This window comes from Aplidium turbinatum, chromosome 6 (genome assembly GCF_918807975.1).
Source record: "Aplidium turbinatum chromosome 6, kaAplTurb1.1, whole genome shotgun sequence".
NCBI classification, from domain to species: domain Eukaryota; kingdom Metazoa; phylum Chordata; class Ascidiacea; order Aplousobranchia; family Polyclinidae; genus Aplidium; species Aplidium turbinatum.
Window position 1 is genome coordinate 12,295,410 of NC_137477.1, and position 144,179 is coordinate 12,439,588.

Genomic DNA, 144,179 nt, shown 5'->3' on the forward strand with positions numbered 1-144,179 from the left:
CAATCTGTGTTTGGTACATTACGACTCAGCTCTTCGGAGTTGAGTATTTACTTTTGTATGTTTGATTGTAATATGGACCATCTGGAGTCTGATGCAAATAAATAAATAAAAATAGTACCTACGTCCTACATCCTACACTACATAACAACAAAGAGTAGACACCCTAACCCTAATCACATTCAAGTCGGAGATGTCCATAATTTCCATCAAGTTGGAAGTTCGATTTCTGCTCAAGACACATGAATCTCATTTTTGTTCGGTCCGGGCCTTAATGAGTAGACATAGCATAGAACAGATGGTGTTTAAACTACCAGTAGTGACAAAATTGACCAGACAAACTTAAGTGCTGATTTAGGCTACTATGCCTCCATAAATTGGAGCTGGTGAACCAGTCTCCGCCGTGGTAAAAAATATCATGTCATAGACAGGAATCGACCAAACATATAGAGTGAAACTACTTTACCTTTGCTTTACTGCTCACACACTTCAACCCATGTCTTGGTCGATTTCCGTCTACGACATCGTGGTATTTTAGGCAGCAACCACTCGGCAGCAGTGGCCGAGTGGTTAGCGCGTTGGGCTCGCAGTCCAGAGCCTGCATGTTCGACTCCAGCCACCCGCACTTGCTGTTGTTTCTCTGGGCAAGAAACTTTACGATAATTGCCTCTACCCAGTGATCGATTTCGAGTAATGGGTAGTACCCAATTTAAGTCATAAGTAAAGTAGACAACCGGAAACAGACATAGCAGTCGGCTGCAACGTGGGTCAGATGTACGTCGGAAGGCGTACACCGATGCATAGCGCTCAAGTCCGCTTTTCCGCAATGCAGGATAAAGATGATAAAAAAAAAAAAAATTATAGCAGGGCGGATTCCTGTAGGCTACACCAGCTCCTTTATAACTTTATCCTTATCAGGCAAAACCTACCAATTAAAATTGGTGTGATAGTACCTTGACACAGTGAATTGTTTCTAAATATTGTCAAATGTTATTATTATTATTTATTTGCGTCAGAAAAATTGGTCCATATCCAAAACAAAACAACGAAATAATGCACACACTGCAAATGCACAAAGGTCACAGAGAGCCACTTTGGATGTCGTCAGTTTAAGAGTTCACTAAATATCTACCGTTACCGGTACAAATAAATATTAGAAAGCTAGAAATAAAATCAGGCGTATTTTAATTATCGGTACATATTTCAAGTTTACACAATATAGTTATTAATAATATTCACTTGTTTTTAAACTAACTTTTACTGCAATAAAGTAGCCGTGGCCGAGGGCCGAGTGGTTAGCGCGTTGGGCTCGCAGTCGAGAGCCTGCATGTTCGACTCCAGCCACCCGCACTTGCTGTTGTTTCTCTGGGCAAGAAACTTAACGATAATTGCCTCTACCTAGTGATCGATTTCGAGTAATGGGTAGTACCAAATAGTCATAAGTAAAGTAGACAACCGGAAAATAGACATTGCCGTCGGCTGCAGCGTGGGTCAGGTGTATGTCGGAAGGCGTACACCGATGCATAGCGCTCAAGTCCGCTTTCCCGCAATGCAGGATAAAGATAAACAAACAAACAAACAAACAAACAAATTTTACATAAGTTAGGGTACAATAGTAAATAACACTACGGTAGCCTAAGCAAAATTTGTGTTCTCAAAGTCCAGGGATGTCTAAAGAATATCTAAAGATATCTTCTTTAGATATCCCTTTTATATTAGCTTAAAGCAAAGTTATTGGGAGACCATTTATTTCGAATATTAGTTTTTAGATATATTCGAAGGCAGATAGGCTATTAGTTTGATTTCGGTAATATTTATCGATAACAGCAAGCATTGCAGGATGCCACGATTCTTTCTATCTCTTACCAGGAAAGAGACTTGGAAAGGATTAATGACCTAGTTTAATGGGATATTACCGAAAAGAAGTCAATTAAATGATCGAATAGTTCTACTAGTGAAATGATAAATAAAAATTCTTGAAGGACTTCAACAAATGGTTCAACACTTCCAACAAATAATTATTTGTAACACCATGTAACAAAATTTCGCAAAAGTTTTAGTTGCAGAAAAAATTTTATGTATTGTGTTCTGTTACTTCAAACTAATCACCAAAATAGCAAAAAAAAATTTGAAGTGTCCTTACTTTTGATAAAATGTCACTTTTTCTGATTGTTAGTTTTACTCAAAGATTTTCTATATTAACCAGCATAGTTTTCTATTAAACGTGTAAACATGCAAACACAAAGAAATATTATGCAAATAGCCTATAAGCCATATATGCATCATGCAAAGATGAAAACACTTCAAAAGTGATCACATTTGTGTGACTTACATCTACACACTGAGAACTCTTCTCGTATTACGGACCAAACATCCCCCCTTTTTCATGTTGCAAATCCACCGCCCTTGATATTTTCTTTCCATATAAGATGAAGCCTCTCACCACGTTTTCCCCTTCCACCAATCACTCATACAAGGATCAAAACAATCAAGATGGGAGTGCAGGAAATGGATTTTTATGGACATGAAACACACCATTTTTCATATTCTTTCATCACATTGTTTCCAAAAGTTGATAATTATTGCTTCATTTAGCCTGTTACAAAAATTTTGAATTTATGTCTGTATATATTAGGTATGTTGAATTCGTCATGAGAGAATTTTTCTATATCTTGAGACACCACCGTGTCTTATGCAGCTTTTTTGCTCGAGGGTTTGAGAAGCGGCAACTCAGCTGCTGAGTGCTATGCGAAACAGGTGCAATAGAACATAATATGGAAGAATATGCATTGCAATGTCATGTCGTTTTTTTGTTTTTCTAAACCATGGACTGTCAACCATATAGAAACAACGGCCTTCTGCATGGTTTCGGGGTTCTCTCCAAACTCTTGAAATAGCAAATATTGTAGTATCAAAATTTGTCGTTTTCCCTTAGTCAGCCATCTAAATTGGACCAATGTGTTCTGCAGATCACATAAGGTGCACAGCTTTTAACTTGGTCTCTAATTTCCATACCGAAATTAATACATTTCATAAGTATAAAAGCTTTGCTTCTGGCTTTGTTTCACTGCACATTTCACTTGTTAGTCTGATATGGTTACTGGTGTAGAGTGACCACAGACATAACAAAAATTTCAAAAACAATCAGTGGAAAGTTTGCATTAACGTGATGATCCAATTCCCAACTTATCTGCAATTTAGGCTAGAGCTTTTTACAGAACACAGTCAGAAACAATGAATGATTGAAACATTTTAAGTTCCATATTTTCTGATTACATTGATAGTAAATAAAAACAATTTGAAATTTCTGCACTTGCTCTATTCCGCGACTATGACAAAACAAAGATCCTTGTTATAATACAAGCTACAATTATGAAGCTAAAATGATAGCCACTATGACGTCACACTTGATCGACCTTATAAGGAATTTAGAATAAGAGCTTCAGAAAACTAAAAGTTCAAAAACCTTGAATAAATATTTTTTAAAGACACTTGTGGAAAAAAATTGCTAGGAGCATGTTTTAATCAGCAATATCTTTCAAAAACTACTAAAAACTTAACACAACTAATTTTTGTTACATGGTATAATCAAAGTAACAGTGAACAGCAATAGATTCCAATGCTTGTAACTCTTATAATCGACTTTAACGTAATTCACTCACAGCTTCTCATATAACTTTAATCTTAGTCACAACTTATAATAGCACCAACTCTCATCTACACGTATTCAATAAATTCAACTCTCAATCAACATTCATTCACTATACTCTCTACCAGGGCCGGATTTAGCTGATGGGGGGCCCGGGGCACTTTTAGATCAGGGGGCCCCCGTGCAAAATTTTTTTTCAAGCCTACGGCGCGAAAAACCACCTCTACGTCTACAGCAGCATTAATCCAGCACTGCACAGCATTTTGCAGAAACTTTAAAGACTGAAAGGAAAAATAACAACATAAAAACACATTTTTTCCAAGTAGGGGGACCCTTCAAATGTCGGGGGGCCCGGAGCACCTGCACCCTCTGCCCCCCTTAAATCCGGGTCTGCTCTCTACCTCTATTAGCAACTACAACTATCATCTACAATCTAATAACACTAGACAAAAAAAAATTGTGGTGCCGAAGATATTTCAAGTGTTTTACCTAATTTGTTGTCGCTGATTTCGAAAATGCAGTTAGTTTTTGTCTATCAGGTCTAGTTTTTTAGTTACGGTGATTCCACTGCATGAGTGCACTTATGCATAATTGCTCTTGTGAAATCTATTCACGAGTCAAACGTATTGTCAAAAGACATAAATCAATTTCAGCAAGCAAACAAAGAACTTAAAAACGTACACACAAACATAGGATTATGGTAGCTTCTTATTCTTCCTCTTGCTTAAGTGTCTGCCATAAACTTGCCCTTAAGAGATCTGCGAGTGTGAACTGCAAAAGCATCATCGCGTTTGATAGATCAGCAATAGTCAGCTAGCACAGTAGCATCCCATCTCCCTTGACATCTGACTTCCATCTCACTAATGTCTTGATGAAATCGCTCCCCTTGCTCGTCACTCAAATCGCCAAGATTATCAGGAAAGTAATCTAGATGATTGTGCAGAAAATGAAGTTTAATGCTCATGTTAACATCAATATTCGGAGTCTTCTGAGTAAGTTAGACACGAGCTCTTTGTAACTGGATGCCTTTTTATTTCCCAAAAAATTCTTAACAGCTTTCACAAAAGCATCCCAGGCACTCAGTTCTTTTTCATTCATGGAAGATGGGAAGTTTGGATCATTGATTAATTTTCTGATTTGAGGCCCATCAAATATGCCGGCTTTTAAGTTTTCAATTGTTGATCCTGGAAATTTTGTGCAAATATATCTGAAACAATTTCCATCTTTATCGAGTGCTTTTACAAGTTGCTTCATTATTAATGTGAAGAGAAGGTAACACAATTTTGATCGTTCCACCAGAGAATGAGCTTGAACATTTTTCTCGCCAGGAATCATTTCACTTTTCATAGGCCAATGTTTCCTTTTCTAATGCTGATCTCTTTCCCTGCTGTCCCACAAACAGAGAAAACAAGGAAACTTTGTGTATCCACCTTGCATTCCAAGCAGAAATCCAACCATTTTCAAATCAACGCGAAAGTCCAATTGTGTTAATAATATGAATTTTTTTCAAAAACAAGTTTGACTTCGTTATACTTTTCTTTGAGAGTTGTTGAATGTCCAAGTGGTACAGATCCATAAACGCTTCCATTATGCAGTAAAACACATGTAGACTTCGTTTACAGCTGTCAATAAAAAATGCCCAATCTTGAGGATTGTATTCTACTACACCAAACTTTTAAGAAGACCTTCCACATCGGTACAGTATAACAATATCCTTTTCCTGATAAAAATGGGGCAAAAATTCGACATGGCGTTTCCGATAAAAAGTGATTACAGTAGCCTACTTAGTTCAAAAATATTTTTTTCTTTGAGGCTTGAAGCCAGTAACTCAGAAAATTCCTTTGATAAATTTAAATCCCTCGCCAAGTCATTGAGTTCTCCCTGAGAAAAAAGTTGACAAGGTAAAATAGTAGGAAGAAATTTGATTTCAGTAAGGGTGGAATCGCTGTCAGTGGAAGCTTGCTCGTCTTCACTGTCAGGTAGTAAATCCAATTGTGGCAACCCATCAAAATAAGTAACAGGAAGTTCTTCTCTGTGTAGCACTGGCCTGATTGCTTAAGCTAGGTTTGGATATTGCAAGGAAGTCCTACTTTTTATGTTTATGCCTTTTATGTTTCATCATCATCACGTGCCGTCTCCGATCCGAAGGTTGGCTGTCATTTTCTTCCACAAGTCACGTTCTTCCGCTACTCTTTTTGTTTCTCCAATGCTTGTCAAATCAGCCCAGGGTATTACGTCATCTCCCCATGTTCGTCTCCTTCTTCCCCTGCACCTCTTTCCTTCCACCATACCTTCAATAACCAATTGATGTAGCTGTCCTGCCGATCCTCTCAAAATATGTCTCGCAAATTTCATCTTTTGTTTTGCTAAGTCGTTTGCCCATCTATCTTGCACTCCAGTTCTTTTCCTAATTGCTTCGTTTGTAATGTGTTTTTATATGATATTTTTAATATTCTTCTGTAGCACCAGAGTTGAAAAGCATTAATTTTTTTGTGAATTTCTTTGCTGTAGGTCCAACTTTCACTTCCATATGACATGACTGGTTTGATGTAACAAGATAGAAGTCTCAGTTTTAATTGTAAATTTATTTCTCCTCTTAAAAATGTTTACTGCACAAAAATAGCAGTCGCAATTATGATCTTTTGGTTCACGCCACACTATCGGAATAGCAAACCTTAATCCTTTTCTTCTTTTGTTCGTCTATTGACTTAAATGTTCTTTGCAAGTTTTGCAAACAATGTGGGGAGCCCAAGACTTATCTTGATCCCCCAACATCACTTTAAAGTAAGCAAGATAAGCACGCTTTACAAAATCATCGATTGGTTCTCTGTTAGGCTCTAGTGCAGTGGTTCCCAACCTCTTTGATCTTGCCGCACCCTATCAAAGAGATAAATAGTTTGCGGCACCCTGGCAAAACGGAATCAATTTTATGCGATTTCTGTATTTTCAAATAACTGTATGAAATAACACAGAATGAGTTGTACAGTATAGCGCGCGTAAATAAATGTATTTATTCAAAAGTCAGGGTGAAATTTGGGCTTGACTTCTTGCACAAAGTCCCTTAATATCTGGGGGCACATTCGATAAAGCTATCCGCATTTCTTCCTCGATATAATCAGTCGTTCTCGTCTTTTAGTTTTTATGTTCGTTAATACGGAAAATCCACTCTCACATAGGTATGACGTGAAAAACTGCAGCAAAAGCACAATAGCTTTCTTTCCAACGCAAGGATATTCATTTTGAATTTTTATCCAGAACTCATCGAGAGGCATCTGCTTGTGCATAAGCTTAAAACTTTCGTCGTTACGAATGTCAATTAATTCTTCTTCTTTAAGATTCAAAACAATATGATAGTCCAGTAAAAATGAATTTTTTACCCATGCGTAATTTTCCGTGGACAAACTGGGAAAATCCTTCTCATTTTTTTCTTCCAATGATTTTAGGTGCTGAGTTATTAATGAGACAACTTCTTTGTTTTTCATTTCAGAGAAATGTGAAAGCATGTCAAAGTTTCCCTTCTCCACTTTTAAGGACCACATTTGCAGTTTTTCCCTCAGTGCTTTCATTTTATCGGTTGAAGTTAAGAGAGTTTCATTTTTGCCCTGAATTTTGGCATTCATGTTATTTAAATGGTCGAAGATATCTACTAAATACGCTAATTTGGAGAGCCAATTGTAATCGCAAAGCAATTCACAAAATTCCTCTTGCGTTTCAAGACTGAAAAAAGAGAGCATTTCATCCTTCAACTCATATACTCGTGACAATGCTTTTCCACACGACAACCATCTTACTTAGAACAGCAACGAGTCAAAATCTCTTTCACGCTGTTTTTCCTGGGCGAGAAAACAAACGCATCCCGCGGATTATCTGCTTACCGCCAGAGACTTCCTCACTAATAAGCAATTCTCCAGAAAGGAGACGGGCATAACTGCGAGACGCAAAACTTAATACGCACTGAAACTTGATTAGAAATAAATAAATTCCACACATAATGGGTTAAAGTTAATATAAAGAATGGGCCGCAGTATTGCAATATCTCAATATCTCGCGGCACCCTTGAGCATTTAGGGTGCCGCGGCACCCCGGTTGGGAACCACTGCTCTAGTGTGTAATCACCACAGATGTAGCAGAAAATATTTGTGTTATTGAGACAACGTCTTCTAGATGTTGTAGCCATAAGCGCGCTAGATTCTCCCCCCAAAAAAGTACCATTATGCTGTCTTGATTTGCACCTACTAGCATTTAACACAGAAAACAATTGTCTTGGCATTATCTGCTTTCATTGTTTGCTTTAGAATGTAATGCAAGAGTAATAATAAAGGTTGTAATCCCATAATGACAGCATTAAAACTATTGTATTTGTGCTACTTTTGTAGGGCAATTGTAAAAAAGTCAAAATCACTGTAACTTAAAAAGTTGACCTGATGGAAAAAAAATGATTGCATTTTCGGAATCAGCGCCCCAAAGTTAGTCTAAATAAATTCAAAAACTGCCGGCACCTACAATTGTGTCGGCAGTGTAATAATTTACGCTACTATTTATAGCAGGTTTGTTTGGTCTACAGTAGTAACTTCGAGAAGGCACGATAATGTTATATCATAAGAAATCTTTGTTCTGGTCAAGTTTTACTACACTTAAACATCTTTATGACGTCACAACAAGTCCTGGCAAGTCAAGCAAAGAATATTCCAGGCTTGCACGTACCGGTACACAAAATGTTCTGGAAATACGTCACATAATAAAGATTTCGCAATCAGAGGTCCATATAGGACAGTAACCGACAATAACATATCGTATAAGAATTGTACAATTAACCCTATTATCCCTAGGTTTTTATTTCCACCGAATTCCCAGGTGGTGCTGATTCAGCACCCAGTTTAAGCGCTGATAACTCTTTTATTACAAGTCTCATCATTTTCATCTTTTGACAAAAGATAGAAAATTTATCTGGGGTTACGAAAATTGTTATTCAGTTGCTTAAAAAACCCTTGCTTCAAAACAATACACAAACAGTGTTTTTTTTTACCACATTTAAAATAAAGAAACACTGCAATGTTCGTTTTTTCTCACTCTTTTTTTTTTTTTTTCACTTTTTACGTCATCACCGTTTGCGGTTTCTATACTCTCGAGGGATTGATTGCTGATAAACGATTTTAAAATTTTACTGTCTGCGGTTTTCTATTTGTCAGCGCTCAGGGTAATGGTCACGAGCTGTTGATTTTACAAAGTTTTAACGTCCGAAGACGTTAGTCTGATTTTGAGTAACGCAATAGAAGTAACGCTTTTCCTGAAAAGGTTTCACGGTTGTCTTTCAAGATAGTCAAAAAGCGAATGCACAGAAACAATTCAAGCTGTTTCATATATGTATGGTTCACACAATTTTGTATTGTTGAGAAGTATCTTATTCTATGCGAGTCAAACCGGTCTTCAAGACACTCTGGGCACTTTTTTTTTTTTTATAAAAAACGTCTTGCAGTTCGTTCACCTCACCAGAATGAAAATATTTGTTTTTGATTTTATTGAACATTGTAACGACGGCAATGTTCATACCGACTTGCCTAGCACTACTCGACAAGAAAAAATTGTGCTTTGTGCATTGATTCAATGTCTGTAGACTTTTTTCTCAGTAGGTACTAAAAAAACATTATTTTAGTAGCTGGGTAAATGTTCATAAAAACGGCAACGTCACTGCAACTACATCGATTTCATAGTCCAGCCACTCTTATTTATTCAATCAAAAATAAGATCAGAAAATTATTAAATTTTGTATTGCAATGCAGCACAAGCAGTTTATAATATTGCGCATTTAAAATTTTCTATTGTAGCCTATGCCTGTTTTATTTTGCATTGAAACAAATTGCTCAACGGCGACAAAATAAAATCCTGCTTGAGACAGGCAGCGGATTGAACTTTACGACTTTGGTATGTATTGGTACGCCTGTATTGAGAAGTCCACGCAGAAGTTATTTTCCAATGCAGAGCTAACTGTCATCAAATTGTGGTGATATTTAGCAGGTGGAAATATGAAAAGCACTGTGATACCTCTGTACTGCAGTTGGGTATAATGTGTTGCCAAAAAGCAAACCTTGTCATTGTTTTGGTTTTGTTTCACTTTTCTTTAGTTAATAGAACTAAATCATAATCGATATTCTGGATTCTCCATGACTATTCTAGAATAGATTTAATTGTCAAATATTCGAAAATGTTGATCCTGGGCTTGTTCGCAACTCTTTTCGCGTGAAATTGATCAGATATATAACGCAGATGATTTTCATTGTTGATAATAATAAATTATCCTAATATCAATCATCAGAAATTGTTACAAGGTGACTAGTGAATATCAAATGGTAAAAGAATGTGTAAGTAAGTATAATCACTAAAATATAAGCACTGTTTAACAAGAAGACAGTAACTAACAGCAACAGCAAGATAACAAACAGCAAAACAATAACTAACCACTAAAAATATACACTAACAAGCCAAATTGTTTGTAGTGCATTGATGTTTACAATACAATCATGACCAATATAAAAATGAAATAACTGAAATGCTTGCACTTGAAAAAATACAATTAAATTTATGGCAGCATATTAGGCTATATACGCCTACACGATAAGCAGCATCGCAATGCAACGGCAGTGGGCCTACTAATCAAACAAATTTTCAATCTTTAGCTTGGTACAAAAGGTTTTGCAGACATCAAGAGAAGTCAAGATATTAATGAAAAAAAGTGGAGCTGCCATGTTTCACACAAGATCTTGCAAAGCAAATATTTTGCCAGCTTGCATGACAGGTTTTGAGTTTGGAAAGCTTTGAAATAAATGAATATATTATGAGATTATATATTTCAGCAGTAACATTTTAAATGTTGGTGAAATTAACATGACACAGTTGCATAAACAAACTAGCCTAAATATTTTTTATTTATTTTGGGGCGCAACTGTATCATTTAACTTGGGTAGTTTCATAAAAGTAACCAAACAAAGCTAAGCAACACCACAACATTAACATTACATTTAACAGGTAGCCTATAACATTTTTTTGTTAAATGTTGTGGTGTTGCTTAGCTTTGTCTGTTTATGGTTGAAAAAGTACAGTAACCTCTCCACCCAAATTGTTTTATAAAAGTACTCACCAGATTTATATAATTTCATATTTTTGTTGTTGCCCAAATCTAAACGATACAGTTATGTAAATGGGAAAAATTAATGAATTTGTTCATTTTGGGAACTGCCTCACGCTAATTTGGGCAGTTGCATAAACAGACTAATCAGTTTCATCAGATAACTTCATGTTTTCAGCTGCCTAAATCAACACGATGCATTTGTGAAAATTAATAAAATTAGCTAGCCTATATAGCAAATTTTGCGTTTTGATTTGGGCAGTTTCACAAAAGTATTAGACACATATTTTGGTGGCTGCCCAAATTGGCATGATGCAGTTGGTTAAATGCATTTCGTACTACAGTTTGATCACCATGCAATGCAATACATCAATACGGGTGTGCCAAATGAAAATTTTGCGGCACATTTCTTGTGCAAATAAGAGGCTGTACTTAGTTTGATAGGTAAAAGATATTAATTTATAGTTTTTCTTAATTCATGCAATTTTGTAGCTTTTCATATCGCAATTTTTGCCCTAATAATTGCAAGATTTTGCCCGAATTAGCGACGTTTTGAAACAACAGGGGGGGGAGGCTGCCCCCCCTGGCTCGTACGGCTATGCCTAGTCTACATGTAGACGGGAAGAAACAAACCAGAATCTTGAGCAGCGTTTTATTAAAGTAGCAAGCTCTCATTTGCACACTCTGCTTGATAGTTTTAAAGATTAGGCCTACCGATACTCTCCCAGCCATCAAATTTCGAACCCTGGATTAAACCATTTTGGCAAAAAGAATAGTGCGAGACCTTGGGGTCATATTCTTAAAAATGATTTGTCAACTAGCGTTTTTTAACCTTGAATAACACACTGACTTTTGGGTCAGAGCTCTCAGTGGATCGTGCAAAGACCTGGTGCTCCAAGCATCCAAAGTTGTTGTGAAAAATCTTATCATCGAACGGAACTCCCTGACCACCATACTGAACGAACACGATCATTGGAACGCACAGCCGTAGGAGATTGAGTGGACAGCGGAGACGGTCGCTCCCTCGCTGAAAAAAACGTCGCGAATTTGGGCAAAAATGTCAAGTTGTTTGGCCAAGTCAATCTTACCATGATGTTTCGACATCTCACCAGTTTACAAACTTTATGTAGGCTAATTGTTATAATTTATGAGGCCTACATTGATAATATTTTCCTATGAATGTAAAATGTATTAGCATCGATTTTGGAAACTATTACATGTGTTATTACAATTTGGGCAGAATGATAGGCTAAGTTTCGATTCAACATTTGAAAAAAGTAAGTGTAAAAGAGCACAATGGGCGAGCGGACGTCAGCTTATTCACTAGCAAGTAGGCTACATTTCTTCAAGGGTAGAACATGGCCACCTGGAGATGCGGCCTGATTTGTCACATTTTGCAGATTTTGATTACAGCTACTGGTAGTGCTTGACTGACATTTTTTGAGATGTTTTTACTTTTTGCAGTTTCTTTATGACATAAAACTTTTTTGTTGCCTTGGGGAAGCAGTAGCAAATGAGAAAAAGTAAGTTAAAAAACGCAAAATCGGACTGTTATTTAAAATTAACAGTCTGACTAAAATCTTCGAAATCAAATTTTCTTTGTTTTTCAACATGTGAGGATGTTAAAACCTATTGTGTCACCTGGGGAAAAGAGTAAAGAAAGCGTAAAAATCTAATTTTTAGAAAAAATTATTTAAACGTTTGCCCAAAGTTAGAAAAACCTGGAAATTTCTGCAAAATGTGACAAATCAGGCCGTATCTTTAGGTGGCCATGGGTAGAATTCAAACGCCTGCTGGGTATTGGTAACCTTAGGAGTTTTTTTCTCTATGTCCTACTGATGATGATGATGATGGTGTAGCGCCTGCGGCCCTTTTCGTGTTTACCTTAGTATAATTGCCATTGTGAAAATTGTACTTGTTAGGAATTTGGAACGCTGGTTGAAGATTAGGGCGTTTCCTCGGTTTGATTTACATACGTAGTTTTACGTTGTTGTAGCGTTGCGCATTTGACCACTTGACACATGCTGTATTGCTGGAAGCAATAAGCCCCTTTAAAATCAATCGTTCAGCGTGAAACACAATTCAGTTCAGTTTGTGAGTTTTCAGTATGGTTTTTGTCGGCCAGTTGTGTGGTGCCTTAGTTTGCCACAGATTCCTTTCTTGGAAATCACAATATTAGTTTAATTATGGTTGTTAGGGTTGGGACCCCGGGAAATCCCGATCCCGGGATTTTAACCCGTTTTTCTGATCCCGGGATTAATTTTATTAAAATCCTGGGATTTCTAGAAAACATCTAACAAAAGCTGATGTGTCTAAACATCTATCTAAACAAAAATCTAAACATCCCGGGATTTCCAGAAAACATCTACAAAAGCTGCCATATCGCTTGACGCTCATATTATTTTGGTTTTAAAGCAGCTTTACAATATCAGTCGAACACTCCACATTAGTGTGATAATAATAACAACCATGGTATAACAATGAACTAGGCAATCGCTTCAGTCGTAGCATAAATGCAACTGGGTACTTTAGCGTTAGAAAGACGGTTGTGCCATTGTGCTGTTAGGACAGTTTTTGTTAATTATTCCCTATCTTTTTACAAAGGAGAAATTAAAATTTAGCTCAGAATGGCAAATTTTGAAGATGTAAGTTCAAAGAGAAAATTCGAGGTGTGGCAAAACTTTTTGTGTTGTAAATCTACAGAAAAAAAGCAAAATGTAACTTCTGTCAAGTCGTTTTAAAAGAAGCTTCAGCGTCCAGTACAAAGGGACTAATAACTAAATTTGAAAATTAGAAAGGACTTGAAGAAAAGCTTTAGGTTTCGAATCGACGAACGTCGGAATGCTGAACTGGTTCACGTTTTTGGGTACCCCAAGAAACCTTTCTACATTGATCAACCGCAGGATCAGCTTGGTCATAAAATAAAGCGTCAGAAACTCGCTGCCCTGGCCACAAACCTTCTTCAAAGATTGTTCCCAAGCCCAACTGTTGAATTGGATCGAGGCTCTACTGAACAGCATGAAAATGCCATTACAGAAGATAGCAGCCATGACACTGAAATGACTTTACCTCAAGAGTCGCATGGAAGATGAAAGTAAAGAGGCACAAAACTGTGATGTCGGCGCTCCAGTAATGCAAAAAGAAATGCTGCTATATGAAGCAAGCAAAAAAGGCCAGAAAACCTGAACAATATATATGAGGCTGAGGCATTCAAAAGTATTAAGCCAACATCTGTTGAGGCTGAACGTGCATTTTCAGCTCTTGGATATTTTGCAAGCAAAATCAGAAATCGTCTTAACGATGATACTCTCGATGCTTTCATGTTTTTGCGTCAGTATTACCATAAATAAATGTGGTTTGTGTAGCTTGCATGTGTATTTTCCTACTTTGCTAATCCCGAGAAATCCCGGGATTAAGGAGTAAAAATCCCGGGATTTCAAATTTGATCCCGAAATCCCAACCCTAATGGTTGTAGTGTAGTTTTTATGCTCTGAATTGGTTTAGCTCGTTCTATTTGAATTCAAGGCATTATTTGGCTACAACGTTCCGACGTGGAAGTTCATTCATTTCTTTGCAATAAACTCATACTCGCAAAAGAAGCAAGGTATTATTCTCGAGATCATCCCCGCTACACGCTGGTACCCGGGATGTTGCTGTAGCAGCAACAGCTAGGTATGGGCGGATGTTCAGACCACTCGCCGTCCGCTACAATGGCTATCCCTCGTTTTCGAGGATGATGAAAGTTATTAATGCAGTTATTAATAAAATCATTTACACAAAAATGTGTAGTTATTTGGACAAATCAATTTTCACCATGAGTTTTCAACATTTTACTAGTTTAGGAACTTTGTAGGTAGTGTTGTATTTTGAAGTAGGCCTTCAATGAATGCAAACGGTAGCATCATCAATTTTGGAGGCTTTTGCATTTGGTATTGCAATTTGGGCTGAATGTTAAGCTTCGATTCAGTATCTGTAGAAATTAAATGTAAAAGAATGCAATTGGTAAGCAGATGTAAGCTTATTTCAGATATTCATTAGGATATCAGCCTACATTTCTTCATCGGTATAATTTGAGTAGCTCACTGGTAACTTCTGTTTACGCATCGGAAACTTGTTTAAGCTTTTTGTCCATATCCTACTAATGCAGTTACTTGTAAAAATATTTGGGCAAAAATGTCCAGTTATTAACGTAACGATGGTACTAAAATAACATTGACTATGATTTCATTATAATATTACATCAAATACTAAAAGTAGTTTTATTCAAAGGTGGAAGTTTGATGCAAGAAAGATTCAATTTGATGGTTTATTTACGGTAATTGGAACACAGACAGATCTGTGAGTGTAATACAGTACAAAGTTAAGTCACCCTTCTTTACCTAAGGAACGTTTTGCTGCCTATATATGTTTTCGTACACTGTCAAGTTAATGACTGGAGTTATTAGACCAGGGGTCTGAAACCCATGGCTCGTAAGCCATACATGGCTCTTTGTGACTACATCTGGCTCACAGAAAGTTTTATCTTAACTTTTCACTACAATTTAAAGCTGAAAATACGCTCAGATTGCACCAAATTAAACGCATTTTTTCAAAATTTTCTGGGGTTCCCCCAGCTGTTTTTCTCATTTTCAGTAAACACATGGCCCCACTTCTACAACTCATCACCTGCCACTACATGTTAATTGTATTAACTGTTAAAGCATTGTATGGTTCTAAAGGAAATACATTTCCAAAAACAGAAATGTACTCTCTCCTCTAAAAAGGTTCTCGACCCCTGTATTAGACTACACACCACCTCAGAGATTGTGAGTAATGTTGCGTTTTTGAAAGTAGGTTATATTCGCAAAGACAAAATTTGGGCAGGTGTTGTTCGCTCCCTCAAAACGTTTTACTCACCTGCGACTATGCTAGAACGTAACTGCTTTATTGCCTCAAAAATTTGCTAACCAAAAAATTCTTGACAACTATTCCGAGTTTCTCAATCTAACCAGCATCCTAAAACGGTACTGCAAGAAAACAGAATCGCGCACATCAAATATCATTTATTCTAGACAGTGCTTACACATTCCACATCAACAAAGCAGCGAGAAGGGACAGTCAATTACAATTAAGCTAGAAATGTATCAATAGCTGATAAATTACACCATTTCACGCTAATTCAACATCTTCCAACGTTAAATCAACGCAACGATCACTTGATAGCAAATAGGTTGTAGCGCTCGTGCATACGATGAACATGCAGATGAAGACTCAGTCAACAAAAACTAAATCAACTTGGTCAAAAATTATTTCACAAATTCGACAACTTATAACGTTAGATTTACGTGTGAAACGATTCTTTGCTGAGTTAGTGCTACCCATAAGCAGAAGACACAAGTTGCTCTTTTTACGTTTCAATACGTAAGAGCAATGTCAAAGAGAACTTTTGTTTGCTCGGTCAGATCCCAGCTTGCAAAAGTTGTCCATTTTGCATCGATTCAACGACTGCAGACGTCATCAAGGCAAAAAAGAGACTTTATTTTCGATAAGCTAAACATCGCAAGTGATGACTTAGCAAAATACAACTTCTCACTCAGTAATATTCAAATAACAAGATGTCACCTTATTCCCCTGCCAATATAAGAAATGGCAGAAAATGTTGAGCGCTCATGAGTCAGTTTTCGATGGCCTCTATTCTTGAAGGTCGTGAGATTGTTTGTACGTTTTCCAACCAAATTGGTATTTTTACGAGACGCAAAAAAAGGCGCAACTATGAAAGAATTTATGTCTCCAGTTTGCAAGCCTTCCCGTAGAAATGCGACGTTTTAAAACGGTGCAAACCGTTTTGTTGTAAGTCTTTGCAAATCGTTCAGTCGGTATTAAAGAATGCAAAAATTTTAACAAATTATTCAGAATGTGACTTATAACCACATTGACTTATTATTAAACCACCGCAATCTGAGAAAAAACCCCTAAACCATAAAATAAAACAAGTAATTCAACATTATACTGAAAATATAATTTGATTTTCGTGCAACACTTTGACCTCCAATTTTGGTTTACACGAAACGTCCCAGCTTTTAAAAAAAGGAACGAAATGTACCATTGTGTTACGTTCGAAAGTCTAATGCAAATGAGGTTGATTTCGCATTAACGTGGCATGTATGGTTGCTGGGATAAAAAGAAAATAAGACAATATTTCACCACAAAAATAAATAAATGCAACAACAACGTTAACCAGAAGCCGTTGAGATGTATGCAGAACCTCATCAACCAGCAAGCAATGTTCGTTTTGCATTGATTCAACGATTGCAGACAATTTCTCTTTCCGGGAAACAGAAAATACTAAGAAAACGTAAGTTAGCTATTCCTGACGATAAGTGTTTACAAAATTCCAATAAGAAAGCAGGGAACTTTCCGCCGCCCGTGAATATAACCAATGTAAGAAAATAAACCACTGTGTAATTTGCAAACCAGTAATGATCTGCAAAAACTTTAATGAAATTTTGCTTGCATGCATCTGATCATGTCATTCTTATTTGCTTGTTCGTGACATGGTGAGACCAAAACAAAACAATCTCCAAAAAAATAATATATCTTGGCAGGTATGGCTTTTGCCGGTGATCAAACGTGCTACTCCATGTGGAAACCCCTAATTAAAAATCCGGTGGGGTCAACAACATAGTAGTGTGCACCACAAAGTGATACTGTTGATGTTGGCAAAAAGAAAGTATATTCTTCATTTGATGAAAATAATAATTACAACTGATGTGGTTGGCGTTGTGATTGTACGTTGCTTTTAAATAAAGAAATGTTAAATTCAACATAAATCTACACAAGGCTGAATTGGCCTAACTAACACTACGCAGCCCAGCAAAAAAATAGTTCTATTTCCATGTAAAAATGGAAAGAATTCTTTGCTATAAATGGACCTCAGCAAAGAAAACAACACCAGTTCATTTTACATTCGTATTTAAACGTCTACAGACGTTAAACCGACGTAAAACCGGTTGATGTGACGTGCTATCCTTGACAAAGAGTCTAGTTTGAAGTTTGTCAATGTAAAAACTACCTAGGTTGCACAGGGAAAATATATTAATCATTTAATTCACAAAATCATAAACTTTGTACATTGCTTCAACGTTTGTTTACGTTGAATCAGCATATAAACGATCAATTTTGTCAGTTAGAAAACACGTATACAATCACTTGAAAAATTACATTTTTTTTACAAAAAATGCAAATTTGAGCAACTACATTCTGCTCGTTTGCATACTTTCCAAGTCGGCAAGTCAGTCCTTTTACATTGTTTCAACGTCTGCAGACTCTGAATCCATGTAAAAAAGGACTGGATTGCGGGCTAGGTTATTTTAGTGTAACATTGGCAAACAGTGTTCTGATGTTAGAAATTAGGCCAGAAAAAGTTGTCTTTAGACCATGTGAAAACGGCAACTTTTGCTGGGGAGCGGGAAACGGGAAGCGCCTTATTTTCTTGAACCTATGTTGCCATTCCCTTAGAAAGTATCAGGAAACAAGACGGTTTTGAAGCAAACCTAGTAAAACTTTGGTTTCAAACCAAAGCTGGTTACTTTTATCAGCCGGTAAATCATGAAGACTTGTTTATCAGAGATATTTTCTTGGACGTTTACTTTTGTTTGCAGAATTCGAAATGGTATCAAAGAATTGTTGAGATTGTAACCTGATTCACTTTATTGCTTTAAAGTAGAAAACATTCCTAGTTACGAGAAAGAACAGTAAAGAAAAATATTCGGTATTTGCAGCAAAGCTTTGCGTTGATAAATCGTGGTATGATGATAAATCAACGCAATCTGATTGTTAGGTTAACGTTAGGAGCCAAGTAAAACTATGCATTAGACTGGTATCTTTGATGCGGAGGCTTCTGCTGGGAGGATAATTGTTGTTGCCTTAATTTCTTCATTTCAATAACCTCCACTGTAGTGAAACCTAAATTCATGAAAAGTAATTTTTATAAAGAGTTGAACTTAGAATAGATTAACTCAGCAAATCAGTCGCTCAAAACGTCTGTAAACGTTGAATCAATGTAAAAAAGACTTATTTGCTTTCTGGAAAACTACTATTCAAACGAGCAACTTTACCCATTTCAGTTAAAATTTTATCAACATTTACTTCATATTTATGTCAAACAAAACCAATAATAATTTAGAATACTGTTTCTGTTCATGAAACAAAAATATTATAGGCTACAGTAAAAATAGTAGGCTACAATGATGTCATAATCCTGTTTACTCTATTCATGCATAGTTATTAAATCAGCAGAAAAATAAAGAAAAAAACTACAAAATATGAAGAAAACTACCTACTAACATTTAAAAAAGTGATGTAATTACAAATAACAATTATTATGTGCGTTTATGAGATGTGGATTAGACAGAACAGAATTGTCAAGACCGAAATGCTTGCCTATAACAGTTGTTAATTATTCTCATTGCAAGCCGTTAAGCTTGTGTAAACGTCATCAAATATCAAATTACAACAGATAGTTAAACTGAAGAATTATTTGATGTAAATGCAATTATGCATTGAATATACAATTAATCTTAATATTATGCCATTAATAATTAAATAAGCGTATTGGTGATTGTTTATTCAAAATATTTTCATCCCCAAATTAAATAAAATTACAAACAAACACCACACAGTACAATAAGGTCACCTTTTCACTCCCATGCTACAAAGTAGGCAGAAAAAAAGACAGATTTTAAAGATGTGTTCATATTGCATTTTTTACATACGAAGCACTGCAGAAAACATGCCCCATACTCAAAACTAATGTAAAATTGGTGAGGATTAATCGATTCGTTTGTTTAATGAGAAGGGTCTTTGTGTTACTTTTATGGGTTGGGTTTCAAGCGACATACTGTCAGAAGGCATCGAACCACGCACCTATCGATCATCAATGTCTCAGTGCAAGTCGAAGTAAAAAAAAGTATTTTGTGATTTTTTAAAAGCAAGCAAAAATTGTAATCACAAGTACAACTCAAATTTTTGTAAAGAGTATGCCCGACGTATGTCGGCGGCGTTATAATCTTTTTTTTTAAATCAGGGTTTAGCCCACACAGAGAACTTGATTTCAAGCTGTTAAAATCGTAAATGATTTGGGAAAGTATCAAGATTGCTTTTATGAAACAGCAAATCAAATTATTGTAAGCAATTCAAACATGAATAGTGCGGGGGATTACCCGGGTTTAATTTTCTTCAGTTTCTGCAAACAAAGAAAGCGAAAAAAATGTCACTTTAAAAGAAAAATATAAAAAAACCCGCACTTTCTTACCGTATGTTATACCCGAACTTTTGTGAGAAGTAATAGATATTAGAGATTACAAACGTTTCTACTTCAATATTCAGCTAGTCAAGCAAAAAAGTTAAACAAATAGAAATTGAGAAGACAAAGATCGGCATATTTTGTACCAGATGAGGCACGTGATCATCACTGTGCCGGTAAACTATTTAAGCGTCATACGTTTTGTTAAATGAAAGCCGAATTTTTAATTTCGCAGCCTTATATATGAATTGTATACAAAACGTTTAGTTGCATTTAATGTGACACTTCAAAGTAAAAGCCCGTTTTCGCTCGGAACAAGTCAGGTAACACAATAAATATTAAATAACTTCAACGTTAACCTAAAGTCGCGGTGCATTTTAATCACTTTACATTAAGAACAGCAACTTTTGACCAAGAAACTTGTCACACATACCGGTAGTGTTGGATGATATCGCTTTCCTATTGCCATCGCCACCTGCCACGTCATCATATCTTGTGTTAGGAGATCGATTTCTAAAGATGAAAAGATTTGTTGTTTATCGAATAAAGCTTAATTGATAATAATCTTGGCTCAATGCTCGACGTGTGCGATTAAGCATCGCACGTCAAAGACAACTCTTCATTCAGCGGCAACTAGCTCGTGGAAGTCTTGCAGGGAATTACAAGCAGTGATTTTATGCCGCTAATCTCGGTCACTGGGCTTGCGTTATTCAAAGCTTTTACAAGGATACACAAGCTACACAAGATACATAAGAATTGATCTTCCAACAAAGTTTTCTGATTGGAAGGAGAGTGTTTCCATAATAATCAGTCGAACAAAAGCAATTACAAACAGATTGCCTTAAACCTTGGGTTTTCCAGAGCAGTTACCAAAGAAAATAATCTATTCTCACAACAGGCACGGTGGTGTAGAAGATAGTTTAGTATTGTGCTTACTTGCCACCCCCTCGGATAGCAACAACAGGTTGACCTCCTCCACGGAGCGATGCATGGGGGGTACTTTGCCCTGGACGGATTGGCTTTGCTGTAAAAAAGAGTGAAATTTAAAATAAAATTTAAACATGCATGCGCAAGCACAATTTTAATATTAAGCGATAACAAAAAATTAAAATTGACTTAGTTTTGCATAGTTTTTAAGTCAATATTATAAAAAAAAATGTGGTCCGCTTACCGATTTGTGCAGAATGTGGCCGCCTGGTCATGTTCTTGGCACGAACAGCTTCCTTGATTCTATCGACTTCGTGCTGGTACCTGAAAAATACAAAGTGGTCGTGTTAACGCGCTCAATACCTACAATGTAAAATATAACACGATTTTGTGGGATTCGAACGAAAAGAAAAAAGCTTGCTCCTGCTGAGGTGGATTGAAAGAAAAAGACAAATTGCTATTTAACAAATAAAAAATCTTTTTTTTGATCAAATCGCGTTTCAAAAAATACAAACCGTTTTCTGTCCCGTGACGCCCCTTCCTTGGCATCTTTCAGGGCCTGCTCCAGGGCTTTGACACGCTCCGCTGTGGCCCGGAGTCGCTTTTCCAACTTGGGCAACTCGCAACGTAGGTCGGCATTGTCACGAACCAACTGTGAAAAAATTTCAGTTTACGGCCTTTGTTAAAATCACTATAGTAGGGAGAAAATGGCAAAAAACGAGGCGCCATGAATATAATCTAAAACATTTGACACTGCCTTGAACATGTGCTAAGTATAGGAATAAAATTAGATGTTCAAAGTTGAAATAACCTTTGTTCTATAAAAACGGATGATGGTTTCACCTGCTTGTGCACTTTCGTCAGTTGGTCCAGGTTTCCTTCAAGGAAGGTTATCTTCTGCTTCTGCACGATGGAACCTCCCAAGTCATCAACGTCATCGCCTGCCAATTGCTGAAACGACATGCTCCACCGATTAAATTATTACAGGAGTAGCAATAAAGCGTGCTTTATTCAGAGCGATAAATCTATTGCATACATGCGTTTTCTCAGCGCTTTAAAATACGGATAGGAATGCGTTACTTCGTCTACCTAAGCCACAATAAGCTGGATTATTAGGCTTACTCCATGATAACCTGAATCCTGTCTTAAAAAAACGCAAAGCTGCAATTAAACAACAATTAGCTTGTTTTTTAAAGAAACAAGTTTAGCAAATAAGTCAACCTCTCGGTCAAATACATTCGTCAGTCGATACCAAAACACAAAACAGCAACAGAAGTGAAAGACGTGCAACCTTCACCTTCTTCACTTTGGCGTTGAGATCGCGAACAAAGAGTTTTCGTAGATTGTGAAGAGTTTGAAGTTCTTTGCTCACAGTCTCCTCAAGACCCTGAAACAGTCGAGTCAAGTCAATGGTCTATCATGGCGACCGATAAGTCGCTACGGTCTATGTCTCTCGAGTACAAGCAGTTGAACTGCATGAAGAGATCATAGTCATTTTCGGACTACAGGAGTCTTTTCTGAAGCTTGATCCTGTGAGCTTCAGGTGCATGCAAACGCTTTGCGCATTATAGACACAGCCCAAGATACCAAGTTTAACTTAAAGTGCTGTTACGAGCTGTTGTTGTATCACAAGCTACCGAGAGAGCTTCAACAGTGAACACCTTATACTGACTTTTAATTAAATAACAATCGCAGAATTGTGCCACTACACCTCCAGGGACACTCGAAAAAATAACACTGTGACAAAGAATGATGAAAAAAACAATTGAGAGGCAAAATAGTATATTAACGTTATGTGAGATATTACCCAAAGTTTAAAAAACTAAGTACTTGTGTTTAGGTTATGTCACCTTAACATAGGCTATGTGAGCTCAACACCTCAACATTGCTCTTACCTTCAAATCTTGTCTCGCTTGTTCTCGGCGGTCAAACTTAGAATGGAGGTCTCGTAGTTTCAGCTCTTTCTCCCGCTCCTCTTTACGCAGCTTCTCGTAGTCTGATTGGAGCTTCTCGTGTTCCAGAAACAACTTCTGATAGTTGCTAGGATACCAAGGAAACAAAATAAATGCGCAACTCGTTTCAAAACGCTCAAGGGCGTCAAAAACTGCTTTATTGAAAGATGGACATTGCATAAATCAAATTCAAAAGTCGTTTGAGTGCTCAGACAGCGTTTAAGTCGTTTTATACATGATTTGACGTCTGTTCACGTTGAATCAATGTAAAAAAAACAGTGAAGTGTTGTATGGTTAATGGTTATGTGAACTTAATAGCAACTTTGACGCTGTTTCAATGTTTTAAACACATTTAATCAATGCAAAACTACCACAGACTTTCAAACAAGGAACGGTGTGCTTTTACTTAGGAGAATGGAAGGCGAAAGAGGCATACTATTGTCAGTCGCACTTACTCCTTGAGTCCTTCGATCATCTTCATCTTTTCATCCACTTCATCGCGAAGTCGAGATACTTGTTGATGGTGGCTACTGATGTGCGTATCCGCAGCTTCGTTTGGAACTTGTTTTGTCTCTTTTGAAGCTTCCTTTTCACCCTTGAAGAGCAAAGGAAACTTATGATGTTTGACGTACATCAGTCTTCAAACGACAGTTTTTTAATGAAAAACAAACGATATATACAACAATATTAAGGTGTGGTCACTGGTCAGTAGTCAGGCTTAGTTAGCTGAATATTCAAGATTCATCATATTCCTTAGTTGAGTTCAATCCTCAGTTAACTTTCATCCTTAGTTATTCATCCTTTATCTGGACTACAATGTTGACAGTTTCGCTGAGCACAGCCTTCTGCTGGTGGTAGAGATTTTGAACTAGTGACGTAAGTTCAGTCAGGCGGTCACTGAGACTGACAGATGCTCACCATCTCACGTTGCAATTTCAGCTGTCACTCTTCAAGTCGTGAAAAATTAACTGCGAAAGATTTAGATCAAGCGACACACAAAATAGGAGATAAAACGTGATCAACGTGACAACGGATCTTACTGTTGGCTTCTCATCCTTGATGCTCACGTTGTGGATCAGCTCCTTGGATTTAAGCTGGGCGATTTCTTCATTGAGTTTGTCAACTTCCTCCTCCAAGCTCCTCTTCTTGTTCTCAACATCTTTCATGTATTCCACCAGGGACTTCATTTTAGCTTCATGCTGGAAAAGAAGATATATTTTAGTGTGTCTTTTAACAAGGAATAGTTTTTGTTTTTATTGCTTTTACATTCAGATCTACTGTTTCTTTATATTGTGAAGCGCTTTAGAGCAAGTAAGCATATACAGCGCTACACATATTATTATTTGTATTATCATTATTACTAGAACATAACACTGAATAAATAAAATGTTTTGTACGGCATAGCAAACTCTCTACCACACATATTAGATTGTTACATTTGATGCTAGAATGATATCTCCATTGAAACCGCGAAGTTGTTACTCTTTGCATGACATCTGTTGTTTGCACATGATATTGATATTAAATCCACTGAATTAACAGTGCTTTGTGTTGGTGATTCGAAACAAGAACAAAAAAGGTCAAAGTTCAGGGATCCACAATAAAATGCATGACATGTGTTGAATTTGCCTCAAAGAGCAAAAGCAAACAAAAATAACACATCAACCAAAACGTCTCAACGCAATAGTATACTCGAAAACTTTTCCATGGCCACTGCTTCGTGAGTAATAACTTGCCTACTTAAAAACGCTTTATTTCTACGTCAGTGCGGCAAATGTGGTCAATAAAACGTCAATATATCCTTCTTATACAACGTAAAAAGTTACTATCTGAAGGATAAATCTTCTAAAACTTATGCATTATGCAATCGGCAACAATACCGTTAGGTGAGGCTGCTAAGAAATTAAACATAGAGATGGTTGGTTTATGAATAATTTAAACAATTCTACCCTTTGCGTTCGAGACAAACACAAAGTTGGCTGGCTGAGGTATTGCAGGTTCTCTTTAGTGTTTCATAGCAACATGAAAAATTTAACGGTTTGTCTCAAGTGACGTAGCTTTGACAAATAGACGTTGAATCACGTAGTAGTTACATAAACATGACATGCGATTTAAAAATATTTTTTACTACTTTTGAAGCAGAAAAACATGTGTATTCTATGCTTTGCGTTCAATGTTCTCAAACTCAGACAGCAAAATCCGTTATTTTTACATTGATTCAACGTCTGGAGAAAGATATTTCTTTAAACATCAATTTTTTGTCCAAACAAACAAGATAGCGGACATTCGACACCCTGGCAGATCGATGACTGGATACCACAATGACCATGACCACCTCAGAGAGAAAGGCTTCAGGATACAGCTGACAACTTATGGTCAAGTGAACAATGAAAGTATCAAAATACACTTAAATCTGTTGATGCTGACGGATCTGTTGATGGTTGGATCTGTTGGTTTCTCTGTTGATCTTATATTTTCAAGTAGCAAAAACAATGCTTTTTCAAATTTTTGAGCAACCACGCACCAAACTTCACTTGAATAAGATAATTGGTGATGTTGCAAAAATATATCCTCAAAGAATTTAGAAGCGTGACCGACCTGCTGGATGAGGAGCTGGGAAGCAGCAAGCTCTTGCTCACTTTCCTCCAACTTCTTACTCCCTTCTTCCTGCAGGGACTTGAGAGTGGAGCATTTAGTTGCCAGCTGTTTAACCTCCGACTTCATCCGGGACACGTAGAGCCGCGTCATTGTGATCTCCTCCTCGAATTTGTCGCCGAATGAATCAGGAATTTGCTGCGAAACAACATCATTTGACGTAAGAATACAAACTTTCCTTTCTTGAAAAAGCGGGACTAAATGATGCAGCCTGCAACCAATGTATAAGAGATAATTTTATTTGCAAAAAGCGAGGTCTTTCTTGAAACACGAAAATATTATGTAACACCATGAAGTCGCTGTTTTGTATGAATAAATTTAATTCGTTCTGGCAAATAATCTGCGATATAACACGTTCGATGAATGTGGTAACACTAACTCTCGTACTGTGAGAACAAAAAATATGTATTTGAAAAAATCTAAATAGGCAAATTTAAACGTTACGTATTTAATAAAACTGCAAAGCATAGAAAATTATCGAATTCAATCAAAACCTGTTCTTTGTTTCCAAGAGCGACTCCGATCTCGTTCAGGTCTTTGAGCACGGACGTCATGACGTCATAGATGCGTCGTTTGTGGAGCTCGTTGACCTCCTTGACGTGCGTCAGTTCGGCTTCAACTGTGTGGAGGTTTTTCTACAAAACAACACACGGACTTGGTTACATCAAGCGACGTAACTCATAGAAAATCAAAGGGTGAATTTAAGATGAAATTACGAAAATACGTTACTTATCCTGACAATTGCATAACACCAAAATTTGCGGCCTGATTTGTCATATTTTGCAGAAATTTTTTAATTTTGCCAACTTTTGGCGACTGTTAAAATAAATTTTTCTAAAAATTGTATATTTTCTCCTGCTTTACTGTTTTCCCCCAGATGACACAATAAGCTTTAACATCATCGATGTTGAAAAAAAAAGACAATTTGATTTCGAAAATTTTAATCAGACTGTTAATTTTTCAATAGCCTTCAGATTGAGCGTTTTTTAACTTACTTTTTCTCATTTGCTACTGCTTCCCAAGGTAACAATAAGCTCTTCTTTCATTAAAAGACAGCAAAAAGTACCAAAATCTCAGAAAATTTCAGTCAGACACTAGCAGTAGCGGTTATCAAAATCTGCAAAATGTGACAAATCAGGCCGCATCTCCAGGTGGCCAATGGCCATGCTTGTTCAGATACTGCTTGTTAATTGCAAAGAATACTCATTTTCTAAAGATTATTTTTGGCAGATTCACGTATTTGTAGAGGCTCTACTAGCCCATACAGGCTTCACTGTCGAAACAATTACCGTTTTCTCAGTCATTTCTTCATTTATCTGGTTCAGTTCCTTTCCTTTCTCTTCGGCAATCTGTACCTTCCGATCGTAGTTGAGAGCTAGCTCTTCCAGAGCTTGCAACACATCCTGCACCTCCTCCTTGGCGGCTTCATTCTCAGACTGAACATGACAAGAAAGTGAAGTCAAAATTTGTTGACTGTTGCCTTTTGCAATTTTCATAAATTGAATTAGACATGAAGTTGTTAAAGTAGTTTGGTGTGGAAAAACAAATTTCAAATGAATAGAAAAGGTATATTAACGAAATGTAAAAAAAAAACTGTTTCTTGAGACGTTTTATATTTTATCAGCAAACCTTGTGTAATAGGTTCACTAAAAACGTTCCTGCAATAACTAAACCTTAAAACAAAATCATTCAACAACAAATTGCTACTATAAAGATTAAAATTTCTGCAGCAAAAACATGGGGGTAGATTAATGAAAACCGATCACCTTTGCAACAAAAATATTTTTAATAAACTAAGAAAATTATTTCGAACTTATATTCGAAATTGAACTTTTCTACCCTGGAAAGCAAAACTTCTTTTTCATAACGCAAAGCGAGCAATCCCAGTTGCACTACACGTTGAAATAACCACTCTTCCTTTAATTACAATATGTCTAGAAGGTGTAACCACATACCTGTAGTCGTGTCATGTCTTCCTGCACCCCATCATAGTCCGATCTGGTCTGGGCTATCATTTCTTCCTGTTCCAGTATCTGGGCCTTAAGGCTCTCGACTAATTGGGAAGTTTGATTTATTTCTTCATCCTGGAAACAATTTTTCATGAGTCATAGCTGAGTAAAACTACCCAGTGAATATTATGATAAAATGGGAAAGATTAAAAAAATGACGAGTTTGATATGAAAATGATAAAAAGCATATGTGTGAACAGTGTGATGGAGGTTTTAAATACTTTAAAAATTTGGAAATTGTTGTTTTTAATTCTCGAAAGAATCTTACAAACTTTTTTAACTGGAGTTCTTCGCGCAGCTCTCGTTTCTGATATAAAATAACTAAAAATCAGTTATATGCCAAACTGAAAGCAGATCAACTTGATAAAAGCACTTCAATGCACTTGAAATGTCAAAAAAGTTTTGAAAATATTTCGAAATTATGAGACATAGATTCATTTTAATTTTTCTTTTAATTAAATAAATGTTTTTCATCAATCAATTTTGACGTCTAGTCAGGAGCTTTCAACATTGAATTAATGAGAATTATCACACGTGCTGTTATCCTCCCACCTTGTCGTCAAGCATCTTGTAAAGATTGTTTCTTTCATCATCAAGGGAATCTGTGGTTGCCGAGGTAACCAGTGAATCGCTTGACTGAACACTGGCAATCTGGAAAAGATGTAGTTACAGATAAGAGCCGAATTTCATTGTTATAAAAATAAAAGTAACCTTTTTCAAGACGTTGAATCAACAAAATATATAGGAAGCTTTTCAAACTTATGATTCAACATTGTGAAAAAATAAAGAACTTAATCTCGACAGCCGATCCATCAACAACTACGCCGACACAACTTAACAATTCGTTCCAGTCTAGACAAAGTGAGCGGTGTTTTTCAACCTCTGGTTCATCTGGAAGTCGAACCAAGATCGTGTGATGGGAAGCAGAGCACCTGAACCGCTGGCCAATACAAAATATTATTGAGAAAAAAACTGTACTGAAAATACCGCATTGGAAAATAACAGTGCTGAATATCTGAATACATAGTTTAAAAAAAATTATAGAATTCAGCCTTATGAACTACATGCAAGATGTGCAACAAAACTTGTCAACTTCGGCTTACCGATTGCGTTGCGTTTCCTATAAGAGCAGCTACGGCGGGCTGGTTGTCCACTAGAGGCATGAGAGAGTTTCTATTCTTCGTGTCCACCCTTTCTTCAGTGGGAACAGTTTCACCTTGAAAAAGAAATTTAATCAATAAAGCGTTCAGAAATTAGACGGTTTGGAAATGCAAAATCTTTTTACATTGTTTAAACGTCGCCTAACAGCGCCAAAAACAACAAAAAATGGTAGGAAAATCCGTCAATTTTTGCAGTGATTCACCTTCTGCGGATGCCGAATCAATGTAAAAATAACGGATTTTGATGTCTGGGAAGAGACTCAAATGCATGAGCAACGTGCGACATTCAATACAGAGTCGTGATGTTAAAAATAAAGGGCCTTGATGAAGTTGGAAAAATATGATGACAGTGGTTGTTGATAATATCTTTCATGTTTCCTTATAAACAGATGAACTGTTGTTAACAGAAGAGCTTTATAAATATACAATATACATATATATAGCTTATATTATGATTATATAAATCTTGATTCAACTAGCATTACTTTTAAGGAACGATGGTCTTGATGCTTTTAATGCTTTCTTGTTTTGCAAAGGTGTTTATTTACATGTGAATGAAAGATAGTCTATCAAAAAATTGTCTTGTAAATTGGCTTCCATTGTACAACTTTGGCCCACAAGCCACAAGAAACAAAGACGTAATGCTCACATAGCGCAATTCAAAAGGCGTCATACAAATACTGCAAATAAAATAAAACCGTACATCACAGTTAGACATGCAGAACACAGACTAAAGGAAGACTTTACCTCTACTGGTATGCAGTAACACAAAGCCCACATGAAACGGTCTCTAACGGATTTACTTACTGATTTGATTGCAATTCTCATCTTCAAGCAAGCGAAAAACAAAGACAAAGTATTTAATGAAAATTGTTTGTTTTTGAAGTGAAGAGACTCTTTAAAATGTTGCAAGACTCTTATGAAACGGCATAGCATATTAACAAGGTGATGAAACAATGGGGCTAAGAGTACAAGAGGATGTCGTAGTTCAGTGAAAAAGCTTTCGATGATGTTTTATTTATGATAATGTGAAGAAACAAGATACCAACATTTTAATCTAGTCTAAAGCACGCAGGATCGAGCCAAATAAAATTATTGTGTCTCTACAATTTTATTTTTTTTACAACTAATCAAAACATGATGCACACCATTTCTCCATCTCGCCAGTTCCTTTTCGAGATGGGCGATTGTGATGAAGAATTGCTTGCTCTTGTCTCTCTCCTTCTCGTATTTCTTCCTCCACTGTTCCGCAGTCAACTCCACGTTGGCTTGCACGGAGTTCTTGATAGTTTTTGCTCTAGGAGGAGGAAGATTTTCATCAGAGAGGAAACTTAGAAAACTTTGCAATGTTTTTTTTACAGGTGATACAACAATAATAGAACGAAACTTGATGCAATTTCAATGAAAAATATTAATAGTTTTGTGCCAAATGACGTTAGTTTTAATCACTTTGCGAAACTCTTCAAGCAAAATGTGTACAAATCGATAAAATAGATACCGCATTGGAAGTAAGGTGTGTTAGGCTCGACCAAAACTAACAAGCAACTGAAAACCATTTTTTGCGATGTTTTGTTCACACTTTTCACCATAAACTTTCTCATCGATCCATTTGTGACTGAACGCATGTCGTACCAGCTACCCAGCTGCAACATGCGATATGACAATGAATTACAAAGGGGCGGCAGAAAGTCAACATTTTAATCGTGTATAAATATCAAATGGTAAGATTAAATGTGAGACGATGTCATTTATTCGCATTGTGAATGAAAATTCATTCTTCAAGGTGCTTTTTAAGAAAATCACTCTAGTCTACTCCTTTAAACTTCTCCGGAAAATATGTCGAACCGCATTAATTTGAAGTAACCTGATGCTTTGGAAAAGTTCTTTTCTATTATCTTGAAATGCATCAAATACGTTAGCAGAAGAAGCAGTGCACCTCATGCTCAATGTTGGGCATCCCTTGCTCAACGTGCATGCTAACGATGCAGAAAGTTACCAAGTCTCACCTGACTCCAAACATTAACGTGGACTTTGTTTCGGGCTCATTATAATTTGCCGGAGAGCAGCAGATAAATATCGTGGTCCTACAATTCCCTCCCAAGCTGTCTTGTAATATGCGGGTCATCTTACTGTCGCGGTAGGGTATATGAGTTTTCTGGAACGACAAAGAATAATACATGTACGTCACAATCGTCAACAACAATTTAAAGTTTTAGGCTTGAAAGCACAAACAGTGAACTATTCACCGATTAAGTAGATCGGCTGATTTTATTCATATCGAAACGCTCTTAGGACTCGGTTAGGTGAAAGAGTGCGCAGAAGTGCTCTGTTTCTACTTTAATCAGCTTTGGAAAAGTTTTTTTTTTGAAACTTTGTTGAAATAATTAAAAGAAAATAGAAAAAGGCCTTTGCTTATTAATAGACATTTTCTAATCTACAAAATGAGGGAAAAAGTTCCAAGCGTTTTCAAAAGATTTCACTCTACATTACATTACCTTTCCATCAGCCAGTGCAGAAATGACGTTGCCAAGTGCAGATAAAGATTTATTGATGTTCATCGCTTCCACTAATACTGTGCCCTCGGCGCCGGTTTTTCCGACCTAAAATCCATATTTGAATTGCAAAGTTATGCATTTTAACATTAGTTCGACGTTTCAACAACAACCGTTACAGTTCGATCTCGGAGTATTCGAGGTCAAGCAAATCTTGAAAAATAGCCGTAGATTAATGTTTACATTGATCAAGGGTTGTAAGTGCCTAAAGGGTTATCCGCTTAGAATCGTAATGGTTGGACATTTGCATTGCATCAATGCAGCTAGACTTCACCCAGGCAGCAAATCAGTCGTTTTTTACATTGATTCAACGTCTGCAGACGTTGAATCAATGTAAAAGACGACTGACTTGCTGTTTGGGAGCGCGTGTATAAGAGATAAAAACAAAGAAAAGATTGGACATGGCAAATTTGACCGCAGAGGATACGCCTTAATTAACTACAACATAAAACGCACAAAAGTGTAATTGTGTGAAAGGTTCAAATTATACTGTTCGAATAATTTATTATCATAACTTATATGCGCATGGTCAAAGCTTTCTCGCCCGGCTAGAAAAAAACGCAAACAGTGGCAAAGTACAAGGTACAACCACCATACTTCTCAAGGCAGCCATCACTATCAGTGGACTCGGAATAAGACATCTCAATTACGGTAGGCCTATCTCTCAACTGCACGACAGATAAATAATTCAAGCTTTCCTTTCTATCGTATCAAAACGAGTGTGTTCAGAAACCAGGAAAATTGATCCTGAATTACAGCTATACAGCAGTCGCCGTAAAGGTGGCTCCGTCGTCATTCAAAATGTCATTTGTGAAGGACTGAAGATACTGTACAACTTAGGCGAAAGCTTGAAACGAAACTAAACTATCGACTGTCGATTTAGTCATCCACAAAATACGATGACAACATGGCACGAAAGAAATCCGCAAACTGGTAAGCTCAGCTTTGCCAGTTGTAAGATACATGTAAATCATACTAGAAATGCAGAATAACACTAAAAATACGAAAGCAACTGACTCACAGACTTTCCACTTTATGTGTAAACAAAAATCGCATTGAAAACATTATTTAGCTTAAATCTGAAAAGAAAAACGAAGATCTCGTGGCTTAAAAACAATTCGAACAAATGCATATGAATTTATTGATTCAAAATAATATCAAGAATGCAGAAAGTAGTGGAAGACTTCACTGTGATTAGAAATCGTTCACGTAACCAGCAGATAATATTGCAACAGTTTTTCTATAATGGAGCAGAAGTTCGCCTTGTGTGGTCAGAAAGGTCAAAAGATTCAACGCACCTTTTCACTTCCTGCCAAATCAACGAGGTAGAGCTTCCCAGTCAATTTCGTTTCGGTGATTGTGTTCTCCTGTTTTACGTTAATGAGGAAGATGCTGTGGCTACGAGAACTGTGCTCATTCATGTCTGAAAATAAAGTCACTGCCGTCCAATACAATTTCGTGATAAATATCGAATTGTTGGGTTCTAGTTTACATTGAATCGACATTTAAATGAAGGAAACAAAATAAAAAAGAATCTTCTTTAAAAAAAAAATAATAAAACCAAATGACTTGAAATTAAAAACACTCGACTTGTAAAGTGTTACGTTGTGGGACCTCGTGATGACATTCATGCCTAACGTTAGACCTTAATTTGTAACATAAGTCATACAAGCTTGCGCTTTAGCAAAATGTTTGATTGTTTTGGTATAACCTTACAAGTGGAAGGAAAGATTAAAAACCAAGAGGTGCAGTAACAATAATGAACACCGACAGCATGACTAATTTATTAAAGTGTATTTTATTACATAACAAAAAGTCAGTATCGATTAAACAGGTAAATTACAGAAATGCTGGTGTGTTGTCCAATCTATCCCGAAGCAGTAGTTGCTTTACAAAAACGCATTCCCAATTAGGCAATTACTCATGGTGTGGGAATCTTTCTTCGACCAGACCAGCCTACGGTATTTTAAAATATCCAAGGCGAAGACATGAAAGGGTGCAAACTCTTTAATTTTGAACTAAGAATTCAAACGTCTAAAAAAAATAGATTCGTCGTTTAAATCATTTCATTTTCCAATGGTTCGAGTATATCAGTTGCTGCAATACTTGAAGAGCAGTGAATTAAAATTGTACTGACTTGTGACAGCAACGTGGCGATTCGCTTTCCCTTCGTCTATTGTCTCCATGACCTCATCGGGAGAAGCAACGAATCTCTCCGTGCATCCTTTCACATACGGGACTCTGTTTTTATCCTCATGGACGGAGAGATTCGTCTTCGAAACTGGAAGTAAACTTCATAAAGATACAAAGACAACAAACATGAAACACGCGAAAGATTTTGATATTTCGAACGTGTTCAAAATTAAGGAGGAATTTTAAGCGAATCCAAAACTCGCCTGAAAACGTTCTATTTTACTGAACGAATGATTTTCTCACCATCATCATAGCTTAAATCATAGATGTGACACTACACATATTCTTTTACTATTATTATACTAAATCTACGAGAAGAAAGTTAATATGCGTTTACAACAATGTTGGCTTCGTGAAAAAGAAATGTATATATACAGTTTTAAATGTACTTTGTAAAATTGGTAAATAAAAAATTCGCAAAAAGACTTATGTCTATTTCAATTTCAAACATTCTTGTTTGTGGGGAATAACTTACTGTAACTGTACGATAACTCATTATGACGTAACACGTGACAACCCTACAGAACCTCTTACCGTCAAGGAGATCTTTGATTTTGTCCATGTAAATTTCAAAATAAGATATTTTTATATGAAACTCAAGGTTTTCGTCCATTGTATATATGTGGTTGAAAATATCATCTATAATTCGTGGAATTATTCCCCGCAAGTTATCATCATGCAGCACACCCTTGAAAATACAGGAACCAATTAGCAAATGTAAACATGTGCAATGTGAAAAGAGTGACTGGAATTTTACGGCAATAAAGATTATGCAAGTTAGTGATTGCGTGTAAGGTAGGTCTCGTTCAATGCAAACCTAGTCTGAGCAACTGAATTTTATACCAAAAAAATACAAGCACCACTCTACCGGTACTGTAGCACTTTCCCTGCAAGGTATAAGTTGCTATTTTTGCAACTGTGTTATTTGGTGGTTTGGTAACTGAAGTCTTGCGATTGACATCTCACACCATGCTGGGCACCCGATGCATCGGTGACATCATCCCTACGTAGTATTATCTACTGTCAGGTTGAGATTTCTTTCATTATACTCACGGAGAAGAGACACTAAACGTTTTATCAACCCAAACAACAGTTTTCACTAATTTTACACAGATAACGGACTTCAGATTCGTTGGCAGTGGCAGGCAGTGACAAAACACGTGAACTTAAGGCAGAGTAACTGAGATTTTTCTACTCTTACCCCGCTGTATTACAGTTTGCTGTTAAATTGATATTATGCCAAATCATACCTCCATTGTGTGTGTTTTACCACTTGACGTTTGGCCGTACGCAAATATAGTTCCATTGTAACCATCCAAGACATCTGAAGGTAGATATGTGTATTGTTAGCAATACATCTCAACATCAAAGTGTTGTTGGGACAATGCTAGTTTAAGAGTCCAAAATCCACCAATGAGAAAAAAAAAGGCAAGAAAATGTTACCGTACTTCATTTAATGTTTCAAGAAAACATACCACACACTTATAAATACCATTTGCTTCTAATGTGTTTTCCTCAATTTTTTTTCTCAATTACAAGGCTTTGTTACATGCCGTTTTTATACTTACGACGGCGGCTCCAAGGAAGTCTAAAACGATTAATAATGATAAAAAATTTGCAAATTCAAAACTGCAGTATGAAACCATGTGGTCCTATACTGTGCTATGTGTGCATTACCAAAAAGCCAACTCTTCATTTACTACTGTAATGTAAGCAAGCAGTTTGGATTACGTTTTTACTATGAAAACAGTTTTCTTGGATCCTTAAAAGAAATTTCTGTACAAGTTTTCCACAAAACAACACAAACGAAACTATTACAATACCAGCCGGTAACAATGTAAGGCTAACATTTCAAGAAATAAAAATAAAGCTAATAGTAATAAAACAAGTTAGCCGAATGAGGACCATTTATTGCATTGTCCATGCAACGTATTGATCAGGTCCATAAATAATTGACAAGTGTGCAAAAAGACGCTCGCTTATCGATCATAGCTCTTTCAAGTTGCCAGTAGAAGCAGTACAGAACGTACGTGAGAGCACAAATGGTAAATTGCACTTAACCGAAGTGAAGGACTTGCTGGTACATCCTAACAAGAATCAATCCTGTAATTGGTAACATCTTTTTTGCGAATTATAAACAGTAAAACAGTCACAACGTGTATCGGGTGAATGGGTGAAAATAGCGGCTGTAGAAGCAATGTTGCGTTACAGCAGAGTATCTTGGCTTAGAGACCAGCACTGCTTTCCATTTAAAACCAAAACAATCTTTCAAACCGAAACACTGTCCAGTGTCCACGGCGGTAAAGTGTCTGCCCGGTAGAAGAACCAGTTCAAAAAGTGATGTGAACTGGTGAAGGCCAACCAAGTAAACCTCTCATACGCAAAAATCGCCAATGAAAAAAGCGATTGTTTTATTCTGTAAAGCGTCCATTATATCCGGTACGATCGCAAAAGAACTTCGACTTTCTCACAAATAGAAATATAAAAAAACTGAAAGAGACGGAATGGGATAACTTATCAGTGGCGTATATTTAGGGTGTTCAAGGTGTTCACTGAACACCCCAAGAAATCCAGAAAAAAAGAAAATTTCCATCGGTTGTCGATGTTCTTTACTTTCATGATATTCTAACATCTTGCTGCATGCTGATTGCTTTCTTTTCAATTGCAAAACTCGTCCCCTTCTAATTTTAATACTTCAACGTTTGAGGTCATTGCCTTTAATTTTTTTCGGTCATTACCTTTAGGCTGGGTGTGCACTGACAGCTTGGCGAGTGCTATTTAAAATAAACAATTAAGAAAAATGACGTCACAAGGCAGCGAAAACAGCAATGGTTTTAGTTCAGCCAGGCTGTGCACTCGCTGATCTGAACACCTTGGCGCGTCATTGGGGGAATCCCAGGCAATAGCAACTTTTAGCTTGTTGGATTAGAGTTTGAGGTGATCAGAGTTGGAAACAAGATAAGATAAAATGTTTTTTAGGCACCAAGTGCCAGTAAATTAGGACTAGCTTGTCTGAATCTGCAACAAAGCTTATGGCAACAGCCAATATCATTGATGCAGCATTCTAAAACAACACATCTAATCGTTTTGTAATTAGAGTGTTTGTATGTTACTGGTATTGTACCTTATTGCTGAAACACCTTAATTATGTATTCAATAGGCGTTGCCGTTCAATAGGCGTTGTCAAATAAATATCTATTTTGTATTCTTCTCCATTCCGACAACATTATTTTTGTCAGTTCTGTTCACGTTCAGAATTTGTGCTGAAAATGCTCTCAGAACGCACCAAATTCAATGTTAATTTTAAAATTTTTCTGCTTTTGCTTTGTCGTCACTGAACACCCTGTCAAAGTGGTCACGGTACGCCACTGTAACTTATATGGAAATTTATGCTTTCTTTGAAAAATAAATCCAGATAAAAACGAAAGAAAAACAAACTAAACTTGTCCACACAACCAACGGTACCGTACACCGTTTGATTATTACACTGGGCAATAAATTCTTATGGATTACACCGATTAGGCTACGAATTAGATTTAGCAACATATACATAAGACTACAAGTTCAAGATGGGCCTGCACGCGGGTGTAAGAACCCTTACAAATAGACTTTGTGGCTGAAAAGTAGTATGACAAGTTAAAAAACTTTACTTCCGACCCAAAGACATTATAGGTGTACTTTTTGATTGTTGAATGTTGATCAATACTAAAGCTTATGCCATCAATACAAAACATGGTGGTTGTAATAATTGCATGTCACAGTGTCCCATAAAACGGCCATCTTTTAGGTAAAATATTGTATTTTGACCATAACACTGCAATTGCTTCATACGGTAATTTAGGTGCAATCTGCTTAAACATAGCTACGTAACTTTTCGACTTGTGCCCACTCGACTAATGTAAATCGAATCAACAAGTTATAAACACGTTCTGTTATAATTCTCATAATGACAAACCTTTCACAATCGGTTTTGCCCCAGCCATGTAGACTTGTTCCTGTGTCGTTGAAGCCGCAAAAACGCGGTCAAAAGAATACGTCTTCGACTGCAGAGAAAATAGCCAAGTTTAAATTTGTACTTAATCATCAAGAGTATCAATTTAGCAACTGCATACCATATGAACGTAATAGCAGCACTATGAATTAGCAAGTCAGTCTTAGCATTTGTCATTGTTACGCTTTATGGAAACAATTCTCTTTTAAAACCATTGTATTGTAACTGCTCAAGTGCCAAAATATGAAGCAATTCTAGTCATAAAAACGAATTGAAACATTTTAAATTCTTATTTTATGGTATGACTCAGTTAGATCAGCCTCCAGTCATCATTACAGGTTCGCACATTGGCAAGATTTGTTTATACGTGTTTGTAACATTGTTTATACAATATACATGGGTCAACAGTTGACACTACACACAAAGCCACCAACAAGTTAAAAAAGTAGAGTCAATCTGTTAATCACTCATTACTAGGCTACCTGTTCAGTGTTCAATCAATAACTTTCCTATTTCATGAAAGGCTCGTTTCAAAGAAAACACAAAAACCATATTGTGGTTGGCCATATATTATATGTAAACAGAAAAACAACGACAAAGGTGTACAAGAAAAGTTCAAAAGGAGCTTCACTTACTGGCTGGCCAAATGTGACTTGTTCCTTGGATGGAAATTTTGGAAGGAAATCATCGCCCCTGTCTTTTTCGGATTGGTTGAGAGGTCGAAAACGACACATAACCTGACATAATAAAAAAAACTTTTTAACTTTACATGTTCAACCATCTTTGCTGCTGTAGCTATTGTAGGTTAGGTCAACTGATCCCTGCATCTTTAGGAAAAGGTACTATCATGGCATTTAACTTGCATGACATCTATCTCATGCAGTACCTAAAAGAGACATCGAATATCTTGCAATGTAGCATCATGCATCAAATCTGCTATGGTTGAGGTGCATATTTCAATTTTGTTAATGCGTTGCCATGGTGTTCAAGTTTTGTATACCAGAGTTATTAATGCATGTCTATCAATGATTTTGTAAAACGCTTTGGCTTATATATATTTGCAAGGTTTGCCCAAACTTTTCTAGGCATAAATTGCATTTAGAAATGTTGGCTGGCTACATTGCACGTAAAATCACATCAGCCAACAAACCCAATTTTTTTGAGTGAAAACATTTTAATTGTTTTTGGGTAGTTTTGGCTGGCTAATTCCGAAAATGACATTCGTTTATTTGGGTTCTCTCTGGATTTTGAGTTACCAATGCCTGTTTCATTGGTAAACAAAATTGCAAAGTTTAGGACTTATCAAAGGTATATAGTTCACTTAAAGTTTAATAAAATTAATGATTGGGGATTGTAGTCTGGAATAAAGGCAAATGTTATTGACCGGCAAAGGTTTACTTGTAAATGAAATTAAAATCGATTTGACTCACCTTTATACTGCACTCTGCAGCCTCATCTTTGGACCCCATGGTACTTTCAAATTGACACCACTTTTCTGTTTACTATTGCTTACCACTAGCCAATGATTCTCACTGACAAGTGCTAGCTATGCAACTAAAATTGGAACTGCAGTTAATGAAAACACATCACCCAGCCTAATCAACCCTGTAATATAATACTGCAATCACTACTTCTCCAATAAGTTGCAATAAAAATGCAATGCAAGCAAAGAAACAGGCCATAAACAGAAATTTTTGCAACAATAAATAAAAAAAGTTTTTACTAGCCTACTTAATGTAAGTATAGTATTGAAAGTACTGTATCATCCATCATAAATAAAAAAATTCAAAAATTGAGAAGGCCACCATGCTTGTTACAAGCAATGTGAAAATAGCTTTGACTTGAGGTTTAGTCCTAAATAAGTTTGTTACTGGTACTGGCTCTCTCAGTCACCAACCTGTCACTTTGATAAAGTGTAAAAATTAAAAGTGCATCATAAAACAACTGCACACAGTTTTTCCATGTATTTCATAGAAAAACAATGCAAATTCGTAACTACAAATGATTTTATGCAACCCGAGTCACCTTTCAGTTCACTTAAAAAATGTGCAAGCTCACTTGCAAACATTTCACAAGCATTTTGTCATTGCACTGGATCCTTAAGAAACAAAAGTATCCCACATTTTGGGTAGTTTTTTTCCAGGAAAAAAGACTTGTAAAAAAGGTCTTCGTTCCTACAACAGCAACATCTCTGATATCTAGGCCAAGATTGCTTTCTGCCATGAGTTTTAAAATTTTCCCAATCATTATTCCTTGACCTCAACAACCTTGAAGTTGGGACAAAGCTTAATATGCGGAAACACTGCACTTTTCCCACTTTTTTTCCGATTGGATTCAAATTAATCATCGTGATTGTGTGCATGAATTCTCACAAATGCAACATAAATATCAAATTGCTTGTATGGAATGGCAATATATATATTATGTATGGCACCATAGATACATTGGCACTGGATATCTTGCCACAAGTGCTCTTACTATACATACTGCATTGCAATAAAATTAAAACTGCAATTTCAGAAACGTTCAACAATTATAAAAAAAATTTGTTTTTTTGCTTGTATTGTATGTTGTTTTATGCCTCACAATTCAGTTTTATGTCATGCCTCACATAAATATTGTCTTTCTTGTCTCAATTGTTTTTGAGTGGCTTACAATGACTCGTTAGAGTCCTGCATACCGCAAACTACCAGGTTATGTGAGTCAGTCCATGTTAGCACCAAGTTGATTTCAATCACTTTGAATGCATTATTGAAAAAGAACATATTTTTTCATACAACGTTGTACTAATTCCGGCAATAGTCTAATAACATCTTTGATGACTTCTGATTATTTTTACAGGTCTGACTACTTTATACATTATCAGCACAGGCCTCGAAATTCGCTGCGGACACGGCGGTCATGTCCGAATTGTCCGCCGTCACAGCATGTGATATCCGCAGGAAGTACCATTTAGATCGGTCATACTTGTCCGCCGAGAAATAGCACAGGAACTAGCGATACAAATCGTCATTGCATAGCACAAACAATTGTTTCGAGAATATAATTTCCTGCGCATTCTAACGCGCATCTAGAAAATGTAAATACTGTATCGTATCCCTTACCTTCCATTCAAGCAGGAAAATTTCCGATTTTTACATTGCTTCAACAATTGATGACATTGAATCAGCGTAGCAAAGGTGAATTTTTCGCCAAAAATCGATGGGAGTACCAGTCCAGTAGCCTGCTTCTACACTGATCCGCGCAAGTTAGTTCAAGTCTTATGTCACAACGTCTAGCTTTGATCTCCGAGTAAAATTGATAAGGCAAGTTTGGTTACAAAACTTGTTAAGCTTTGGTATTACAGTAAAAAAGAAAAGGCCCAGGAAAAATTCACTTTTGCTCACATGACACGCAAAAATGAACCTAAAGAAAAAAGCCCAGTGAAACTTTGCACAGCAGAAAATAGTAGCGTTAGTGTAGAAGTTTTCCGACTCGTGCCGAGATCATTATGATGTAAGAAGCCACACGACCTCGTTCGGTGCAAGTTCAGTTATGCGGCGTATTAAGCAGCTACACGGCGCTTTGACTCTTCAAGCGCACGTCGTTGATCTGATGAAAGCCTTTCAGAGTGACTTCACTGAAATTTTAAAAAGCCTTCTAAACCTTAGCCATAGTTCTCAAATGGTAAAGAATTATCAAGATAAAGTGATTAAGGTTGACGATGGACGCTAAAGCTGGTGTGTCCGCCGTGAAACTTAGTTTGTCCGCCGAGATAGCTGCTCAGACCGGAAACGTTTGTCCGCCGTCAACAAAAACGAATTTCGAGGCCTGCAGCAAGCTCTTGATCAGAAAATTTGCAACTTTTCTGGAATCTTGATGATGATTTTTATAATATTGCATTTTGGGCTGATTTTGTCAACAGCATGATCACTACCATAGCCTAAGGACTAAAGGTGTTGTGATCATGCCATATTTTAACATGAAAATTTAAAAAAAACACAAAATTTCATAAACTTGGAATTATATAAATCTGCCAATACGGCAATTTTGTTTAAGTCAAATTTTGGGCAGCAGTATTTGACTTCCAGTCCAGATGCTACTACAGCGAAGTCCACGTTTAGAGAGATGAATAATGGTATATGGACATTTTCACTGAGAGAACATTTAGTGACTGCAAACATTAATGATACAGTAATATACAATTTAAAAAAATCATTTTATAGCGTAATTTTTACTTTCTATAAAAAAATGTGCTTGAGAGTATGATGTCATGCTTTGGGACTTGTAATTACCCTTAGGGGCTATTGTCACCATACGTGGTAAATACAGTTTCTGCCAATAAAAAAGTGGCAATTTAACCATTTTATATTTCAAACTTAAAAGTGATGTAAAAATAAAGATTGTTAAAAACGATAGCAACTGTTGCAAAACAGATATATGACCCAGTGCTGCAATCTTTACACCGTACGACCCGAATGTTGCCAAGTTGCCAACTGCAAGGACACAAGACCCGAATGTTGCAGTGCAGTAGTACAAATGTTGCAGTGCAGAATGTTGCCATACTGCAAGGACACAAGACCCTAATGTTGCAGTGCAGTAGTATTAACAAAAATAACTTGAAACAAAATCTTGTGAAAAAAATCATTGCTATGTTTGACTACAGAGTTTGGTTGATATTTGAGTCATATGACGATACATCGATATACATCGTGCAAGCTTTGAATTTGATTCAATGCAGACTTGTTTACGTTTAATAGCACACTAAGTTGCAAAGTAATCTGCTTGTCTGAGTTTTAGTGAATAAACATAGTTTGACTATTACATAACTTTGTGCTACTTTTTGCCAAGTGACAACATGCAAAATCTCAACTACATTTTATATCTTGCCAGATAACCTGGCAACACTGGTACAAACAATTTTTTTTGTGAAGCTTTAGATTATGCTCCAGTATGGTTGTGAAACACGGACATTCAACACAGAAACTAGACGTAACATTGAAGCAGCGGAAATGTGGTTTTAGAGAAGAATACCCAGGATTTCATATATGATATATCAGGGGTCGATCTTAACTTTTTTTCACTAGCCCATCGGACTAGTTGCTCCCCGTTTTCACTAGCCCGCACGATATTTCACTAGTCCGAACAGTTTACTGACTTTCCACTTGTCTGATGACGTATTAAGATAAGTGTTTTGGCTTAGACTGAAACTAACTAAAATTGAAAGTAAAGGCTTTCAGATTTCAGTACGCACAAGAGAGCAACAATACGCACAAAAACACCTGCTCGTACTACAGACGCAAACAATGCAATTTTAAAACATAAAAAATAAATGTGGCATGCGGTGTGCTTAGTATATATTTATTTATGTTTTAATATTACATTGTGTGCATCTGTAGTACGAGATGATACGCCACTCGCCTGGGTGGTATAATACATAATATTCGTTCACTGTCAAAAGAAGTATTTTTGCAGTATTTCAGAGTGACGTCGCCAATTGCCATTTTGTAAACCAAAACTTTTCACCGGCGAATAGTTTCACTAGCCAATCGGACTAGTACTGCAACATTTCTACTAGTCCGTGCAAATTTTTACTAGCCATTGGCTAGCAGACTAGCGTTAAGATCGAACTCTGTATACCGTATACTGATCACATCACAAATGCAGAAGTTTTAAACCAAGTACATCTAGGGATGCACAATACAGAATACCTAGCTATTCTAGAATACTTAATTTTGAATCTAGAATTTCGAATCTATTCTGAAATTACATGGCAATTTTTTCCAAACAATATCGAACCAAAAGCAAAAATACTTGTACTTTATTTTGAATTGTATTAGTATCACATGTCAAACAGTGTACAACACATTATAAATCAAGCATCATACGATGCATCATCATACGGTCACATGGAAACGCACTGCGTGTCTGCACTTCTGATAACTGCGCAAACCCTATGAAGGAAGAAAAAAGTCGCTTGAAACAAACAGTCCATGAAGAAAAAAGTTGGCGCGTAAGACGGAAAATATCAACTTTACATTTGGTCAACGTCGCACACTGTTCATTTAACAGATTTATTTTCGAATCCTGATATCCGAAAAGAAACTGCAAATGCGATTTGAAAACATTGAGATTTGAATCTCTAAGATTTGATATTCTGTATTGTGCATCCCTAAGTACATCAAGATAAGGAACTATTGAACAACATAACTCAAAGGCAACTCAAATTTCTTGGTTACATCATCAGAAAAGAAAAATTTAAAAATCTTTGTCTTTAAGCGGTTGCCTTCTCGGGAGACGTGCTCGTGGCAGGCAACGAACAACATTTGTAGGCTGTATAATTTTCAACGAAAAACATCAATCAGCCAAGCAAGAACACTTTGGGACACTGCACGACTAAGGGAACATTGGAAGAACTTACGAACTGAGCATATATATAGTTCAGGGCTACTCAACTGGCGGACCGCGGTCCGAATCCGGACCTCCTGGGTGTTAATGGTGGACCTTGAGCTTATGGAAGTTAAACCTCATTGCCACGTTTCACGGCTTCTTCAAACAGATTTCTACCGAGAGAAAGCATTTTTTCTGTGATTATCCTAGTAACTGGGGATGAGGCCCCCAATACTTTGTCAAAAATCCTACAGAAGTTACATTTTACCTAACAAAATGGTTTGTTACTATCATTGATACTTTAACTTCCGTGGCTGCGTGTGAAATAATTCATTCATCGGACCGCTAAAAGCAGGCCTCGAAATTCGTTTTTGTTGACGGCGGACAAACGTGTCCGGTCTGAACAGCTATCTCGGCGGACAAATTAAGTCTCACGGCGGACACACCAGTTTTAGCGTCGATCGTCATGCCTAATCACTTTATCTTGACAATTCTTCGCCATTTGAGAACTATAGCTACGGTTTAGAAGGCTTTTTAAAATTTCAGCAAAGTTACTGACTCTGAAAAGCTTTCATTAGACCAATGACGTGCGCTTGAAGAGTCAAAGCGCCGTGTAGCTGCTTAATACGCCGCATAACTGATTAACTTCCACCGAACGAGGTCGTGTGGCTTCTTGCGTCACAATGCTCTGGGCACGAGTCGGAAAACTTCTACACTAAAGCTACTATTAAACTTAACTCAACAAATTTTGTTGGATCTTGCTGTAATAGCCTACTCGTATTTTAATCTAATTTTGTAACCAACCTTGCCTTATCAATATTACTCGGAGATCAAATCCAGACATTGTGACGTAAGACTTGAATTAAGTTGCGCGTGATAAGTGTAAAAGTACCGGTAACTCCTATCGGTTCTTAGCGAAGAATTCATCTTTGTTACGTTGATTCAATGTCACCAATCGTTGAAGCAACGTCAAAATCGAAACTTTTCCTGCTTGAATGAAAGCTAAGGGATACAGTATTCACATTTTCTAGATGCGCGCTAGCATCCGCGGGAAATAATATATTCGTAAGTCGCAACAATTGTTCGTGCTATGCAATGACGATTTGTATCTCTATTTCTCGGCGGACAAATATGACCGATCTAGATGGTACTTCCCGCGGACATCACATGCTGTGACGGCGGACATGACCGCCGTGTCCGCCGTGAATTTCGAGGCCTGTAAAAGCATTCAATTTGTCACACTGGACCCTTATTAACATTAGTTGAGTAACCCTGATCTAGTTCATCAAAGGCCGCATTGGCTGTGATACTGTAGTAGTAGATTATACTCAATCAATTTTGCCTTTTATCATGTGCAAAGACAAGGTACGGTATATACTTATCGACATTGGCGTAATTTTTTTTAAAAATTTGTCGAAATTAGGGGTGCTCTAAGTTATCTTATGAAAATTGTCAATATAGGCTAATCAATTGAAAACCTGACCGATGGAAAATGTTAAAACAAATGACTCAATCTAATAGCAAATTCAACCATGTTTAGCCTACGTCATGAAACGTCGAATCAACATAAAAGAAGATAATTTTGTCATATGTGTAATCGAATAGACTGCAGCGGTATGTCAAACGATCAGATAGAAATGAAAACAAGTATTACATGCGAGGCGAAAGTGATCTTACATTGAATATTGAAATATATTCGACTTTAATTTGTTCACGTCTACCTTATAATGCGGCTTGCTATAAATTAATCACATCCAAATTTGTTTATGCGGGTCGTTGTCTTGGAAACAAACTCCGTGACAAGTTCTTCCATGTTTAATTTCTCCGCCAATTCGCGATGACTACCTATAACGGCCAAATTGTTCAGTCGTTGTTGCGTTTGAGTGCTGCGAAAGTAGGTCTTCAAGCGTCGTAATAACGAAAAGGAACATTCGGCTTCACAGGAAGAAGTCGGCATAACAATGTAAGTTACCAAAGCTGCGTATATTTGGCATTATATCGACCATTGACGGCTGTGCAATGAATTTCTGACGTAGCGTATTCACTGTCACAACATCACCGTCACGTTTGCAACAAGCGAACCACTGTTTGCGTTTACGCAGCAAATCCTTGCGTTCCCAGTCACCATCATAAAATTTGCTTATTTTGGTAACATCGGCTTCTTTCATTGTGGGATTCTCTAGCAGCTCTCGTAGCAAGTCTGCCATTCGGTAATCGGTGTGATAAAGAAAGGAAACGGCTAACGATTGCATCTGACGCCGTTTGCAGAATGTTTTTGTAGACGTTTGAGTAGAAAACAGCAATTTCGTCTTCAGCAATTTCGTTGTCTTTCATTGTGGGATTCTTTAGCAGCTCTAGTAGCAAGTCTGCCATTCGGTATGATGAAGAAGGGAAACGGCTAACGATTGCATCTGACGCCGTTTGCAGAATGTTTTTGTAGACGTTTGAGTAGAAAACAGCAATTTTCTTCGAGCCAGACAAATTGTTTTCTCTCGAACGGCACTTCTTGACGCAGTGCGCGTGTTTGTGCTTAATTGTTACGCAATAGTACAATCATGTCTGCCCTTGATATGTGTGGCGCTGCGGTGTGGCGCTGCGTGCCACACACAAATGTAAAACACTGAAAATATTGCACTTTGGTGAAACGACTTTCGAGAAAGAAAAAAAACGTTATTTAGCAATGCAAATTTCCATTTGAATCGGTGTATTTTGTATGCAAACCAGGGCCCAGGGGTGCTCTCGCATTTATGTTGTTATCTCAGATTTTCATTTTGGGGTGCTCAAGCACCCTTCGCACCCCTGAAATGACGCCTATGCTTATCGACAAAGTATGAGAACATAACTCATTTAAATTTTTAACAAGTCTGTTGAAAAAACGTCTCTGCAAAATCTTTAAACTTTTTTGCATTGCCAATAATTACTTTATCAGCCATAGTTTTACAGATCACTCTACAGTCTAGTTCTAAAATATGCAAAAACAAAGTTTCAACTACATAATATTCTACCCATTTGCAAGTTTTCTCAAATCAATTTTTGAAATAGCATGCCCACTTATATACAATAGCAGTAACTTCTACACTGAAGCCGCCGAGTTGCAGTTTAGAAATTACAGCCAGACCAGAAGTTACAGGAACTGCCAGGCGTGTCCGCACACAATATAAAAACGCAAATTTTATAACTGAGTTCAATAAACTTGTTGATCTTAAACTAATGCATGATCTTTCAGTTAAGATTAATCAATGCTTAATATTGTCATTTTAACTTTTTGAGGAGTTAGAAATATAACTATTTTTACAAAAAAAATGAGTAACTTCTGGACCACTACACCGGTATTGCGGCATTTGTGTCTTATGACATTTGGGTCTTGCAGCATGGTTAGTTAGTTTTGAATCTTTATCCTTGGACTGACAAAGCCTTGATAGGTTATTCCTGGTAGTTTCGCAAGCACAGTTAGCCTACTGAGATTGACAGAGTGAAGTTTCAGATTGTTGAAGTGTTGTTGCCGGGTAATTATACCATCCATTAGATGCCGCTGAATGGTAAGCAGTCCTCAAAATGCGGTGCTCAAACACAAACCCGAAGAGTCAAACCAGCACCGCTTGATTTTGAAGTTTCTTTATTCACGAAGTCACGCACTAACCAACTGAGGTATCGGGGCGGACAGCAGCATTTGGTTGTGTACTGGTACCATGCAAAACATTGCCAATTTAAAATATTACAAATTGATAATAAAATTAGGCTGAGCTAGCGTAAACTATTACTGGCAAGTAATTGCAATTTTGTCAAATTAGTAGGCTAAGTCTGACTGCTCCTTCTGGGCTAGTTTAAACCTAAATTTATACTTCCTATCATTCATATTCCTTTATTCATCAAAGATATAGATAACACTGACATTCCTATAGATTACGGAAAGTAAAAGACAGCAAATGTTCCATTGTTTAAAGGCAAGATTGAAAAAAGATCCAATGTAGCTACGTAATAGGATTAGGAGGTATATTTGACTCAATATGGAAAAAAGAAGCAAAAAAAATCTGCAAAAAGACAACAGCTATTGGGGTTAAAAAATAAACGTTTCCAATTCCAACAATAAAAAAGTTTGCTTCCTACATTCCTGAAGTCAAACAACAGTATTTGACTCTTTGATTATGGAAATTCGGGTCGGGAACCGTCCTCAAAGGCTCAAACGTTCAATCATTTCCAGGATTTCTAAATTCTAATTTTCTATCATCAATCAGCCATGGAAGAATTTATGTTTCCCCACAACTTTGGAAAATAACGTTTTTTCTATAGAAAGTTCAGTTTGTTTTTATTTATAACCATCATAGCAAATTGGTTGATTGATGTTTATTTTGTTGCGAGTATAAATAACATACATCCATAAAGCAAAGTCAAATAAAACAAACGATCACGTAGAATGCGTGGGTACTGCAACAGGGGCTGCGAAGTGACCTGGAAGATCTTCTAGTCTACCCTAAACAAAAGAAAAGGTGACAAATTAAACATAAAAGAAGCATGTGTATAAGATATTACCGCGCTCTATGCGCGGCCAGGCGAAATAACGCAAACAAATTCTAATTGACACAAAGTTAATAAAAATGAAACATAAGTTTACAATAGATTATAGCTGCTTGAATGAACACAATACGCGTCAGCTGAATATCTGACGCTCAGCAGTGGCCGAGTGGCTAGCGCGTTGGGCTCGCAGTCGAGAGCCTGCATGTTCGATTCCAGCCACCCGCACTGCTGTTGTTTCTCTGGGCAAGAAACTTTACGATAATTGCCTCTACCCAGTGATCGATTTCGAGTAATGGGTAGTACCAAATTTAAGTCATAAGCAGAGTAAACAACCGGAAACAGACATTGCCGTCGGCTGCAGCGTGGGTCAGGTGTACGTCGGAAGGCGTACACCGATGCATAGCGCTCAAGTCCGCTTTCCCGCAATGCAGGATAAAGATAAACAAACAAACAAACAAACAAGTTTCACTAGGTGACTAAAACAGTGATAAATAGCCAGTGATGTACGCGCATACAAAAAATATTGACGCCGTCAGCGCAAACGCAAACGTTCGAAAAACAATACGCAGTATGCGTCAACGTAACTTGTAAAAAAATTTGGCGGCGTCAGCGCATACACTAGCGTAAACTCATTTTGTTTGCTAGGTGCAGGGGATTCATAGTATAGGCTATATAGGTGCCAAACATTCACACGGTGTAAACCACTCGAAACAAACAAGTTTTATTTTGAACTTCCACGAAGAAACACAAGCATCTGAAAGTGTTTATCTGACGTTTTGCTGCGTTTTGGTTTCAATATGTCTTTGCCCATTGAAAACATTCTTTCAACTGCAGCGCTGGAAGGTAGGGCTATTGGCGTGTTGTAGCGAAAAAAGACATTAAAAAGTATGCGTTGACGCTATGCGCTAAAAAACTGCGAAAACTTTACGGCGTATCCTCAAGCGACAACTATCCAAAAAAACGTGGCCGCAAGCGTTAGCGCAAACAAAAAGTTTACGCCGCAAGTCTACGGCGTAGAATTTGCGGCGTATAGGCCTACGTACATCTCTGCAAATAGCCTATGCATGCATAGTGGGGAGAGTGGGGTTAGTTAAAAAATGATCATTTTTTTAACTCTCGATAACTTTTTTAAATAGGCTATTTACTGCCAACATGTGAAGTAGCCTAGTTTATAAAAACACATAGGCTAATCCATGTTAGTTTCGAATTGTTAAGTCAAGATATACCTGTTTGGCTGACAAGTTTGCATTTTCTTATTTTCGAAGTAAAATTTTGGCGTATTAAAAAACATCTTATGCGTCGATACCGTTAAAGATAGGCAGAAGTTTTTTCGTGTGTGTCATCTGTAGCCTAGGTGTTCTACAACACTAAGAAAGAAAAAAATTTAGTCCAATGCACCATGCTTGAAGATTTTAGGAAAATAGTTTGTCATATGCTAATAGGGCTAATTGGAAAATTGTTGGTGGGGTTAGTTGGAAAATGTTTTGATGACGGTATGACTATATGTAGTATGATATATATGAGTATATCGTCGTGGTATGATAATAAATAAGTGAAGCTCCAATGTAGCCTACTTGTTTTAAGCAAACATAGCCTACATTGTAAAATTTTAATTTGAATAACTTGGAAAGTGCTATATATGTGGCATCACAAGTTTTATTAATGCGTTATTAAAAAATGTTTTTACGATGATCAGGTGTAGGCTACAATTCATTGCATTTTGATTTTAAAGCAAGTAAGCATATTTACTTACAGACCCATGTAAATGTTTGTAGGTTCAAAAGAGTATCCAGTTCATTGGTGAGCATTAAACTGACGTTTTTCAACTAACTCCAGGCATGGGGTTAGTTGATAAATCCATTGTATGTTAGTGGTCACAGCGGTAAACCATAATCTCTTCGTGGGAAAATTGTAACATAAGATTCTCAAATCCGTTCGTCTGCATGTAATGACCGAAAAATAAACACTCTTTTGAAACGTCTATTCAAAAGTGTATTCCTGTAAAATTAGCCCGCGGCTATCGAAAATGGAACGCAACACCGTACGCCTCTAAAACTGTCACTACAGAACAGATTACTTGGATAAAAGACGGAAATTTTGTCCAGCTAGCAAGCACCAAGCAAACAGTTAAACTTGCGACTGACTTCCAACAAACAATTTACGAATGACTAGAATAATTTGCGATATCTCAAATGCACGTAGACAGTAACTGTGACGCAATAATGAAAGACAATTATGAAGTCATTCAAACAGGTGTTCAAGCGGCTAATGCAATATTTGATCAGGTCTTACGACCGATGGTGCAATATTTGGACATTTTCTAGCAATTTCCATGACGTAAGATGCCAGCTAGGTTAAGTAGACCATAACGGTTTTTATATGACGTTTGATTTGATGAAAATTGTCGGGAACAGTTAGTTTATCTTAAATTTTCATTAAAAGCTTAATCGACTCAATACTTATTTTTGGATGTATGATAGAGGACACCATAGATGAAAATAATTTAAGCCGCTTCAAGTTGTCAGGTTATGCTCCAATTTTTTTTTAAATTTTACTTAAAAAAAAAGACTTTCCGACCAGCCCCACACTCCCCTACCCTACAACATTAAAAATATGAGATCAATCATAGATGATGTCATCCATGGATCTACATAAGCATAGCCTACTGCTATCAACATTCGTAATACGATAGTACAGTAGACCACAAGGTTTTCATGTAATGATTTTTAAATGAGCTAGATGATTTTTTTTCTTATTTTCAACGGGATTGACTTCCAATTTTCCACACCTTTATATTTGAAGCTACGTTGAAGTTTTGAAGATGAGTATTGAGGAGCATTAAAATTATCCATGTCAATTGCATTTTTAGTATTTCGAAAATGAATATGTTTTGTGTTTTTAAAATAATTAGAAAAAGTAGCCTACACGCAGGCCTGTCTAGTGAGTTGTTTTCATATTTATCATTATGTTTGCAGTTTCGAGTTTAAACAAATCTTTTATTTTAAGAACAGTTAGTTGCTTGAAATATGGTGTCACGTGATCCGACAATCTAGTTTGGTTTTTGATTCTTTATCCTCGGACTGACAAAGCCTTGATAGGTTATTCCTGGTAGTTTCGCATAGCCTACTTGCAAGAGGCTCTTGACACAGGGCCGGTTAATGAGATTGACAGAGTACGTAAAGTTTTTCGATTGTTGTTGCCGGGAAATTATTCCATTTACAAAGTGCTGCTGAATGGAGAGCAGTCCTGAAAGTGCGTTGCTAAAGCGCACACCCCGAGAGTCGAACCAGCGCCGCGTGATCTTGAGCCGGGAGCCTAACCACTAAGCTAACGGGCGCGAATTTTTTTCCCCACGAACTTTCTGTCTCATTTGTGTAAGTGTAGCCTTTACTGGTTACCGCGCGCAGTGGCGTAGCCAAGGAAGGGGGGGGGGGGGGGGTTGGGGGTTACAACCCCTCCCCCCAGGGCCTGATTAAGGCTCCCGGGGGCCCGAGGCACAGCTAAATTTAGGAGCCTCTATTGGAAATCGTTTTCGATGCAGAATCAGGAGTGCTCAACGGTTACTGCAAAATTGTTACACAATTTGAAATCGTTTTACTCCAAAATAGCAACTGTGCACACTGCACACACTGGCACAACAATTTTCACTACCTACGCCAGGCTACTAATGTAAAAAAAATTGGGGGCCCCCAAAACCAGGGGGCCTGAGGCCTTTGCCTTGTGTGCCTAATGGTTAATCAGCCCTGTCCCCTCCTTGGCACGCGTGTGACGTCATGATATTGAGAATGATGTTTTCAGTCTTTATGTCTCTAAAACAAAGTTTGCCTAATTTTAAACGAAACTGCATTAAATACCAAACATTCAAATATCTCAGCCAGGAATTAGCAACAAGAAAACATAGAGACTTAGCTCTTTTACCAAAAAATGCCCAAGAAAACATGATCCTACCCTTTTGCTATGCCACCGGACAGCACCATTTTACAAGAATTTTTATACTCACATTTTTGTTGAAAATGCTCTCAGAATGCACCAAATTCAAACTAATTTTTCAAACTTTCCGGGGGAGGCCCCCCAGACACTGGGTTTCGCCTTTGTCAACACGCCGTCGGGCTTCACCCGCCGGTCATCAAACCCCCCCTTTCAAAATTCCTGGCTACGCTACTGACCGCGCGAAACTTTTTTACCGATTTTCGCTTTCACAGCAGCCGATACTCACGCTCCAAATTTAAACATTGAACTTGAAAAAAAAACGTAGCCTGGAGCTGGAGACACACCTAAGTTAAAAAGAAATTGATCACTAGTCTAAAAGTAAGATTTTCCGAATTGATTAAGAATTAACCCTAACGTATTAAACCTAACGTTACTTTTTATGAACAGCTTTCGTGCACCGAAAAAACTAACGTAAAGAAAAAAAAAGTTCAGTTCAGTTGTTTTTATTTCTGATCATCATATCAAAGGTCGAGAAAAGGGTAGCAGCGACAAAACGCGAACGTTAAAACGTGCTTGAGACCGAAGTAAGTTATTGAGTTGAAAGAAATTTGGCACGGTCGCAACACCTTCAGAAAAATTTAAGATATAAAGGAAAAATAAAAAAATAAAATGTTTTAAAACAAAAACAACATATATTTAGGCTATAGCTTTATTAGCCCACATAGACTTGGACGGGCGTCGAACCGATGTCCTCACAAATGCAAGGTAAAAGACGAAACCACTGAACCAAACAGCGTTTGCATTCACACGCTATAAATAGGCTACAGTACAAACTCTACGCGAAGTAACAGAAAGTTTGTGGGAAAAAAATTTCGCCGCCCAGGCCCAGCTCAAGACGCAAGTTCGACTCTCGGGGTGTGCACTTGAGCAACGCATTTCAGGACTGCTCTCCATTCAGCGGCACCTAGTAAACGGAATAATTTCCCGGCAACAATACTTCAATAATCGGAAAATTTCACTCTGCCAATCTCGGGAACCGGCCCTGCGTCAAGAGCCTCTGCAAGTCCACAGTCTACAAGTATGCGAAACTGCCAGGAATAACCAATTAAGGCTTTGTCAGTCCGAGGATAAAGATTCAAAACTAGAGATGTACCGATACCAATATTTTGGCCGATACCGATATCACTTTTTTAGGCCGATACCGATATTTTGGCCGATACTTTAGTGTTACAAAAAGAAGCAATTTTGGTATTTGCAAGTAATTATATCAAATGCTAAGTTTTACCTTATTTGCATAAAACTATTAAAAAAGCTTCGAATTGGCATATTATACCAATTCAAAGTTTTTTTAATAGTTTTATGCAAATAAGGTAAAACTTAAAGCACAAGATCAAAAGTAAAACCACAAGATCTTGTGCTAAAACACAAGCCGTGGCTGGCACCACCGCGACTGACACAGTGACAAATTAGTTTAAAACGAAAAAATCCCCTAAATTCAGAATTAGTTGTGTTCAAGTTTGGCGCTTACAATAAATAAATTCCAAAATACGCCACAAAACCAACCAAATTTTGAAATTTATAGAGCAGCAAGGGGAACTTCAAATGGGCAACATTAGGTGCCAAAGGGGGCATTATTACGTCATTATGAGTGACAATGGACGGATTTGGAAGTCCTTGGCACTTGAAGATTCAAGAATCCAATCCCAACTCAATGTTGTTGCATAATAGTAGGTTTTAGTAATGAAAGGCCACCGTGATTGAGAACTGGGGTATAAGGGAAGAAACATTACATCATAATTGGGGTTTCTGAAAAATTAATAAAGGGTTTGCGCAAACTCTCCAAATAAGCAATCATAATTGATAATAAGATGTAAAATGTAAACCAAGTCATTTGTGTAGTCGTACAAAAACTATTCGACAAGTAATGTGCAACCTAAGGGCGGTAGGCACTTTAACATACTGATATCCCATTGAACCACGAACCATCAACCAATCAGAAGCTTCGCTGTTCATGACGTCATCAAGGTTGTGTTTCTCGGAACAAAGGAAAAATGCAACTTCCCACCACTGCTATTGCTCGTTTGTTGTGTAATTACCAAAAAAAGTTTAAAGTAATAATGAACTCTCTGGCTGAATGCTGAAATGGCCACAATTGGACGGACAACCTAACATCTGATGGTTCGGGTTCGTTCAATTGGATATCAGTATGTCAAAGGTCCTACCCCTAAGGGCGCTTGTCGTTTGGTTGAGAAGCTTTTGCCAGGCCAAGATTACCAAGGTAGCAAAAATGTATAATTTTGCATCGTTTTTACGTTGCTAAACGTTTAAAAAACCCATGTAACTTGGTTGTTTTTATTAAGCTGATTCTATCAGTTTGTGATTTAATTTCCACCTTTCGTTGTAATAAACTCATCAAGCTTAAACAATGTCAGAGTAAGTAGGCTGCGCAACAAACTCCCACAGCCACAGTTATCACCACTTGCTGCTGACAAGTCAAAGAACATCTATGTCTTTTGATATTGCCTATTTGCGTTGCATTTTTCTGTTTTTTTTTTATAGTGATACTTGCTCTTCGCTATTTCTGTTACGTTTAGATGATGTCACGTTATTATGCCGATTTGTGATATAATAATTTAATTCATGACGTTGTATGGATGAAAAACTTTTACAAGTTTTATACTCTGCTGAGAGTAAAAAAGAAACACAAATGATAAATATTGGAGAAATTGAGTCTCCTTACACAACTTAAAAATCGAACAACGCAAAACTGCTGAAACAAAATGTTTTGTTTAAGTGAAAGAATCACTCTAAGCAACCAATGTTGAACAGGTTGTTATTTTTCTACATCAATGTAACGTTAGTTACAACATTAAAAAAATTATATCTTTGCTTTTGTAGAAAATCCCCAGCAAACGCCTTTTTCTACGTGTTTAGTATCGGCCACAGTATCGGCCAAATTTTGCCGATACCGATACTCAAAAAATGGCCGATATCACCGATACCGATATATCGGTACATCTCTATTCAAAACCAAACAACAAAGTAGGCAACCAAACCAGAATTTGCTCACCTACGTCGTCAATGATTTTAACAGTTTTTTTTTCCACATATATATATTTTTTTAATAGATTTTGGCAATATTAACTCATTTAATTATCAAGGTTTAGGCTACTCAAAAAGATACGATAATAAAATGCGAATCACACAAGTAACTCACTTTCATGATTTCTCTTCACTTTGATAGTAATTACGACAAACTAACGGTGAAGCACAATTAATGACACATTTTATCCTTGATATTTAAAGATCTAGGTGACTTAAAATCAACAGGGAAAGCTCCTTACAATGAAGAATTGGTCTCACAATTTGGGGAGAGGGTTGGGCTGTAAACGCTTGACAACTGTTGGATTCAGCTAATTATATTACATTATCATAATCAGGGTCTTTGAGAGGACAATTACGGTCCGGTACCAATGAGATCCTTAGGAGCAGTATATCTAAAGAACATACAGTGGCTTCTTCAAGTTTCCAACCCCTTGGAAAGGTTTTGGCTCCAAAATTCATCCTGGGCCCCGTGTCAACGCTACTGATCATGATGTTGTAGAATGGTACAGGTAACACGTTTGCCTCAACTTTTAAACATTTTAAAGCATATACAGGGTTGGAAGTAACGACTAGTTGTCACTATTCGATAGCGTTATTCGTTGCTTTCTGAATATCGAATGCTTATACCCATTCCTTTTAAAAATAAATATCTAATGCGCGTTATTCACTGCTTTTTTATGTAAGCAACGAAATCATTATTCGTTTTTCACTACCGGTAATCGATATTTAGGAGAACTGCTGAATCATTTTTTGTTGTTCACTTACTTTGTCGTCCAAACGAATTTACGAGATTTGATTTTCGGATTACTATCCGACCTAGTCCCCTTTAAGGAAAATTTTTCGGCAACACAGTTCAGAAAAACCATGCCAGTGAAAGCCGTTAACGGTGTTGCAAACCTTGCGGTTTTCCCGCAAGTTTGGGATTGTTTTCTTTTTGAGTTTTGGTCCCTTTTTTGAGTTTGTGGATTGCTTGTTTTTGGGCTTTTTTTGGCCAGTCAATTTTTAGTAATTGCTATTCGTTGCTTTTTTTAAGTATCGATAGCGGAAAGTCATTGCTTTTTTGGGCACTATCGAATAGTGAAATAGTCATTGCTTTTTGACTAACGACTTCCAACCCTGAGCATATATGTATATACTTTTTCCACTCAATTATTGGTAAACAATAAACATTGATCAGAGTTGATTGGAGGTCTATCACAAGCTACAAGTGTACTGCTACTGTACCGATAGCAGTCCTCACAATAATCCCAATATTTCTGGCGGGTTACAAAGATTGTAACATAGGCCTATGACATAGAAAGAAAGCACACACAACACAAAAACGTACCAAAAGCTGCATACTGTTTCAACAATACCAATAAATTGCAATGTAGAAAAAATTAAACAACGTCTACGAAACGTTGTTTCGTGTAACTTTATAGTGAGGATTTCAATTCGAAAAAAAGCGAAATCGATTCTTAATAAATTACACTAAGAGGTTAGATTGTGCAAATGCCAGCATTTGATGAATGCAAATTCATATATACTTTTCAGTTTCAAGCCACTACTCTTGAATGTTTCTCATCCAACTGGGTACTATGCATTAATCATCCACGAGGCTTAAAATTATCTTTTTCACGCCGCAGATACCCCATTGTCTCAGCACCAGTGGAAGTACCACATCTTGTTTGCATAGATGGCTCATTGACTCTCATAAAGGGATTAAATTTTAATTCATCTGCAATCGTGGAAGGTATAGTTACTTTGCCCCTTTCTCTTTGTTCTTTCGCCCACGTCAATTTGCTGATGACATCATTGTTACCTCGATCAGCAAACTCTGCAAATTTTAAGTTACTGACTGTGTATTCATGGCCGCAGAACACTTCTGTTTGAGGTGGAAGAGAACCAAGGATTTCCACTAAAGCTCGATACATTTGATCTGGTGAGCCTTCAAAAAATTTTCCGCAGCCGGCAATAAACAAAGTGTCCCCAGTAAAAACTACTGGGGCTTCATTTGAGCTCTCCACAAAGTAGCAAATATGACCGGATGTATGACAAGGTGTAAACAAGCAATTGATCGACAAAGAGCCAAGCTTGAACTGGAAGTTGTGAGAAACTTTTTTTGTTAGACCATCTATTCTATCATCTCCTCCATACACAGTCAACCCACCAACTTTGGAAATCAATTCTTTATTGCCACCAGCATGGTCCCAATGATGGTGTGTTATTAAGACAGTTGTAAGGTTTATGTTTTCTTCTTTCACTGCTTTGATTATTTTGTCGGGTTCCACTGGGTCAACAGCAGCTGCTTGATTTGTAGCATCATCAATCAGTAAGTACATGTAGTTATCTTCTAATGCTGGGATGTGTCTGACTCTCATATTTATAAAGTATGCTGCATAAATTATCACGGTACTGTCGAAATTCTGAAACCAAGAAAAAAATTTTTTCTAATTTTAATCAATTCAACTGAAAGTGGCAAATGCCATTCTCATTACAAAAGTAGCCATAGGCCAATGACAATTATTTGTTGAAATACATTACATCAACTGACTGTGACTACTTTCACAATCACAGACTATATATCTGCTTCTCAACGACAGTTAATTGTTTTCAGATTAGAGCACTTTTGCTAATTTTTGAGCTCAATAAAATGATCAATAACGCAATTTACAACATAACCCAAATGTTGTGAAATCACAAAGCGTGTGGTAAACCAGTTGATAAATACCACAAAACCTAAATAAAGAAAAATTAAAAAATAAATCATATAGTGCATCTATGAGTTATATCTCAGGTTAAATATTTGCGCACCATGTTTATTGATGTACTTAATTTGATCACAAAATAAGACAAGCTTCAGACATGATTGGCAGCAATGTTAAAAAAACACTGGAATTCCAAGATCGCATTCTTTGCACAACTGAAATAAATCTATCTACACTTTAAGACTGGCAAACAGCATTTGAATGAAATAGAGAGCATATACATATAGTACCAAGCTCATCTTGCTTTCATGTAATCTTTGATGTTATCTTAACATAGGTCTATGCAATACCATACTGTATATTGAAGCATTGAATGTGATGTATATGCAATACAACTTAGCAAATTTATGCAATATAACCTGGCAAATTAGCAAACCATGGGCTGATTTAGACACATCACAACTTTTACAGCTTCCAATAAACAAAGAAATGGTAAATTGATGATACAATACGATAGCTTTGATGAGTAACTCAAATTAACCACTTGAGGACAGTGGTTATTTTAATTTTGCTTAGCCTACGAGACAGGAACAAATTTCAGAGAAACTTTTCATTTTTTCTGTGATTTTGTTTCTGAATGTTTTTTCAGTTTGGTGGTTTCCCCAGTGCACAACATAATAATGTTGCAAATTTATATTAAAATAAAGAATTGCTAAAAGTCTTGCGTATTACATATAAACAGCACGCGTCTTTTTGTCAATAGTCAAAATGCATATATTTACGTCATTTGTCTTATTGCAAAAAATTTCTTGCATGTACAGTATATATACATCCATAGGCGTTGAAATAGGGTGGGCCGGGTGGGCAGCGCCCACCCTGCCGTGAAAGGTACCCGGTCAGTTGGTCGACAGGACAATTGGTCGACAGACATTTGGTCGACAAGACAGTTGGTCGACAGGACGTTAGGTCGACAGAACGATTTATTTTAGGGTTAGTTAACTAACCTTAACCCTAACCTAATCCTAACTCTAACCCTAAAATGAATCGTTCTGTCGACCTAACGTCCTGTCGACCAACTGTCTTGTCGACCAATTGTCCTGTCGACCAAATGTCTGTCGACCAATCGACCGTGCACCGCCGTGAAACGAGGGTGGGCAAAAAATGTTTCGCCCACCCTGTTTTCATGACACTTATGAAATGTTCGTTACAATTATTTCCGTTTTTGAATTATTTCCATTTTTGTTAAACGCTGGAATGCTGGATTATCCAACCAACCGCAGCGCAACTTCTTGTTTTACGCTATGTTTCTCGCTAGATATCCGACAGAACAAAGCAATTCCGCAACAACACTGCGTTGAAAAAAAAAGACGGTACTCACTGCATTGTTGCTGCTACGGCAACTGCCACACGCTGGCAATTCCTGGTGAGAGAAAGCCACGTTTAATCTTTTCTCCGAATGGTCTCACTTTCGTTACGTCACAATCAAACTTCAGCTCCGGGTCAGCGTAAGGCAGAGGTCACCAACCTTTTTTGTATGCGGGCCACTTTGGCACTTCGAAGAGCTGTGGCGGGCTGCACTAATATAATTTTAGGTAGGTTGACTCTTATGCTAGAAAAGAACGCATTTCGTACCCAGTATCCAGCGTTACTTGTTGTTAATATTTATCTTAGAATATCGCAGCAAAAAAATTAGTCGAACAACGCTACTGCCAGGCCAAGCTCCTTTAACAACACGTTTGACTTCTTTAACATTACCTAATAAACGAGGCCACGTGTTTTGCGCACTTATAGCGAGGCGAGCGGTTTCATCGAATATTCATTGCCAAGCAAAGAGTGGTGTTTTCACTTCGCTTCACAAAAAATATCTTGCAATTAACAGTTTCAGTAAACAAGAAAATATTTGACACATAGCAATACAGGCAACAATAGTGACCTGCAAACATATCAGCGAAAAATAGGCTCCAATAACAGGGAGAAAGAAATCAGGCACCATGAAACAAACGCTTGTGAAAATCACCGAAAAAACGTTTCTATCATAACTCATGAACAGTGTTCCCTCTAAAAAAGCAATGAGTAGGTTTTTCATCCTTTTTGTGAGAGTCTATAAAACCGTCTTTCTTTCATTGTCACAATCAATGTGCAAGGCCTTGCGTCAGGCTGCTTTGCATCTTGACAGAATGTGCTGTTTTCATTATGGAATTTTGAGCGATGTGTTATTATCGGGTATTGACCTGAAGTAACCGTTGAATGAGAAATCTGTATTATGTAACGTATTTCTAGAATCGTCTGTAAGTATGCAACTCTGGAATGTTCTGTTGTTTTTCATGATTTCTGAGCGTCGTTTGTCATGACGTCATAAGGATGTTTATCAGTAAATGTCCGATTGCGAAATATTTATTATGTAAGAATCTTATACCCTACGTGACATTCTTTAGACTTCTTTAAGCTTCTGCTTGTTGACATTTATTGCAACCTGACAGAACAATGTGACATTGCGTAACCTTCTCGATGTTACTAGACCGAAACAACTTTCTATAAATAGTGGTGTAGTTTGCGTAATGATTATTATGAGTTGATTATGAGAGTTGTGTTATGGGTTGTGGATTGGTAGTTGGTGCAGAAATTATTGTTGATTGAGAGTTGAAGTAATCGAATACAAGTAGATGAGAATTGGTGCTGATATAAATTGTGTTCGAAATTAGAGTTATTTGAGAAGCCGTTCGTTAAAGTCCTTCAAGAAGTTAGATTATCATTTCACTAGTAGAACCATTCGACATTTAATTGACTGCTTTTCGGTTTGACCCATTAAACTACGTCATTGAACCTTTCCAAGTCTTTTTCCTGGTAAGAGATAGAAAGAAATCGTGACATTCATTATTAGATAAATGTCACTTGCAGTGCTTATAAGCATGGCAAGAATTGTTGATTAACAACATTTTGCAGTACTAAGCTAAATATTTCCATTATACCAGAAAAAGTCTTTAAATTTATATATAATTTTATTCCAATTTATTATAAATTGAGTTGGCACATCAACCTATTTTGCCAACAAAAACTTGCATAAAGGAACACTGCTCGTGAAACACAATAACGGTGAAACTAACACTAGTGTTTACATGACATTTGCAAACTTAAAATAAGCAACCCTATGCTTACAGACATTTTCGAAATTCAAAAACAGACGTTATAATCAACCGCTGGAACAGTGTGGCTGAACATCGCATTGGAATAACTTTAAACGATCCCTACCTAGAACTACAATCTGATTGGTCGGTCGGTGGAATCGTATGCAGAGCGAAAATATGCTATCCGGAAAGTATTTTTTGCCTTCATGCTGTTTAACTCCTCAAGAAAAGTCTTTATGGTTATACTTGTGCGCTGATACCTTCCGCGGGCCGCACATAACAGCGTGGCGGGCTGCTTGCGGCCCTTCAGTTGGTGACCCCTGGCGTAAGGGAATATGAATATGACATCATAATGAACATGACAATAAAATAACCAATACAAGACGTACTGAAACAATCGCTTTTTACAAATCTTTCCTCACAAACTTGTTGCTGGATATAAATTGGGGCACCGCGCGACAATTGCGAACATACAGATTCAATGAAATCTGTTTGAAAACTCTCGCCCACTCAGAATTCCTCTCTTCTAAGAAAAAATCGACGCCTATGTAATATGTATACATCACCTATCCACAAGTAGTTAAAGAAAAAAAAATCCAGCCTTGTCTGATATAAATTCAGTATATTTATCAAATTTTGGAACCACACAAGTAGCCTACAAGAGTCACATTTACAAATGCAAAAACACAACATTAGAAGTTTCAAGAGATAAGTTATAGGAAGAGCTGGATAAATGTATAATACAAGCTTAGCATCATCTTTAATCAAAGGCCACATCAGTTATGATACATATATGGCAACTTATTTTTAATACAATCTTTTTTCTACTTAGACTAGGTTAATATAATATAAACCATATTGTCTAAGGAGGCTGTCCATAGTATATGCATTTTAACTGGAAAACTCTCAGCTTATAGGCCTCAGACAAGAAACTCAAAAATGATCTTTCTCATTACGTAAATATGCAAATGTGTCAATGTCATTTATGGTCCTACACCGTTCTTGCAATGACTTTTTGTCAACTCTTAAAAATGGATTAAACAAAAGCTCATCAGCAATAGTAGAAGGTACTGTAGGAACATTCCTTTCTCGCTGTTCCTTTGCCCAGCAAAGCTTATTTTTGACATCAACATTTTTTGATTCCACAGATTCTGCAAATTTTAAGTTGCTGACTGTGTATTCATGACCGCAAAAAAACTTGGTATTTAATGGCAGTTTTGAAATAACATCAACAACAGAATGGTACATCTGTTGAGGTGTACCCTCAAATAACCTACCACAACCAGCAACAAATAACGCATCACCGGTGAAAGCTACATCGTCCTTAGAAGAATTAACAAAATAAGTAAAATGGCCATTTGTGTGACCAGGAGTATATAGACTTGTAATTGATAATGAGCCAAAATCACATCTGGTATTATGAGAAACTTTTTTTGTGAGACCATCTATTCTATCATCTCCTCCATACACAGTCAATCCACCAACTTTAGAAATTAAATCTTTATTGCCACCAGCATGGTCCCAATGATGATGGGTTGTCAAAACAGTTGTAAGGTTTACGTTTTCTTCTTTTGCTGCTTCGATAATTTTGTCTGGCTCCACTGGGTCGACAGCTGCTGCTGTATTAGTGGCATTATCTACTAACAAGTACATATAGTTGTCTTCTAATGCAGGAATTATTTTCACTTTAATCTGTTCAAATTTTGCCTCCACTGGCTTGGAATGGTAACTGAGCAGCCTTCTAATGATGCAAGCTGAATTGAACATGATATTCTTTTAAAAATCAAATGCTTTAATTTGAAAACAATCAATCTACAAGCAGTTTGAAGTTTGTTGTCATAACAAAACCTCACTTTGTCATATATTCGTTCACTTGTGACAACCAATCTCATAACACAAGGAAGATATTTTTAGAACCAGTAAAGCTAAAAAAAGAAATGAATTGAAGTGTTTAAATTTTAGACCTTCATGCTGTCATTAGAAATTCGTACAAAACATAACAAATTGTCACTTTAAGCAAAATACTTTCCATTATTACAGATATTTGACTTGTATGACAACTGATAGTCTAATCATTGCTAACCACTTTAACGATCACTTTACTAATATTGCACACAGTTTAAAGCAAAAGATTCCTAAATCTGATGTTCACTTCAGCTCTTATCTCAGTTCACAATATCCAAAAGAATCAATATACATTTACTACACAAACCCAAGGGAAATAAAAGAAATCATGCATAGCATGGAAGAAAAACTAAGTAGTGGCATAGATGAAATACCATCAATTGTAGACAAATTAGCTCTGACAGACAAATGTATTAACACATGTATTTAACTTGTCTTTATTAAATGGAAAATTTATCAGTTCACTGAAAGTGGGAAAAGTCACTCCCATTTTAAAAAAGGCTGTGGCTATATTTACACTACAACATACTGTAATAATAGCCTGAATAGTGTTGCCAGATAAGGAATTTTACCCTAATTTGAGAAAAGTTTAAAGCTGTTGAAAACAAAAACTTGCATTTTGGAAATTTTTTTTAGTCCTGGGAAGATCAAAACGCTAATCTTATTCCTAACTCTAACCTTTCCTAACTTTAATCTTAACTCTGGCAACACCAGATTGTGGAAAAATAGCCACTTCCTTTAAAAAAAGGAAGCACTAAAGACCTTCAGCAACCGATATCAATCAGTAGATGGCACATTAACAAATAGATTTTTCTTTGCCTACCTTGCTCTTCATGATGATGAGCTAACGCATCAAGAAAGTTTCCCTCAAGACCATCAGTACTTTTGATAAATAATGCACCAAGGCTGTTCATCATAGCAACTGTCTATTTTATCTTGCTTTTTGTTTAATTACTTTTATTTATTTTTACTCATCAACTAAAAAAAAATTTACTTGTCTATTTTCACTCTTCGTTTTTTTTTTTTAAACTTTACTAAGGTGTTGCGGCCATGACATATTTTAAACTGATTGTCCTGCTTTGGCAATATGCACGTTTTGTTGCTTCTAGTTCTACCCTTTATAGACCTCTGCCATGTTTGGCATACTGTACAGAGAGAGAGAGATCCCTTTTATTTTGTCTGTTGCGACAATAGTACGGTACAATTATACACAATACGAATAAAATAGTACCATAGCTATCTAAATACCACAACAGACAGGAAGCAGCGAAAGACTATATCAGTCATCGAGTCAGCTGCTTCCCAGTTCTTAATGTGACAAATGTCAAGCATCGGCAAATTACGTTGAAACAAGATAGGCTGATGTTCAGTAATACAGTAGCCTATTAATGAAAGAAAAGAAATCATGTGCTGCTGCGATCCTCAAGTGAAGTCCTGTGGTTTTATTCAAATATAAACTTTATTCCAGGTGATTAAAAATAGGAAAAACTTTTGAAATCAATAAACTCTTGTAGCAAGGGCATTTAAACTTCAGTGCAACCAAGAAAAGTTCAAGCCAATAAATAGTACAAGGCTACGAGTAAAAACATTACAATACAAAAATAATCACAGTTTAAAAAAAGGTAGGCCGTATAAGTATATTTGTTTTTGCTGTCATGGTCAGAAATAAAAACAAACTGAACTTTCTTGTGCTCCATTTCAAGCTTTCTTGCCAATGACTGACTAGTAGCCTACATGCATCACCGAACTACAGAGAAACAACAAAAACTATTTATAATCTCTGGAGCCAGAAATTTTACATCTGCTACTGCTAGATGGAGTTTTGAAGTTTTAAACAACCAAAACATTTTAGCTTTCCCTTATTAGCGAAAAAAAAAATCGTAAGTGTAGTGGCTGCTGGGCAATTGGTCTGTTCGATTTCAGTGTGGCAGATTTCGTTTCAGTCAACCTACAAAAAGATGGTTTTTCCCCAGAGATGTAGCCTACGTAGCCTATACTAGGCCGCAAATTCTACGCCGCAGACTTTTTGTTTGCGCTAACGCTTGCGGCCACATTTTTTTGGATAGTTGTCGCTTGAGGCTACGCCGTAAAGTTTTTGCGGATTTTTAACGCATAACGTCAACGCATACTTTTTAATGTCTTAATTGTTGTTTGCATTTTTTTTTATCGAACTTTCCAAATTTGCATAAGTTCTTCTTCGTCGTATAAGCTGTTCTTCTGTTCTGGACTATATGTTTGGGCATGATGTCATCAGCCACTCGACAGTCTCGTCATCCAGGGCCTTCAGTCCAAGCGCTCCATGTGGTGGTTGATGGATTGGGCAGTCATGGACGACATGATCTACTGTCTGGTCTGTGGCGCCACACTCGCATCCCGGTGAAGGAGCCATGCAGGCCCCATTTGCGCATGTCTGAACGAAAGCGACCAAGGGCGCGGGAAGTAGGGGTGCTCAAGGGGCTGCAGCCCCCCCTAGAACAAACTCAGCCCCCCCTGGAATTTTCAATAATTGCTTCAGCCCCCCCTAGAAAATTCTGACAATTTAAGGTAGGCCTAAATCATATGTTCAGAAATTTTTTTGAACAATAATATTGCTACGATGAATCGAGTTCTTGTCACGTGTGGTCGCGCTCATCATTTGCAATAAAGAGTCGTCAATCATAGGGAGCTATATAGGCTGCCTCGCAGTAGCGGTACTAGCCACCCTCCCTACTAACACGGCGGTCCATCGTTTATTGGACATCATTCTGCAATATTTACATTTCATGCTGTAGGCTACTTCTGAACATTACAATAATATATGATATTGCTTTGATTGATTGATTGAATCTTTATCCTCGGACTGGGAAAGCTTCTTGCAGAGCTTAATCCTGGCAGTTTCGCATACTTGTAGAGGCTTTGAATCACTAACGCAGGCCCGGTCACCGAGATTGACAGAGTGAAGTTTCCGATTGTTGAAGTCTTGTTGCTGAGGAACTATTCCATCCATTAGATGCCGCTGAATGGAGAGCAGTCCTTAACGTGCGTTGCTCAAGCGCACACCCCGAGAGTCGAACCAGCGCAGCTTGATCTTGAAGCTTCTTCGTTCCAGAAGTGAAGCGCTAACCAATTGAGCTATCGCGCTAACCAATTGAGCTATTGAGCTATCTGACCGACATGACAGAAGATAGTGCAATGAGAGGAGACGCACATGCAAACATATTCGGCTTGGTAAAACAAGCACGCACTATGCGGCTTTATTTTGCGATTACCTGCAGCGGTGAAGTTTTTCAGCCTGCAGAAGCCATCGCAAGACAGCTCCAAAACAAGATCTTTGCTTCTTCAACTTTGGAATCAATCACCATTCTCCGCCAACGGATCAGAAATCTCAGAAAAGATGAATTCGTTTCCAAGCTTATGGAAGCAGCAAACGTATTTGCGTCTGCTAATAACCTAAAGACGCCAAAAGGTCCCCGAGTGAGCAAAACTCCAGCAAGATTTCAAACACAGAGGAATCGGATAGTTTGTCGTCTGCGGGAGAAGGAGCTTGGAAACGGCAATACATCGAAGCCCATGATTTGGTTCAAGCTGAGCTTGATCGAAGATTCGGCCAGGCGGATCTGCTTACAGCAGCCAACAGAGAAAAGGCTCTTTTGAGCTGTGTAAACGGTGAGGAAAGATCTGATACTGAGATCAGCTTACCCGATGCCATCGCCTAAAAACGAAACTTACTTTGCTCAGCGATGTTGTAAGTGAAAAAACCGCAAACTCCGTTCGAAAGGTTGCTGAGCTATTATCGCAACTAAACCCTCAAACACTAGATCTTTTCAAACAAACGCGAAAATTCGTGCTCTGCCTTTACCTTTGGGTTTCAGCTGCATCATCACAATGTTCTTTTTCTGCTCTAAGACGCCTGAAAATGTGGTTGAGAAGCTCAATGACACAAAAAAAGACTCACGTTAGGCTACTCATCTTGCGGTAATGCATGTTCACCAAAACATTTTGGACACTGTCGATGTCAAAGAACTCATGACACAGTTCATAGACAAAACGACATCTGAGCGAAAATCAATCTTCGGAAGCGTGTGAGAGCTCATTTCCACAAACTGTCGATTTCATATAACTTTTTAATTTGTTCGATTTTAATGTGTGTGTTTTGGCGTTGTTTATCTTATACAGGAGGCGCCAGGATGGCCACTCCCAGTTTTATGAATGTACTCGCACACAAGGGGGGGTCTGGGGGGCGAAGCCCCCCAGAAGCTGATACCACTACGACAGCTTCAGCCCCCCCTAGAGAAAAATAGTTCCCGCGCCACTGAAAGCGACCGACGCCGGTTCGTAGGCAGTTAAGCCGGACCCACGCAAGTCTTGCGAGGGACATTCCCGGAGGGTGGGGATCGACGTCGGGTAGGAAATCACGGAGTCGGGAGGTGTTGTTTTGCCACTCCATGTTCCATGTGTAGTTCGTCCAGTGTGCCGCACTTATTCCAAGATCTTCAATGTTGTTCAGAAGCTGTCGTGCGGCGGGCACAAATGGGCGTCTTGATTTCAGTCGCTGCTGTCCTCCAGGCAGGCGCTGGAATGTACTGTGGAGGAGGTGATCGGGGTCCAGTGCGCGACGAGCAAGGGAAATCATGGCCCCTTTACGGCGAAGCTCAGCAGGTTGGATGCCTGCAAGGGTTGGAATTAGGCAGTGCGTTGGAGTGGGACGCAGGCATCCAGTCACAGTGCGTAGTGCGTCATTGATGGCGGTGTCAATGTGGCGGGTGTGAGAGCTGCGGCACCACACTGGTGCGCAGTAGCCTACTCAGCGGTAGAATGGACAAGGGCCAAGGTAGCTGTGCGAAGGGTTTTCGCATCAGCTCCCCAGCCGGAACCCGCCAGCCGCCTCAAAAGTGCAACGCGCTCAGATAGTTTTTTGCGCAGTGACTCCAGGTGTCGTCGGTACGTGAGTGACCTGTCCAGGGTTACGCCGAGGTAGGTGGGTTCGGCGCAGTAGGGGAGGTTTTCGTCATCGGTGGTAATGTTGATCTCACGTTTTGCTTCCTTGGTGTTTAGGTGGAAGGCCGCCGACACTGTCTTTGCCTTGCTGAGCTGTAGCTTCCATTTCTGGAGATATGTTGATATAGTTGACATGTCCTGGCTTTGGCAGTCAATGGAGAGGAACCTATCTCCGGCTGGATGCAGGAGAGCCAGATCGTCTGCGTAAGCATACTTCCTGGAGATGGTGTCAGGCAGGTCAGTAGCGTAGCCAGGAATTTTAAAAGGGGGGGGTTCGCCTAAGACGACACCCAGCGGCGGGGGGTCTGGGGGCCTCTCCCAGAAAATTTTGAAAAATTACATTGAATTTGGTGCATTTTGAGAGCATTTTCAACAAAAATGTGGGTATGAATATTCCTGTAAAATGGTGCTGTCCGGTGGCATAGCAAAAGCATTAGATCATTTTTTTTTCGGCATTTTTCGGAAATAAAGCTAAGTCTCTATGTTTTCTTGTTGCTACTTCCAGACTGAGATATTTGAGTGTTTGGTATTGGCAAAACTCGCTCTTTTAATGCAGATTTGTTTAAAATTAGGCAAATTTTTTTTAGACTGAAAGCATCATTCTCAATATCGTGACGTCACACGCGTGCCAAAGGGGGGGAGGTTGTAACCCTCAAAACCCCCCCCCCTTGGCTACGCCACTGAGGCAGGTCATAGATGTAAGTGTTAAAGAGGAGGGGAGCCAGGACAGAGCCCTGTGAGACGCCGTTCCTGAGTCGACGTAGTCTACTTCGTCGGCCGCTACCGGTGGAAAGGGTAAAGCTGCGGTTTTGCACAAGTTCCATAATCATATGGACCATGTGCCTGTCAGGAAGGAGACGGAGTAGTTTGCAGGTAAGGCCGCTGTGCCATACAGTGTCGTAGGCAGCCGTGAGATCGACAAACACGGCGCCAGCCTTCTTTTTTGCCGAGAAGCTGTCCTCGATGTCTTGGGTCATCAGAGTGACCTGGTCTACAGTTGATCTTCCGTGGCGAAAGCCGGCTTGTTCCCGAGGGAGCTGAGGGTCTATTATCGGTTCGACACGGGCGTAAATTAAGTCTTTCGAGTATCTTGAAGGGGATACAGAGCAGAGAGATGGGGCGGTAGCTCTTCGGATCCCCTGGGGGCTTCTTCGGCTTTGGGACTGCAACCACTAGGGCTCTTCTCCAGATTCTTGGGATGCGCAGGTGACGCATGCAGCGTCCCAAACCATTGCATAAGTTAAAAGAATGTTTTTAATGGGCAAATACATATTGAAACCAAAACGCAGCAAAATGTCAGATAAACACTTTCAGATGCTTGTGCTTCTTCGTGGAAATTCAAAATAAAACTTGTTTGTTTCGAGTGATTTATACCTTGTGAATGTTTGGCACCTAGCAAACAAAATGAGTTTACGCTAGTGTAGCCTATGCGCTGACAACTTTTTTTACAAGTTAGCCTACGTTGACGCATACGGCGTATGGTTTTTCGAACGTTTGCGTTGACAGCGTCAACATTTTTTGTATGCGCGTACATCACTGCTTTTCCCAAAAAAGCGGTTGATGCTGACGCACAACATTCAAGTGCTACTTGGTGGTTTTATCAAGTTACCGTGCTCCCAAAAATTACCACGGGCTCAAAAGTAGCCTAGCCTCGCTACCGGGATGCCAAGCTGACTGCCCAAACAATCACTGATTGAAAGCATAGGTCACTGCAACAAAACTGTTCAAATGGTTGGTTTTTGAATCTTCATCTTCGAACTGACAAAGCCTTGATAAGTTATTCCTGGTAGTTTAGCACACTTGTAGGGTAGCCACTTTAACAAGTCGAAATTGACTAGAATGAAACCGCCAACCAATCATAAGCTACGATTTAAGTGACGTAAAAAATGGCGAAAAAAGATGATAGAAAGCAAATTAAGTGATGGTTTTTTTGTCAGCTGGTTGGCTTAGAGGTTAGGGCTAGAAAGTAGTCATTTCATTGACGCGGGTTCGATTCCCACTACTGTTATTGCTCTTTTTCTTCTGTAATTGCCAAATAAAGTTCCAAACAAGCATTCACTCTCTGGATGAGTCACAATTGGACGGTAGCCTCTTATAACATGTTCTGATTGGTTGGCGGTAGCATTGTAGTCATTCGCAGTGGCAGAATTTCGACTTGTCAAAGTGGCTACCCACTTGTAGAGGCATTTTTAATGTTTCCATTAAAAATGCATTCATTTTTTTCACAATTTGACAGTAGCCTAGGCTAACAAAAGCGCGCTACAGCTCACCTCTGATTGTAAATTATATCTTTCAACTGTGAACTTTTAGCAACTCTTCCATTGCAGTCTACAACAGGCTCGGTTGACAGATTTAAATTTATTATAACTAAAAATCTCATTGTGAGAAAATCAGCATAAAAAGAAGTGTAAAGGTAAGGTAAAAATAGCGATGCATTCAACGAAATCTTATCAATTCTTCTGTAGCTATTCGAATTATGGAGTTGAAGTCAATGTGGATCATTGATCGCCAAAATCTTCTTGCTCGACCCCAAGACTTGGCTGGAAATCTGGGACTCTCAATACCATGGAAAATACGAGCGATGGCACGACCAGATAAGGTGAGATCAAGGTCTGCGCCTAAAAAAATTCTTAATTGTTGTCAGGTTCATGAGGGCACTTTGAAAAAAATTTTTGGAAACAACTGTAAAGTAACTTATTTTTTTTTATGAATAATGTGATTGGGGTAGACAGCTATTCTCTTAGGAGCTTGTTGGGCATAAAATAAATCTGTTGAAACAACAAGCAATGCCCAAAACTGGCTTGATGACTTGGTGCGCCCGCCTCTGAATCGGTAGGCATGGGTCCGATACCCTGTTGGGTCATACCAGACTTTTAAAAAATGATATTGAATCTACTTCCTACTTGGCACTGAGCACTAGAATGGACTCGGGTAACTAATAATGTACTCAGTTGCGCCTCTATACGGCTGCATTGACACTGTCTGCTTTGTAAAGCGCTGAGGAGCAAGAAGCAACGCATTCTGCGATGGATACAGCGCTATATAAAAACAAGCATTATTGTATTACTAAAACAACCACTTTGCTCAGATTCTAGCAAAAGCACTACACTCAAATTGCAAAAGTCCTTCACAATCATCATCTGCCAAAAACTCCACTAAAAGCACAACTCAGATCGGAAAACGAAAAAAATTCTCAGGTGATAATGTTAACATACCATGAACACAAATGAACTGTTGGACCATTGTCCGTACATCCGCTTCACTGGAAGAATCAAGCTGAAATATATCATTAAAACGTTTATACATAATATTAGGCCTATTATTTTCAAAAATGCCAAAATTTTATTAACAAAGCTGTGTTCGCATTCGTACCTGACTATTATTAACAAGCTTTGGTATATCGTCGTCTTCTTTAAAATATTGATTGATGGAATGCTTCAAAGCGCAGCTCTTCTCGTCATCATGACCATCAAGACAACGGTTGACACTACCGTGTGAAAATCTGAATGCGTTTATAAGATGAAGTTAGTTATATATAGTTTAACGTTATCAAAATGAGCACTATTAAACGCTTTATTGCGAAGACAATCATCCTCGAAGACAAATAGCCATCACTCACATTAAACGCTCGCATCAAACTGATAACACTAGGACGCTTCACTGTTGTTTCTTGAAAGGTTAAATGTTAAGACAAATCAACAATGTAGTCTACGACGAGTCAAAATGGCGACTTTTCTGGCTAGTAGACTTTCTCCTAAGGCTCCTGAATGACGTTTTTCTTGCTTAATTGAACATAGTTATCGATACAAATGGGCGAAAAGTACCACTCATTAACGTTTAATCAACTGTGGTGAGAACGTCTGCGCGACGTTCGAAAGGACGTGGGTTTGATACCGCTCCAAAGCACGCGGCTGTGTCTCGGCAAAGGCATTTCATGGCATGCCAACATAACGGGTGCATCTGACTTGAAGATTAATATGTCATTTCGTGGCTGCATTACCGAATCTGTGATCGTAGTGTACTGTATGTTGTGGCAATAAGCTCAAAATAAAACGTTGTTATAAAAAAACGTCACATTTTCTGTTCAAATCTAAAACACGCGTCTTATTGATGTAGCTAAGCGAAGGCCAGCATACCTTTGCATTGTATCAAAGCACACTTGAAGTTGGGCTAACTCCTTCTGTTCTTGCTCAACCATCCGTTTGTGAAGAAACGCTGATATTCCGTCAAGATCCTCATCCGTCATTGGCCGGGTCGAGCGGACAAGGAATGACGGATCACGAAAATCGACGGTAATTCCGCTTTTTCCGGAATCCTTAGCTAAACGAATGAGAACAAATGCGCAAATTACAACCGTGTAAGAATAACAAAGTCTCAAAGCATCAAAAACGGCAGTTTGAACAACGCATTTGAGATGTACTATTGAGGTCTACTAATTTAACCATATAAAAACATCATTTGGTAATTGGAGACTGAAGAGGTTAATTTTTAATAACAAAATCATCAAGACATGAAATCGTTGATAATAAAAATGTTTTGCTCACTGATAGACAAAGTGGTATCCCAAACCAAACTTCGAAAAGTTCTTTTTACTGCCGACAGCTCGAGACCAAGTTGATTGGCGACCTGTTAAAGAAGTGAACGCTTTGCTGAGGTTATTAACAAAAACGCGATGGTGTTTGTTTTTAAATTGAATTAAACTGATTTTTAATACGAAATTAAACATTTCTGAACAAACTGATTCAACAGAGCCAAGATATGTTGTATAATATTAAAAAATGCAAAGTTGCACAGGTACTTTCTTTTACATATTTGTACAACGCTTAACAGAAAACAATAACAATGGACATGCGTTGCCAAAGAACAATGTTCCTTGAGTCTGAAGACACCTACCTTGACTAGAGAAAATTCAATCTCATTGCTGTAGTTTTCATTTTTGCCTGTGATTGAAGTAAAGTTGATGTTAAATCGTGCAAGAAAATAATTAAAAAAATAAAGAAGCATCACGAATAAAAATACAAAGAAGTTGAATCGCTGCAATTATTTTCACATGAAAAATTTCCATTTATTTGGAATGCCGGTCAAGAATAGACTTGTTGCCACGCTAAAAATATACGCAACTACATAAGTTAGTTTTAGAAAAATAAATAATGAAGGAATAAAATGAGCAAAAGAAACCATGTGCGAACTAAATTTACAAAAGTTTGTATCGATGCACCTAAGTTTGAAAGCAAACATCATGTCACCTTCGCTGGCTAATGCAAGAGCAACCGCGTGGCTTTTTTTAGCAGCTTTTTGCATTTGTTGGTTTCCCTCGTAACAATGGAGGTAGCATTTGCTTGACGTTGGCAGATAGACTTTGATCAGAATCTCCATCTCCAAATAGCACAGCAAGGTTTCGATTCCTGGACAACAAAGGCCTTGAGTGAAAATGATGAGAACTTGAGTAAGACAGGCTCAATACAGTCGTACGTTGAAGGTGATAGACTGATAGTTGTTTGCAGGATAAACATTGTTTCGGAGCGATGTTCAAATATTCAATAAAGAAGATTGTGAATCTCGGTGAAGTTGTTCGGCAGTACGTTTTTAATTTTATAATTGTGGCAGTTTAATTTCAGCATAAAACTGGCGCTATGAAAACACGCTTGTGAAGCGTTTGAGTAACGATGATAGACAGTTAGACACCTAAGTGAAATTATTTTCCGACGTCTTAAGCGTTTGGTGTGTCATTTCATGCGTAGTAATTCAGTTGTTTAGATGCTTGACAAGAGCTAACGTGTTGCAATGGGGAAAACGTTGGCAATTTTATGTTTGCATATTATGTTAAATGCTGAAGCGTTGCTTAGTATTAATTTCTCAAAGTTCAACAAGGTTACCTCTCTACTTTTTTTTTTTTTTTTCTACCAAACCGTATCTAAAAATTAAGAACAAAAATGAAGAGAAAACTTACTATTTATCTGTCACAAAGTCACTGGAAATTTATTTAAAAAATCGATTGCTGACGGATCGTAAATACGCTTTCAAAAGTAACTAAAATCGATTCCAACGTAGGCAACAATAGAGAAGGGCGCTAATAGGCAGGTGGGAGCAAGTAATCGCATGGTATTGGAAAATCACTACAGGCAATCACCTTTAAATTGTAACCTAGCAAAAGTTGTCGTTTCAACTTCGCCGGACATTGAAATATGTCACAAGAAAAACGTTTGCCAACATTGAGGTTGTTTGCAGCTTCGAGTTTAGTCTAGCAACGTGGAAAGGACGAAAAAAAGCATTTTTCATCGTCGTTGACTCTGAACCCAGTCAGCAAATGTCTTTTTTTTTATAAATTGATTCAGTGTTTGTTGACGTTGAATCAATGTATAAAGGACTGATTTTCTGACAAGGTAGCTATTTTCTCTCAGGTATATACTGTTCTCAAAACGACCAACATAACCCGTGTGGTGTGAAGCAATAACGCTGAGCACTCTAGTTCGTTATTTTTGTTTACAAAGGCGTTAAAGTGAGCAAAGATAAGACTTTTTACAGCTAATTTTCATAAGAGTGATTTATTGTTCAGTTTTTACAACGTACAAAATCCTTTTAAAAATGATTCTTTTGTTCGATGAACAGGAACAAATAAACTGGAAAAATAAAATAAAGTGTGTGAATGACCGTCTCCCCACAGGGGGTGTACTAAGTCTTCAACCTTGTGGTTTACATCAGTGTATTTGCTATTTATTGAGCGCTGACAGTGCCTAAAGCAGCTTCAGAGTTTGGAAAATTAGGATGTGAGATTGTGTATTTTGTGAAATGGTTTACTACATTACTGGTATATAAAATGGTACATATTTTATTACTTAAAATGGTATAGATATTTTTCGTTGCATTGTATATTATACTCCCGTTCATGCGCACGTTGTAGGTGCTGCCTATGTTGATTCTAGCGCAAATACAATCCGGAGAAATGAAACGGTAAATATCTACTTTTCCACTCAGTCAAAATTATAAAAAAACGACAGTGAACCTAAGGGGCGATTACTTAGCAGGGTCAGATGACGACGGGAGAGCATTTGATAGGTGAGAAGGTGCTGATATTTTTTGGCAGCTGAGAAACGTATTGTTAACTGGATAGTCTGAATGGTTAGCGAGTGGGCTACACCGTTATAGTTGGCGAAATGCAATCTCGCTGTGTTAAAGAGCACTCGGCCTTATGCTGGTATTGGTAACCAGCAAAAAAATCTTGCTAAAAGCTGATGTGTAGTTAAACTACGTGTGTGATCACACTGGAGAGTTCTTCATGGGATGAATCAGACATTCACAAATTAACACCATGAGGGCAATGATCGCCTGATTGCACAATCTCATATTATAACTTTCAGAACGCCCCAGTGTATACTCGAAAAATAAAATTATAAGTTAGCTTAGTTGCATTCCATTTACTGCGTCCAAACCTCCGCTACCAAGCCAGGAATTGACGAATGGCATCAAAAGAAAATGTTTCAAAGTGATGTCGAAACAACGCTTGTTTATGCAAATAGAATATTAAAAAAATCTAGCACTTGCAATCAAGCTTGCACAAAAAAAACTTGGTTAATTAAACATGGTTTACTGTTAATTCTTACATCGTTTTATCCTCAAACAACGTTAGAAATAGCCATACGTCGGTAGGTCATAAACATGTCAGTTGGGCCCGAAAGACGCGAAGTTCTCGTGGTATTTAACAAAGTTATAAAACATTGTTGGTCAAACAATTAGATTAAACAACGGGTAAAAGCCAAAAACTTAACGACTTTTGGCAAGGCAACAGCCTGGTTACCAGCAGCCTGCCTGTCAGTGTTCTTCAGCTGATGTGGATTAACACTATCGTGTACTTCGTAGGAAATAAAGGTTCATTGGTACTTTAGAAAAAACAAATGTGTGAAGATATCTTTTCACGGAAAAATTATTTGACGATATCTTAGATAGAATAAATGCCATTCCAAAGCAGCCACAGTGGATAATCTATCTCGTAGTCAATGCCTTTAGATATAAATCACACGAAAGTTTTAGCTCGTATGTCATAGTTGTAATAGTAGTGACCTTTCCCAAGACAAAGTTAACCGAATGTCAAGCTTTACTTACATTAAATAAAGGGATCTGTGCAATCAGCTGTATAATTAAGTTGTTTTGAAGTATAAATTAGAGATTCGCGAAATTGCAGAAGAGACCGTTGGTGTAATGGCTAAAGAAATTTTTTTTTTAGTTTTGACATTAGTTATTTTTTGCGCAGGAAGCGCACAAATTTGCAATCGCCATTTACTTTTGTTGTTGTGAAGATTGGGCTGATAATGGGCAAAGAGTAAAAATAATACAAATTTTATGTCGAGTTGAAAAGCATAAAAACTCACTTCAGTAAAATCAAATTTTTTTAAAATGTTGAGCAACATATTGCTTGGCCCTGGTTAGTAGCATGTCAGCAAATAGGGGCCTTTTGAAATTAAGAATGTTTTTTTAGACAGCGGTTCACCGATGAGACATTGACACAATTTAATTTACAATAAAACCTTTCCTGAAAAAAATCAGGCAATGATGCTTGACGATTCAGCTCTAACCAAAAGGAGGACAAAACCAAAAGCTCAACTTTTGCACAAGCAGGACATTAAAAAACGTTAAATCGATGTCAAAAATACACAAATTTTTCCACAGGTTCACGGCTAGGTCACGTCACTGACATTTTCGCCAAGTTGAAGTTTAATACCTAAACATGGACAAGTACAACAGATTCAATAGCAGAAGACACAGCATAGACGCAGTAGCTCTAGCAAGTGAGTTGTTCATTAATACGAATTACGAATACAAAACTTTGACAATAAAAAAATTAAAATTTAAACTGAAAGTTTACAAGGCTCACACGGGTCATTTGATAAGTTTAAAAATAAATCGAATTATTTTGAGAGGCCCAGCAAAAGGATACATGCAGCTCTGGCTTAGAACGTTCAGTAGCAGTATGTTTCAAGTGAAGAGTCCAACATAAGATTCCTTGTCTACAAATTGAACCTTTTTCGTCGCAAAATGAAACCAAACAAGCTGTGAATGACACAGCTGTAATATAAACCTTGTGAATTTTCATGGCAATTGCACGTTGCAATTCTCGGACAGTTTACCAACAACAAAGAGTATTGAAATTTTGAAAATAATTACTGGTTTGCATCAACAACTAACGTCATCATGTGACGGTCGGCCAACGCAAAAGTAACACAGTTTCTTAACTTTTGACTTGCATGGTTGATAGATTGACATGTTTTCACAATATTCTACAAACAGATATGGCAAGACAATCCAGAAGAGTATCTTTCAGTGGGCAAGCGGAATTGGCACCTCTACAGGTTTAGTCTTATTGCAAACTTCATATTTCAACGAATTTGATTTAGATATTATTGATGGAAGCGTTGTTGCAAGTTGCTTTTGATAATTAGAAAAACTAGAAACAAGAGTCAACAAAAACTTTTTCTCGTTGATGGAATTATTATTGTAGCTAGTTGAATCAACGTAAAAAAACGACTTTTGTTGATTTGGTTAAGCATGGCCATAAAAACGATTTGTACCAGGAATCGTATGGAGCTTACTTTCTAGCAGTGGTTCACACTCTCAGCAGCTAAATATCAAAATACTGCATTAGAAAACAAGGCTTCATTTCTTCACCATGCTTGAAAACATGCATTAATGAAGTTGATAGGATTATAAGTGCTCCTATTTTCAAAGTAGATTAAACTGTCGCAATATTATGTAAGAAAGTTAGGTATTAGTATACCGGCGAGGTAAATGGTTTGGGAGCCGTTTCACATGCGCCGGTGTGATGCGGTAGGAGATGTGACTTAAACTTTTTGCAGCCACAAAGCAGGAGGCATTCTGTTATGATAGCATCTCAGCCATTCAGACGCATGTCAATCGACCCGAGAACAGGAAGACGACAGAGCAGAGCCTTCTCTATACTATCGGTAAGATTGTGATTAAATCGTAGACTAACTCTTACTTTTTGAACCATATGTGGCAAGCAGATGCAACGTTACAGTTTTATTAGCTTTTTCTGGTACTATTAGGAGCATGGTGCAACAAAGATTAACATATTTAAACACCCTGAATCAATGGGAAACTAACATAAGAGTCCAAACCAACGATTGTACACGAATATCAAATGACAGAGCTTTGGAAGACCAGTCTGTATCAGATCAAGCACATACAGGGTCATCAGTAATTATAATTAACATTACAAGAGATCCAATTCAAAAACTGGCAAAGGAGACGAACGTGGCCTATGGAACCATGTTCACAGTTCTCAAAGATTTGAAGATGAGCCCATTCAAACACATGAAGAAACAGTTGCTAAATGCCAATGAATACCATTGAGAAACGTCTCTCCAGAGCCAGAATTCTGCTCTCACGCATTGAAGGAGGAGGCACGCTGCCAAACCTTGTGTTCAGCGATGAGAAGAAATTTGATGTCCAACATCATTTTGGTCAAGAGATGGTGACGTGGAACCCCGGGTAGTCGGAGACAAGGGGCGGCATCAGTGATAGAGTGGGCTGCAGTTAACGAATCAGGAATGAGTCCATTGATTTTTGTGGACCAAGGAGTGAAATTGAACCAAGAAAACTACCGAAATGATATTCTTGAGGGTTCATTGTTGCCTTGGGCAAAGAAACACTTAAAAAAACGTAATTGGTTCCAACAAGACTCAACATTCCAACAAGATTCTACCCCTTCACATGGAGCTAAGAGAACGCAAAACTGGCTTTCAGCCAATGAGCCGTTCTTCATTTCCAAGGAAGAATGGACTCCTTCATCCCCAGACCTGAACCTCCTAGACTTTGGCATCTGGGGTTACCTGGAGAGCAAGATTTCGACTAAACACCACCTAAGTTTGGAAGCTCTGAAGGCTAATCTGAAAAAAGAATGGTCCAAAATACTTCACAGAGTTATTCTTGACTCTTGCAGGTCCTTTTCGAAGCGTCTCCGACTTGTTGTCGACGCAAATGGCGGACACATTGAGTAAAAGTTGGTTTTCCTAAATATTTATTTATTTGACAATAATAATATGTTTATTACTCAAAAATTGTCTACCATTTGTTAAATACAGTTGTTTGAAGTTAAAACGTTAATTATTGATGACTCTACAATCATCGTCAATATGAGAAGATTCCTTATCCCAACACGACATTAAATTCTTGACGTTGCACATTATGAACCGTTGCATGTTGGGTAGTCTCCGAACGTAATTTCAAATTTGAGGTAGGTTTTGACCTCAGTAGTTCCTGCTGTTTCATTCTTCAATCGAAATGGCTACTTTGTGTTAACATGAGACTTACAGCAGCACGACTTTTCAGAGCTTTGGCACCACAACGTTTAGCGGACTGCCAATGATCCAGCCAGAAGAGAAGCAAGAAAACACATACAAACTTAGGCCCGATGAAGGCACCGAGTTCAAAGCACATATTGTGAAGGAAGAGACGAAAAAGGTAAAACGAGGGTGCCTGATCCGTCGATGTGCAATAACGATTGCTAAGTTAGATATGATTCAACCATGATACTGTATTTTGCCCCAATAACTTGATCGATGAAAACCTCAAACTGTCAACCTAGGTGACCGCACGTATGTCAGAGGTTCAAAATCGCTGTGAGTATTCAAATCTGGAGAGGTTTCAGTCTGACAATCAATGTATGTTAATCAAGCAACCCACTTTAGAAAATCACACCAACTGCTAACCAGTGACTGGTTCGTAACCGCTCCACCAGATTTTCTGACAGGAGTTTGCGTACGGTCTGACAAACAAAGATTAACTTTCACTCAAAATAAGCGAATGTGATAAACTCTCCAAACTACAAATTAAATGGAAGGCTTAGTTGTACGTTCATAGGTGGTGGGTTCAACATAAGATTGCAACGTTTACTGTATGCAACCTAAAACGCATAAATTGCAACGATATTCTAAAAAAATATAATGAACTAGGTCATGGATGACGTCTTAGAAGAAAGTTCCTACATTACAGACGCTCCTCGGTCAAGGTTACGCAAAGGTTGGTGAAGACTGAAAAAACATTTTGACATTGATAAGCAATGTATGAAAACTCAAACTTTTTGAAGAACTGCTTGAAATATATGCTTTGGTGTTGTTGTCTGCTTATTACGCTGTTTTGGAATTGTGGCATCTTCATTCATTTCATCATCACCATCAACCAATTTTGATGATACGATGATAGGTCATGAACTAAATTTACAATCCATGCTTAAATCTATAAACTTTTTGAACATAACAATGGTTGAAATATTATGCAAGGATAAATTTTTTTCGGTGTTGTTGCAATAGTCTTTCAAACACTGTTGAACTAATTAGCAATTGCCCAGGTAGAAAAATCGGGCCCTTTTAAATTGAACCAACGTTTGCAAACAGTTTTATCAAAAAAAAAAAGTGAAAAAGCATCGGCAGAACAATATTGAAATCCTGACTTACTCCTCCCTTATTTTTAGAATACTAATGAGTGTGGGGAGAGGCATTAATCGTCACCCACCAGGGGTAAGAATCAGTAACATTGAACTAAACTTTCAGGGATACAAAGCACGGGGAAGGAAGGCGCAAGTCTTGCCAAGCACTTGGTCACCGAAGTAAAGGATAGGTTGAAAGAACTGGGCATGAAGCGGTGAGTACCTGAAAAATAAAATTAAAAAACCACCAGATGGGCCAGGCTGCCCTGATGGAAGAGCATGTTGGCCGGCATGTGTGGTTTTGTGTGACAAACGAGGATCACGTTTGTGTTGACCGTGAAATTAAGTAAACAATTTTTGGCCGAAACTAAGTAAACAATTATTTCATTAACAAAAATGCAAAAAAACGTTTCTCTTAGCTACAAGTTTGTGGTTAACGCGTTCGTTGGAGACAAGCGCGGTCAAGGACTCAGGATAGCCAGCAGAGGCCTGTGGAGCACGGATACAGATGGAAGTGTGACCGTGGAGCATCAGACCGATAAACATTTTGTTGTTGTTGTCGTCCATGCCGTGTATTTCGAATGATGAAAAAACGAATGTTTAGTTGTTTTTTTCTAACTTTCTGTTGTTGCTACGTGCTACTTAACGTGTCTAATTGTCCAACCATGATTGAAAAGCACGGTTGGACGTTTTAAAATCGTTTTCAAACGCATTTTTCTTCGATATATATATATTTTTAGAAACAAGAAACGACGGTGACTAATTGGCTATGACCAAGACAGTTGATTCAACGTATGTAAACGTTGAATTAATGTAAAATGACAGATTTTGCTATCGGTTGAGTCACTGACGATCAAAAAGGCTCTAAATAGTCAAAACGCTAAATAAGTAAACTTAACCTTTAAAAAGGAATTGCATCTATTCAATTGTGTGTATCTTCGACGAGAAAAAGTTCGTTGATTGATATTTGACATTTATAATTACGGTAAAAGATATCCCTGCATTTGATGTTGCTTTTTTGTTCTTGTACTTCGAGCTGTTTACATTGAAATGAAACGTTTATATCTCGCTTTTTCATACATATTATATGTATTGTTCACATAAAACAAACCGAGTTACGAAATCTACGTTGCACATTATATGAAAAGTATGAAAATAAGCACATTGATATTTCAATCGATTCCTCAATTCAAATGGTTATTAAGCCAGCATTTTTACACTATCAGTGGATAAGGCGCTGGATTTCCAATAATACGAACCTGGTTCGACACCCAAGCGAGTTGTTGATAAACACCGCTCACCTCTACCCAAGGTATAATAAGTTGGGTGGGAATAGTTGCTGAAAGAACGGCGGCCGAGAGAAAGGAACTGGCCACCCTACTCTCGTTGGTGCCGAAGGCCTAATATGATGAGAACCTTATCTTCTCATTCCCCAAAGCTCAGAAACTGAGTATGGGAGCTTTACTTTACAGTAGTTACTTACATTACCAGACATATGTTTACAACCTGTCACCTTCTCTTGAGAAGTCCAATTCTTCAACAGTGGATTCTATGGGAATGGCTGATAGATGTCCGCAACAGTTCTGTCCATCGCTGCAGGAAACAAGAAAATGTTGACAGTTTGCTATTGAGAGAACAATTTCAGGTGGCGATTAAAACGGCATCGCTTAAACTGCACGTACTGCAAAGCACTAAACCAGATTACAAAATCCGTCGTTTTTATATTGTAATAATGATGGATTTGTAAAAATGACAGATTTCGATGTCTGGGAAGTAACGCAGCATTGACAAGCGCTGGTTTCAGCATCATATAAAAACACACATTGTTATTCGTCATACAACGCGTCATTTTTACGTATACTCCATTAAAAAAATATCAACGATTACTCCTTGCAAAATTAATCTGAAGCGTTATGATAAAGCATATCTGGCACCGTCCAACAGTAGTTTTTTTTTTGCATTAAATCAAAGAAACTAGACTCAATCAGGACTCTCATTCAAATTTGTAAAGCGTTTTTTTGATTACTACTTCTCCTACCTTGAGCAAGAACAGGCAGGAAACACTTTGCGAACGAGTTGCTGAACAACGTAGCGATCCACGGTCTTCCCGTACGAATGCCTCCCGAGCTCGAAGATGTCACCTCCCTATGTGCATCACCATATCGACAAAACTAAATTTAGATTCGAAAGTATCTAAGTCCAAAAAGCCTCTCAAAGGAGATGGAAAGTTAGACTTTGATGCTTAGAGTAGAATAAATTAGCTGAAATTCAAAAGATGATAAAATATTGGCCACTCCTTGTATCTTAGCCACTGAAATCTGCCGTTTTTACATCGCTGCAACGTTGCTTTTGCTGGTTGTGATTGTAATAACTTTAAAAGAGTGTGGACACAAGGAAAATCTTGATCCTTTTGAAATGCTAAAGCAATGAGCAAAATGAGAAACTTATCAGTTATCATGATCATTATTGGTAACAATTTCCTTGCTAATGCTCACCTCAGGATCAAGAAATAAATGGCAATGTGCTGTCTGTCCATCTCTCCCCGCCCTTCCAACCTCTTGTACGTACCTCTCGAATGATCTGTAATCCGTAAAGAGTACAAATAAGTAGACAGCTGTTTGCAAGAACCCAAATATAAACGCCATCCTTCGCGATAAGAAAAGCTTTAATTAGACAATTAGACATACTAGTTCTTTTTTACGTTGATTCAATGCCTGTTGATGTAAGTACAACGTAAAAAAAACCTGGTTCGTTGGCTGGGCATTCTCAGAGTTTTCCAACTCAAGATTTATTTGTTAAATTTTTGGGCTGTGCGAGACAAAAATGTTTCAAACTATTTCGTAACAAAATCTCCAAACATGTAATGCAACCAAAAACTCACATCGAGTAGATTTGTGCCGTTTCCTTCAAGGAACTATCAGTTATGGAACCAAATCAGGCTGTTATGGTTCAAAATAAAACTATTTCGACACAAACTTTCGCTTCCACGTATTTCTCTTGTGAAGATTTGTTTTTCATTTCAATTAGAACCGTTTTTGGTAAGGAGAAAATTTTTTTCAACCACAAACGAAAATCATTTCGACCAAATTCAGTCATGATACATACTTGCTAAAGTTAGCTGTTAAATGTTAGAAGCTGCTAAAAATCCAGAATTGAGAACTTTTAAAGTTGTTTCTAAACGCTGTGAAAACCCTTCCAATACCAAAAAATAAAGTGAAGTGCCGGCTGTATAGCCGAGTGGTGGTAGCCTTGGCACGGCACTCGATATAGCGCCGGTTCGACACCGTTCAAGAGCATGCGACTGTGTCTTTGCCAAGGCACATAATGGCATGCCAGAAAGTGGACAGGAAGATTGGCTTCCTTGCCTTCCCGTCTACTTGATTTAACTCTTCAACCACTTGGCGCAAGCCTGGATACGATAAATAAAGTGATGTGGATGAATAACTCGTCACCTAGGCATGTTGTAGTGAATGACAGCTCTGACGTCTTGTTTGTCTATTCCCATCCCAAAGGCTATGGTAGCGACTACGATGCGTAAATTTCCTTTCATGAACTTGTTTTGAACTCTTCTTCGTTGGGCAGTTGACATCCCTGGATAGTATCATTCTAATCAGGTGATTGATTTATTTTTTATAAGTTCACAGAAAGATATAGTCTTTTAGTAAGACAGAACACTTTGAATAGCACTTAAACAATACAATTTCTAAAGTTTTGTCGATTTGAAATACTGATCTCTTTGGGAATGTAGAGCAACCGTAGGAATTATGTTCCAGTGTTTCCAAAGAGTTGGGGTTCCAAATTAATTTTTTTAACGTAGAATAAAGCCAGATTTTTTAAATTAAAAAGGAAGTCTTGAAATTGACGAACAGTTTCAACAGCAAGAAAAACTGAACTGTGTATGGGACACATAACGATACCTTTGCAATCTGCACAAGCGTTCATGCAAAAATACATGCAATTCAGCGACAGAAAAAAATCAAGTAAGTGTTAAAGGGAAAAAACACGCTACTTAGTGCAAACAATACCCGCATGGTAGCAGTCCACTTCCCACGCCACAAGTTTTGTTCTTTTGCCTGCAACAGTCAAGTCATTGAAAGTCAAGATTGAAAGAATAAATCCAGGGAAACTAAATTCATTTCGCAACGTTATTTGACCTTATTCCGTAAGTCTTTGCAGTTTGAGTATTGCAACATTGCTTAAAGTTAATTAATAGAAAAAGGATTAATTTCCAATATAATTTACTTTTTGTGGTAGAATTTCTTTTTCTCTTCTTCGTGCCTAGTTCTTCAATAAACTCGTCAGGAAAGATATTCTAAATGCAAGAAAATACGCTTAACATTTTCTTCCGAAAACCGATCGCTGAAGTGGTCAATGTAAAACACTTTATTACAAAAGCCGTCAACTTTTTCTAGAATAGAGACTTCTTTAAAAACTTCACAGTCACTTCTCACTCAAGCATTTGTTTCCAAAACCAACATTCATCAAGGCCTGAACCAATGTATTGCAATCGGCGCTTGTTCAAAATGATGACCTTCTTATCAGGGCTGTGGAGTCGGGCGAAAAACATACGACTCCAACTACAGTGTTGCCAGATATTTTTTTATATTTTGTACTTTTTTATTTTTAAAAATTAATTTCAACTTTCATTTGTGATCGAAATTGAAACGGCGAATGTCACAAAAACTAACAACAAACACTTTTATTTTCTGGAAAAGGTTTACAGTGCAATACGGAGAAAAGAAAACAATATTTTGAAAAAAGATTGTAAACAAAAATTGTATTGTTGAACGTTTTGTATCAAGCTGGAGTCGACCCTTTTTTCAACGCCTCCGACTCCGGACGCGCCAAATCCTTCCGATCCCGAAACCCTGCTATTTATAATTTTGGTATTGGATTGTATTTTCGAAAGTAATCATAAGGCATTGAGCACAACTTAATAGGACAACCACCTCGTTTTCTGTCGACTCGTGATGGAGACGCGTTCTCAAGTAAGAAGACAACCTGGCGGCTTCGTCTCTACGTGTGCAGTAGACTATGATGGAATTCAGGGCTTTGAATCTCTCACCGATCAGAAGGGAGCATAGTGCCTGGATGAATGGATAGTTGTTCGAAATGTTTAAAAAGAAATAAGTAAATCTTATATGCAGTAGTTTCAAAACTGCAACGGAGTCGCACGCTTTAACTCGGTTTATCTATCAAGGCTTGAGTTTTGAGATATCTGTTTAATCTAGGACAATATACTAATTCCAGATAACGCGTCAGTGAACGTATTCACAAAAACTACGACTCCGTATCTTTTTGAATGTTACATCACACTAAGCAGGCTAACATTAAAACAGAGGCACTATTTTAAGGTACATCGTAAATTTGTAGTATCATACAAATTGGGAACGACTGTGAGATACACGCTAAAAGTTTTACTAAGGGTGGAAAAATTTGGAACTGTGTAAATTTCTGACAAGCAGAACACAATCATTACCTCATCCTTGTAAGTGTCGCTTGATACAGAAAGAACGAGGTTTTCAGGCAAACACATATCCATGATAACTCCTTCCTCGTGATCACCAATTCCTATCACCCAACGAGTGAAAAAAGGTAAACATAATATTACAATTAAGAAAGTTACATAAAAAATACTAAGTAGATCTGCTTTTCGTTGTGATGGTTAGAAAAAAAACTAAATTGAGAATAACTGTTTGATACATTCATTCCAGCAAATTGAACGATGCAAAAATGACAACAATTTGCACGCTGGTTTTACGCGTATAATAAAAACTTGTGAGAAAATAACGTGCGCCAGGCAATCTTCTTCCCATGTTCCCAATGCACAGAGCGTCGACCAAGCCCCTGCTCAACTGCAACATTCAACCAGGTCCTGATTCCTGAATACTGCACTTCGTTCCCTGGGTTAAGCATTCCAGAACATTTTTATGGTTTTCTAAAGACAACCACACGAAAATCGTCATCGTTGTTTAAGCCTTTGAGACCGAAGTTATACCCTTTCACTGCTCCATGCGATGTTTTCCCGAACTACACCAAAAGGTTACAGAAGAGAAGACAGTCTTTCGTTTCATCGCCCGAGACAGGCAACAAAGTATTAAGAACCCTTAAAATAGCATACACACCAAGCTGCTTCGCAATTGACTTGCAAGATGTGTACGTTGCTGTAGCTGTGAGGCCGACCAGGCAACTGATGCCAAGATGTTCCTTCAGGACCTGCAAAGAAAGAAGCAAAATTCGTATGTCGTCAAGTTTCAAGTAATTTTTCTACATGCTGTTTTTGTTGTGCATTGTGACTGGTGCTACAATTTTATTCTGTAAAAATATCCAAGTGAAATCTAGAAAAATATTTTGAAAACAGCAGCATTAGGAATTTTAGTCACTTATTGTAAAATCTGGCGTTTTTTTGGGAAGGATAACTTTGGCTCAAGACAGACGTATGTAAAATAGTGTAGTATTGAAATCACATGAAACCATGTAGAACAGAATAATACAAACTATTATACCAAAGTCAAATCTAAATATACCTGACAAATTCGAAGGTAAGATGGCCGGAAACTATGAGACCATTCGGCCAGACAATGACACTCATCGACACACACAAACGACACAGGGGGGAGCTTTGCAAGGGGGCTGATATGGGGGGAAAGTCCGGCCCATGATATAAGCGTTTCAGGGGAGACAAGGAGGATGTCGACCTGCAAAAATTAGCAAAAATGTAAACACTTGTAAACTCAATGTAAACAAAAATGTTATCATAAAAACTTACAATACTACGCAATACAGTCTACCAAAAACAAAATTAAAATATCTTGATCGATTGATACCCTTTTCTTTATATTTTTCGCTAAAATACAAAAAAACACACGAAAAAAGTTGATTTTCGAAAATACAGAATTACGTGTATAATGATAATTTAATTACCTTTTCATCTTCCACTTCAAGGAGGATTTTATCCTTTTGCTCTTTCGCCAATCCAGAATGGACACATTTTGCGTTCAGAAATTTGGGCAAGCCTGACACCTGAGCAGTAAATGAATGAAACAAAGGAAACACAGTGCCAGTGCTCATGTTCACATACACTTAGTTAAATCTAATCTAGATTAGAATAGGCTGATCAGCACTCAGCAGTCGAACTTTTGCAGCTCTGCTTTCATTTTCACAATGGTTGATGAAAACTACTTTTGCATAAGAAATGAATGAATTTAGTATAAAGAACAATGCAACGTTTTTTTTTTGCATTTTTCACACCAGCGCTACCAATATCCTGTATCATACTTGTAGACTACGATTATGTTTGTCAGTCTCTTGTATATTTTTGTTTATCCGCCAACCAAACAAAATAAACTGAACTTGCTCTGATCACGCGAATGGCCCACAGCCAACTGTGGCATTAACGCAATCTTATTTCTTGTCTGGCTATTGTTATGCTGCGTAACACAAAATGCACAGAAAAAAATGATTGAGTAAATACTGTCTAACAACATGAGATCAATATACCTGATCGTCCATAAGTGAGACGAGAGGTGAAATGACAAGGGTGATGCTTTTGCGTTTCGTGGAATAAAGATAAGCAGGAAGCTGGTAACACAGTGACTTGCCCAGTCCAGTTGAAAGGACGATCAATGTCGGTTCACCTGCGTTTCATAGAAAGAGCATTGCGTGAAATTGAAACTACAAAAATTGAGAAGTGTCTCTACCTAGGCAACAGTTTTGCAGATGTTGAGTCAATGTAGAATATGACTAACTGGCTGGAGGATTATCAAAGGACGTTGTAAAACCAGGTTCCCAGGACATCAAGGCATACCCACAATTAATTCGGTTTTCACCACCAGATAATCCGTTGACTAAAGGACCTTAAAGTGGTCAGTTCACCAATAGACCTCGAGAGTCTGTGGTAGTGTTCCCAGATCAAGCTATAGTATGATAGAAATGAAAATATAAAAAAGCACTGAAAACTTGGAATGAATTGGACTGCGGTTTTCCTTTATGCTAAAGGAAAGTGAAGTCAGGGATAAGATATTTATAAGATATTATATTTTCAAGACATATTACATGTCATCAATGGTGTTTCCAATAGTTTTTACAATACCTTTTTAATCACACTACTCCTAATTAACTGATCATGCAGAAAAACAGCATGCACTTAAATTCAAAATTGAAAGCTCAGCTTTCTTTAAACTTATGGAATATGGATCACCATAGACATGAATACCGCTTTGAAAGATTCCAGCAAAAAAAAAATCGCAATTTTAGAGAAATTGCAACTTTACTTACCACACAAAATCCGTTTAATCGCTTTTTCTTGTCCCGCTCGGAATTGAGAGTAGCCAAATTTTTTTAACGTTGAAATTACTTCAGATTCATCATATTCGTCGTGAAGGTAAACAGGATCGACCTGTTTCATGGTTATACCGATCATATTTGGGCATGGCGGTGGTAACTGTTGATCATTGCAATCAAGAGAATGATAACTCTGAAGAATTTCATCCACTGATTCTGCTGCAATTGTATGTTACATGTTTTAATCCCACAAAGAAATTGCCTGTTTGCGCCAGATAATGCTCAATGCACCCGGTACTATGAGTTTACCACTCTTAAGTAAAATTTGGCAATATCAAAGCACAAGTTACAAACTCGGGGTTAATAAATTTGCAACATAAAAATACCACAGGCTATATGGCCTGAGAAACTCCGTCATTGCCCATGACAGATTTCGATGTCTGGGAAGTAATGCAGCACTGGCGAGCGCTGGTTACAGCATTATATAAAAACACACATTGTTATTCGTCATACAACGCGTCATTTTTACGAATACCGTACTCCATTTCACCAGTCGTTTCCACCTTGATTTAAGGTTTGCAGATATTGAATTAACATAAACAGCAGTGATTTTCTGGCTGAGTAAAGTCATCGGTTTTCATTTCAATCACAGTGGTCACTTCAAGGGAAATTGACAAGAACCAAAAACTGAAGATAGCCGACTGTGGACCACTTTGAATCAAATCCAGACTAAATTTTGATGATTCAATCCAGTTAAGCTCAACATACTCTACGGCTGTGCACGAAAACAAAACATCTACGCCTACGGTACTATAAAGGGTAGTAGTAGAGTACAATAACAGTAGTAGTAGCAGTAGCACTATAAAGAGTGCAATGACTAAATTAAGTCACAGAAAGTGAATATAAATCCGAGGCAAAATGAATTTTTTATCGTTCACCTGTATTTTCTGTTTCTTCCGATGTTGGGTCCGACTTAAGTTGAAGTTTTGCTAAAAAACAGTATTATATATTAAGGTTACATAATATTGTATGATACAAAAATCTTTTGTTGTGAGATGGCGTTCTTCCACAAAATTTACAGAAGTCATTCTTCACAAAATATGCAAAAGCATCGTTACAACCGGGGTTATATTAAGGACAATAAATGATAAAAAAGAGATATACAGCAAACACTGCCGATAATTTATCTCATTTGTTGGAACAGTTTTGAAGCAACTTCCTACTTCATGACAAAGATTAATACAATCCTAAAAGAGAATTGTATTTTCGGCATAATAATAATGTGTTTTTACAGAGCGTTGTAAACTATGCATTGCAGTACTACGTTATTCTCGGCGCTTTACGCAAAATATCATCAAAATTAAGACAGAAACAACACAGTTACACGTACGGTACGATACCTTTGTTTTTGCATTTGCCTGCCCAATGACCAACTTCACCACACTTAAAGCACTTGTCACCACTTCTGTCCATGAAACCACTTTTACTAGATCCCCCACTTCTTCCTTTCCACCCGCTGCGGTATGAGTACCCTTTCTTAGCTAGTTTCTCACGCAACACCTGAAATTGAAAAAAATACACAAAACTTAAAAAAAAACATAAAATTAAAATAATGTAGCTTTTAAACTCATTCATTTGTTTGTCAAAAGAAGAGCCAGGACAAGCTGGGACAGAATTACAAATTAAAATGTGTTTCTTTTATAGGCCTACTACTGTATTGATAAAAATGAAAAATCCCTACAGCGGTGGCACAATCTAGTGAGTTGACCGTCAGATGGTTCAGCACTCATCTTTGCAAAGTGCTGCTACAGTACTTTGTGACCAATTAACCAATCATACTCACACGAAATAAACAGAAAAATGCCCAGATTATTATGTTTAAAAAAAATCTAATAAACAGCTATGATTGTGCCCAACTCGAATAAAAATATTGAAACACTTTGTTGTATTTAGTTCAATCAATTTTTCTCGACAAATATGTGTTTACTTGTTTCCTCAAGAATCTCCCTTTCCCTCGTTTGTTGCAGAACTTCTTCTGTTGCATGTTGATACGGACGAAGTTTGTGCTCACAAGTGAGGAGTTTCTTTTTACACGAACAGCAGTTTCTGAATTGACAATAGAGTTGCATAAAACCATGTAATATGTAAAGAACCAGTTAAAAAAAAAATATTAGGATACATATTATAGCGATCCATACACACAGGCCTTGACAACGTACGAAGTGGAGGCCTGACTGAAAGCCGATGTAATTTTGATTTTGAAATCTAAGCTAATTTCACTTTATATGTATCCCTTTAAAATGATAGTTTTAAAGGGATAGTCAGCGCCAAATAAATAACTTACTCGTGGGAACAAAGACTTACTTGTGGGAAATTAACTTACTTAAAGTCGGCGCCAAATAAATAACTACTCGTGGGAACAAAGTTAAGTAGCCGCATTGCCGCAATGGTGCATTGATTAGTGAGTACTGTGACATTGCATATCTGCTTGAGCTGTATCTTTGGTAATACCATAATGAACAAACAAAGCAAACATATCTGTCAATATACAGTTAAACTTCGATACTATGCCACCCTTTGGGACCGAGAGAAAGTGGCATAGTACCGAGAGTTTGTAAAAACAGTCATGTGACGTGACAATGTAATGCCATGTTGTGTTGTACGATTATAATTGTAAGAGGAAATCAAGTCTGAGCCAGACGATGTTAAATTTGCTCGAGATCTGGAAAGCGCTGCCTGTCGAGAAAAAGATGCACGAAAACGAGGAGATCGAGCTGTGACTTTCTTGAAGCTGATGAGCGCCTTGAGACTGATGGGTCTTTCACACTGGATGAGATTGCGAAGGAGATGTTGCTCCACAAGGAGCCGATTGAAAGCGAAGATGATGAGATAACTGTTGAGGAAATCGTTTCATTCGAAGAAGCCCAGTGGGCATGGAGCACTGTCCGGAAGTTCATGCAGCAGAGAACCGGGAAGCCCAGTGTGATGCAAGCATGCAATCGGCTAGACGACAAGGTGCACGAAAGAACATGCGCCAGCTGACGATTCCTCAGAGTTTTAGGCTGAACTACAGTAGATAACTTGAGAGAACACATTACATGCACAATTGCACATACATATACTTTTTCCATTTTACAGCCGTTTAATCGTTTTGTTCGTAGCGTTTGTTGTTTCGTTAATACTGTACTCTCATGTGGCATACTAGCAAGGGTAAGGGGTGGCATAGTAAATATATTTTCTATTGAATTTAGTTGGTGACGACTGACGATCAAAAGTGGTAGCCTATAGTAGCGGGGTGGCATAGTATCGAAGTTTGACTGTAATAGCAATTTATTCCATTAGAAGATTCAACATTTTGCAAAAAAAATGTAGCTTTTGTTTTCTTAAAACCACAGCAATTTAAATTACACATAAAAGTACTACTACTTTCTTTCATTTTATTCTTCACAGACAAGGAAGTCTATTGATTCCAAACTTCTACTGATATACAATGACAACTTGGACACTTTACTGAGTAAATACATTTAATAAAACTTTAGGAGTGAAGTGATTTTGCTGCACCATTCAACAACATAGTAAACGGATTTAAAAAAAAAAAAAAACTAAAACAAAACCAAAGCAATTATAGTGCAACACTGTGCCCTTGTCAATTTCAAAAGAAAAAACTAGTAATGATTAATGAAAAGAAAATGTACTAAACTAAGAAGTTTAAATGTTTGCTGATTAACTATATTTATAAATCCTCACCCCAAATTTTGGTTATGAATTGTAGAATGTCGCAACACAAACTGATTCTATTTTATGAATAACATTATTGGAAAGTGCTTTTTTCAACTTTAACATGCAATACCTGATGTTTGAGCATCTGTTGAAGAAATAACATCTGATCTTTCAACGGTGATTGATGTTCCTGCATTATCTATCTGTGCTTTCTCAGCATGAGATGACTTTGAAGAACTTGAATCAAATAATACATTACCTGGTGTATTTTGTGATGTTTCTAACTGTTTTGTTTTGATTTCATCAACAACGCATTTGGTTTTCACAACTTCACACTGATCAGAGTTTGGAAGTGTTTTCATAACACAGATATGAGGAAGTGCAGTAGTTGAGCCAGATATTGGCACAATTTTAGTTTCCTTTGCTTTGCTTTCACTCACAGGTGTTTTTGTGATGTTCGACTCATCGCCAGCAAACGTGATTTCAGTTTCTTCAGATTTTATTTTGTTTTGTAAATTTATCAAATCGGACAAATCATCACTATTTTCTTTTATCCAGGAAGGTTTTGAATATTTATTGATTAAGTTAGTATGTGGCTTCATAATATTCCGTGAGCACAATACTTTTCTTTGCATGACTTTCATTGATGAAACACTAGCAGCTATACGAGATACTTTGGAGACACACTTTATGCTTTCATCAGCATGGTCTTCCATCAGTTCACTATGACTTAATCCCGATTGCAAGATTTCTTCAGTTTTTTCAATAACTTTGTTAATAGTTCTTTTTTCTTTTTTTAAGCTTGAAAGGCTTGGTTTTAAAGATGTTAAACTGATATTTTTTCGAATTTTCTCACGATAAGTCGGACAAGGTTTTTCTTCGTTTTTGTCTTCATACTTATTTCCTTGCTTTGGTTCTTCTAAATGATCTTCAACGCAAGCATGGGTTGAGTTTGCTTTCAGCAAATTATCTCCCCATACGTTGGATGAAGAATTGGATTTAGAAATTGAATGTTTAACAGTTGATGAGGATGACCTGTTCTTTTTTAATCTGAAAATACATGGTGTTACATGACTCTTCTCAATGCTAAGCGTTATATTTTGATATGTATTACCTGAAAACAGTATTATCATAATGAAATCAATTCTTATTTGACAAAAAAAATTCAGATCTTTTGGACAAAAGTGATGAAGTAAAAGCAGAAATATTTTAAGTATTGTTATCACATTATGACCTGTAATCTTTGTTTAACTTAAAAAAAATAATTTTGTACAAGAAACACAGGACAAAATTGATCTTCAGTCATAAAGATGCTGTTATCATGTTGTTATAATTCCATACCTAGCATATCTAAGATAAAGCTGCTTTGCCTCTTCATCAAGAGAGATATCTTGTTGAGTTGGTCTGTGTCCACTGCATTTCATGAAATCAACCTCCCATTTCTTCAGCTTTAATTTAAGATCAAGTAACATAAATTCTAAATCCATTCTGCAAATGCTAAAGTTGTTGCTAAAGCTACTGCTAAAAGGTAAGCATAGCCTTTGCAGCTCTCAAGTTAAAAAAGCATAAGTTTGTCTTCAAACATATAGCTTTTCCATAGGGTTTGAGAATCTGTGATGACTCAAATAAACACTACAGTTGTACGATCAGGTAATCAGGTTCATGGAAAGCATGACCAAATCCAATAGTATTATACGGCACTGGTGATCAAAAATGTCCAAAAAAAGAACTGCATGAAGTCTTTATATTAATTATTTTCATTCAACCCAAAAGTTCTATGGTACGGTACAAAACTGAAGTGATTGCCTTAATTCAATCAACACAAGCACATAATAGCATCAAACTGACTTGCTAAAGCTCATCACTCCGACTGAGAGCCAATCAGCCTTGCTTGATTTTAAGATTTCCTTGTGCACTAAGTCGGCGCCAAATAACTGAGCTACAGAAGCAAATCTGTGACTGAATAACCAAAGAATTAGTAATACTGATTCAGTATCAATAAAAGTAACTACGGTACATATTACATAAAAACACGCCGCTGATCGTTGAACTTTAACTGGTTGGTGAAACAAAATTACTGAAACCCCCAAAGGGCCGAGACCACAGACTAAATTCTCGTTCTCGGTTTTCCCGCGAAACGGAATACGGATATCAACAACAGCGCTTCCACATATAAAATTTAGTTGTTTTGAAAATAAAAAACAAAATTTTGACATAGGCCAGGGGTTTTCATATTTTTATCTAATGCACCTCAATGAATTTGGTTAACGCTTTGTGGGTATCTTTGTGGGGTTCCAGGCTTTTATGTTAAATATTTATTATTTATAAAAAAACCAATGTAGGGTTTTAGATTTTATGTTGTTGATTTTGAACACCCTGAAAACAGCAAACAGCCTTAGTTGGTTGACCTATCGCTGCTGACGTGACTATGCTTCAATGACACAGAAGTAGTTTGTGAGCGTCGAGGAATTTCTTTATTTGTGAGTTTAAATTGCAGAATTTAAGAATTGCAAATTTAATAATTGAGAAGTTCAAGAATAAAGATAATAATAATACATAAAGCTTGTAGCCTAAATGGTTGGCTGGTTTTGAATCTTTATCCTCGGACTTACAAAACCTTGATAGGTTATTCCTGGTAGTTTCGCATACTTGTAGAGGCTTTTGACGCAGGGACGGTTAACGAGATTGGCAGAGTGAAGTTTCCGGTTGCTGTAGTGTTTTGTTACCGGGGAATTATTCTATCCATTAGGTGCCCGTGAATGGAGAGCAGTCCTTAGAATGCGTGTGCTCAATCGCACACCACGAGACTCGAACCAGCACAATTGTGGCAAGCTTTTACATGGCGAAAGTTTAACGATAAAACTTCACAAAGGAAAGACAAATCAAATTAAAACATTTATAACTTATAGGGATAGGCAAATAGTCATAGCCTACCGGCAGTGGCGGATTTAGGGCAAATTTTAGGGGGCGCCAAAGAAGTATGGAACAACTTCGCCGAAAATGGCTTGGGAAAAATTTTTGCGTTTTTATCAATAAAATTGCCTATCTAAGTCAGGTAGGCTACCAGTCATTCCCACATCACAAATCAACACAAGTGATAATCATGCAGTTATAAAGTTGAGGCAATGATGCCATAATGCCGCTCGTGGCAATTAAAAGCAATAACGAACGTGAAATGATAATTTAGGTAGCCTATTTTCCATTAAAACTTTAGGCTATACAACAGTGATTGCTCCAAATGAATGAAAAGGGGTAACTACCAAAATCCATTCCAATAAATCACCAACCTAATTAGCGATTTGTCTGGCAGTTGTAAATCTCAATTTTTCAAAGTAGGCTACAAATGTTCTTTCATATATTTTTTGAATTGAGGAACCTATTATTTTAAATCAGGTGATGAAAGGTCATTGTTACTCACACAATAAAAGGTTATTAGCGGTTGGTAGGTCTAGGCTACTTGCCGAGACTAAATATCACGCATTGTTTTACGTTAGTAAAATGGAAATTTACAAGTTAAAGTGTAGCATAAAAAGGAAATTTGCATGCAGAAATAAAAAAATAAATTGGAATTTTAGGGGGCGCCTCGGCGCCCCGGCGCCATAGTTAAATCCGCCCCTGCCTCAATGACATCTGACTGTCTTCTAGCTACGTATATTTTCCCATTTAAAACACAAGCTCCATGAAAAGATCTTGCAAAATTCATCTTTGCAACGTTGCACCCAGTTTAGTTTCGTGGATCAAATCGTTCGACTGATTTAAAGTTTTCATAATCCTTGTTTCCACACATTGCATATATTTGATCATTGAGAACAACACCTCTCACAATTTGCCTTGCAACTGTCATTGAAGGAGCAATATTCCAACCACGTTGGCGATGATCGTGATCTTTCACTGACGTCAAGCAATCGCTGTTCCGGCCACCGATTGCATATATTCTTCCGCAGGTAGAAACCAAGGAAGAGTGAGAACGTCCTTTCTTCATGTCATCACTCTTGTTCCATTTGTTTTCAGCAATATCTTAACACTGCCCAGATCGTAATCCATCCCATCCACGACAATTATAAACTCAACTATTGAAAACAACAGAAGCACCATCATCTCTGTTTTCATTTGTAGAAGCTAATTCTTCCCATTCTGAGGACTGTTCGTCCAAGTCAAATCTTGCTACTGCATTGGTGTCATATCTACTTATCACATAAACTTTCCTTTTGTAAGTTACAGCTGATCCTTCGCTATATTCCTACAATTCTATTGGCAAGAGGCAGATTTCTTTTCTAATGACATTATATTTCCATATTGGACGCCTACCTATAGCAACAAAATAATGATTTGTATTATTTAGCTGTTCAACAATGTCAAGATTGTGTTGTTGAACTAGAAATCTAGAAAGAGTTGATTGAAAACACGTTGTGAAGCAAGCATTAACTATTCATGATCAATTCCTCTTGGCTAACAACATCTTTCAAAAAATCTCCAGATAAATTTTCAAGTCGCAATAAACTGAAAAGCTCAGTCAAGTGCTGCATACGTGCATCAACGTCATGTTTGATCCATTTAATCATTCACCATGTGGATTAAATGATATTAGTGCCACATAATTTTTGCGACCTTGACGAAGAATTTCTCCATTTTTATTTGTAATCAATGTTTCATTGTAATCACAGTCATGACAAAACTGTCGGTGCTAATAAGCTGCTGACTAACATTTAGATTGTTAAATTAAGCATTGATCAACAATCTGCTGCCTCAAAAAGATGAAGTTTAACATACATAGCCTTATAAAAATAATGAACTCTTTTATATGACATTTTTTTAGATAGAAAACCGAACCTTTGTGCGACACCCTTTAAAGTTTCAAACGACGCACCAGAGCGTTACGACTCACAGTTTGAGAATCACTGCAATGCACAAATAAAGCACAACCGACTTTTAAATGTCGAAATTTATCAATCATGCTAAATATTCGAAAACTTTTACAGACCTCATGAAAACCTTTCGCGGACCCTTTGGAGGTCCATGGACCTCCGGTTGGGAATCGCTGCTTTAAATAATGGAAAGAACTCAGTTAAACTGCTGCCACTTCAAACTGCTTTTGTTTGTTGATTAAAGTATATGTGTTTGATAAGTCTTCTTCGAAGAATCGGATATTAATTTTTTTAAGCAATTGTTGTAATTTGTTAAATTGTATTCAATCAATGTTTCTATTCTGGTATTGCAATGTTTCAATGTCGGAATGCGACACAACAGACGGTACTACAAATAAAGAAACCATACACGTTTTATTTTTATCTCCAAACATACATTGGATACCGATGAACAATGAGCTGATGATGTAAGATTAAAATAAACAAACAACAAAAATAAACATGGGCAGTTAGTTCTGACACCGGCAAACCCATGATAATAGCTAAAGTACTCAATTACGTTTATATGTCTTGGAACTTGCATAACTTTGCACAAAGTGTCGCAAGAGTTACGCTGTTTCAAAACTCGCCACGATCATGAGGCGTTGCATTAACTGAAAACATTTATTTGCAAAATCATCGTTTCAAGACCACCAAGCTTTTAAAGAAATAGTCACCATTGACTTAGGTAGGCTATTGCTTTAACAATGACAATAGTTTAATTAAGAACAGACTCAATAAATTCTGAAAAAATATAAAACAAAACGAACGTCTATCATTGAATTGATTTTACTGAAGTTTCTTGTAGGCTGTAGCCTATGTGCTAGCTAGTTTAGATTATATGGGAAAATCGTCATTCCAATCGGAAAACAAATAGTTGAACGACTCTCGTGTTTCATCTGCTTATTTTGCGTCATTGCGCGTTACTTCAATGTGCATTTAATCTGAACTAATTGTTGCCAATCGACTATGGCGCAGCCGACACAACTTAGTGGCCTACTGCTTGTTCCCGGTTAAGTTAAACTTTCACCAGTGGTGATTTAAAAAGAAGAACTCAAGCGTAAAACTTGAGGGCAAGTTGTCAAATAGGCTACATTAAAAAGCGTTAGTTTTACTTGTAGTCATGGTATTGCCGTGTGTGATCATTCCAAAAGTTTGAGATGAACAATTTGAACTGACCTAATAAAATCTTGCAAAATTTAACACTGAATTATGATGGAAAAACAACCTGTTAGTGTAAGTTTATCATTTTTTCAGTTCTGCTGACTTTTATACCAAGCGATTTTCACATCTCTACAACACTTTTATTTAAATGAAACTAGAGTTCAGAAGCAAAGAAGTGATCTGCATTTTCAATCTTCTCATTAAGCTTGATTGTTCTCAAAACACGCTAACAAAACTATTAACGGGTCTTTGATTTTTTTTAGGCCTATCAATATTTGAAAGTGTCAAAGGTGTCAGGTTGGGTGCTTTATTCTTCTTGGTTCAAAAACTTGGGTGGTTCGAGCCCGGTGATTAAGGTAAGAGGATTACCGTGATAGAAAGGGTTTACTGCTGCACACATGGCTTGTTCGAACCGATCTTCCGTGTAAGTAAAGAGTATTTTCTTTTTTTCTGGATCGACAAAACAAATAATACCTGTATAATGAAAAGGTAAAATATTAATTTCAACTAAAACTGGAGCTCTGAAATAAAACATGACCAACAGCTATGTCATTAAAGTCCTGTGCAAACTAGGCAAGGTAAACGTGGACGTGGACCTACGAGATGAGAAGATGTGGTAGCTCGCATTGCACGAGGAGTAGGTCTTTCGGCACCCAATGTGTTACTTTGGGGAGAGCTGCGCGGTGTTACTTCAAAAACCACCTTAAGCCTGGGGTCGAACCAAGATCATATGATTGGAAGCGTCTTATGGGCTGTCTCATACTACCACAGAAAGAGGCAAACGTACCTGAATCTGGTCCTCTGGCAACATTCTGGAAATAGTGTTTTGAAAATTTATCGATGTCTTGATTATTTCAGAAAAAATATTTCAGAGAAGTAAAAGTACAAATTTTGTTCCAACATTTACAATTTAGACAGATAGTTGGTGCAAAACAAAACGATCGTTTTTTTTTCTTTTCTATTTTTTTATTTTTATTTACAAAAACATGTTTTTTTAAAACAATATATTACCTCCTTCAATATCAAGGTATATTCCTAATCTTTTCAGGTAGTCACTAGGAGACGCGAAGTCCATTTCAACTTCACTTGATTCACCGGAATGTCGCACCTAATAATCAATGGAACAGAATGAAAATTAAATTGGTCAATCGCAAGGCCTGGTTCGAAGATTGGTGCGCCATGTTGCGGGTTTGAATTTGAAAAATTATGAACACTAGTAGGCGTACAGACTTGTTCTTACTCGTTTATAATGTCTGACCCATTGCTGCATTGGGACTGGAAAATTTAAGAACAAAAATTAATATAATATACCTAATAAGCAACTTTGCAAAATTTTATGTAGTGACACTTTCAGAAGTTTAGAATTCTGTATGTTTAATGCATTTTTTGAAAGGGGACCGTGATTACAAAAATAAATTGGAAACCCGTGTCCGAGAAAGTTATAAATACATCTGACCTTTCAAACCAGCAGCTTGTTTATAATATAATTTTGGAAAAAAGAGTTTTATGTGTGAATAAGTTATATCTAGTGCCCAATATATCCAAGGGCTCCAACGTTGTCACGAAGGGTCGTAGCTTATTTCAAAATATAAACACAAACGGTTAGGTTCAAAAAAGTATAAAATTCACCTTATATTCAAACTTGTCCGGAATATGATGCAAAATCCATGAAGATTCGTTACTTCCTAAATATCCATTTCGAGGTGTGTTTAAATAAGCCACCCCTGCGGTCCAGCCGTTTCTGTTTACTTTCAACTCCCAGTAGTGCCTGTATCAATCAAAATACTCAAAATACTCAACTCAACAAGCCTATCTTGAGACTGAACATCAATACTAAGTGTCAAGAAAGGTTTTTATATGGTTATATATCTTTAGCAAATAATACTTTATAAAAATTATACGTTTACAAAACACCCTAGCAGTAAGCTACTAAGTGCTAGTAGATTAAAAATAAAAACCAGTGTTATTTCCCAATACAGCCATTCAAAGCGTGTAGTAGCTTGATAGATAAATCAACGATATATATTTTTTTTATTAAAAAAATTGTAACATTCTTGTAAACTTTATTTCTTTGCAACGAATTTTCTATCGTAAAAAGTTAAGCTGTTTGTGGTAAAAATCACACAATTGCATAAAGTGACGTAAGTAAGCTGTAGCTAAAAGGTTCCTCACCGTCCTGAATAAAATGTCGTGTTTCCAAGAACATTTAAAGCAAAAGAAAATCTGGAAGGAGATCTTGGACTGAGAGATTTATCTCCACCATAGAAGACTGTTTTGTTATCAGGAGTCAATTTTAACTTTATATTTGCTGTGTTGGGGTCGAAGGCGAACTTAACCGGGGCTACAAGCATAAAAATATTGGATTTTGAAAGTACTTAAAAAACATATGAGAAGACGCGAAAAAAACGGTTAAATATCCGCAATTGTATTTAAATTTATGCTGAACGCATAAAAATGGTAAAAATAACAGAACGTATGCCTTGTTTTGTATAAGTTACATTGTAAAATTTAGATAAAAGACATCGTGCAGTTTGGGAAAGAATGATAAGCTGAATTGAGCCAGGAGTATAAATCGATTGGGCATATGGAATCGATTCTATGAGTTCAGAAAGGTTTGTAGCCTAATTGTTGTTTCTACATCTCTTTCTCTGTTTAAAAAATAAATCCTAGCTTCGTCAGACTATACAAGCTTTTAACCAATCTTATGATAAAGATCTTAAAGCATTTGGCTGATAAACGAAGACATAAAAGTCTATGAAAATGTTACTTAAATCTATCATCGTATTTTCTGTAGGCTATACGGTTGATCAAACATTGATAAGCATATTGTAACAACTCAAACATTGCAAAATTGCATTTTAACGCAACTACAACATCCCGGTTTTCACTTGTATCATAATTTTAGTGTAAAGATAAACCAGCATTGTTCTCGAGACTTTGATGAAACCATGAGTTCAGCTTCTGCGTTCCACCTAATTAATCATCTTTTGCCTATGTGCGTTCAAATATCGATTAACAATGGTAATCAAGCACCGGCATCAAAAACTACCTAAATAAGATGAATAAATTAAAATCGATCTTAAATGAAATGATTTTACCGGGACTGGTTCGAAAGTGAGCAAGAGTGCTCCATTGGCAAGTTTCCAGTGTGTTCCGTACTGTAACTATGACGTCACTGCTTGGAGGAAGATTTTCTATGACGTATTGGAAATCTGAGATGTCGGTCTTCGTTCTGCAATGGGAAAAAAGGAGTCAATTTCTTGACAAGCACAGCATTTGATTTTCTAAACTGACATTTTCCAGAAACGTTTGTGACCTTTCACGGATTTAAAGTTGAGATAAATTTCTTCCCTTGCCATTGAACTTTGAACTCAGGGGATCAATGAATCATTAAAACTTTCATATGTTTCAGTTTACGCTTTCTATGCCATAAGGTGCGCATTGTTGAAAAATAAAATAAATGTGATGAAAAATAAGAGTTTTCATTGTTGTGTGAACAAGTTGTAGGCCGAGCCTCTATGCAACTTTTACATGTGTTGTTAAGTTAATTGCTTAATTTTAAAATCTACGGAAACTGAATCATCTTGAAACCTTCTAATGCTCTATTTTCTGACATACTTTTCGATGGGTTTGCCTTGCTCCGCATACTTCCATTTTATCTCGAACGAACATTTTCTTGTAGCAATAGAGAACCATCTGACGGTGACTGTTGATGTACTTATGTCGCCACTAGAGCGCGGTGCTAAAATTAACACTAAAAAGAAAACAACTTGAATCAATGAGCAGGTTAGGGAACGGCATGGTTCAAAGGTGCATATCATGTTTTTGACAGTTTTAATTTTCACTCTGTACTTTCTATTTATTTTTATTTCCAACACAAGAGAAACTTTGCAACGACTTACCAGCATTTTCTTTTGCCTTTTCTGATTTTGGAAAGTTGTCATCTAAATTAGAAAACAGGATGAAAACCAATAGAAGACACGCTACACAAGGGGTAAATATAAAAAATAACTTGCTACGTTATAGCAACAAATAAATTTATAAACTTAAAATTTTAAATTGAAATATTGTTTACCCTCTTTGGAGTTTAGTCCAGTCTATGCGAGTACAGGTAGCCCAAACACAATTTAGTGTTGTAAGAGTGCCTTGTATTTTAGGCAAGAGCAGAACCAGCGGTCACAATCACAAGTTATACAAAATATTGGAAGCATGTAATAGCTCAGAAATTTACCCATTTGAAGCTCCCAGATGAGATTTATTTTTATTTTTTTAAATGAAAAATGTTTTCTGAATTCGCAAAAGCAATCTGATGCAAATAAAGATGTAGGAAGTTTACGGAATTCAAACCTAAATATGTTTTCAACGCAAGCTTGAACCCAACCCAACTTAAACTTTGATATCATTTTTATGAAATCAACAAGGGATCATCTTTACAAAACAAAATTGTTGTAAAGCAAAAACTCAATAATGTGTATTCACGAATATTGCTTTACTCAACGACTCAAAGCTGGGCAAAAGCGGTTGGAAAAAAAAATGAATTGAAATTACAGTTGTTCTTCTGCCCAATGACTCAAAACTAGGCAGAAACGTTTAGATAAAACTGATTGGAATTTCAATGTCTCACACATGCGTAATAGAGATGTACTTATTAACTAAGTAGAGCAAGATGCAGGTTATTCAGTAAGCTTGCAATTTAGCAAAACAAGGCAAATAAAATAGTTACTGGTAACATTATTTGATCATTAAAAAGATTAAGCTGTCACTTCTTCTTGCAAAAAATATGGCACTGCTGTTTCATAGGCAGACGAGTACTTTTAGAATAAGATTACGAGCAAAACTACACCAGTTGTTACTTACTAAATTAGCGTCGTTTGTGAATATGGCATATCATAAACAGAGCAACATTTAGCAAATACTGAACAAACTACTACAACAGTCACAATTAAGTATGCACCCCACGGCAGTGGCGTAGCCAAAGGGGGGGGGGGGGGCTGGGGGTTACAACCCCCCCTTTGGCATGCGTGTGACGTCACGATATTGAGAATGATGCTTTCAGTCTAAAAAAAATTGCCTAATTTTAAACAAAATTGCATTAAAAGAGCAAGTTTTGCCAATACCAAACATCTCAGCCAGGAATTAGCAACAAGAAAACATAGAAACTTAGCTTTATTTCCGAAAAATGCCGAAGAAAACATGATCTTATCCTTTTGCTATGCCACCGGACACCACCATTTTACAGGAATATTCGTAACCACATTTTTGTTAAAAATGCTCTCAGAATGCACCAAATTCAAAGTAATTTTTCAAAAATTTCTGGGAGAGGCCCCCCAGACCCCCCGCCGCTGGGTCGTTAAACCCCCCCCTTTCAAAATTCCTGGCTACGCTACTTCCCCACGGGCCTATTTAAAGATGACAGTTTCAAAGCAATAAAGCTTTAACATGAATCAATCGCAACAATCATTCAGTAGTTTGTTGCAATAATAATTGAGTGTCTCTTTTATGTATACTAATTGCAAACGTGTCTGCAAAGACAACACTTCACTGTAAATCTGCCAATTGACTTTATGACACTGATACAACACACGGTTAAAAACGTTGAATAGCTTAAAATATAATATCGATTCAGATTGTTCATAATGTCGTACTTTTGATTCAGGTTTCCTATCAATGCTTCTAGAAAATCGATATATAAATTTAGACCGAACAAACAAAATCAATACTTTGATCTGGAGAAGAGGGCAAGTTGAAAATGCACGCTTTCTAAATCACTCAGCAATTTGGAGAACAAAAATAATTTTTTCTCCCAAGAGACAAAACGAGAAAAAGGAACACGACCCAAAACCAAAGCTGAATGGCCAATTTTAAACTCAGTAAAAGATGTTATAATTAACGTAAAAATACGTTGTATATTAACAAACATTGCCTGCAGCCTGCATTAGGCCTGCTTGGAAGACCCTTAAGCTGCAGACGTGGATAAGTAACACTTTTTGAAGAAAAACGACAATTTTTACCGTGATTTTAATATTTGTAACAGTCATTTATAAGTTATTTTGGCAGCCGATTGTAGCATCGAATAGACAGCGATAGACACGTGTTTCGCCCATGAGGCTGGGCTCATCAGTATCGCACCGTATTCTTGCCACTTGAGTAATCGACCGCCGCTTTACCAAAATAACTTAAACGTTTAATTGGAGGTCTCAATGGCTGGCGTGGAAGCTACACCGTTCTGGTTAGCGAAGCGTCACTGCAGCTCGCTGTGCTAGTGAGTAATCAGCCTTGTGCTGATAGCCGGGAAGAACGCCTTTCTTCACAGTCATTTATAATGTAAATATAGCCTAAGTCATAAAAATTTCATGTGAACACATTTTTTGTTGATTGCATAATTATTGACGGAATTACTCGTCTTGATAATTAGAAGTTATGAAAAAAAGCGCCGCCACTTTTTTCAGGGTAACAACTCAATTAGACGTGTTGTTGAAGAGAGATACTAAAATGAACAGCCCAAACTCTAGCGATCTGAATGTAGATACTGGGTCCAATTTTGCTTGTACTGTAGACTGTAGTTGGTATTAAAATTACTACATTATCTCAAAAAAAGTAGAAAAATCTTCCCATTCAGCTACATTACCATTACAGTACGAACTTGAAATTACACAACCACGCATATGAGAATGTGGTCTACTCACCATTGTCAGAAACAAATTGAAGAGATTGAAGATAACTTGCAACAGAATCCACATCGATTCGTGTAGAATAATTAAGATGACGTATTAATTCAGGAGGGTTCATGTTGCTGATACTGGACAGCCTTTGAAAGCAAAGAAAAGTTGGCACGCTATTAATAATTTAGTTGATTAAATTAACTGATAAAGCACAGCACTCATGTTTGCGTTAGCTATTTTTGTTTTCTTGTTTGCGCAGCCATATGTACACATTGTCGTCCGGAATGAAACAGGCAAGAAGCAAATGTAGCAAACAACCGTCTGGTAAGCCAAGTGCAAACCTGGTGCTTACATGTTCCTATTTTGTGTCAAAGACATTGAAAATTCCTAAAATGTGAAATGTGACCAATGGTAATCATACTGTATATAGCTTCGGTAAGTTATAAATAACTATTCTAATCGCTTTTCACCCACGCATGCTCCTTACGTGGCCCATTGATATTAAATTAAATTTATCAACTATCAAAGTATTATCAAGATTTTTCAAGAAGAGGTTTATCAAGGTATTAAATTTATCAACAGGAAAAAACAATAACTGCACAGTGCTTCTGACTAGCTCAATACTCAACAATATACTCAAAAGTTTAAAAGTAACTGCATTAAACGACGCTACAGATTACATCATGTGGTATGTACAGATAGGCAGGATGCGAAATATCATAGAGTTTCAATCCAAAGATCAAGAATGCTAGAAACAGTGGCATATACACTAATACAGGCTATTCGTGGTTGTGCCCGGAGAAACGTGGCTACAATGACTCTTTGAAACAAGAAGTTTTAACCATGAATATAACAACAGCACGGCAAAATAATAATTAATATACGTTTTATAACTGTCTTCCTGTTCTAGACTAGATTTCATCTTATTTTCTTATCAAATTTTGAAATCAAAGATAATAATAAAATAATGAAAGCGTGCAAATTCCAGACGTAAGTAAAAAATGAAGTCTATCTGACAATCGCGAGTTATTTAAGCGTCCTAAAATATCTCTCTGCAATCATCAAAACTTTCGATTTCTAGCCATATTTGACATTTATTCAATACGAGCTACTGCTCTTTAAAAATAGATTAAATTTTGTGATCTTTTTTTTGCTACTTTGAGTTTTGAGATTTAGCCATGGCCGACTCGCTCATTTGAATACACCTGCGTTTGTTGGTTTTAATTTTGTGGAATAAAAAACTTTAAACTTATGTAACTTAAATCAACTTTTATCTTTGATGTAGGGTACTTTTTCTCAAATCTCAAAGTAGAACCTCGATGGCATCTAGCTTTAAATAAACGTTTGGAATAAAAGTAATCTTAGGCACCAAACCGCAACCACTTTTTTATCGCCAGATGTTAAAACAGTGTAGAAATGGCAACTCTGGTTTGATAGAATACCATTCAGTCAATCACTCACCGACATTTTAATTCTCGAATCGCATTCTCTTTTAAAGATTCTCCTGATTGGTTTTTCAGTTGCTTTGCAAAGCACAAAATCCCGGAAATCAACTTCATATTTCTCCTACATTGCTCCTCTTGTTCCCTGATCTTGTTGCCAGCATCCAGAGCTTCTTTCTGAAGGGAAGAAAATATGCAGAATTAAAGAAGTAGATAAATGTACAGAAGTACCGTGCTTTTATATAAAGGTTATTACAAACAATGTAGGCTAATAGTTAAATCACTAAATTGCTTTTTCTCTACATCGCGTCGAGGTGAACGCTCGAAAGTTGGAAATTTCGTCTAACTTGTATTAAATCAAAGGGGCGAACGGTTTGTTCAATTAATTGGTTTAATGTTATTCGCCTACTGTACTTGCCAAATGAACAAACTTTAAAAAAATTATATTTGTGATGTTTTGTTAGCACATAAGAGGATAGGCTAGGTGTGAATGCAATATTGTATATATTCAAAAGGTGGGTTAAATCTACTTTGTTACTAATGGAGCAGGCCTACTTTTTTCATGTAGTCTATATGAAGACTAGATCAATAATAAAATTTTACATATTGTAGACTACATCCGTTCAAATATTATCTTTTTCTCTATTATAATATAGCATCTGTAATTTTTCACATTTTGTGGACAACCATCTCTCACTTGACACAGTTTCAAAAGCAGATTCGATTTCGCGATAAAAAGGTTTGCAAACAAACTTGCAATTGATAAGTTTATTTATGATGAAAATGGTTTCTCACAACATTGCCAATGTTGTTGATTTCAAAAGTATAGACGCGATTCATTAGCTTCAATGGAAAAATTGTTATTTCTTAAACTTGAAAGCACATGGCGACGATGACATTTGCTGAATTGTTTAATATTTTTATTTTATCACAGTAGTTAGAAACTAAAAGCTATACGTTAATGCCACTTTACAGCTATTTTGTCGTTGGTGAATTGCCGAGTTCTTGCTTGATGTACGTTTTGTTGTTATTTCAACCCTGCTGTTACGTTGCTCCATGAACGTGTCTTGGAAAGATGTTTAATCATAGGCTACGCTTGAGAAAGGAACGGATATTAACTTTCTTGCCTTCCAGTTACTTAACAGCAAGTTGTTTTAAAGGCCTCAAATCCACACTTTCTTTTTTGACAATGGTAGTCATAAATGTTGCCTATTTTATTTTATGATAAAAATCGATGCATGTTACCTTGATCTTGTCCTTCAGCTCCAGTTGCTTCTGATGTAGCAACGAGACAAGGTACCCAATGTCTCTGGAAAGTTGTCCTTCTTGTTGAGTGCCTTCATTCTGAAGCGTAAAGTAAGATGAGTGTTAAATATGATACCTTTAAAACAGACGCAAGTTAAAATAAACGCATTATCACGGCCACAACTTTTATACGTATAAGAGCATATAGGCCTATGTGAACAATATTAACATAAAAAGTGTTTGTTAGTAGCGGCGAGGAAAGATTTTGGGCAAAGAGTCATATTGCTTATCAACTGCCGGCAGCAGTGGCCGAGTGGTTAGCGCGTTGGGCTCGCAGTCGAGAGCCTGCATGTTCGACTCCAGCCACTCGCACTTGCTGTTGTTTCTCTGGGCAAGAAACTTTACGATAATTGCCTCTACCCAGTGATCCAATTCGAGTAATGGGTAGTACCAAATTTAAGTCATAAGTAGAGTAGACAACCGGAAACAGACATTGCAGTCGGCTGCAGCGTGGGTCAGGTGTACGTCGGAAGGCGTACACCGATGTATAGCGCTCAAGTCCGCTTTCCGCAATGCAGGATAAAGATAATAAAACAAAAAAACTCTTTTGTCAAGCCGAGGCAAATAATGATTTATCTTCAGTCTTGTTCATAAACTGTATAACTAGGCTTACTTTTTTAAACTGATATTTTAAAACTTAGGATATCTTTATTTAAATACCTTAACAAAAATACATAAACAAATATTGTCACAGATAAAATAACAACTTTAAGATCACGGCACATCTTATGCAGGGAATCTTTATTGTGATGAAATTATTATTAAATATATAGAAGAAAATACTGTAGAAGGCCTAGGTCTAGAAAATTTAATTTGTGTTGTTCTTTGCAGCAACAATGTACGTAGCCTATGAAATCCTACCTCTACTTTCTTTCGCTCTTTTTGGAGACAAACTTGATTTTTTTGATTCTCGACAAATTGGGCTTCCAAAAAAAGAATTTGATCATTAACGTATTCTTGAAACACACCGACAACTTGAAGGAAGAAATCCTGATAGAATTGAAGTCAAGAATCGCATTAGCAATACGTGAGAACCGTGTATGCCTATTCTCAGACTGAAGAAACCTTATTGAAAAGTTACTGCAATTTTCCCTTGTTTGTAAACAGGGCGTTGAACTACTGATGCAGGGCCGATTGAAATTTCCTCAGGTCGATCAAGTGACTTTCCATTCGGGGATGTATTGTTGCTTGAACATTAATTCCCTGGTTTTTGCTAAATGGACATTATTCACAAAATGACTGCTTGCGGACACTCTCACCATGGGCTGAACCATGGACTTCTAAATAGTAGCATCTGGACTGGACACTCAGTGGTCAACATGAGGCCAAACAGTTGGTACAACAGTTGGCTAACAGTGGGCCAACAGGGTTAGTTACTTGGCTGTTGGCCCACTGTTGGCCAACCGTTGTACCAACTGTTTGGCCTCATGTTGCCCACTGAGTGTCCAGTCCAGATGCTACTATTTAGAAGTCCATGGCTGAACCATCGTTTCTTGGTCTTGCAGGGAGAATCCATTCCAGCAAGAAGCCTCGGGGGGGCGGGGGGGGGGGGGGGGTGATTTTAACAAAGTATAGTAATGTGTTGGTCTACATTCATCCAACGTTGCAACATGAATAAAGTTACTTTTCTGTGTTTTAAGGAAAGAGATCGCTCCAAACCCTTCTGGATCCGCCACTGCTTTCTTTCACAAAACTGGAGCTTTCATCCACAGAGTCACCGAGGCCAAAATACGAAAGAAAATCCTAGCCATTGATTGACATTTTTGAATACTAAGAGATAAGAAAAAAAATACTTATCACCACACGGATGCATTCTACGTCAAATACGATCATTGATAATGTCTGTCAAAATGAAAGCATGGTAGCAGTTTTCTCAAGGATTCGTATAGCTCACAGTTTGAACTGATAATTTTCCTTTATATACAAGCTTTCCAAAAGTTTTGGCAAACCAATTGCGACCAGGTTTGTGTAATTTGGACAATTGCCATAAAAAGTAGCCTGCAGGCATGACGTAAACCATAAACTTTTATTTGATAACATTTTCTATGAAACTCGCCACTCAACACGACGTGTATAAAAAGGAATAAAAGTTTTTTGTAATAGAGCGTTAAAGCGATGTCAAAGTTGTAAAAAATGTTTACCTTTTCACTGCTCTGACAGTGCCCTATCTGTTTAATTTTTAAAGAGGTTTGCTGATTGTTGTAAAGCCGCTCTTTCTTAGCTTTGATTCTCGGCAAGTTTGCTTAACACGTTGACGTGATGCTTATCTCATGTGTCCAGTATTGATTTATCATGGACATAACATTCTTACGTTTTGTCAACCTTTTTGGACGTAGAAAAAAATTTGTAAGCATTACGACTTATCCAAACGTTATTAACATTTGTGATTTTGAAAGAAAAAACAAAGCTGTGATGCAAAATCGCCAAAAAACAACCAATTTAATTGCTTTTTGAATTATTTATGTCAAAACTGAAATAGTTGGCATGTAGGCCTACATTGTACAGTAGGCCTACTGTATATTCTTCTTCTAAAGATTTTTTCTTAGTAATAAACACTAAAGTTTGTTTATCTTGACCCAAATCAGTTTTGAAACAGCACTGTACGGAAGCTTTGAACTGACATTTAGGTATTTCATACTTGGCTTGAGAGCTTGAAGCCAATTGAAAAAGGCCCATATCATGCCGCCAACTCAGTTTAAAAAGAAGAGCACTACTATTATAGGTTGCGTTTCTTAAGATATCTAGCAATATGTTTTACTCAAAATGGTATTTTCAGAAAGCTCTTATTCTTATGCAACCATCTTTCGAAGACTTCATTTTAAGAGTATATAGGGTGAAAGAATTGTTTCAATGATAGTGATTTTCATTAGCCAGCACAATTGTTCTCTGGATAGTATTATGCTGTGCGTCAAGCATTCTTTTTGTATAGTAATTTTACTTATAATTTCTGTTGTAAAGTCCAATAGAGCATATACAGTAGAATGTAAATAGGCTACGTACTTACTATGTCATCAATGTTTGACTCCAAAACTTCGGATGGTTTTCTTTGGAAATCAAAGCAAATTTTTCCATCTGTTGCAATAGATAAACTCTCGGACTCCAAAGATAAAGAAGCCGATTCAGTCGAGCAGGTTGAGCCGCGACCAACTTGAAGAGCGGGACTTAAGCTTCTGTGGTCGGGCGACAATCTGTAGTTTGGGTCCAATCCTTTCATTGTACGTGGAGACAGAGGTGGCAGCTTTTGGAAGTAAGGGCTTGAGCAAGGTGAGCTTCCATTGATGGAAGGCCCAGGAACTTTCAAGGGACTGACTTCGGGTTTTGCTTTATCTTTCTTTGTGCTCGTTTCCATGGTACGTATAAGAAATATTAAGAAAACGATGTTATTTTTACATTCCTACGTAATGCTAACTTAAGTACGAAGTTATTTTGAAACCTACCAAAATACAAAAAACTCAAGTTGCTCGAACTGAATCATTGACGTGGGAAGAAATCATATTTTGCCATGTAAACTTTGATTTACCAAAAAGAAAATATCATGTACAAAGCCATTTAGGCCTTTATGGATCTTAAGTGCGCTTGGAAGACTGCAATAATGCAAAAAAATCATTTTTCGCGCATATCCGCAGCGAACTATAGCAACTAAATAAAACAACTAGCTATGGAAATAAAAACGGGTATATTATGTGAACTCGGGGACAGTTTGCTCCCTTATTGCACGGCACTGATGATTTATTGCAACCGGGCAGACAACTCTTACCAATTAAAATGATTGTTCAGCCTGCAGGTGCTAAATTTTGGTGTCCAAATGTCAATTAACTCAGGAGGAATTTTCCAGTGCTCTCCTGATATGCTGATGTTTATATTACTTTTTGATCTATAACAGCATATTGGAGTGATGTTTTACCAACATGCTAAACGCATCATGAGTTTATAAGTTATATAAAATACGTGAATGAATGGTATGGTCATTTAGTAAAGTTCTTTGACGCTAAGTTGCGATGAAAATAACGTTGCGACTGGTAAGATGTTTTCAAAATGTGCAAAACAACGTTTGATTGTGAAATCATGAATCATGTACAAACTCGAGATGATTTGCTTTTGTCCTGGTACCAGCAACAACGGTGGGCAAGTACAAAAATAGAAGAAAGAATGCTTTTGAAAAACACGTTTCCTATTACTATTGAAAAAAATTTAAGGAAATTTTTTCATTTGCAAAATCTATGCATTTATAAGCTCCTTTGACAGAGTAAATATTGGCCGAGAGGCAACATAATTAGCTGCACTCCACAAATAACAATCTTTTCTATAGAGTGTTCACAATGACAAATTATGGCGCAGACCTTTCAAAATGACCACGCTAACGTAAAGATGGGAAGAAATACAGGGATGAACAACCATCAAGCATATTTGGGTACAGGCTATCTTTTCCAAATCATACCTATACAGCCTGAACTTCTTTCTAAAGATATACATTAGTACGACATGTAGCAGTATAACGCTGAGACAAATATATCTCATATTTAATAGATTTTATTTCCTCAATAGCACCAAATGTATACTATATTGCAATTTGCAAAGTTCAATTACAATATCATATTTCAATAACGCTTGCTTTTTATCTCAACTTATCAGTTCAGCATTTTTTTTCTGACTATTACAACGAAAAACAATATATGCCAAACACAGCAGGGGTGTAGAAAAAAGTAAAAGTGACAAAACACGGACGTTATAACGTGCATGATATCAAAGCAATACAATCAGTTTAAAATATGGCACTGTCGCAACACCTTAGTAAAACTTTCTAAAATTCACCTGCATCTACTGTATTACTAGAAGAAAGTTGATTTTATTTTCTTATTGAAGCACTGTCCTAGCCTTATTGACTAAGAAGATCGCAGTGACAGCTTGTCTTCGAGTCTCCTACAAGTCATCAGTTGTGAATTGAGCAAATGGCAGTTGAGCAAGCGACAACTGAGCTTGCAACATTTTAACAGGTGATTGAAGTTTGCAACTGATGAAACTGAAAAAGTAACCGCCGAGCAAGTCAAAACTTGGCATGTCAGCAGTTTGACATGCCCTTTTCAAACCAGTCTCAACTTACACCTCATAGCAGACTATGCTGAACCCATTCGCATATTGAGCTATCAATCTTTCAAAGCACAGATGTTTTCGTTAATGTTTTCAAGGATTCAGCCAAGTTCTACTTGCGAAACAAATAAATACCAATCAACTGCAGGACTATTCTTTGCTCTTTGGTGGTCAAATGCTTTGCCTTGTCAATTCGTTCCAGAGTTAGTCTGTGTAGTTAATGTAGGTGCAGTCTAAATTTAGTTTTGTGATGTTTTGTAACGGGAAAAAGTTTGAATAATTGATAGACTTGCCCAAGTTTATTAACTTTAGGCTTGCTATAAGAACTACAAGTGCAACGCAATTTAACGTATGCAGTAGGCACAATTTTAGATTTAGACTGAATTATGTACATGCTGTTTTTAGTAAACTTTTATTTGAACTAGATAAGTCAACATGGGTTAAGAAAATGAAAGAAAAACAAAACTTTTCCAAAATAACGAATAACCCCTTACAAGAGCAATGATATAAACTTTTTTCAAAGGAACATTTAATTTCCAACAAATAAAACCCTGAAACAGAACTACACAATACACATTAGTTTTGACAAATTAACATAGAAAACTTACATATCATTGTCAAAGTCTCCTTCAGATGCACAACGACTCTTCGAAAATGAACAACCCAACATAGAATTACCGAAGATTTGTCGAAGCAATTACGTTATTGTTTTATTGCAGCTGTATAAGCTAGCCTCTTTGTAACAAGAAGGAAGACAGATGTGCACGTTTGTGCAAACAGCAACAAGACGGTTACAAATTGATGACGATTTTGCGTAAACATTTGGATACAACCTAATAAAACTCATGAGTGGAGGTTTACTGCCAATCCCGCACTTTAAAACTATATATCAAGCATGTGCAATGTCCGTGTTAGTAAAAGATTCGAAGCTCACAACTACGGAAAATCTGAGGGTAGCCTAAGCATAAAAAATCGTGAATCGAAGAGAATGTAAAAAACAATTATTTTTCCCATGCATGTCAACAGCCAAGAAAAAACAGTTCCTGTTTTGCCATTGCAAACTTTTTGTAGCGTTTAAAACTCAAACAGCAAAAGTTGCCATTTTTACATTTTGTCAAAAACTGGCAACGTTAAAATGATGTAAAAATGGCAACTTTTGCTCTCTGGGAAACAGCATATCCCATGACTGCGTGTTGATCACTGGTTGGTGGTGTTTGTGTGTCAATAAAGTTGCTGTTATGTTGACTTTGCCCAACTCCTTCCGAAAGGGGAAAAAAACCAACGGATGACATTGTATCAATGATATTAATTGTTCTTGTTGCACTTTCAAAGCTTAAACAATTTTATGGTTTCTGCCTAAACCTGTTAGACAATTGGTTTATGGAATATACCAAAGACAGGCAAGACACAACAATAACACAGGGTTGAGCATTACAACAGTATATTACATATTTACAAATAGTTCAACATTCAAACGTTTTCGACTTAACTTAAGTCCTCATCAGGAATCTGTAAATAATTATAAACTACAATATAACTAATATGTTAAGCAAACCATGTAGTTTATTGGAATGTATGCTAACATATGGTGCTTTATAAGCAATCGTTTCAATGGATTGTGCCTATCAAAATGTTAATTCACAAACCTATCATACGTTAAATATTGACTAGTATTGTTCAACATACAGTGCAGCATTGCATTGTTACCTTTGCCGTAATACATATTCAGCCTAAGTTTGAAAAGAAGAATACAAGTTTGGATTGAACAAAAAAACCTTAAAAAAATAAACCTTGCTTATACTTTTATATGAAAAATACGCTATGGAACGATTCACTTAATCAAAATTTATTAATTTAATTTTCACGAAAACTGCGTGTTTTGGCCAATCATAATAGTGATAAAAAAAATTCATGAAACTAAATCCTGCTTTAATATCACAAACCCGGCGTTTGAAACCAAGTAAACACTCAAGCAGAACGAATTGACTTAAATATAGTTACTGCTCTCCAAAAACATTTTAGGAAAGTATAGTAGCTATAGCTGCTTTGGTATCAAACATATTATTTAAAAATTGTCTTGATAACCTTTTCTGATCCGTTTGAGACTAAAATAGTGTCTCTTAACTTGAAACCCACAGACATTCAAAAGAGGTCGGTGGAAAGTTTGAGGGTTCAATAAACACTATAAAGTTAGAAAAAAGTAATAAAATTCAGGTACTTTCAAACTTTAGTTAACTTTGTTTACTATAAACGTGATATTGTTGTGATAACTGCTGTTCTTTCTCGCAAGCTGTGTAAAGTAAGTCCTCACTATTCAGCGGCTTGCTGCCAATGCTTGCTTGCTGCTGTTCTGCGCAGTGATTTGGTGTTTTATCGACCGTTTGACTAATGAATGACTAAATCTTTTTGTGAGGTTCAGGCATGTGTGAGTGGTTATGGGGATTAAAGCAAATCCTTGATTGCCTCTGGATTCATACTTTCAACTTCAGTTTTATGCGCTACGGTGGTAATCTCCGTTTTTCTACCTCTAGACTTTGGGTGTTACGAAACGATAATATAACGAATAGATAAATCATCTTCTTCAATGTTGTACTATATTGAAGAATGTAAACCAACAATTTTAACTTTCATGGTCCACGGGTCGTTCAAACGGTTAATGAATACACCCAATAAAAAAGGTTGACACCAGAATCTGTTTTTGTTTTCAGTGTGTTAGAATTTCAGAAACGTGATTTGAAAACAACCCAGCTAATCTTTGTAAATACGTCAGAGATGTAAATCTGTGAGTTAGAAGACAAGTCACAATATCTTAGGCTTGGACACCAGTTCCATAGCTTATATATATCATAGGTTGGGTTGATTCTCGAAAAGAGTAATTTTCTTTACTCACTTAACTAAGTTTCAAAGAGTTTAACATGATCGTTTGAGCAATATCTTTGCTTGCATTATCTTAAGCCACCAACTTCCTAAATTGATTTAATCTCTGTTTAAAATTTAAATGTTGAATCAACATTTGTACTTTTGATTCTCTGAAATATTTTCTTTTGAAATAATCAAGACATCGATAAGTTACCAAAATAAAACTTTGTCACTAAACTCTTCATTGAAATCTTGTTTTGATTTTCCAATGACTCACGAAAATGGCAGTGTGATTAAATAATTTAAAAACGTACAGATATCACTTTTAAATTGTCAAATTTAAGTTTAATTTAAATTGAAAGAACTTGAATTTGTCAATTTAGTGTGGAACTCTTTATTTATTTTGTCGATAAGTTAACTTCTATCAGTCGACTTGTAGCCTACTGCACATTCACCAATTAGACTTTAAAGAACATCATAATACTTTACAGTAGCGTAGCCAGGAATTTTGAAAGGGGGGGTTGACGACCCAGCGGCGGGGGGTCTGGGGGGCCTGCCCTAGAAAATTTTGAAAAATTACTTTGAATTTGGTGCATTCTGAGAGCATTTTCAACAAAAATGTGGGTATGAATATTCCTGTGAAATGGTGCTGGCCGGTGGCATAGCAAAAGGATAAAATCATGTTTTCTTCGGCATTTTTCGAAAATAAAGCGAAGTCTCTATGTTTTCTTATTGCTAATTCCTGGCTGAGATGTTTGAATGTTTGGTATTGGCAAAACTCGCTCTTTTTAATGCAGTTTTGTATAAAATTAGGCAATTTTTTTTTAGACTGAAAGCATCATTCTCAATATCGTGACGTCACACGCGTGCCAAGGGGGGGTTGTAACCCCCACCCCCCCCCCCCTTGGCTACGCCACTGATACTTCATATAATTGGCCTACTCATTATAATAGGCTGTGTGCAATGAAAGAAATGACCGAAATGAAACAAACTAATGAAAGAAACTGGGACCCAACAGTCCTCATTAATGGTAGCACTTGAAGTTGGGTGGTTCATTGACAGCCTACCACTTGCTGAGCATGTGACCACACTTCTGACCTACAGAATTTACTGCTAATTTAAATCAAAACTGCATCAAACTAATTTATAATAAGCTATTCATCGGCTATAATTTAACGCTGTTTGCAATTCTTTGTTATGATAAATGAAAACAGTTGTTGCTTCAAAAAAAATTATGAAACGATTGAAAAAAGAATAAAAAAAATAAATTGGATAAAAAACAAAAAAAAAACAATTAAAAAAAGAAGACCAAAATAAGCCGTTTTTAATCATACCTGATTAAGTTCATTAGTGCAGTGATGTGCATGCCAGGCACCGAACGCAGTGTGTTTTCCCTCTGCGATTCCTGAAGAGAGACAAAAGGGACTTACAATACCAGGTCAAACACCGAAGGCTGACAAGTGTAGGCTACTAGCCTACCTGCAGGCAGCCTCGCAGACCGGCAAGCATTAACAACTAACTGACTGCAACCAACGGGTGTAGGCCAGCCCTTTATCGCAGTAAAGTAGTCCTTAACTTTGCACACGACACACATCATTCTTTGCAGCTGCAAAGCGATCTGATGCAAACAAATGCCGACCATCAGTCAGGTTGAACTTCATTGACCGCAGACCTTTTTTGCCTGCGCTGACAACTGTCTTCCTGATTCTGAAATCTGATCAATCGATAACGAGCTTTTTTGAAATTCTATAGACCTTTACAGACGCACAATTGCATGCCTTTCAATTAATTATTATCACCACCTTGTCGAAAGCTTGTGCATTTTCAACTCAAGGTGACTTTTCATATAATATGAGTGAGTGCATGGGCTCTATCCAAGGGGGGTGAGGGGGGTGATCACCCCCCCACTCATTGGAGTTTTTGAAGTTATTAAGACGATTTTAGCCCACAGTTCAAAAATCACTCCCCCGAATTTTAAAAGTGGATAGAGCCCCTGAGTGAGTGATTGGGGATTCTAATTAAACTAAGAGCACAGCTTAAGTCTCGAAACCTCGGTCAGAAGAACAATAAAATCTACAAAATTGTAATCCTGTAAACATAATAATCATTTAACTTCAACAGGTTTGGTTTAAACAGTCCAGTAGTTTACATAATGAACACGTTATTGGCTTATTGTCACATAATTTTAATTGAATTCTAAGGTTAGCTCTGACCAGGCGCGAATCTAAGAGTTTTTTTCTGGGGGGGGGGCCAGAAAATTTGAAACTCAATTAAAAAGAAAGAAAAAGCTAAACAGATATGAACAATGATACTACGACATATACGATATGCTAGAAAATAGACATTAAAACAACCATTTTCATCAATTGTGATGCCGAGGGACTAATATCAGCTGTTTAGAAGCATATCAAACCATTTGATGCGGAAACATACAATTTTGCACAAAATTTCGGGGGGGCCCGGGCCCCCTGGGCCCCCCCCATAAATCCGCGCCTGGCTCTGACGTTAAAGTTGCTAGAAATCGAAAGTAATTTCTTCGTTTGTTAAAATTTCGCAGCTTGAACCAGCAAGATACTGGAACAATAGCTACAGACGAAAGTAAGGTTTCTGACCTCTAGTTTAAGCAAGCAAATAGTCCATCCTACAAAAAGAAGTCAATCATTTAAGTAACAAAATATCGATTTTGCTGCATTACAGCAAAACAGCTGTTCAAGGGAAAAAAATTGTCATATTTACATCGTTTGCTGGTCCGACGACATAATAGCGATCCAAATTTTTTTTTGTAGTTTGTCCACTTTGTTTGGATAATGCTGTTATTGTTTATCTATTGTTTGCATTTGTTTTATCACATGATACCATTTATATATTTTCGCTAAGCACTAACAATGAAGATTTTAACTCTCATACACCACCTAGCGGTTACTTGTTGTGTAGTTACTTGTAGTTACTTGTTGTGTAGCCTACAAACTACCACTATCATCTTTAAAAACCAAGAAAAAGCAAACTTTTGATAAAAAATGAGATTTTCGAGCAATAACCACTGAACAATATTTGTGTTGAATCATCTATTGACCAATCTAATTAACTTTCTGCAGGGATTTTTTTATCCAATAGTTATTGAGCTTGACACATTATTAAATGTTTTTTAAACATGATGTCTTCTTGGACTTACTATACCAACGTTCATTCTCAGAACTCGACGACAAACAGTTTGCTTATATCGCAGAAATGGTCGTAACTACTTGATGACTCCCTTGTTAAATATTAATTATCTGACTCATAATTCTTGTAATTGCTTAATGCACAAAAATTCTTTTTTTTCTTGAATTCACTGGTAAAGTCAAAATGCAATAAAGAACTCGTTTTACCATTGCAGGAACGAGAAAACACATTGATTCAACGAGAAAACATTCAATAAAAATGCACAACATTTCAAATCAAATTGCGCTGCTTCAAGCAAACAAGTTTGAGGTTTTCATCCTAACTATATAGAAACAGGTTCGTGTTGAAGCCGCTGCTTATGCATAGATACTTTTTCTTTGCAGTTCAAGTTTGCTTTTTTGTCTCTTTTAGCATAGGCCTACTATAAGTTTCAACGCAAATTGCTGCTCTGAACAAAATAATTGTTTTCTTAATGAATCTTTTGTTTTAAAAATGTCATATTGTCAACTTAAAAGACATTTATTCAATTATCGGGTGTTTATTATTATCAATCATTACTGCAATCACATAACATCACGCACAAATCATGTTGCTATGTGGTGACGTCACAACAACGTCATTCCATTCGTTTTCGTGAGGCATGACGCGATAAGGTAGCGTGTTGTCGGTGGTATACGCAACGTCGTGGTCGTAATACATTTCGTTCGGGTAGAAGGGATTGGATGGCGGCTGCTCTTGGTTTTCAATTCGGCTGAATAAGGACGAAACAGGAGGAAGAACAGAGTCTTGAGCGTTAAAGAGATGTTGTGGATGAGGATCAAGAGTAGTTTCATTTCTTTCGGGCGAGATAAAATCTGTGTAAAAATGAGCTAATGGTTCCTCATTTGAAAATAAGGCTGGTTCTTCGAAATATTGATACCTGGTACTGTTTTCAACATTAGAGGGTTTTTGGACAGGTACTGAATGGTTTCCTTCAAAGCCTGCGGACAGAATACCATCTCTTTTTCCCTCCTCGTAGGTGTCCTTTTCTCCCGGAAATTTAGGTTCCCAGACACGTGCTCGGACGGTTTTCTTCCTCTTTCCCAATCTTTGATGAAATGTTAGTTGTGACTGCATTGTGGCATCTTGAGTATCTTCGTTGTTTATATCTTCCGGATATGTTGGGCTCCACGACAGATCGCTCTCCTCCCAAGACCAAGAAAGGGAGTATCCGATGACGTCGTGTGATGGTGCGTCTGCATCTTTCTTTTCTGATTTATTATCTGAAATTTATTGTTAACATAAAAATCTTGCGGCACAGAAATACATCCTAGTAGACAAATATGAATAATTCTAAGCATTTCTGAACGTCACGAATTGTCTCATGATTTTTTTTAAAGCACATGTTTATTCTGGGCAGGGGCGCGAGAAGTAGGGGGTGCTCAAGGGGCTTCAGCCTCCCCTAGAGCTAATTCAGCCCCCCCCTGGAATTTTCGATAATTGCTTCAGCCCCCCCTAAAAAATTCTGACAATTTAAGGTACATAACATATTTTCAGAAAATTATTCGAGCAATAATTGCTACGATGAATCTAATCGAGTTCCTATTACGTGTGATCGCGCTCATCATTCGCAATAAAAAGTCGTCAATCACAGGGATACCTCGCAGTAGCGGTTCCAGCCACCCTCCTTACTAACACGGCGATCCATCGTTTATTGGACATCATTCTGCAATATTCACTTTACACTTACAGCATAGAACAGCAAGAGATCTGGTTGTTATAACGCAGTGCGGGCCAAACTTAAAGTATTATGCCCTGGGTCGTAATACATTCACTGCAGTAATAATGCTCTCGATTTGGTTTTGCAAGACGTTGTAAAGGAGGTGAGGCTTATTGCCAATGCCTTACATTTCGTTCAAGGTGTTGCAGTTGTAATTCGTGAATCGTCTAAACGTAAATCTTTGTTCATGTCGTTTTTTGGTTCCGATGAAGTTGCCTGCAATTTGCTGGGTTTGTGTCCTGCTCTTTAGTGCGTTCGTGCTTATGCCCTCGCTCGTGTTGTTAAGTGCTACCCTACCCTGTTGCAATGTTTAACCGACATGACGGAAGATAGTGATGGAAGGAGACGCACGTGCAAAGATATTCAGCTTGGTAAAATAAGCACGCACGATGCGGCTTTATTTTGCGATTACCTGCAGAGGTGAAGTTTTTCAGCATGCAGAAGCCGCCCCATGACAGCTCCAAAACAAGAAGATCTCTGCTTCTTCAGCTTTTAATCCATCACCATTTTCCGTGAACGGATCAAAAATCTCAGAAAAGATCAATCCGTTTCCAAGCTTGTAGTTGTGGAAGCAGCGAACGTCTTTGCGTCTGCCAATAACTGGTCACAGCGGTAAACCATAATCTCTTCGTGGGAAAATTGTAACATAAGATTTCCGGATCCGTTCGTCTGTATGTAATGACCGAAAGAAACACTCCTTTGAAAAACGTCTATTCAAAATTGTATTTCTGTAAAATTAGCCACCTGGCTGTCGAAATTGGGATGCAACACCGTACACCACTGAAAACTTGTCACTACGAACTACGATACAAACTACTTAGATAAAGACGGAACTTTCGTCCAGCTGGCAAGCACTAAGCAAACAGTTAAATATGCGACTAACTTTCAAGCAACAATTTTACAAATGATCAGAATAGATTGCAATATCTCAAACTCACGTACGCAGTTACTGTGACGTAATAGTCAAACATTGTGAAGTAATTCTCAACAGGTGTGATACAAGTCTTACGAACGATGCTGCAATCTTGGCTCATTTTTAGGAAAAATTCCATGACGTAGCCTAATACGCTAAGATTCAGTAGACCTGAACGGTTTTTATATGACGTTTGATTTGGTGAACCATTGTCCGGAACAATAACCTAAAGACGCCAAAGAATCCCCGAGTGAGCAAAACTCCAGCAAAATTTCGAAACACAGAGGAATCGGATGCTTTGTCGTCTGCGGGAGAAGGAGCGTGGAAACGGCAATACATCGAAGCCATTGATTTGGTTAAAGCTGAGCTTGATCGAAGATCCGACCAGATAGATCTTCTTACAGCAGCCAACAGACAGAAGACCCTTCTGAGCTGTGCAAACGGTGAGAAAGGATCTGATACTGAGATCAGCTTACCCGATGCCATCAGAAAAGATCGCCTAAAAACGGAACTTACCTTGCTCAGAGATGTTGCATAAGTGGAAAAACCGCAAACTCCGTTCAAAAGGTTGCTGAGATAGCTCCTATCGCAACCAAACCCTCAAACACTAGATCTTTTCAAAGAAACGTGAAAATTCGTGGAGCTCTGTCTTTGCCTCCCAGTTTCAGCTGCATCATCAGAACGTTCTTTTTCTGCTCTAAGACGCCTGAAAACGTGGTTGAAAAGCTCAATGACACAATAAAGACTTACCTATCTTGCGTTGATGTATGTACACCAAAACATTTTGAACACTGTCGATGTCAAAAAACTCATGACACAGTTCATAGAGAAAAACCTGAGCGAAAAGCAATCTTCGGAAGCGTGTGAGAACTCATTTCCACATAGGCCTATGCTGTCGTTTTCATATCACTTTCTAATTTGTTTGTTTTCATTTTAATTTCGTGAACAGCTGCTTTGTCGTTGCCGTTCTTCGTTTCTTACAACTCAACTTACAAGGTGTGTGTTTTGGCGTCTTTTTTCACACAGGAGGGACCTATAACAGTAACTAACAGTTTTAAACGTTCTCCCACATAAGGGGGGTCTGGGGGGCGAAGCCCCCCAGAAGCTTAAAACACTACGGCAGCTTCAGCCCCCCTAGAGAAAAATAGTTCTCGCGCCACTGATTCTGGGTGTTGCAAATTTGCTAACTACTGTAAAGCAAACGTAGTAACAATGTGTTTTTGTATAGCGCTATATACATCGCACATTACGTTGTTCTCAGCGCTTTACAAAGCAGACAGTGCCAGCGCAGCCGAGTACACTACTGCCCTGAATCCATTCTTAAACCTAACATACTATTGTCAAAATCTATTTCGCTAGAATTTGACTTAGACTACTGCAAGTAGAATATAGTCAGAAGAATTACAAGAAAGATTTTTTTCCCAATCGGAAGCTCGTTTGGTGTGAGAGATAACTATAATATAATTTGTTTAAAAAACAACAAAGAAAAACATATGGGCCTCTCAAAAATACACATGGCCTACTTTACTAGGTCAATCGTTTGCTGAATTGGTTTACTTGTATTATAGTTTATAAAAGTTAGGCAATGTGTTTCTAGGTAGCCTACCATACAAAATGGCGATTGTGTTCTGCCCGATGCGTAGATCAGTAACAATGACACCACATACAAAAAGCTACACTCGTCCAATTTAAACATTTTTTTATATAGAATCCTTTACAAACCAAGATTAAATTTTTTAAAAGTAAATTTACCAAAATGTGTAAACGGTGTAAATAAATTACCTTCACTCTTGCAATACATCACAATCTTTTCTTTGGGTTGATGGCTTCCGTTTTCCTCTCCAGCGTTCAGTAGCTTGCTCATAAAGTCGATGTAGTCGATGGCTGCTCTTAAAGTGTCAACCTAGTTTAATACACAAATCATGGATAAGTTATGATTTTGTGTAAATTTTTAACACTGAAATGAAATGAAGCTAAAGAATTAATTAAGGTAAGTTGCATTAGTCTTATCGTTTTTGGAAGACAATTAGATTACCATAAATACACATACAAGTCGAAAACTCTTACAAAATTGCTTCGTATCTTGCAATGCATAGCATTCATAATGCTATCTTCATCACACGTTAGCACAATAAATTAATTAGGTTCACTAACAAGAGAATGAAATATCTTCTGACAGGTGACAAACCAACAACAGCGCTTGATATAACGACTCGGTTACATGCCTTGAAATACAAACGAATTTGTTTTCACACAAGTCAGTTTAATCATAATCATAATTAAGCCTACTACATGATTTACTCTACAGGCACGTTTTAAACCGTTCAAGGTTTTGCCATCTTTTTCCATTCATTAACGTGCTGGTAGGCCTATTTCGACTATAGTAGTTAGTATAGTATTTTTTTTGTCCCGGACGCGGTAATTTGACGCGATAATTTGAATGAACAGCTTGATTCTATTTGAATAAGCTTAACTGAAGATGATCTAGCTGCTAGCTGATCGAAACCAATTTCTAGCTGTTTATGATTGAACTAACTTGTGTGAAAATAAATTCGTTTGTATCAAATTCTTAAATGTGTCATAAAATATTGAAAAAAGTGCCTACAAATTTTGGGAATTGACAAATATCACAAATGGGCTATGTTGCATCATTGGGATGTTAGTTTCAGAAGTGGCAAGGCATAGACTAATGTGACAATCTTCAGGTTTAGGTTGCTCACGTTTTTCAACTCGTTTAGTCAAAGTAACAGAATTACATTACAAATAAACATAGTCCGTTTCACAAACCTTTGAAAGCTTTTTCTCATAAGGGACGCAGGGCACGTGCTTTCTCAGCTTCTCGAATCCGTCATTAATGACTTGCATCCTGCGACGCTCTCGTTGGTTTGCAGCCCGACGTTGACCATGCTTATGGGGCCTTTGAGACCACGTGGTTTCTGAGTCTCCTCTTAGACATTTTAATTCATCTGAATAGAAAGAAGAACATAGTGAGAGAAATACAACTGAATTAAGTGAATTAGCCTAAGTAAGTCTTTAAAAAAGTAAAACTGTTTCCCGCAGGGCCCTACGTTACATATGTGCAACAAAGATTTTTAGAAAGTGCAATGTAAACCTAGCCTAATTGTGTGGCAATGACTTCATGAAATAAATAAAATGCACTATTTTCAAAAAATGTGAAAATTGTTTATCTTAGGACTGAGAAAGCTTCTTTGAGAGCTTAATCTTGGCTGTTTTGCATACTTGTAGAGGCTTTGAACAACTGACATTGGCGTTAGTAGGGGCTTTGAACCACAGTTTAAAAAACAGGGGAAAAAGTTTTTTTTATTGTTTCTTGACAATGTTATAAAAATCAGTTTGAAAATGTAGATTAGGACAATAACTATAAGTGGTCTAATGCTTAAAATGAAATCTTGCTCAGGCTTCATTTGCGAAGAACCCTAAAATTTACATAAAGGCTTTTGATCTAAAAACCCACGCTTAAATTCGAAGACAACTGTTAACAAAGGGAACAACATAAAAAAAATACGGCATTAAAATTATATTAACTTTTGTAATAAAAGAGGGAATAGACCTAATTGTTCAAGTACGGTATAAATGAATCTGAAAAAAATATCATGAAAAATTGTTTATGTTTATAAGCTACACAATTTATTTGAAAAATCTCATTCATCCACCAACGCTACCTGCAGAAAATTCGCCATCAAGCATCATGATTTCATTGGTGATGTCATCCAAAGGACAATTGTCGTCACACTTGAACAAGTCGCTTTCATCAATATCTAAATCATTTTGCCCAGACATGGTCATATCGTTGGTATCGGAAAATGTTTCTGATTTATCACCACAGTAGTCCAAAAAAGCATTTTCGTGATGATCGGAAAAGGTGTTTGTTAAAGAAGTATACGTTACATCCTTTTCTTCTTCAAGTCTTCCAAAAGATGTGGAGCAGTAGGGAGTAAAACCTCCATCAGGTGAGAAATTCTGATCTGTCGACGAGTAGAACTGTTCGTAAGATGTCTCCGAGTACTTGGAAGCGCTGTAAACATCTTCAGCAGAACCGGAAATGTCCTGAAAATGCTTTGCGGTTTGTTCAACTAAAGGAATTGGAGACGTGGTGTTATGTAAGTCCATTTGAACGTCTAAAGGTTTTAAAGAAGAAGCAATAAAAAACTCCGACAAAGGACTGAGACAAAGTGGACGAGATAGATGAGAGTCCAAAGGGGTCATCACTTGATCGAAAGCCGTGGATCCAGAGCCAAAGCTTCTTTCCGCATTCAAAAACTCATTCATTTTTCTTTACCTTTATGGGTAGTTGTACCTCAGTTTTTTGTAACTCTGGAAAGCAAACGACACATTACAAAGCAAACGCTAGAAATTACAGCGGGTTAATAAAAGAATAGATGTTTGAACCAATCTTTACAGTTTAAAGTAAAATGAAACATCGTATATTGAAAATGAAGTTATGCAACCAACACGCTCTGTGGTCTACAAAAAATAGCAGCATACAAAAGTTGTTTTCATTTATAATACGAAATTTCAACCTTTATTTCAATGATAAATGAGTTGGGAGAACTCTGTTGCGTGTATGAATAACATCTTAATTTTAAGAATCTAGTTTAAACATGAAAACTGCAAGAAGCCTACACGGAAAAGTACCACATCTTCAGACTTTTTTTTTTCTCTTATGTCACTAATACTAAGTAACATTTATTCCGTTGCAAATCTTTTTTCCATTAAAGCTACCCTCAAGTTTAGTCATCTGCCAATAACAATATATCTATATCCATACTTTTAGTTTACAAATAATGACACGTAGCGTTTTCACCATTTCAAAACAAAAACATTTTTTCGATTTGTATTTTGTATTTTACTTTGTAGAAATTAATTTTTATTTATTCTTTTTGAATTTTAAAATGGCAGACAAAGTTTTAATAATTTTCAATTTGATTAAGCTAACTACTTGAACTACTTATCAGCTTTCACTGCGTTAGGCCACTTGTTGGCAAAGTGACATCCGAGTGATAAGTTGATGTTTTTATATCGATTTGATGATCTATTAGTTTATCTTGGACGTGAGAAGCATGCACGTGTTTATTTTCCAATTTAGGAACGTGTCCAGTCGCGTGGAAGCCTTGTGACGTCAGAGCGGCGCCGGAGTTCTTCGCTGGAAGTTGGAATTCTGGAATCGACGTTTTCCGTGGTGATGTTTGCTCATGCTACTAAATTTACTTACTGGCAGTTCCAAACGTCAATTAATGCAGTCACACTTCGCTTAGGCTGTGGCTTGGTTAAAAGTAAATAGAAAAAAATATCCGCTTTATCATTGTTGTTGGTGGAAGACTTTGCAACTTTAGTGGATAAGATGTAATGGTCAAAGTTATTCTTCAAAAACACGTGTGATCAATCTGAAAAAAAAACAAAAAAAAAAACGATAATTATATAAAAATTGCCACTGATTTATTTTTATATATCTTTGTTGACGAGTGCCGGCCGGAAAGATTAAATTTCAAATGCAATCTTTAGAGGTTCCCAATGGAACTGTGCATTGACATTGGCATGGAACTGTCGATGTACTTACAGATTCGGAATCTTTTCAAGGCCTCATCAAATGTTTGAGAGATGAGTTGACCAGTTAGCTCATTGTAACTTAGAGTTAACTGGGTGGTCAATGAAATTTTGATATCTGAAAATTTTCATTCATTGCAAAGTAAAAGCAATAGGCAGTTTGCATGTCAAAGTAAAAGCAAAAAGAAATTTGCAAACAAAACAATTCTCCTCTTTTGTTTGCAAAGGAATAAAAAAAAATGGTCATTGATTCAGTAGATTAATGCATTAGATTGGGTCACCAATCATTTGAGTCACAAACCAAGATCCAAGGGGTCAGATTCGCCCAGCGAGGTTAGTTCACCCGATTCGCCGAACATGTGCAAAGAATGTAAGTGTATAGGGGAAGGCGGGGCAAGTTGAGCAGGTTTTTTAAATCTTTTTTTTTTATTTCACTAACTTTTTCGAAGACTCAAGTATTGCATTTCAAAAACATGCTAATAAGCCAAGTTTTTAGACAAAAACTGGTTGGTTTTATTTATGATTTTGCACTGTATTCAAGTTTAAGTAACGATTGCACAACTTGCCCCGGATTATTTTTCCGGGGCAAGTTGTGCAGCACCATGGGGCAAGCAGTGTAGCACCATGGGGTAAGTTGAGCAACAACAATCGTTCGTTTTGACTAGGGGCAAGTTGAGCAACATATTACAACCAGCAAAAGTACAGACAATTTAACAAATTAGCTATTTTTACATTCATTCACTAGCCATTTTTTACATTCATTTATGTGGAAGACTTTGAAACTATGTAAAAATGGCTAATAGGCTAGAACATTTGTAAATTAACAAAGGCGGTTTACAGGAACAGTTGCACAACTTGCCCCGTCATCAATTGCACAACTTGCCCCATTCACACTTTTTTAAAGAACAAAAAATTTCAAGATAACTAACAAATGTACGAAAAAACTTTACCTGCGAAAATACAACTACATCATAATTATGTCTACTGACCCCTACTGCTAAAGTTTGACTAGTTCTACTGTGTATCCAAAAAATCAAAATTTTGTTTGCATCCGAATTTAGATCTCAAGACCTAAACACCTTATATCGTTGATCAAGCCTATAACCTGCCCAAAAGCTGATAACTGCGATTCACGTGCTTCAAAGGCATTATAGGTAAAATATAATAATGGCGTTAAAGATTCGTTACGCTATTTATTTCCTTTCAAACGGGAACTTGCACAACTTGCCCCGTTGCACAACTTGCCCCGCCTTCCCCTACTGTGCAGTAGGGCTGAAAAGTCGAAGGACTTCAGAATGTCCGAAGTCGCAGTCGTTAAAAATAAGCCGATTTCGACTCCGATTTAATACAAAACGAAGAACAATAACATTTTTGTTTGCAATGTTTTTTTGTCTTGTTCTATTGTTCTTGTTCTCCGTATTGCGTTGTAAAAATTTTCCAGGAAAATACATGTTTGTTCTTGTCAGTTTTTGTGAAAGTCGCCGTTTCAATTTCGGTCGCAACGTTATTGAAATTAAATTTCAAAAAAATGAAAAAAAACAAAAACTTCAAAATATTTTGCAACCCTCAAAATCTGGCAACACTGAACTCGGAATCAAAGTCGGCCAGTTACACTGTAAATGGAGGAGTCGGGGTCGTATACTTTTTGCACGACTCCACAGCCTTGATATCAGTACACTGGAAAAAAATTCTATCAATTGTTTAACAAGCGTTTAAGTACAGTAATTAATTTACCGTCTTCAGTTCCGGTTAAGATGAGCTGAAGTTGTATTCAGCAGCAACTGAATAAAAAATACTGGCTTTCGAATTAAAACAAATGCTATAACCAGCTTATCAAATTACGTTTTTCACAAATGAAGCTCGTGTGATCGCTTTACAACGATGAAATGAAAAGAGGTATTCTTCCATACAGGGCAGTTGAGAAAGTAATTTGGTCCGTTACCAATAAAAAGTCAGGGCTCCCAAAACAAGATACTTTCAAAGAAAGCAATAGGACTCCGAAGAATATGTATTTTTTTTTGTTTTTGTCGGAAAGATTCCGGAACGGTCCAAAAGTAAACCTTGGACTCCCCCCCCTGTCAACGTTGCTGCTTTCACAGACACCTTCTTTAGAATATTTATTTGCCAAGGGATGTTGTTATAAAAGTTTGACAGCATTTCGGTTTTCCAAACTTTTGTTGCTGCAAAAAAGCCACGTTTTAAAAATGCATATTTGCTTTTGGCTGACCGTCCATCAATAAGGCGTCGATAAAGATTAAAACGTCTGGACTTGTATTGCTTATCACACTTGCCACGCGAATACCACACTTCTGACTTGAAGCTATTGTTCTGTTGTATACAGAAATATCAAATGTTTATTTGGTGACTTAAAGTCAACTTTGTTATACTTTCTTGATGACACTGAGATGCGCACACGACCGCTTGTGCTTGATAATGCATATCGTTGAACAAATAGAAGGGCCAGACGGATAAAACATTGTCGGAAGAAAGGCTATCATGATTATCTCATCAGGTTTTTATTCACTCAGTTTCTTATAGTTGTTCTTGTGCCGTGTACAAAAGGTCAGTCAAGTGCGTCTACTAAGCATCTGTTTATTTTTTCTTTCACCATAATTTTTTATTTCATTAGATCAAGTAGCCCAAACGTAATTACAAAATTGGATATTTAATTTTTTTTTTGGTCCAGTTTCCAGTACATTCACGCCATAGTGTATTAGTGCAAATGGTATTAGAACAGCACAAAGTACAATGTTAGCTATGAAGTAAAATACATGCATGAATTTTTGAGTAGCATATTTTCAGCATCTTTTTGTCGTTTCTCATTTAATTACATTTGAATAAGGGACTAAAGAAAGCGTTTTCAAGCTCATCAATAAATGATACAAGTTTCGTAACAAGGCTAATTATATTTACTTGATATATCAAATCCACATTTTCAACTTCTGTATCGGTATTTGATGATTTTGTTGATTATTGTTTTGTGTCATTTTTTCTTGAAGCTGTTGGCTATTGTTCACTATGTTGCTCTTTTAATGTGAAGTTCAACAAACATTTCAATAATGAAAAAAATAATAATTTGAAAGCTCTGCAGCGGTATTGCAGACTGTTGTGCAAGATTTTTAGGTTTAGGAAATCATTAGTTGGGTGTGATTTTTATGTGGTCTGAGATCATCTTGTTACATAATGGCGTAAACTGTTGGAAAATCGCAACTCTGTATTGACTACCGATAGATGTCACCAAAATGAAACAACCATATTGAACATTTTGATTTCGCTTTCATACAGTCTTGTTTCAGTGGACTTTGAAGAGCCAGATTTACCAAGTTTTAGAGATATGATTTTATTGTTTTGCCAATTAAAAAAAGGTTCCGTTTAGCCAACTTTACTTTAGCGACCGAGACGAGATTTTTGGCGCCTTTGAGGGGCAACTTAAAAAACTTCGCAAATCAGAGAGTAATTAAAAGTTCGTATACCAGATGGCAAATGAAAAAAAGTTTGGCGAAAAGTTGCAGACTATTAATAAAGAGCACAGTAGAATATTATTAGATGCATGTTTGCTTTAAAGATATATTGGCGCCCACTTTGCCATTACATCGTGTCCGGCTGCTTGGCCTTATCTTTCCAATTACTTTTAACAATAGAGTCATAAGGGAATTATCGCTTGAATCAACTCATTAAATCACAACTTCTCCTTTTTTTTTTCTAGATCATGTTGAAAAATAACTGGGCAACGCTGAATACTAAAAAAAACGAGCAACAATGTTGGGTTTTTAAAACTATTCTGCTCTATTTTTTTCTGTGTTATTTTAGTTGTTGTAAGGAAAAGTGAAACAAATATTTTTTTGATTGAAACAAAAACTTACTAAAAATAATTGGTTTGAAGTGCGCTACTATGAAACGAAACACACAGTAAATCCAACGTTCAGAGACAAAAACTTTTACATTGAACCAGCGCTGGTTAAAAAGTTCAGATAAAACTTTGTAAATTACTTTTTGATTACACATTCATTCCGCAAAGCTAGCAAATCCGTTCTTTTTTACATTGATTTAGCCTTTGCAGACGCTCCATAGGCGTTCACACAAAAACAAACTTAGGTATTTCAAGTTTTTGTGTCATGTTAAAAATTGTTGATTTGGTTTTCGGCATGTTATCCGGGCTGCATATGATGAGATGAAACAGAACTATCTTCATTAGATGCTCTTATCAAAAAAGCCTTGGCAAAATTCCGAGGGATGAGCAATAATAACATTTTTACAGTACATAGTTAAAAATCGTGGCAGAACACCAGTTTCAGATTTAGGCTTGCAGCTTTTGATTTTAATATTATGTAACTATCTATTTGAAATAGAATTTTTATGCATGTTGATAATAGCCTACCGGAGTTTGCTTGTTCGTTTTACGTATTTTTCAAATTTTTCTTTTATACATGTGCTAGCTGAAGATGCTATTACTATAGCGAAATCGATTTTTAACTTAATAAATTACACTAAGAGGTTAGATTGTTGTGCAAATGCCAGCATTTGATGAAAGCAAAATAGCAGTACCATGTTTTAAATCATGCATTTTATTGTTGATTTATGAATATCATGATAAAAAGAAAACAAATGATACAGTATATGTACAAATCATGGTGAGATAACTGCGTGCAACAAACTAAAGTTACTAGTTTCTATTGAGTGTTAAGTTTTTAACTACAAAGTTTACCATTTTTAATCATATGAAAACAGTCAAACCTTTCCTCTTTTCCTTCACAGTTAATGATGAAAAACATATTGCAATAGAGTCGTAATTTTAAGCTTCAACTTTTTTATGATGTAGCCTATCACAGAACGCATTGCAGTATCTTAACCGTCGTCGTGGTTTGTGTAAGAAAAGCTGGTTTTTGCTAGGTGTGGTCGAACGTCATTAAACAGTTATTGCAGCTGCTGGCAAGGATTGCTGCCGCATATTTTCTTCTGGATTAACCCGGTAACATTGAGTGACAACCCTTCAAATCCGCTTTCAATGAGGACTGCGTTCTGCGCGTCACCGGCGATGTCAACAATGTAGTCTCTCTCCAACGTTCCTCCTTCGTTCACGACTCCAAGAGCTAAAATCTATCAAGTTGTGAACATTAAAGACTCTTTGTCATTGCGTGAAAATATAGCATTTAAGTTACAATTGCTTTCTAGAGGAAATAGCTATCGTTGAATTGGAAAATGCTTCTTTTTATCAAAAATTTAAAGTTTCTTGTATTTGCAGACTTGTAGATACCATTGACTTTCGCCCAGTAATAGAGATCACTGTGCTGCTGTTTGAAACAATTTACGTCATGTGCAAATAGTTGAAAGCAAGGCAACTGAGCTTTTTTTAAAAAAACTTAAAATGTGAAATGGCAAGCATAGACAATAGACACTGTCTAAAGTAAAATGTACAGTAGTATTGATAAGCTCACTGTCGGCCTCTCATGAAAATCTCATGCACGGAAAAAATAGTATGAGCGTAAGCAAAAGTTTCCAAAAGGTTTCAACTGTTCTAGAGATTAGAAAAAACGTTTTATGATGTGGGACTGTACTGTAGCCTATTAAGCAAATCCGTAATTTTGACTTGAGTAGGGTTTGAATTCGAAGATACTACTATTATTATTTATACTAGGAAGTGAAGTTATAGTTCAAGTCGAGCTATTGTCAAAATCAAGTGTAATAATTAAAATTATTTTAAACAACATTGGTACCGAAAAATCCAGTATTATGTAAAATGGAATTACAACTCCACAGTTTGTTCGATTTAGAACTCACATTTATACCAGCTTCTCTCAGCTTGCGGGCAGGCGTCAGAACATCATCGTTGGAAATCCCATCCGTCACAACAAGGACCAGATCATCGATACCAGCTCGGTTTGTGGGCGCTTTGAGCATCGCATTTGAAACGTAGTCAAGTGCGTTGCCAGTAAAAGTACCTGTACATGATGGCCTTGCGGGTAAAATGTTCTGATTGATGTACAATAGATTGTAGAATATACTTGTCGTCAAAGCTTTTTCACGGGGTGTTAATGATATTTCATGATTTAATGATAGCATTATGATAACAGTAAGAGTATGATATATCCAATGGAGTTATCATGAATCCAAAATTCTTCAAACTTGCATCGGTTAAATCATTAAACTTATTTTTTGTTGTCACACGTCATCGATTGACCTTTTGGGCCATAGCCGTAAGAGAGCGAAATATTTTGTGAAGAATAGACACATTTTCCCATATTGTGCCTTTACGTGCCTTATGCATATGATTATCAGCATTTTATGGCGATATTTGAGGTTATTGCAAAAACAGAATGAAACTAATTTTTCTTTTGGTCTAAATTTTGGTATAATATAGTTAATTTTAATAAAATCTAAAATAAGAAGTAAAGTTCTAAAAACCCTAATTTTTAAATAAGTGCGATAAAATTGTGATAAATTACATTTCCAATTTAGGCTAGTTATGCAGTGTATTGTGCATTTGTGCAATCTAGGCACACTAACAGTGAAAATTTTGAAAAAGTCCGCCCTGATCGTTCAGTTGGTTAGCGCGTGACTTCTGGAACGAAGAAACTTCAAGAGCAATAGCGGCGCTGGTTCGATTCTCGGGGTGTGCGCTTGAGCAACGCACGTTAAGGACTGCTCTCCATTCAGCGGCATCTAATGGATGGAATACTTCTCCGGTAACAAGACTTCAACAATTGGAAACTTTACTCTGTCAATCTCGGTGACCGAGCCTGCGTCAGTGATTCAAAGCTTCTACAAGTATGAGAAACTGTCAGGATTAAGCTCTGCAGGAAGCTTTCCCAGTCCGAGGATAAAGATTCAATCAATCAAACCTATTCAAAAAAAGTAGTTCTCGCTGTTCTAGCCCTTTCCAAAGTACCTGCTTTATTTGAAAAAAAATTCTCAGCAGGTTGAATGTTGAGAACAAAATTTTATGATTATTAATTTGGACAAAACACCAACCACGTGTTATCTCGTGTTGAAACTATTTGGGTAATTATGTAATCTTATCTTGGCCCAGATTGGAGAAGTTAGTCGCACAAGTACATATGTTTGCAGGATGTCAAAGTACTCATAGCGAGAATAATTTCTCACACATCTGTTCATTTTTCCAAACTTCACGAGTTTTCTTTCATGATTGAAGCTTTACCTCCAGTTGTTGTTAATAACGTGATGGCTCATGTTTGCCACCATTCTGCAGTAATTATGTCACGATCGCTATATAGTTAGGAAGATATCGAAAACATAGTTTGACCATCATAGAAACAACGTTTACAGGAATCTTACCGGAACCGTCATATGGCAGATCAAGTATCGCCTTGGTGATGTCCTCTTTTGTTGTATATTGTCCAATTTGTATTTCGCTCGCAGTGTCAACGAATCTATTGTATCTGAAATATCATTAAGCAGTTTCAGAAGAGCCTGCTCGCCACTTTCGCAGTACGGTAGTAAAAAATAGACAAACTGAAAATTTTATTGTCAATTTTAAGAAAGAAATGAAATAAAATTTTGCTACATACATAAAGGTTTATTATGAAGCTCCTGTTTATAACTATGATGAAAACACAGATGAAGATTTAATCAATGCTATATTTGCCTAGTCATCAAATGATCTGTTTTGTCACCAAAAAGTGACTGGAACATTGGGCCAGGAAAAGAACGCTTAACAGAATAGAAACTATCGTTCCCATTTTTAATGAATAACAACAAGTAAAAGCTATATTAAGCTTGATTTTTGTTTTTTGTATTTGACATTTCAGAAGATTACTTTTCTTTCCATGTTCCTGACCTCCAGTAGCGCGCCCGTCTATTCATTGACAAAATGCTCGGCAATCTATATCGGCCGATGTTATTTACGTTATAAAAAAGTCACCATTTTTAAAATATTTCTGCTGTAACCTCAGATATGGTGTTGAAGAAGGTTTGATTGATCGTTACTCTACTACCCAGACAACAAATCAATAGTTTTTTACATTGATTCAACATCTGCTGACAAAGTCTATAGAAAACGAATTTTGACAAGCTTTTTGCAATTATCTGAATAACTTTTTAACAAAGCAAAGTATTTGAAACGTCACAAAATGTTAGTGATTACCTAATGGCTGCCACCAGCACGTCATCAGGAGATATGATAAACTGATCTATAATATCCTTTATGAAATAGACGGTTTTGTTCCAGTTTTCTTTTCCTACAGAACTACTTGAGTCCAAAACCAAAAAGAGATCGATTCTTCCATGAGGAGGACAACGCCCTAAATGAAGAAAATACATCAGTGGACAAATGAAGGCGTCATAGCTCAGTTTGTCAAGGGCCTGAATTCACAAACGAAAAGGCTTCAAGATCAAGCGGCGCTGGTTTGACTCTCGTGGTGTGCGCTTGAGCAACACATTCTAAGGACTGCTTTCCATTCAGTGGCTCCGAGTGAACGGAATAATTCACAGACAGCAACACTTCAATATAATCAGAAATTTCATTTTGTCAATCTCGGTGACCGGCGCAGGATTACTTCTCAAAGAAGCTTTCTCTGTCCAAGGATACAGGTTCTCACATCAACCAATCTATCATAATTATAGCAATCTGATTTTTAATGGAAGCATTTCCTTAGTCAGACTGAGTTGATGATGTCTGTTGTATCTCATGGTGTTGATAATATACAGACCATACGCTCAATTCCGTAACATGGCATTGTGATTAGTTTTTATACTGCAGACTTCACTTGATAAGCTTCAACACAAAAAAAATTTTCATAGCCAAGTGATAGGTCAGTCTAAACCTTTTCACAAAAGATCATGTTTGATTGCTTTTGCCTGGTTACGGGCAATGAAAAACTGAAAAAAAAAACATAAAAAAAAAACGAATATGCTGCTTGTAAAAATGATCACAACCAGGAAGTTGTCGTAACTTTGAGTCAAATTTGTGAATTCATTTCACATCGTAATTAACCAGTTTACTTTGTGATGCCTCGGTTTAGCCTGAAACTATCACATTGCTTTAAAATGAGATATTGTAACAAAACATTTACTTCATCAATAGGATCTTGTCCTACATAACAAAGTGCAAAACTTTTCTCTATGATGAGTTTTATTGTCATAGTATTAAGCAAAACAATACAAATACTTTCGCCTTTTTTGTATTCTATATGAGTTATTTAGTCATATAAATAAAACTAAGTATTTACTAACTAGCACAACACGGAGTCGATGCATTGGTCCATTCGAAGACGCTGGTAACGGCATTGAATTGACAAGAGCTTTCTTTAACTCCAAACAGCTCCCATTTATCTGACCCATCACCGCATGTGTATTGACAGCGAGAAAATGACAAACTGTCTTCGTTGCAATCAATTGATCCATCAACAGGTCCCGCTAGGTCAGGTTGGCAGGACCCTGAAACAAACTGCTGTGAGATTTTACGGTACTTTATTTTTGTTACCAAGGAATACTGGCCTCATGGCATAGCGATCAAGCTTGAATTTGGTGTTCTTCACTGTGGCCTCCTGACTTTAGAGGGTTTGGTCACTACTCACCGATTTATTTGCTGGAATAGACTGAGTGAACAAAACTTTACAATATATTTACGTGTATTTCATTACTGACCAAGCAAAAAAAGCAGAAACTTTCATATTTTGGCCACATAATGAGAAATATACGTCACTGGAAAAAGACATTATGCTCAGTTTGGTCAGTGGAGGAAGTGGAAAGAGCCGTCTCAAAAGAGATATCTTGATAGAATGACGAATGACAGCGAGATGGGCATGGAGGAAGTGAAGAAGGTTGTGAGAAATCAAGAGCTGTGGAGGGATAGGATTTATAGAATGACCGAAAGTCGACAACAAATGATGATGATATTACCTCGCAAGCATAGTGGAGAAGGATCTGACCACTGGAAATCCTGGCAAACTGTCGAAGGTGTTCCTTCCAGATAATATCCAGGTAAACATTCAAAAGAGCATTCGGAACCGAAAAGGTTTTCTTTTGTGCAATAGACCTCGCCATTGTTTATTCGAATTTCTTCTCTGTTACAAGTTACTGAAAATTCAATCAAGTTGCATGAGCATGAAAAAGACTAATACAATATGGTTTTCATTTTTTTAAATGATAGGCTATAGCTTATGAAAAACTTTACATACACTGCATTTAGTTTTTGTTGTTGACAGATACAATCTAGAAACCAGTTTTTACTCAGGTTTGTACGGTCATCTTTGGTCTACGTTCATCAGAGCTTGGTATTTACTCACGTGGGTACTTTACTTACCTAGCTTAGCTTCATACTTACTGTACTTATAATCTAGTGCATAATTAGACAAAAAGTAGTAGTATAATCTATCAAATATAAATAAAAGCTTATCTGATAACAAATAAAATAACTTTTCCAAAATAAAAGAAACATGTGCCCTTTCAACTTCAGGAGCTATTTGGGGCAGTAGGCTATACTGTAGGCTACCTAGCTGAGCATTCTGTGGTGCATGATTTAGCTTTGGTTCTAATGTTTCAACTTACTTGGTTGACATTCAGCTGCAACGTCAGACCACTGGCTTGTTTCTTGACATGTTATTCTGTCTGGACCAGTCTTGAAAAAGCCATTGTTGCACGCGAAAGAGCATACAGATGAGAAGTCATTGCTATCACTGCAAGTTGTGTTTCCAAACTCAATGCCATTGGTCAGATCAACAGGACATGTAACTGAGTAAAGAAATGCACATTAAAAAAAATTTTTAACACAAGAAATAAAGTAAAAATAAATATAAAAACAGTGACAGAAACTTACTTTTTTGACAATTCGGTTTTTCATTTGTCCATTGTCCGTTGTCCTGACACATTGTGTCATAGCTACCTATCAATCTATATCCTTCAAAACAGGAGTATTCGCATATAGAATTATGGTAAACGCCATCACTGCAAGTAACTTGTCCGTTGGTCAAAGCTTCCACATTTGCAGACTCACAAACCACTGTTTAAATAAAGAGCTAGTTTTAATGGTAACCAACAAAACTGAGTTGTCATTTACCAAAGGTGTGTAAAGCAAAAACCAATTGACCTACTGTAGATAAGCATTTCAATGGCCAGCATATTAGGGTATAATCGCTACTAGGCCGACGTGGTATCAAAAAAACATTAGTAAATAGGATACTGTAACATAGTAAGAGTCAGCCAGAGAATTCCCAGAAGTAATTTCAGTAAGTGAAACTCATCTGAAGCCTTAAAAGCACAAAAGCTGTGCCAAGCTTTACCTCTCGTGCATTGCGGAAATGAATCGCTCCATTCGCCATTTGCATCGCAAAATACTTGAAAAGAACCTTGAAGCTTAAAACCCAGGTTGCAACCGAAAATACATTGAGATCCGGTCTTGCTCGAATCACTACATTTTATTTGGCCGTTTTCAGGTTCTTGTGGTTCCGTAGGACTACATCTTGCACCTTGTGAATATGATTATATTATTACCGAACACATTTCATTAAACGCCATTTAGCAAAAATGTTAGGCTTTGATGTAAAAAGTTGTAGGTTCGATTTGATATCATCTCGAGTGGTATAAAATAGAACTTAAGTTTGCTTTTGCTTTGCGCTTGATACTTTAAGAGTCGATTTACTGTAGATTATTTGTAGAGCAGCCTAATGTATTCAGTCACCATTTTGTGCTGATGTAAGGTATTCAACTTGTCTGCAGTGAAGTGGAATTTGCTGAGGACTACGCATAATGTTGCATACGAGAATATTAAAGCATAGACTACATTTGTATTATTGTGTGACGACTGACCAGGTCACTTACGTGTACATGTTGGAGTATCTGCGTTCCAACTGAACCCTCGAGCGTATTCTGTGCAGACTGTTTCCGCAGAACCAATTAGTTCAAAGCCTTCATTGCAAGAAAATCTAAAAACAACATAACCATTAACCGTGTTCAGAGGATTGTAGGCGTGTTTGACTTGTTTTTTAAATCGGGATAAAACAACTCACATTTATTTCAGGAAAGTTTTTCCTTTAATTTTGAAAAATTAAGCCTACTGGAATTAGTGTTATGTTATTTTACCTGCAAATAAAATCATCCAAATGCGTCATCAAAAGATTTTTAGATAGTGATGTCAAGATAATTTGGTTTTCAGTTGTAAAGTCGTGTTATTACGTGTAAAACAACTAACCTGGCAACAATTGTTGCTGTAATAAATAGACTATTATGTGCATAGTATATAGGCTACTATATAAGAAATACAACAACATACTAACAATTCTTCTGCACAAGTTAAAGATTTTACAGATAGGCTACTTGTTTATCTGAATTGAGTCTTGAAAGCGTTAAAAGGTGGTGCCTATTTTGAACGTTTTTAACGCCGCTAAGTGGCGCAAACCAGTCAACAACCGATTCTCAGATGAGAAAAAAGATCGATAAAAATACATTGGAGCGACAGTAAAGCGCTGGCCGGTGATCGATAAGTTATTGGTTAGTTTACAACAATAGTTTAAAAAACACGATAAGAATAGAATGCATTTGCAGCATCCTTAAAAAATCAGCTAAACAAAGTCCGCCCTGATAGCTCAGTTGAATAGCACGTGACTTCGTGAGCGAAAGAAGCTTCAAGATCAAGCGGCGCTGGTTCGACTCTCGGGGTGTGCGCTTGAGCAACGCACGTTAAGGACTGCTGTCCATTCAGCGGCATTCAATTGATGAAATAATTCCCCACCAACAAGACTTCAACAATTGGACTTCACTCTGTCAATCTGTGACCGAGCTTGCGTCAGTAGTTCAAAGCCTCTACAAGTATGCAAAACTGCCAGGATTAGGCTAAGAAGCTTTCCCAATCCAAGGATAAAAGTTCAATCAAATTGTAAGCGACTTTTAAAATCCATAGGACAATCAACAGCACTTAAATTATTATTAATGTTAATACTTGCAAACACTTGCTGGAAAGGTCATATTGGTGCACACTATTCCTCCATCGACTGGTGTTGGTGCCGGAAGACATTGAGGATTATCTGTAACAAGTAGCCACCAACGTTTTGTTAGTATTTATAAAACTTATTTTTAGTGTGTTATAGACAGGTATCTGCTAATATAAGGTTTAAAAAATCTAAGCTGTCAGAGTAGATGTTGGTGTACGATTGACGAAGTCTCAGACAGCCATTGACCACCATTTGAAGCTACGCTATGTGTTTGCTTCTGAACATGAAACAACCATGCCTAACTTTACAAGGGTTAATATAGCCTACTTTGCTTTTAGTCAGTTATGTCTATTTTGAGCTCTGCAAGTAATTTACTCTGTACGATAGCTTATCGAATGAAAAAATATTCTTTTTTTTTACTCACTGTCGCAGGGCATAGCTCTTTCGTTGCAATAATCGCCATAACAACAACACTTGCAAACGCTGTTTAGGGTGAACTTGGGGTTGCATTGGGTTGGGTCCCAAGCCGGTCTTTCATTCTGTGCCTGATTGTTTTCGCATGCTAAAGACTGTTTGCATCGCTTAGTGATTCGATACCTGTTTTCGCTAAGTCGAACTTCATTTTGACACGACCCCTGTTGAGAAATGTGGTTATAGATTAAATTATTGATTTTAGACCTCGAAAGTTGTTGAATGTGTCACAAATAAAGCAACTTAAACAAATTAGCAAACAAATATGGTACGGTAGCCTAATGTAGGCTAGCTATTATTTATACACAGTAGGCTTATTAGCAATCCGTAATTGCAATTCTTGCTCAGAAACACGATATTATCAAATTCAGTTCTTGATCTTGACAATTTTATATGCATACCTATGTTATTGCAGATTAGTTACCTCATTTGGAGCGCAAGTCATTATTTTTCCTTGATCATTGCATTCCTCGTTGGATGCGGCATCAATACAAGTAAAACACTTCAAGCCTAAAACATGAAAGACATAAAAAAAATAACATTTACAAGAACCCAAAATTCGGTCAATTTTTACACATGAGTTGAACTTGTCTTGTCATCACACTGCGTCATATTTTTGGTAGGTGTTGACTAAGTTGGATTTTTGCAGTGTCTACCCTCGTCCTCAAAACTACACAAAAACAATCTAGAAAAAAAAAACACGACGATATGGCTTCTAAGGCTCTAATGGCTAAGTTACAAAACTTAACTTATTCAAAACTTGGTTCGGTAATTCATACGAAGGTGGTAGGCCACCGACTTTGAAAATAAACCATATGCAACACTAACTTCATATTTACAGAAAGAACAAATGGAAATTTTACAGTTATTAGCCATTAAACCTAATGGAAAGTAGAAAACTTATGATGGTATGCTACTGTAACACACGACTTACCGTTGACTATTGGTTTATACAGCAACAAGGATGCTACCGGTACAAAAAGTTTCAAAAAAGTAAATTGCATTTCGACTGCTGGAAAGGTTTTGATTCTAAATTGCACTGCATTTTTCTTTTATACGGTAACCACTTTTATTCAGTAATAGTTTACCAAAGTTCAACTCTAAGGCATTGTTATCCGTGAAAAACTGCCTCATAAAAAGTCTCAATAACCGGTTTCAAAAGAAAATTGCTCTGCTTTAAAATTTTTATGTATTGTTTTGGTTGCAGCAATATCACTAAGTGTTTCCTGAGCTACCTTTGTTATATTGCATTGCTTGGAACAGTAAAAATATTGCAAAAACAAAAACACTAACTGTTTGAAATTGTGTGTTTATCAGAGTGTTTTTCATGCAGTAAACAAACTATAAACATCTGTGGCCCGGTAATAAAATGAATTGTTGGTATGACCAAAGCAACCTACTTCCAGTGGAGACAAGTACATTAGCCAGCAAAACTTGCAATTTTTGCATCGTTTCAACGTCCAACGATGTTGAAACGATGCAGAACGGACAACTTTGCTACCCAGGATTATGCGTTGAAAGAGCATTTAAAACGGTTTCACGTCAAAACAACTTAGGTGTACAGTAACTTTGTGCTCAGAAAACGACCTTAATGTTTAAAACGCTACAAAGTAGCTTGCAGTCTTTTTCATGACGACAAAATGTTAAAAATATGTCAAAAAAGCACCTAGATAAATACCTAAATAATATTGTTACAAAAGGTCATTGGTTTGACTCCATTTCTCATTAATTTCTTGATGAAAAGTTTCGTTTCGGCCAAAAACATATTTCTTTTGAACAGCCCTGGATAAAACAATCACATAGATTTAAACAAAGTAACAGTTTTGTAAGGGAAATCCCTGTTGGATCGCTTTGCAAAGCGAAAGCGTTTAGTGTACGTTGAAGTTTTCCCAATTGAATTTGACCTATAGGGCGTAACCAAGAGAGGCAATTTCCCCCTATCCTGTACACTTTCTTGATCCCCTCTTGCCCTCCTTGTGAAAATGCAGCTAATAAAACGCAAAGAAAAACAGTTTTTGATTGGAATTCCGTATCTCATAGGGCTCGCCCAACTTTCGTATTTGGTTTGTCTACTCCAGGGCTACTCAACTAATGTTAGCAAAGGTCCATTTTGACAAGTTGAATATTTTTGCGGTCCGGTGAATATTTCATATGCAACCACGAAAATTAAACAACCAGTAGCCTACGAGCACCGAAACACTTTTCAGCTAGCCTAGTATGTAACACGACTTGGATTTTTGTCTGACACAAACAAAGACATAAAAAAGAGAAAAAATGTATTGTGTTTCTTTTGTAGTGTAGCTGTGTGGATCGCACATCAGAGAAGACGGCAAAGCGTTGGGGGGTCTGGGGGCGAAGCCCCCAGCTCTTTGGATACTCACAAAAAATTGCTTTTCCCTAATGGAAATCTGTTTAAAGAGGCCCTAAAATATGGCAATGAGGTTATTCTTCCAGAAGCCCGAGGTCCACCTTGCGCAGAACACCCAGAAGGTCCGGATTCGGACCACGGTCCACCAGTTGAGTAGCCCTGGTCTACTCTATAGCAATATTGTTATTGCTTTTACAGTGAAATCCAAAACATATTGAATGCCGTACTCTATTTTTGTTAAATTACTGAAACTTTTTATTAAAACGGGATGCAAAGACCAATGCCCCTCCCCTGCATATGTCACTGGCTGTAGACTATTTTACAAAACAGCCTGAAACGAACAGAAAGAGATAGGTCAAATAATATTACAGCAGTCATTGACATTATTGTTGCCCACAATAAGCAAACGCGTACAGATTGGCATTGAGCCAAGGGCGTAGATATTATGCAGTATTGTTCTTTCATAGTAGTCTCATAAAATGACGTCAAGTGTCAATTTTCAGTCCAAACGTCGGTAGGCAAAACCAATTTCGATCAGTATCAAATTTGGTGCGTGACTTTCAAATGCCATGTCGGCCACAACAATGTGATAAGCGATCACTAAAATCTGTGACAAAAATGCTTCCCACTGTGGCAACGCTTGTGTGGAAAGCGTGACACTTGCCTGACTTCTAGCGGTGAAGTTCATCGCAGTTTGAAGATGTTTTCTAGATGTTCAAAGTTTCAAACTGAAACGAAGAAAGAAAACGCAAAATTTTTATAGTTTGTCTAAAATTTTAGTGATTTATGGCATTTTCCAGAAAAAAATACACAAAATTTTTAAACTTATGTTAAAAGACTGTTAAAAATACAACAACTTTCATGTTTTGATTTTTTTTGGCAGTTAAGCCTACAGTTCTCAAAATACAGCAGTTCAAACTTTAAGTCCTTTAGGGAGGGGATTTCAGTCCTTACCTGTTTTTTTTTGTATATTAGATAACTTATCAACTGAACTGAATTCCCGAGATGTCGGATGTATAGTATACTGGTTTATCACACTTAAATCACCTAATATTTGCAGATGACTTGAGTGCTTTTTGTGCTTCCA

At 37.1% G+C, this 144,179-nt stretch overlaps 6 protein-coding genes and 1 pseudogene across 10 annotated transcripts; 1 reads left to right on the forward strand and 6 right to left on the reverse strand.

Annotated features, from left to right (window-relative positions):
• Positions 1-15,796: 15,796 nt before the first annotated feature.
• LOC145772820 (kinesin heavy chain-like) lies at positions 15,797-39,090 on the reverse strand. Of its 3 annotated transcripts, XM_082584702.1 has the most exons (28): positions 38,922-39,090; positions 38,127-38,228; positions 37,456-37,543; positions 34,751-34,824; positions 34,035-34,188; positions 33,445-33,588; positions 32,606-32,730; positions 31,251-31,355; positions 30,762-30,910; positions 29,904-30,052; positions 29,563-29,583; positions 28,699-28,811; positions 28,148-28,246; positions 27,542-27,670; positions 26,876-27,022; positions 26,081-26,221; positions 25,530-25,724; positions 23,972-24,130; positions 23,387-23,526; positions 22,875-23,019; positions 22,277-22,366; positions 21,823-21,930; positions 21,495-21,631; positions 21,224-21,303; positions 20,989-21,076; positions 20,486-20,565; positions 19,970-19,992; positions 18,602-18,713 (listed from the first exon to the last, which is right to left on the reverse strand). In XM_082584702.1, the coding sequence occupies exons 1-27, from the start codon at positions 38,958-38,960 to the stop codon at positions 19,976-19,978; spliced, it is 3,018 nt and encodes a 1,005-aa protein (XP_082440828.1). In that variant the 5' UTR covers positions 38,961-39,090; the 3' UTR covers positions 18,602-18,713; positions 19,970-19,975. The 3 variants fall into 3 exon arrangements, with proteins under 3 accessions (XP_082440826.1, XP_082440827.1, XP_082440828.1); XM_082584700.1 differs by lacking the exon at positions 19,970-19,992 and having other exon boundaries at positions 15,797-18,713; XM_082584701.1 differs by lacking the exons at positions 19,970-19,992; positions 29,563-29,583 and having other exon boundaries at positions 15,797-18,713.
• A 15,847-nt stretch (positions 39,091-54,937) lies between these two features.
• On the reverse strand, positions 54,938-60,235 carry LOC145772284 (hydroxyacylglutathione hydrolase, mitochondrial-like). The gene has a single exon (XM_082584153.1). The coding sequence runs from the start codon at positions 57,768-57,770 to the stop codon at positions 56,997-56,999; it is 774 nt and encodes a 257-aa protein (XP_082440279.1). The 5' UTR covers positions 57,771-60,235; the 3' UTR covers positions 54,938-56,996.
• Positions 60,236-61,978: 1,743 nt separating this feature from the next.
• Positions 61,979-62,989, reverse strand: LOC145772765 (hydroxyacylglutathione hydrolase, mitochondrial pseudogene; annotated as a pseudogene).
• A 7,465-nt stretch (positions 62,990-70,454) lies between these two features.
• Positions 70,455-94,033, reverse strand: LOC145772260 (ATP-dependent DNA helicase Q4-like). 3 transcript variants are annotated; one of them, XM_082584123.1, is made up of 25 exons: positions 93,888-94,033; positions 92,677-93,596; positions 90,814-90,932; positions 90,227-90,386; positions 89,765-89,815; positions 88,821-89,042; positions 88,044-88,180; positions 87,468-87,566; positions 87,071-87,241; positions 86,669-86,759; positions 86,023-86,114; positions 85,493-85,630; positions 84,786-84,855; positions 84,569-84,616; positions 83,996-84,134; positions 83,039-83,123; positions 82,582-82,688; positions 82,057-82,136; positions 73,351-73,509; positions 72,998-73,044; positions 72,649-72,730; positions 72,241-72,424; positions 71,477-71,606; positions 71,320-71,380; positions 70,455-70,722 (listed from the first exon to the last, which is right to left on the reverse strand). In XM_082584123.1, the coding sequence occupies exons 1-25, from the start codon at positions 94,031-94,033 to the stop codon at positions 70,541-70,543; spliced, it is 3,720 nt and encodes a 1,239-aa protein (XP_082440249.1). In that variant the 3' UTR covers positions 70,455-70,540. The 3 variants fall into 3 exon arrangements, 2 of the variants coding, with proteins under 2 accessions (XP_082440249.1, XP_082440246.1); XM_082584120.1 differs by having other exon boundaries at positions 88,821-89,045; XR_014289283.1 differs by lacking the exons at positions 70,455-70,722; positions 71,320-71,380; positions 71,477-71,606; positions 72,241-72,424 and having other exon boundaries at positions 82,050-82,136; positions 88,821-89,045.
• On the forward strand, positions 76,767-81,702 carry LOC145772261 (dynein light chain Tctex-type protein 2B-like). Its single transcript, XM_082584124.1, has 7 exons — positions 76,767-76,887; positions 77,387-77,448; positions 77,953-78,060; positions 79,448-79,579; positions 80,071-80,137; positions 80,668-80,758; positions 80,963-81,702. The coding sequence occupies exons 1-7, from the start codon at positions 76,827-76,829 to the stop codon at positions 81,126-81,128; spliced, it is 687 nt and encodes a 228-aa protein (XP_082440250.1). The 5' UTR covers positions 76,767-76,826; the 3' UTR covers positions 81,129-81,702.
• Positions 94,034-97,800: 3,767 nt separating the features above from the next.
• Positions 97,801-111,774, reverse strand: LOC145772004 (E3 ubiquitin-protein ligase Midline-1-like). Its single transcript, XM_082583807.1, has 12 exons — positions 111,028-111,774; positions 108,885-109,013; positions 107,964-108,062; positions 106,738-106,895; positions 105,301-105,422; positions 102,517-102,558; positions 102,233-102,368; positions 101,713-101,846; positions 100,787-100,955; positions 100,244-100,382; positions 99,626-99,722; positions 97,801-99,088 (listed from the first exon to the last, which is right to left on the reverse strand). Exons 1-12 carry the CDS (start codon positions 111,370-111,372, stop codon positions 98,922-98,924), a joined length of 1,737 nt encoding a protein of 578 aa, XP_082439933.1. The 5' UTR covers positions 111,373-111,774; the 3' UTR covers positions 97,801-98,921.
• A 20,509-nt stretch (positions 111,775-132,283) lies between these two features.
• On the reverse strand, positions 132,284-141,728 carry LOC145772407 (P-selectin-like). The gene is made up of 14 exons (XM_082584284.1): positions 141,659-141,728; positions 141,149-141,234; positions 140,678-140,888; positions 140,262-140,346; positions 139,145-139,248; positions 138,607-138,792; positions 138,144-138,326; positions 137,876-138,058; positions 137,228-137,404; positions 136,559-136,762; positions 135,471-135,627; positions 134,663-134,766; positions 133,148-133,308; positions 132,284-132,466 (listed from the first exon to the last, which is right to left on the reverse strand). Exons 1-14 carry the CDS (start codon positions 141,726-141,728, stop codon positions 132,284-132,286), a joined length of 2,094 nt encoding a protein of 697 aa, XP_082440410.1.
• Between the last annotated feature and the right edge of the window lie 2,451 nt (positions 141,729-144,179).

What these genes read in the sequence shown, in the direction of transcription:
- LOC145772261 (XM_082584124.1), top strand. Translation starts at nt 76,827, where the DNA reads ATGGACAAGTACAACAGATTCAATAGCAGAAGACACAGCATAGACGCA. An exon ending in CGGAATTGGCACCTCTACAG is followed by an intron (nt 77,449 to 77,952) that starts GTTTAGTCTTAT and finishes AACTTTTTGCAG; the next exon opens with CCACAAAGCAGGAGGCATTC. An exon ending in AAAGAACTGGGCATGAAGCG is followed by an intron (nt 80,759 to 80,962) that starts GTGAGTACCTGA and finishes CGTTTCTCTTAG; the next exon opens with CTACAAGTTTGTGGTTAACG.
- LOC145772407 (XM_082584284.1), bottom strand. Translation starts at nt 141,728, where the DNA reads ATGCAATTTACTTTTTTGAAACTTTTTGTACCGGTAGCATCCTTGTTG. An exon ending in AAAACCGAATTGTCAAAAAA is followed by an intron (nt 138,059 to 138,143) that starts GTAAGTTTCTGT and finishes TTCTTTACTCAG; the next exon opens with TTACATGTCCTGTTGATCTG. An exon ending in TGCAGCTGAATGTCAACCAA is followed by an intron (nt 137,405 to 137,875) that starts GTAAGTTGAAAC and finishes TTGAATTTTCAG; the next exon opens with TAACTTGTAACAGAGAAGAA.
- LOC145772004 (XM_082583807.1), bottom strand. Translation starts at nt 111,372, where the DNA reads ATGGAAACGAGCACAAAGAAAGATAAAGCAAAACCCGAAGTCAGTCCC. An exon ending in ATTCGAGAATTAAAATGTCG is followed by an intron (nt 105,423 to 106,737) that starts GTGAGTGATTGA and finishes TTGCTTTCAAAG; the next exon opens with GCTGTCCAGTATCAGCAACA. An exon ending in AAAGGCAAAAGAAAATGCTG is followed by an intron (nt 102,369 to 102,516) that starts GTAAGTCGTTGC and finishes TTTTCTTTTTAG; the next exon opens with TGTTAATTTTAGCACCGCGC.
- LOC145772260 (XM_082584120.1), bottom strand. Translation starts at nt 94,033, where the DNA reads ATGGATTTAGAATTTATGTTACTTGATCTTAAATTAAAGCTGAAGAAA. An exon ending in GTCAATTGCGAAGCAGCTTG is followed by an intron (nt 86,115 to 86,668) that starts GTGTGTATGCTA and finishes GTTGGGTGATAG; the next exon opens with GAATTGGTGATCACGAGGAA. An exon ending in AGCTTGTTAATAATAGTCAG is followed by an intron (nt 71,381 to 71,476) that starts GTACGAATGCGA and finishes GATATATTTCAG; the next exon opens with CTTGATTCTTCCAGTGAAGC.
- LOC145772284 (XM_082584153.1), bottom strand. Translation starts at nt 57,770, where the DNA reads ATGAGAGTCAGACACATCCCAGCATTAGAAGATAACTACATGTACTTA.
- LOC145772820 (XM_082584700.1), bottom strand. Translation starts at nt 38,960, where the DNA reads ATGGGGTCCAAAGATGAGGCTGCAGAGTGCAGTATAAAG. An exon ending in CCCAGCTCCTCATCCAGCAG is followed by an intron (nt 24,131 to 25,529) that starts GTCGGTCACGCT and finishes CTTCTTTTCCAG; the next exon opens with CATGAAGCTAAAATGAAGTC. An exon ending in GATATCATCCAACACTACCG is followed by an intron (nt 18,714 to 20,485) that starts GTATGTGTGACA and finishes TCATGAATTTAG; the next exon opens with GTTTCACTACAGTGGAGGTT.